We start from the raw sequence: 118270 nt of genomic DNA, 5'->3' as shown, positions 1-118270 counted from the left end.
ACTGAAACAGCACAGCAATGGCCGCCAGAAGCCAATGGCCACCAGCACGCGGCTGTTTGCCTCTTACCGGTGCCCTCTCCAGCACAGGCGTTGCACTCCCAGCTGGTTGTGCTGTCGCTCAGGTGGGAACAGAGGCGGTGTGTGCCTCGTGCAGCACAGGAGCTGCAGAGGAGCAGCTCCCAAGGCCTGTGGAAAGCAACGGGTTGTGGCCGTGAGCACAAAGTGCCCTGAGCCAGGGAGTGCCCGGCACAGCTCTGGTGCTCAGTCTGTGCTCCCCCAGCCTGTGGTGAGGCTGCGATGCCACGCAGAGCCCCAGAGGGCAGCTGAGCTCACTCACCCCTCTCCTGACCGCAGTCTGCCCTGGGGGTAAAGGCACTCGCTGGCCATGCAGCGTCGGTGCCATACTGCCACTCCGGAATAGGCGGTGTTTTCCCACCGTATTTGCATTCTCCTAGAGAAGGGAGGGAATGTGATGAGCACTCACTGGCCCAGGACTCAAACTAACCCTCAAATCCATCCATCCCCAGCCACCTTCTCCCTGGTTCCAGCTTCTGACACATAGGCCCATGTTAGTGGCTGCCCAGGGCCAGGCATCTCAAGAGCTGTCTGAAGGACACCAACCTGAATGGGATTCAGATCCCCATAGTGAGCATGTCTGTAACGAACCAGTCCCTGTCTCTGCAGAGGGGGCACTGGAAGCAGTAAATCCCTGCACGCACCAGCTCTACTGTTGCAAAGCACCACTGTGCAGAGGCTGGGGAGGCCCAGGGATGTGGATCCCACTGGGATCTGTGCCAAAGCTCAGAGACCTAGAAGCAAAGCTTTCCCCCATTCAACCACGAAGCCTTTGATTCTCTCATCTGAAAGGGGAGACGTGATGCCTCTGAAGTATTTTCTTCTGCAGCTTCTGCTTCTCGTGCTATAAAAATAATGAAAATAATAAAAAACATATTAAAAAAGAAACAGCAGAAGAGGATTGCATTAAGTCCTTCCCTGGAAAAGAAACTTCTTGGTGTGTCAGAGACAGTTTGCTGGCAAATCTGATTTGTTACTTCCCTGGAATCAGTGATCAAGTGAGCTGTTGGGAGCCGGTCACTGCTGCACTCTCATGTGTACTTCTCACTTAGTTTTTCTGAGGCCTAAAGAATGAATACGTGCAGCTCACAGGAACTGGATCCGAGCTGTGTTTCTGAAGGTAGAAAGGCTGCACCAAATCAGCTCCCAGTGGATAGCAGAAAAAGCTGAATTTAGCAACATCACAGAAGCTTCTGACTCAGAACCCATCCTGCCCGGCCGTGCACACTTTGCCACATGTCCCAGCCCACACTTTGCCACCAGCAGCCAGCAAGCAACATCACGTGAAGAAATCCTTTTTCCTTCAGGGCTGGAATTAAGCCACGCTTTGTGCCCCTGCTGCTGGCCAAGGCAGGAAGGCTGCAGATCAGGTCAGCTTGGGGTTCTGCTTCAAACCACTCCACGCCGGCTCGAGCTGACCTCAGTGCAATCCATCCCAGGTTTTCCCTCATAACGAAGAGTTAAAGACCCCACAGCCAAAATATTCCCCCTGCAACCACCTTCTCGGGCCCCCTGCTCTCTCTGTCCCTGCAGACTGGTTGCTGGTGTTTTGCACTGTACTGGAACGCAAATCGTGCCCCAAAGTAGCCAAGATGCACTGGGCACTTTCAGGCCAGCATCCACCTATTGCAAATTAAGACTGACACTATCTCTAGGAGGGCTACCAGCAAGCAAGCTGGGCTCTGCTTGCCAAGTCGGGCTGTGGTGAGCTGGCAGCTCCTTCCTTTGTCACACAGCACCTAAAGCAGCCTAGGATCTGAACAGGTATCACTTGGGACAGAGGACATTACACGTTTTCTCTCATTTTTCCACATCTCCAGCACGGTTTCCCAGAGGCACACAGATGCCCAGGAGCCCCCAGCCCGGCACACTGGCAGCAGAGCATGGCCAGCACACCCTTCCCTTTGCAGTGGTGCCAGCACACGCCACCCCCCCCCCCCAGCTCAGCTCCTCCACAGATGTGTCTCTCACAATAAACCCCTTGATGGAACTCTTCCAAGTGTTTGCAGGAAAAGAGATCAGATCATCTTACTCTGCATCACACCAAATGTTCATTTGAATTACCACACCGTACAGCTGAAATCTCCTCTTTCTATTCTACACCTGGATGCTTTGCAAAGCATTACAAATTCCTCTGTAGTAGCAACGTTGCTGGATCCCACGAAACACCTGGGCCTGCTTTTTCTATGCCCTGCTCCAAGTAAAGAGCCAAAGTTCTGGATAAATGCTGCCTTTGTGCATAAACTGAACTCTGACGGTCTCACCTTCTGCCTGTAGATTTTTCTGATTAATAGGGTTTTTCATGCGATTAATTCTCTTCACATATGCCACAAGGTACAACTTGCTCGCTCCCACTGCATTTTCCTGCCCTAGCTGCTCCCATGCACCCAAAGGCAGCAGAACATCACGTGCAAGCTTAAAGCAAAGGCTCTATGGAGGTGTGAAAGGAGCTGCATAATCGTAAATTGACATTCAAAGCAGCTTCCCACTGAGGTGTGAGTGAAAAGGGTTGTGCGGAAAAGCAAATCGCAACAAAATGATAGTGATGTTTATGGAAGGGCTTTCAGAACTGCTCTGTAAATCCTCTGCTGAGCAACGCAGCTCGCCCCCGTCTGGAGGACAGCGGTGCTGCCCCCCGCCGTGCTGTAAGCCCCGTTGCAAGCTGCACAGCTGCAGAGAGGTGCAGGTGGGCTCAGGGCTGCAGTGAGTCCGCAGAAGAATGTGAAAGGATGGGCCCTTGAGGCGGCTGCTTCCTTCACAGCATCAGACGGGCAGCTTGCATCCCTGTATCTGGGACAGGCGCAGGAATGAAGTTTGCTGCACTTGGCCTAAATGCTGCATTACCTGGGAGAGAGGAAGGAGGATGTCCTAGATGGGAGAAATAGATCACCTCTTGCTTTGGACTCTGCTTCTTTCACAGGTTTTAGTGTTGGCTCCATTGGGAGAGTTCCCATTTGCTTAACTAGGCTGTGCGTGAAGACTGGGGGAAGGCGCAACATTCGGAGTGGTTTGTCCTGCTCATTTTCAGAGGAGAGTTGTTGACTTTCACAAGAGCCGGACATCCAGACAAGCTGCTGGAAGTTGTTTGGTCTGGGTTTTGTGTTTCAGAAGTAGAAAAACACACCCAGACCACAACCACACAAATACATTGCTCCTCAGGGACACAGACCCTTCACACTGCTCCAACTATAGCAGTTCTGAAGCCATAGTATGATGATACAAAGGTGTTAGACTGGAAACAATATCACTGGGACAGCTTATCTCAAAATCCCAACCTATAAAAGCAAAATACAATACAACGAGCTAACAGAAAATGTTTGAGCAGTGTATGTTACAGAAAGGCTTTTATTAAACGACATCAAGTTAGAAGTAAGGACTTCATTTCCCAGCACAAAAACTATTTCCACTTGCCAACCAAGTGAGTGTGACTTCGGTGAACCCGGTCCTGGATACACTGACAAACTAAAATCCTGATGAGCTCCTGTTCCCTGCAATTGCCCCTCCATTTTTCTAGATCTTTCTGGTACCCATTTTGGATGAGGAGAGGCAGACAGTAGACATTAATGCTCTCTACAGCTCCCTGAAAGGAGGCTGTAGCCAGGTGGGGGTCGGCCTCTTCTCCCAGCGAACAGCGATGGGACCAGAGGGAACGGCCTCACGTTGCAGCAGGGGAGGTCCCCGTTGGATGTCAGGAAGAACATCTGTGCTGAAAGAGCGGTCGGGCACCGGCACAGCTGCCCGGGGAGCTGGGGGAGTCAGCGCCCATGGAGGTGCTCCAGAACGTGGGGATGTGGCCCTGAGGGACGTGGGCAGCTGGGGGGTGGTCGGTGGGACTCGGTGATCGTAGAGGTCTTTGCCAACCAGAGAGATGCTGTGATTCTGTGAGTGGTTTATTGCAATGAGTGGTACAACTATCAGCGGGCAACAGCCCACAGGCAGAGCCTGGAGAACATCACGGCAAGACGTAAACGCTCGACTGGGACACTGCTGGAGCCACAGGCCCCGTAGCGTTCAGGTGGGGCCAGGAGGGTGGATGTGCCGCCCGGTGCCTTCGGCAGCACCAACACGCCGGGTTCCAGCAGGGCTGCGTCCGGCACCGGGCCCCTCACTGTGCGCTGGCTGCAAGAGCCGCCTCCCCCCTGCAGCCCCTCCATCTCCAGCTGCAGCACCATTCCCTCATGGCCAAGGGCATCTAGACGTGGTGCCTGTCACACCCACACCAGCCCGGAGTGACCTTGGTGCTGCTGCACACCGAGGGGCAGGAAGACCCCAACGAGGTGCGTGCAGCAGAGGGGGGTCCCAGACACCCCATAAAAGCAGAGTCCCCAGTAACCAGATCTGTGTGCAGGACGACGACCACAGCGATGCCTGGAAAGGCAGAGAAGAACCAAAGTGACAGTGGCATAAGGGAATGAAGTTTTATTGAGATGGGTTTGGATGACATTGGATAGGATTAGGGATGGGGTTTAGGGTTAGAGGTTGGAACGGAGCTGGTAGATGGCTGCTCCCACGGCTTCAGCAGGGCCGGCCGGTGATGTGCTGGGCCCGACGTGGTACCCGGGAGTAGCTCCGCCCCTGGGCTGGCCCTCGCCGCCTGGACCGGCTGGTGCGGCGTCTTCGGGGCTGGCTGTCGGTGTCCGCAGCCCGGCGATGGAGAGGCGAGCGGCTTCGGATGTGGGCCCGCCTCGGATGTCCGGATGGGCTTCTATGGGCCGTTGGGGAAGCCCTGGAGGACCCCGGTGCTGCCGGTGTTCTGGAGCTGCGGGTGCAGCTCTGAGCACCTGGGGTTGCTGTCGGCCGGCTCCCTCGGTGTCTCTGGGGCCGGCTCGGAGATGCTGGGGCCCGGCGCCGCAACGGAGAGCGGCTTCTTGTCCGGGCCCGCTGTCCCTGCCTGCACCTCAGGTTGTAAACAAGTGCAGGGCAGCGCCTCGAGGACCGAGATGTCCCCTGGCTCATAGAGTCTGTGCTGCTCTCGGCCATCACAGCAGCACTGTGGGTTCTCCCACGTCGTCCCTGGGACTCACTAATGATGTTTTCATCTCGGAGCTGACGTGCAGGGATTCTCCTGCGGTCCGTGCTGCTCTGGATGGACGTGCTGCTCTGGATGCTGCTCTCAGGCACACAGGAACCGTGATCTGGCCCCGATGGTGCCTGGATGGAGCTGCTGGAGCTGCTGCTCTCTGGTGGCACACAGCTCTCAGATGGCTGCAGTCCCTGCTGGCTGGTGGTGCTGAGGCCAGCAAGACCTGAGCTGGTGCTGGAGGCTGTAAGGGGAGGCAGGAAGGTGAGCAGGATGGAATTCCAGCCATGGGGTGGAACTGGCTCCCGTTTGTCCTGGGCAGGAGGGATTTGAGCAAGGCCGCTCTGAGCAGCCGCTGCCAGGCCTGGCCTGGCCCAGCTCAGCAGCACGCGGCTGTTTGCCTCTTACCGGTGCCCTCTCCAGCACAGGCGTTGCACTCCCAGCTGGTTGTGCTGTCGCTCAGGTGGGAACAGAGGCGGTGTGTGCCTCGTGCAGCACAGGAGCTGCAGAGGAGCAGCTCCCAAGGCCTGTGGAAAGCAACGGGTTGTGGCCGTGAGCACAAAGTGCCCTGAGCCAGGGAGTGCCCGGCACAGCTCTGGTGCTCAGTCTGTGCTCCCCCAGCCTGTGGTGAGGCTGCGATGCCACGCAGAGCCCCAGAGGGCAGCTGAGCTCACTCACCCCTCTCCTGACCGCAGTCTGCCCTGGGGGTAAAGGCACTCGCTGGCCATGCAGCGTCGGTGCCATACTGCCACTCCGGAATAGGCGGTGTTTTCCCACCGTATTTGCATTCTCCTAGAGAAGGGAGGGAATGTGATGAGCACTCACTGGCCCAGGACTCAAACTAACCCTCAAATCCATCCATCCCCATCCACCTTCTCCCTGGTTCCAGCTTCTCACTGACACACAGGCCCACGGTAATGGCTGCCAAGGGCCAGACACCAACCTGTCTGGGATTCGGATCCCCAGAGTCAGCATTTCCTGCAGGAACGTCTGCGTGTCTCTGCAGTTGGGGCAGTGGAAGAGGCGAATCCCAGAGCTCAGGGCCATTCTCTGCAGCAGAAACACAAGCAGTGTGGGTGTGAGCCGGGCCTGGTGCTGCTGAGCGCCTGCGGTGCCGCAGGTCGAGGGGAGGGCTCCTACCTGGACGCAGGCCCGGTGCAACCAGGCGTGCTGGCAGGCTGGGCACACCATGGTGCCGTACGACCTGCTCTCATCTACGGGCTCCAGGCAGATGATGCAGGTGGTGTCCGGCTCCGGTGCCGCCTGCACTGCCTGCTGCGGGCGGTGCTCCCAGCAGAAGGCCCTGGGGGAAGATGGAAGGGATGGGCGAGGTGAGAAGGGCTGCGAGGAGGGCAGAGGAACGGGAAGGAGCCCCAGGCCTTGGCTCTGGCTCTGTCAGGCTGCTGGGAGGTTCACAGCGCGTTCCTCGCTGCTGTGGCTGGTGCTGACAGCAGGGTTGGAGGCCACAGGCCACACCTGGCAGCTCTTACCTGAACTCCCCAAAGTACTGGGTGACACACTGGCCTTCATAGGCACAGGGGAGGTGGAAGGTCCGCTCACAGTCCGGGTCTGCGCAGGTGATGGTGGCCCCCGAACTGCCGCAGACGAAGCAGAGCTGGAAAGAGCAGAGCAGCCCCCATCAGCTGCAGGCTCAGGGCCTACGCAGCGGGCCCCGCACCTCTGGGCAGGGCGCAGGATGCGGGCAGGGCTGGGTGGCACTCTGCAGAGCTGCCTGGTGAACAGGGCTGGTCTGCAAGAGCAGGAATGTCTCCTGGAGCTGGGAGGAGGGGCTGGGATTGCTTTCTTGGGACCAGGCTAAGCTCTCCTGGCACCAAGCTCCCTGTTCCGGTCCAGTGCTCACCTTCTGCTCCGCCTCCCTCACTGTGCGCGTCAGGTCTTCAAAACGAAAACGTGCCTCGTTGTTCTCTTGCACGTTTTGACAAAGACCGCTGGCAAATCGCTGTACAGGAGGAAAGAGCACGGTCTAGTTAGGGCAGAAAGGAGGGAATCACTGGTGGGAGGAAGGTGGCAGGAGCCACCAGGGAACTCACCGCACAAAACTCGTGGTAAGAGAATCTGCGAATGCTCTGTTTGTTCCCAAGGATGCCCGAGTCCTCATCCTCTAGGCCACAGAGCACGCATGCTGGAGAGGAGAGAGTAACAGCCGTGAGCGCCTTGCGGGGCCAGGTGCCCCCTGGGCTGTCCCAGGGGCTGCTCTGTGCCGGCTGTGCCAGCTGAGGGGCAGGGCCGCAGGCCGCGCATGCAGGGATACTTGGCTCTCACCTGGCTCTTCCGAGCCGACAGCCTCCTGTATGGAGCGAAACCAAGAGCAGAGAGTCTGTCCCATCGCTGATGGTCCTCGTCCTCTGCGTGCAAACCTATGGGAGAAGAGGGACGAGGCTGAGTTGGCGGCTCCAGCCCCCGAGCGCTGGGGAACCGGCCTCCCTCCCTGGGCAGCCTCAGGCAGCCCCTTCCTCCCTGCTCACCTCACCAAGTCGCACTGAGCTCGGACTGAGCCCCGCAGCCTCAGCTCTGTTCCGCAGCCTGCGCGTCACAATGGCCGTTCCATTTGATGTCATTCTTGGGTGCCCTCAGCCCTGTGAGGTGTGATGGCGTCACAGAGGGTGGCAGGGAACGGCCATTGTGACACGTGGGCTGCGAAGTAGACCTAAGGCTGCGGGGCTCAGTCCCAGCTCAGTGCGACTTGGTGAGGTGAGCAGGGAGGAAGGGGCTGCCTGAGGCTGCCCAGGGAGGGAGGCCGGTTCCCCAGCGCTCGGGGGCCTGAGCCGCCAACTCAGCCTCGTCCCTCTTCTCCCATAGGTTTGCACGCAGAGGACGAGGACCATCAGCGATGGGACAGACTCTCTGCTCTTGGTTTCGCTCCATACAGGAGGCTGTCGGCTCGGAAGAGCCAGGTGAGAGCCAAGTATCCCTGCATGCGCGGCCTGCGGCCCTGCCCCTCAGCTGGCACAGCCGGCACAGAGCAGCCCCTGGGACAGCCCAGGGGGCACCTGGCCCCACAAGGCGCTCACGGCTGTTACTCTCTCCTCTCCAGCATGCGTGCTCTGTGGCCTAGAGGATGAGGACTCGGGCATCCTTGGGAACAAACAGAGCATTCGCAGATTCTCTTACCACGAGTTTTGTGCGGTGAGTTCCCTGGTGGCTCCTGCCACCTTCCTCCCACCAGTGATTCCCTCCTTTCTGCCCTAACTAGACCGTGCTCTTTCCTCCTGTACAGCGATTTGCCAGCGGTCTTTGTCAAAACGTGCAAGAGAACAACGAGGCACGTTTTCGTTTTGAAGACCTGACGCGCACAGTGAGGGAGGCGGAGCAGAAGGTGAGCACTGGACCGGAACAGGGAGCTTGGTGCCAGGAGAGCTTAGCCTGGTCCCAAGAAAGCAATCCCAGCCCCTCCTCCCAGCTCCAGGAGACATTCCTGCTCTTGCAGACCAGCCCTGTTCACCAGGCAGCTCTGCAGAGTGCCACCCAGCCCTGCCCGCATCCTGCGCCCTGCCCAGAGGTGCGGGGCCCGCTGCGTAGGCCCTGAGCCTGCAGCTGATGGGGGCTGCTCTGCTCTTTCCAGCTCTGCTTCGTCTGCGGCAGTTCGGGGGCCACCATCACCTGCGCAGACCCGGACTGTGAGCGGACCTTCCACCTCCCCTGTGCCTATGAAGGCCAGTGTGTCACCCAGTACTTTGGGGAGTTCAGGTAAGAGCTGCCAGGTGCGGCCTGTGGCCTCCAACCCTGCTGTCAGCACCAGCCACAGCAGCGAGGAACGCGCTGTGAACCTCCCAGCAGCCTGACAGAGCCAGAGCCAAGGCCTGGGGCTCCTTCCCGTTCCTCTGCCCTCCTCGCAGCCCTTCTCACCTCGCCCATCCCTTCCATCTTCCCCCAGGGCCTTCTGCTGGGAGCACCGCCCGCAGCAGGCAGTGCAGGCGGCACCGGAGCCGGACACCACCTGCATCATCTGCCTGGAGCCCGTAGATGAGAGCAGGTCGTACGGCACCATGGTGTGCCCAGCCTGCCAGCACGCCTGGTTGCACCGGGCCTGCGTCCAGGTAGGAGCCCTCCCCTCGACCTGCGGCACCGCAGGCGCTCAGCAGCACCAGGCCCGGCTCACACCCACACTGCTTGTGTTTCTGCTGCAGAGAATGGCCCTGAGCTCTGGGATTCGCCTCTTCCACTGCCCCAACTGCAGAGACACGCAGATGTTCCTGCAGGAAATGCTGACTCTGGGGATCCGAATCCCAGACAGGTTGGTGTCTGGCCCTTGGCAGCCATTACCGTGGGCCTATGTGTCAGTGAGAAGCTGGAACCAGGGAGAAGGTGGCTGGGGATGGATGGATTTGAGGGTTAGTTTGAGTCCTGGGCCAGTGAGTGCTCATCACATTCCCTCCCTTCTCTAGGAGAATGCAAATACGGTGGGAAAACACCGCCTATTCCGGAGTGGCAGTATGGCACCGACGCTGCATGGCCAGCGAGTGCCTTTACCCCCAGGGCAGACTGCGGTCAGGAGAGGGGTGAGTGAGCTCAGCTGCCCTCTGGGGCTCTGCGTGGCATCGCAGCCTCACCACAGGCTGGGGGAGCACAGACTGAGCACCAGAGCTGTGCCGGGCACTCCCTGGCTCAGGGCACTTTGTGCTCACGGCCACAACCCGTTGCTTTCCACAGGCCTTGGGAGCTGCTCCTCTGCAGCTCCTGTGCTGCACGAGGCACACACCGCCTCTGTTCCCACCTGAGCGACAGCACAACCAGCTGGGAGTGCAACGCCTGTGCTGGAGAGGGCACCGGTAAGAGGCAAACAGCCGCGTGCTGCTGGGCTGGGCCAGGCGAGGCCTGGCAGCGGCTGCTCAGAGCGGCCTTGCTCAAATCCCTCCAGCCCGGGACAAACGGGAGCCAGTTCCACCCCATGGCTGGAATTCCATCCTGCTCACCTTCCTGCCTCCCCTTACAGCCTCCAGCACCAGCTCAGGTCTTGCTGGCCTCAGCACCACCAGCCAGCAGGGACTGCAGCCATCCCAGAGCTGTGTGCCACCAGAGAGCAGCAGCTCCAGCAGCTCCATCCAGGCACCATCGGGGCCAGATCACGGTTCCTGTGTGCCTGAGAGCAGCATCCAGAGCAGCACGTCCATCCAGAGCAGCACGGACCGCATGAGAATCCCTGCACGGCAGCGCCGGGATGAAAACATCTTCAATGAGTCCCAGGGACGACGTGGGAGAACCCACAGTGCTGCTGTGATGGCCGAGAGCAGCACAGACTCTATGAGCCAGGGGACATCTCGGTCCTCGAGGCGCTGCCCTGCACTTGTTTACAACCTGAGGTGCAGGCAGGGACAGCGGGCCCGGACAAGAAGCCGCTCTCCGTTGCGGCGCCGGGCCCCAGCATCTCCGAGCCGGCCCCAGAGACACCGAGGGAGCCGGCCGACAGCAACCCCAGGTGCTCAGAGCTGCACCCGCAGCTCCAGAACACCGGCAGCACCGGGGTCCTCCAGGGCTTCCCCAACGGCCCATAGAAGCCCATCCGGACATCCGAGGCGGGCCCGCACCCGAAGCCGCTCGCCTCTCCATCGCCGGGCTGCGGACACCGACAACCAGCCCCGAAGACGCCGCACCAGCCGGTCCAGGCGGCGAGGGCCAGCCCAGGGGCGGAGCTACTCCCGGGTACCACGTCGGGCCCAGCACATCACCGGCCGGCCCTGCTGAAGCCGTGGGAGCAGCCATCTACCAGCTCCGTCCCAACCTCTAACCCTAAACCCCATCCCTAATCCTATCCAATGTCATCCAAACCCATCTCAATAAAACTTCATTCCCTTATGCCACTGTCACTTTGGTTCTTCTCTGCCTTTCCAGGCATCGCTGTGGTCGTCGTCCTGCACACAGATCTGGTTACTGGGGACTCTGCTTTTATGGGGTGTCTGGGACCCCCCTCTGCTGCACGCACCTCGTTGGGGTCTTCCTGCCCCTCGGTGTGCAGCAGCACCAAGGTCACTCCGGGCTGGTGTGGGTGTGACAGGCACCACGTCTAGATGCCCTTGGCCATGAGGGAATGGTGCTGCAGCTGGAGATGGAGGGGCTGCAGGGGGGAGGCGGCTCTTGCAGCCAGCGCACAGTGAGGGGCCCGGTGCACATCACCGGCCGGCCCTGCTGAAGCCGTGGGAGCAGCGTGCGACCGACATGCCGGCACGATCCTCAGAGTCCATCGCAATGAACTGAGAGCTGTCACAGGCAGCGCCCGCGGGGACCATTGGGCCTGACCCCTCATTGGCCTTTTCCAACCTTCATGATTCGGACCATCTCAACCCAGTTGTGACACTGAGTGCCATAAGCAACACCCATGGCAAACAGCACTGTGATAGACATTAGGAATGTTCCAATTGTTTCTTTATAAAACTTAATAAACTTCCCCATCTTATTTCTGTGTCGTCTCTTGCTTTGGTAGCCACCACTCGCCGTGTCAATAGTACCGGGCAGTGTAAAGGCCGGAGGTGCACAGACGGCTCAAGGCCTGGCAGGAAGCACCGGCCCTGCTCATGGGGAAGGCACAAGCAGACAGCAGGCCGCAGCCTGGGAGATGGGCAGCGTGGGTACAGCCCGCAGGCAAAGAGCGTTCCAGCAGCTCTCGGTACCGGCAGCACAGCCGCAGTTTCCGCTCGGTGTCTCCTGGTCGAGCTCCGCCGAGCACCGACCGCCACCATTACGGGCCGCTCCTGCCCCGCACCGCGCATGCGCAGACCCCCACTCCGCGCGGCGTAAATAGCACCCGAACTTTTATAGCGGCCGTTCCCGGCGGCCCCCGCGGCCGAGCGCTGCCATTGGTTGTTTCGAGGCGGGGACGCGCCCGGGGGCGCGCGCCGGGCGGGGCGGGGCCGGCTGAGGAGCGCAGCGCCGCGCCGCGTCGCGCCGGGCCCGGTGAGCGCGCACGCCCCCGCCCCGCCCGTTTCCGTTCGCCGCCGCTCGAGCTCGGGCCTGTGGAGCAGGAAGCGGCGGGAGTCGGAGCCAGCGGAGGCCGCAGGTACCGGGACGGGGTTCTCAGTTGCTCTGGGGGCGGCCGCCCGGCTCTCTCCCCGACCTCGGCGGCGTCGGCGGCTCTCGGGTGGGGCTCGGCCGAACGACGGGAGCCCGCGCGACGGCCGGCGGGGCGGGGGCGGCCGAGCTCTTCGAGCCGGGCCCGGCTCCTCGCCGCCGAGATCGGGCCGCTCCTCCCGCACAAAGGGGAGCTGGCGAGGCGCGGCTCGGCCGCTCGGCGGAGTGCCCCGAAGTTTCCGGGGTCGGTAACGGGGCCTTTCCGGGCGGCGGGGGGGGGAGGGGAGCGGAGGGCGGGGCGTTGTGTGTGGGGTAAGCCGTGCGACGAGGCGCCCCGTGGCGGCCCGCCGGGTTCACCGACGGCGCGGAGCCGGGCCGGGAGAGGCGCGGGGTCGGGCGGCTCCGCCACGGGGCGCGACGCGAGCGGGCGGCGGGGCGGCACCGTGACTGGCAGCCCGCCGTGGTGACGTCACCGCGCGGCGCCGCGAGAGCGCGAGGGGGCGGGGCCAGAGCCGGGCGGGGCGCGCGGGCGGCGAGCGCGGGAGGAGCCGGGGGCGGCCGGGCCGGGCCTGCAGCTGGGCGGGGGGCTCCGGTACGGGGTGTGCGGGGGGAGCCGTAGGGACCGAGATAGGGATCGAGATAGGGACCGAGATAGGGACCGCACGGCCACAGCCCTGCCGTGAGCTGCTGCCCCCCCCCAGCTCAGGCTGCTCAGGGCCCCTCCGTGGTCTGGGGCATCTCCAGGGATGGCACCCACAGCTCTGGGCAGCACTGCCAGCGCCTCACTGCCCTCTGAGCAAAGAATTTCTCCCTGTTTTCCTCCCCTCTCGGAGTTTAAAGTCGCTGTTCTGTCACCTCTTCTTATCTGACAAAGTACTTCGGCTCCTTCTAACTGTTAGCTGTAACTCCACACACTGCAGGCTGCAACGCCAAGGGCTTTAGTCCTGAATTGCTTTTAGTAGGGCAATATGAACTCTACTCCTCCCTGAGAATCCCATCCACCAAAGCACTCTGTGCAAAGCACTCCCAGCCCATCTCCGTGCCCTCATTCCCACCTGGTCCTGCAGCCACACAGCTCTGCTTCTGTTCTAGATAAGCTGAACACTCCCAGCTCTGCTTTGGACCAAAGCTTCGTGTTGAAGAAAGGGGAAAAAAAAAAAAAGAAATTGCCATTAGCCTGATTTCATTTTAATTAGCTCCCTGGAATGCTTCAAAGCGTATCCAGCTCAAATGCTTGACGCGAATTATTTTTTAATGGGCAATTTGTCTCGTTTAACACTCGTATGAAATGCTTAGGGCTGAGGAGCTGAGTGCAGGGCCGTCCCCCGGAGCTCCCTGCCCTGGCTTTGTGCCACAGCAACTGCCGGAGGAGGCGGGGAGTTCCCTGAGCCAGGAACTGACGGTAAAAACATCCTCTGTGGTCTCAGCTGCCACCAGGATGTAGGGCTGGAGATGGCCCTTCAGATAAGCGAATTCCAAATGGAAACAGTTGGGTGGTTTTGGAAGGGTTTAGAAATGCTTTTCCTCGCTCTTTTCACTTTGTTTTCAACACTTTCTTATTTCTTTGCCCCGTTGGTTCTGCTTTACCCTGTTTCTCTGTGCTGTCCTGCCGCGGTTGCTGCTTTACCACCAATCATTCCTCCTGCTCCTTCCTGGCTGCGGTGCTGCATTCCCCAGCCAAGCACTTCCTCACCTTTGCTATTGAAGCCTGGGACAGCTCGTGTGTTACTCCCCAGGGTATGCTGGTGGAGAGCCGTGTTCAGGCCATGGGTGCTGTTACCCTGACTTGCTGTTTGGCAGCAGTGCCAGGTGTCCGGGTCCTTCTGACCTTGGTGAGATCTGTTCTTTGCCTGCTCTGAGCTGCGTGGGGAGGATTCTGAAAGTGCAGGGGAAGCGGGAGAGCAGCTCACATCTGCCTCTCCTCTCTCTCTCTGTCTTCCGTCCTTTTCTTGTCGCAGTGTTTTTACTTAGGATGCAAAGAGGAGGTGAAATAACAGAGATATCCTTAGAACAGCTTCTCCTTAAGGTATTTGAGTCACGTAAAGAACATTGGAGGAGGATTTGCTCTTCTCTGACCAGCCGTGGGCACGGTCTGCAGGAAGGAGCAGACAGTGCCACCGATGTGCCCGGTGTCATGGCATAGAATTGGGCTGTGCTCCCACAACGTGTGCGGGTTTCTCTTTCCTCCAGCTCTAACGTTTAGGTTTTGTTGTTTATTTTTTGCCGTTGTTGATCAGAAACAGGACAGCCTGTGGCCTCCTTGCCCAGTAAGGCAGCAGTGCTTTGCAGCCCTCTGTCTCAGCTGGAGCTGGGTGGGTCCTCCTGTGCTCTATGCAAAGCGATTCCTCCTGCTCACCTTCACTGTTTTTAGGGAAGGCAAAGGATTTTCTGCTCTTTGCTTGTGGCAGGGGTTTGGAATGCTTGAATTTCCTGCTCAAGTTCCATCTGCTGCGTATTTTATACCTGAAGACTCTTTCTTCTTCACCTGTCTGCCCTGCCAAAGCTGTGTGAGATGAGAGAGCTCTGACAGGAGGATCTTGGTGCTGACAGAGTGCCTCGGCTCAGTCCAAAAGTTATTGGGGAAGGCTGCCTTCCATGTCAACCACAGCAGAGCTCGGCTTCTGCACTTTAGATTGAACACGTTGCTGGGAAGATTCTAAATTACATTGTGGGACGCTGACAGAGGAGAATGAGCATGCAGCTTGGGATAAGGTAACTGTTAGGGATACAGTTCAAGTCATGAAGTTGACCAGAAAAGTGAATGAGGACGTGAGCTCTCACCTTCAAGTGAAAAGCACGAGGACCAACCAGAAAGGCGTTCAGCAACATCATTCTGATAGCAAAAGAATATGTTGTTTTCCAGGCCCTTCGGAAGCAAGAAGCTTTCTGGAGTCAGGAAGGTCAGTAGGTGATAGAAATATTTGATATTAAAGCCATCAGAGGGAAATGAACGGACTTAGATGCATCCTCTCTGCTTACTGTGGAGTCCAAAGAGGTTCCTCTGCCAGAACACTCGTTGGAAGATCTCTCTCTGCTTGAAGGACTGTCAGCAAAGAGGTTATTTTAGAGAAAAGTGATAAATATCGTTACAGAGTGCCAAGGCTCCGTGGATGGTACGTGCCCAAGGGTTTCCAAAGGAACTTGGCAATCCTGCAGCTGCATTGGTGGCTCTGCTATGTGACTTCTTGCTTAACGGCATGAGGGCAGAGAAACTGAAGATGGCTGGCATGGTATCAGTCCTTAAAAATAGTTCAGTAGGAGGTCACAGAGTTCAATGCCTATTTTTTTTTATTTTAAAGGAAAAATAAAATGGAAAGAGACCCATAACTTACAGGGGGTGAAGTCAGTGTGGCTTTTGCAAAGGAAATATGTGAGTGTACCCAAGTGTTTGAATGCCCTGCAGGCACCCAGAGGGGAGGTGTGGGGATCTGCTCAATGCAACCAGAGGATCTGGTGAGGGCTGAAGGTGGGGTGTTGAGGGAGGAGGAAGGACCAAAAGTGAGAAGGAAGAAGTGCAGGCCAGGCTTTTGGGTCCTGAATGGAAGGAGGAAAAGCATCAAATGCATTTCACTCCATGTAAATGCAAATCAGAGGGAAGAAATAATCTTAACTGGTGGGGTGAGAGTTAATTATTGCCGCTTACGAGGAAGGGTTTGTCATCGTTCAGTGGAAATGTAAGTTTAATGTTTGGCAGTGATCGATTGAGGAGCTCTGGGAAGAGGAGTTGGTAAGAAAACAGGGTGGCATCGTGGCTCGGTCACAGCCCATTGATGCATTGATTGCTGTACGTGAAAAGGGAGTGGGGGTACAGAATGCCAGGGGAAGCAGATGTGAGGCTAATGAGGGTGACCAGAGATAAGGCAGGGGGTGCCTAGAGCTGAACCTTCCAGCTGAGCCCCACAAAGTGCACTGAGAGGTAGTGATTTTTTTGGAGCTCCAGGACCATGCAGGTAAAATCACAGAAGGAAACACTGTCAGATGTGCTGCTGAGCACAAAGATTGCAAAGCAAGGAATGCCCAAGCTGGAAACTGGGAAAATAAGCTTGTAGCTGAGCTTTTCCTTTCCCTGCCCTTTATTTTAGGTGCCTGTGGAGCCGGTGGGCAGCCGAGGGGGACGCTGAGCAGAAAGCTGGTCCAAATGCTGAGTGTCCCACAGGTCGCACGCATGACTGGAAATCCACAGACCTACTATAATTACCTCAATATTAAGCCCTAATCTCATTTTGTGTGGAGTAATCTTGGGACTCAGTATTGCATAAGGGAAGTGCTCTCGTGTGTGCTGATAACAAAGAGAGGGGTCAGTGGGAGCAAAGCAACAGGCACATGGAGGGGTGATGGAGCTGCGCACCCTCAAGATAAATGCTTCCTGCCCCATAGCCCTGTCCTGGGGCAGGGTGGGAAGGTGTCCTGCTATGGACCAGAGGAGAATTGCTGCAGTTAACTTCTTCCCTGGGTGCTGGAGTGGCATCCATCCCATAACTGCTGGGAATGGAGGAGGGCGGCACAGCGGGGAGCTTGTGGGAGCCCAGGAGGATCTGGTTGGGTTTGGTGTTTAAAGAAACAGCTTTTGGATGGAGGGTTCTGCTTGTGCACGTTGCAGCTTTAGGTTCTGACTGTTAGGGCAAGAAAAAATGCTTTGGGAACCTCCCTTTGTGATGTTTTTCTGTAAGTGAGTAACCTGGCCTGGAAGGGAAATGGAAGCGTGTGTTCTGTGTTCTGCCGTATGGATGGGATGGGAGAAAAGTAGAAACTGAAAGTAGAAAAAACAAGTTGGAAGGCACAGAAAGCGCCTTGCTGGGGGGGAAAAGGAGCTTAAGGAGCTTGAGGAGCCTGGGCCAGGAGGTGTCAGATCTCAGAGATGTCTTCATAACCTCTGTCAATAGGAAGGATGGAACATCACTGTCTGCTTTGGAGCTGCTGCCTTACACCTCTGCTCTGCGTGTGGCTCAGCTTGAAGCTTTATCTGACCTGCAAGTGGGGGGGTCGATATGGGTGTGTTTTTCCAGAAAGCTCTTGAAGTGCTGCAGTGATTTAAGGAGTCTGGAAGTGCGCTAATAATCAGGAGAAGTAGGACAGCCTTAACGATTATAATCCCATCAGAGCGAGGCATCAATCCCAGGTACAATAATGGAACGAGTAACAAAGCGTTCAGGAAAGAATTAAGGCACTGTCACTCATCGAGGACTGGGAAACAATTAGTGCTAATTGTTTCAGTTCTGTTCTGAAGTGCAGGTGTTCTCTTGGCCTTGGGTTTGATTGTGCATCGCTTTCAGTAAGATCTGCTATGAAATCAGTATGGCTTGTACTCAATGCAGGGGGGCTGCTTTTAGATGTGGGTAGAGCACAGAGCCTGTGCTGATGGGGCGCTCAGCTGCTGGGCTGCAGATCCTGCTGCACCAAACAGCAGCATGGAGGAATGAACAGACCTGCAAAGGAGGAAGTAACAAATAAAACCTTACCCCAGTGCAGAAAGTGCAAGTGCTGCCGGAGCAAGAGCCACAGCAGCGGGTGCTCCTTCCTGCTAAAAGCAGAAAGGGTGAGGGAGGTGGCCTGCCTGCTCCTCTGTGCCTGCCTGGGAGTTGGGCGGCAGCGAGAGAAATGAATAGGGATGGTTCTGAGTTGGAAGGAAGTGGCTTTACTCACAGTGTGTCATTAAGCTGCCGGAGCTCCCTCCTCCTGCAGGCTGTGAGCCCAGAGCTGTGAGCGGGTTCAGAGGCTTCTGGCCCGGCTGGGAGGGGGTTGGGTTGGTGTGCAGCTGCCCAGGGAGCCATGCAGGACGCTGTTCCTTCCTCTTCCTCCTCCCTGCCCTTCTGCATGCGGTGTGAGGCGGGAGGCAGGCTGGGGTTGGTGCCCTGGCTTTGTTCCTGTAAATCCCCAGTGGGTGGAGAGCAGTGGCTAGAAATCCAGAAAACATATCCCCATCAAAAGCAGTTTTCTCTAGGGGTCAGATGCACTGCGTGTTGTCACACGGGATTCCTCCTGAAGAGGAAAGCAAGGGCAAAGGCTGCCATCTGATACAAGGAATCCGGCACTGAGGTGTCACACGATACCCCCAGCACTGATCTGGCACTGAGTGCCAACCCGGCGTCCTGGGAAGCTTTGTGCTGTCTTGCACTGCAGCAATGAGGGCAGCACCAGCAGCATGTAACTGATGTGCACGGGACATTCGTGCCTGTAAAGCTCTAGTTTGGCACTCCTGGCTAGCTCTTTCTTGCTCAGTATGACATACATCAGTTGTTAAGGGTTCACCAAGGCTGGCTGCGTGGGGGATGTGATGCACTGAGCTGCCCCTGCTCACAGTTCTGGGGATGTGCTGCAGGGGAGTGAGAAGGTGATGAGTTATCAGTGGCCAGGGCCTGCTGAGCTTTGTTACCTGGGGTTTAGCACAGCTGCGTGGCTCTGGAAATGGGCAGCTCTGTTTGCAAAGCACTTCCCAAACTAGTCAAACTTGCCAGGCTTGAGCATGGCTAACAGTCAGAATAACCTGTGAGCAGAAAGCCCAAGGTCCTGCATCCAGCACTTAGTGCTGCTGGCAGCTGTGCTGACCTCCTGTGGCATATTTAATTGTACTTCAGTCACGTAATAGAAAATGTCCATTATGGATTGCATGTAACGTGCAGCATCAGTAGCGTGCCCTGTGCTTTGCCAGCTCTGGGACTCTTTTGAGGGCTATGTTTCAAACATAAGCCTCCAAAAAAAGCCCATCTTTTCTTACCACCTGCTCCTGTGGTACACAGTAGTTAGAAATAGAACTACTTTGCAGTGCTGTCAAACAAAACTGCCTCATGTTCTCCATGCTCCCTAAAGAATATGGTTCTTTCTCAAAAGCCTTTATAGGAATACACAGAATCCTAGAATGGTCTGGGTTGCAAAGGCCCACAATGCTCATCCAGTTCCAACCCCCTGCTATGTGCAGGGTCACCAGCCAGCAGCCCAGGCCAAGGCATCCTTGCAGCCCTCTGTGCTCCGTGCTGTACATGGTATCGCACAGGTGTGAGCTCTCTGAGCACTGGTCTGTCTTTGCTTTCAGTGCGATGCAGATGAGCTCTGTTCTAGATGTCTTTAGATATAATGGCAATAATTTTGGTCTGTGTCCTTCTTAGGGTTAAACCTAACTCCTGTATGGCTGAATTGTATCTCTTTCCTCCCTTCCTTTCAGTGCAATCCCAAGGCTGATTGCAAACCTGTTTTGCAGCTTCCTTAAGAGGTGAATTGGGGTCAGTTTCCTTTACTTCACTGGCATGGCCTGCTGAGTGCAGGGCCTGTCCTGCGTGAGCTCTGTGTGCTCAGAGGAGCTGATGAAGGCAGTGCGAACTGCAGTTGATCAGCAACCTCTGCAGTGTTTGTTACATTTGCTTACATGTACTTTTATTAATGTAAAGCTGTGGTGGGGGAAAGAAACGTGCGCGATGTGCAGTCAGTGATGTTTTTCCATGGGAGATGGAAGGAGGAGAAGGCTGGGAAGCTTTGTTCTGCTGGCAGATCTGTGGGGCCTGGGCTGGGCTGGAGGAGGGAGTCTGGGCAGCTTCAGCTTTTGCCATCATCCTCTTCCCTCTGATGATGCTGTCGGTGCCATTCTCCACCCGAATGCTCCATACTCAGCCCTAGTCCCTCCCTGCCCTTCTCTCTGGAATCGCTGCAGAAACTCCTCCCCTTCTGTCCTCATAGAAGGGAGTATTTTAGAACAGAACACAGGCCCTGGCAGGGTTCTGCCCCACCCCGGCAGGGTTGGCTGGGTGTAGGGGAGCACAGAGAGCAGAGCGCTGGGCATTGGTCTGCCTGGTGCTCAGCGTGTGGGTGGCAGCAGCAGAACTGTCTGCAAGATGCTGAAACTCTGCAACACTTTGGGCTTGAGGGCTGTAGCAACATCAGGTGGGAAAGAATCTAAAGGGTATTTCCGCTCCCAGCAGCAGAAACGTCCTCTGTGGGATTGCTGGGCTGCTGCTGTGGCTTTTTTTTATCATAAGCAGTGATCTGTTTGGGCAAAACACCTTGAGTCTGCCTGCGTGGCATAGCAGCAACATAAAGTTGGTGGTGGCCAATGGGTCAATGACATAAAGTGTGTGATGAGGATACCTATGTGAGGGGAAGGGCTTTAATTACCCTTTATTACTTTCTCCGGGTGTAGATGTGGAGCTGGAGAGGCACACCTGGGCTGTGGGGTATGGGCATATCTACCTCCCAAACAGCAGCAGTGTGCTCATAGGCCTCCCTTCTGAGTATGACTTTGGGGTCTGCAGGAGGGGGGGCACCTGGGAAAATAATGGGCTTACTGAACTAAAGGGGCAGGTTCTGTTGCATTAAACAACAATGTTTTGGGGGGGTGGAGGGGCTGAATACATTTAAAAGATTTTTCTCCATTTTTTCATTCTCTGGGAGTGTTCAGTAGGTTCTTGTAACAAGCAGGGCTTTATGCTGGGTGAGTGCTGCGCTTGGAAATAGCCTCGTGTAACAAGGGTATTAGTGTGGCAGCTGAGCAAACAGGAGCTCCTTGTGCTGTGAGCTCTGTGCCGAGGGAGGAACTGCAGCTCCTGTGGTACCTGGGGAAGGCACTGGCTGGGAGGGTGGCATCATCTTGAGCTGAGGTTCAATTCGAATCTCTTCTCACCCCTGACTGGAGCTGCACACTGGCTACACTGCAGCAGATGCTGTGTGTGCATAGCCTGGGTGCTGCCCATCGTACAGCTTTGTTGGCTAGCAAAGCACTTCTTGCTTTCTGCACCGAATGGGTGGCTATTCAGAGTACCTGGTTAATGAAAGCAGAGCGTGCCAAAACGCAGAAGGCCTCAAATGCTGCCAGCGCTGTTAGCGTTGTCCCGGTGATGGAGATTGCTAAGATGTGGTCCTGCTGCAAGCAGTCAGATTCCTTCTCAGCTGTGCCATCCAGGTGTTGCTCTGAGTGTTTGCCAGCTCTGACGCTGGCAGAATCATTGGATGAGCTGCGGTGGGTTTGCTTACAGAGGAGGCTGAATGAGGGTACGCACTGGAGAAAGGGAATAAGCTGTTCTCCTACGCCCGTGTCAAGTAGGATAAGAGGTAATGGGCTTACATTGCATAAGGAAGGCTGAGGGCAGGCAGCAGGGGAAGTGTGCTCAGAGGGAGCCGAGTGCAGGAGCAGGTTGCTCCAGGGGTCCATAGGGCTCAGCATTGCGGTTCTGAAGGGTCGTAGGGAGAGCTGGCAGGGTTGGCTTTGACTTGGTGCAGAGGACAGATGATCCCCAGTTCCGTAAAATCAAATATTACCATTGCTAGAAATACTCAAAACCATCTAAACCCACTGAAAGAGAACCCTTTGAAAGCCTGTATCATTTTAAACCTTCCACAGTTGTAAAAATAACCCTAAAGCCCGAAGGTAAATAACACAAATGTGTGCGTGTGTATTCATAAGGTGAATGTAGCCCATTCTAGGGAGAGATCTGGATTACAGCAGTTGTCTGATGAAGCCGTGCTCCAGGAGTCCCCAGGCTGACTGATGGCTGAAGGGTCCTTCCCTACTGGCACCCCCAGCAGAAGCTCAGAACCTCTGCCCTGTATGCAGAAGGAAGTCAATGTGGTTCTGTCCTGCTCCATGCAGCTCAGACCCTCCTTATAGCTGTATTGTTCCTGCAGTGGGAGCAAATAAATGCCTGAGGAGAAAAGAGGACAAGCCTATATATATATATATAAACACATATATATAGCACTTCCAAGGACTCTCAGCCTCTCAGAGTACTTTCTGCTGCAGGGATGTTCTAACTCAGGTGTGATTTCTGCATTCTTGAACCTGTGCTGGAAGTTTGCTCCACATACCTGCCCATTCTCCTTTAGGGCTGCATGCATTTCTTGCACCCACAGCATCCCCTTGCAGGAGTTGCCCAGGTCCCTGTTGCCCTCTGGTGGGCTTGGACTCCGTTCTGCTGCCTTTGTATATCACTCTTTCAGAGTCATCTGCAGGAAGTGATGACCTGCAGTCAGTGCCTATCCACACTGTTTGGGCCACTCCTGACTGTTGACGTTTGCCAGCTCTAACACGGTCATCTCATTCAGCCCCGCCCTGACTCCAGCTTTTGTTCAACCTCTTCCAGCTTTCCTCCCATTCCTCACACCAGGTTGTCCTTCTGTTGCCTTTCTAGCAGCTCCTGCCATTTCCTTTTGTTCTTTCAACTGCTGCCGAGGGGACATTCCCAGGAGGAAGCAGCAGAGATCCCAGCAGCCCCCACGAAGCCAGTGCCATCCAGGAGCCAGCTGTGTGCTTCCCAGCCCTCTGCAGTGCTGAGTGTAACTGGAGGAGCGGGCTGAGACCTGGAGATCCTTCTGTGAGCACTCTGACGTGGCAGCAGGGCGCTCCCCAGCCCAAGTGACTCACCAAGCTTTCTGGCACTGGGTTGCTGGGACAGCTCAGCCTGGGGAGAGTGTCAGTGCCCTCAAACCGAAGTGCTGCTCACTGGATTGTCTGAAACACGCTTCTCAGATTGTGCTTACTTGGTTTCTGTGCAGTTTCAGGTCTCAAACTCCAGAACAGGCAAGGCAGTGCTAAAACACACTCATTTCCACTCCCCTCTGCTGCTTCCATGCCCAGTGCCTCATCAGCATGATGGTTTTCTTTTAAAGATGGAGATCTGAACTCGCATCGTTCCAGATGTGTCTCTGTGTAGAGCAGAGAGACTCGATTTAGAAGTTCTTATGGACTAGAAACGTAACCATTGCTACTTCTTAGCATCTCAATTAAGAGCTTCCAATGGAAGGATTACTAAGTTGTCCTCTTGTGTTTCAGCCATGGCAGCCATTCGAAAAAAGCTGGTTATAGTGGGCGACGGTGCCTGTGGAAAGACCTGTCTGCTGATTGTGTTTAGCAAAGACCAGTTCCCTGAAGTCTACGTTCCCACCGTCTTTGAAAACTATGTAGCAGATATTGAAGTGGATGGAAAGCAGGTATGTACACACGCTCACAGTAATCAAAATGAAGGGGCATTTCTTCAGAACACCATAGATCAGCACAAGAAGTGGTCAGTATGGGTGCTTTAAGTACTTGCTTTGTCAGTTTATTTTTAAATGCGTCACGTTTGCATGCAGTAAAAATACTGACCTGCTCACATCCAATGTCTTTTTACAGCCTATTTCGTGTTATAACATATTTCTAACCCCATACAATTTGAGATTCTGAAAAACAAGCAGTTCTGGCAGGTAAATGTGTTCTGCTGGAGCAAAGATGTGCTGAGGGCGCTGGGCCGCTGCCCGTTGGGGCTGCAAAGGGGCAGCCCTGCCTTGATGGGGTCCTGCAGTTGTGAGGACAAAGACAAGTTCCTGGAGCAGTCCTTTTTTTCCTCCCTGTTCATGGCAACGTGCAGAATCCTCTTTGGAGCAGATGACTGTCAGGCTTCGGAGGGATTTCGTTTTTGTAGTGTTCATCAGCATCTGTCCTACTTGTCTGCAGGAATGCAGATCTTAGCAGCCAGACGTGTTCACTGAGCTTCGTTTTCAGTTCTTCTTTTGTATCGCTCGTGCATTTCATTTTCAGTACTTGGAAAAGTAGTTTTGAATCTGTATGACCTCTGAGGCCCTTTGTTTTCCAAACAAACTCCCCCAGACTCCTGCTCCAGGAACCAGCTATTGGACCTCTGCCATCCAACAGAGTCCTGCATTTGTGTCACACGAGTGGCACCTGCTGTGTAAAATGGGCACTTTGCAGGGTACTCTGGAAGCATCTGATGCAGGAACCTCATACCTTGAAAGACCAGCTACTTTCTAAGCCTGTTTGTTAGCACACAGCTGACCTCCCTGGTCTTCTGTGGCAGGTTGTGGTGCTGAGCTCCCCTGTGCCTCTCCTGCTGTCCCTTTGCTGTAGGCTCAGGCGCAGTCAGAACACCTTCCTGTCACTTGTAGTTCGGTTGCAGTAATGTCCACCAGAGCTGCTCAGTTTCAGTTGTGGTTTGAGCCAAGATTGGAGCCAGTTATGGGTGTTCTGTTACATTCGATTTGCTGCTGTCAGATTATGGATTAATTGTGGTTTTGTTCATTACTCTTCATGCTGTCTATGTCTGAAAAGAGCTCTTTTTTCACACAGTGTAGATAGAATAGAAAAACAAATCCTTTTAGGCCAGTGTAAAAACACATTTTCCTCCACGGTTACAATTTCTAAAGTTGCTGTATCATATCTGAGATACAAGATCTTAAATTGTCGTTTAAAATGCATCTGATATCCCTTTCTCTCTCCTATCACCCAATCAAATGGCCTCACTCCCTTCTGTCTGAGCCCCTGCATCTCTCAATGGGTAGGCCAGGAAGCCGTGCCCTGCCAGCTGTGTGCAGCCATGTGCCACCAGCACTAGATAAAAATGGCTCAAGCAGCACCTTTTCTGCTGCGGAAATGTCAGCTGCCTCTTTGATAAGCAGATGACATTTGGTTCCAAGCACTTTGCCTTCTAAAAACATGGTTACGAAAGCCTGCAGTGGAGCAGAGCTTCAGGCTTCTCTGCCTGAGGGCTTACATTTGAGTTCTGTCTGTCTCTATCTGAGTTGCTGTGGGCTGCTTTCTGCGGTTTTTGCAGCCATAGGAGTCTAAGAGAAGAAGAGTCAAGTAGAAGTGTAAATATTGAGACCCTGAGCAGTTTCATTCAGTTCTGAGTAACAAGAAGCATTGTGCACAAACCGGCTGTGTTCCGAACCAAATGGCAAGCTTACATTTCTGCTCAGATGGAGCTATAAGAACTTGTGCACAAAGAATTGTTAGCCTGACGTTTCTTTGTCACGACGGGTTCCAGCTGTAAACCAATAGGAAATATGCATAATCCTAAAGAGTTTATACTTGGAGAGTCCTCTTTTGCTGACAGCCGCTATGCCTGGAATGCCTGTTGAATGACTGCTCAGCCCTGTGCAGCTGGGTCCCTTTAATCCCCATCTTGCTTTTCTGCTGGTAGCTTTCAAGTCCTTTCAGAGAACTGACGTGAGGCGTGGATGGAAGGAGAGGTTCTCATAAGCTGCAAGAAATCAGTTTTTGGGGTTACAGGATGGGCAGTTTCTGATAGTTCTGATGTCAAAGCTGTTCAGTCTGTTTTCTTCCTCCTGAGAGGCGCTGACTGGAATACCTCACTCAGCACACTTGGCTTACTTACTTCTGATTCACATCATCCCTATCCCGTGTCTGACTGCCCCGGTCTTTCTGCTGCAGGTGGAGTTGGCTTTGTGGGATACAGCAGGACAAGAAGACTACGATCGACTTAGACCGCTTTCTTATCCAGATACTGATGTTATACTTATGTGTTTTTCAATCGATAGTCCTGATAGTTTAGGTAAGTAGGTCGGGAATTACATGAAAAACTGCTTCTGTGTGTTGCTGTATTTCCCTTGGAAATCATTCCATCGACTGTATTCTCATGTGCTGCAATGAGAGCATTTCTAGCTTCAACATTAGTGTGAATTGCCACGTCTGGTTTTCAGAAATCAAGGTCTTTAAGGAACCTTGCAATGCAGAGTGGCACTTTGATTATTGTCACTATTATTAATATTTCTCCTTGAAAATGGCATTCTTACATGCTCAAGATCACACTGTATCCAGGAAAATTAACCAACTCCCTTCCTTTGGGAATGGGAAAAGTTAGCTGTGTGTCATTCCTCCCTCCCCCACCCCCCGACTTTATATTCAGGAGAGAGATTGGCTTGAAGCACTCCCAATGACTAGGTTCCAAATACAGAGTTCTCTTTCTCCGCATGGTGGGGAAGAAACCTAACCTGGAGAGGGTCACCAGTGGCATTTGTTCACTGGTGGCTGTATGGGAGCTGTCTCACCAGATCTCCCTGCTCCTTTGATCTATCTTATGGGTAAACCCTTCCTGCCTGGGTCATCTCAGGAAGCAGGAGAAACCCAAATGTTGGGTGTCCATCAGCTTGTCCTTTTGGTACCACCACAACAGGTCTATCAGCACCTGATGTGCAGCATAGAACAAGGGCATCACTGTGTTTCAGCTCATTACTACAAGTCAGCAGGAAGAAGCCTTAAATAAAACCAGCCCCAGAACTGGGTTTTGTTGTGCTCACACTTGTGGTTTCTTTAAACAGAAAACATCCCAGAGAAATGGACCCCAGAGGTGAAGCATTTCTGTCCCAACGTGCCTATCATCTTGGTAGGAAACAAGAAGGACCTGAGGAATGACGAGCACACAAGACGAGAGCTGGCCAAAATGAAGCAGGCAGGTTCCTTTCTGAGAGTTTAACAAGACATGAAGAAAGTGGGCAGTGATGGGACAAGAGGGAATGGTTTTAAACCGGGACAGGGGAGGTTGAGGTTGGATATTAGGAGGCAGTTTTTCACCCAGAGGGCGGTGACACACTGGAACAGGTTGCTCAGGGAGGCTGTGGATGCCCCATCCCTGCAGGCATTCAAGGTCAAGCTGGATGTGGCTCTGGGCAGCCTGGTCTGATGGTTGGCAGCCCTGCACACAGCAGGGGGTTGAATCGAGATGATCGTTGTGGTCCTTTTCAACCCAGGCCGTTCTGTGTTCCTATGAAAGTGCCCATCAGTTGTGCCCAGAGCATCAAGTGGGCACTGGTGGCTTGCTGTGTGCTGCACAGTGAGCGCTTTATGATCAGGGAAAAATGGCTTCAGAGCTGTGACTGCAGATGCTGCAGCTCCTTCCTGAGCACGTCGCTTGGTTTTGACTTTCCTTTGTGTTGCTGCAGGAGCCTGTCAAACCCGAGGAAGGAAGAGATATGGCAAACCGCATCGGTGCATTCGGATATATGGAGTGTTCGGCAAAGACCAAAGACGGTGTGAGGGAGGTTTTTGAAATGGCCACTAGAGCTGCTTTGCAAGCCCGGCGTGGCAAGAAAAAGTCCGGGTGCCTTCTGTTATAAAGTGTGGCCAGAGGAAGATGGCCAAAGCAGCACCCTGCACTTGAGTAATTTTGAAGTGCTGTTTATTAATCTTAGTGTATGATTACTGGCCTTTTTCATTATCTATAATTTACTTAAGAGATTAAAAATCGAGTCATCTTGCTACCAGTATTTAGAAGCCAACCATGATTTTTATAACAATCTGCATCAAATTCATCTGTGCACCCAAGGTTAACCTCAACATTCCTCTAACCAACCTTTTCTGCACTCACAGGATATGCCAGGCGCTAATTGAAGACAATTCTCTTATCTTCTTTCTTCTCTCTAGAAAGAGAAAAAGCTGTCAGCACAGAGGATTGGTCTGTAACTACTTAATAACTAACGTCCTATTCTAATTGAGTCCAACAGTGAATGGCTGTGTGTGGAACCAGGCGTAGCTTCAGCGCTGTCACATTGAGGGAAGGTGGGATTGTTCAGGGCCGGGCGGCGTAGAACGTTAGTTTGAAGATGTGATCAACTCTGAACTGACCGAGTCCCATTAACAGCTAAGGAAAAGTGAGGGTTCTGTGGTTTCATGTTAGTTACCTTTTAGTTACTGTGTAATTAGTGCCAGTTTAAATGTATGTTACCAAAAATAAATCTATTTACCCCAGCTTAGATGTAGTATTTTTTGTATAATTGGATTTCCTAATACTGTTACTTGTAACCTCTGCGTTTAAAGGTGTTCTGGGTTTTTTAAGAAACTGTATTGGAAAAAAAGAAAAAATAAAGTCCAATGGAAAGCAGCTGATCCTCTCCCCATGTTCATTTGTAAGAGTCTGACCCACCCCAACCATCCGAGTGGTCTGCGCAGCCGCAGGGAGGAGGTTTTATTCCCATGACGTGTGCCGTAGGGATGAGTACAAAGACAGCAGCCTGCTCGCGCTCCGAGCTTCTGAACTGTTCAGTTGCCTTAAGCTCATTGCTGGAACCCAGTTGCAAAAGGAAAAGGATAAAAAGAAAAGGAAACTTTTGGTGTCGGTTTGGTTACCGCGTAGTGATCAGACTCCTGACCTGTGAACTTCTTGCTGTTCTGCAGCCAACTAAACTTTCTGTATTTTCATTTTTTTTTTTTTCCAACAACTAATAGAATAAAGGCAGTTTTCTAAGCTCCCTGTATCCTGGTGTCTGTATCGCTCACTCCGGGCCTTTTGCTCCAGCGTCTGATGAACTGAACCAGAAGAGCCCATCTCGGTGCGGCCATGGAATGGCTGCAGATGCTTGGGGCTGTTTGTCCTGGTAAGAGCTGCCCCTGTGCTGCCTGCGGAGGAGGAATCCCATGCCCTGCCTGGTGAGATCACAGCGTGGACCAGCTTGGAAGGGACCTCAAAGATGATGAAGCTCCAACCCCCCACTGCAGGCAGGGCCACCAACCTCCAAACTGAACACCAGCCCAGGCTGCCCAGGGCCCTATCCAACCTGGCCTTGAACACCTGCAGGGATGGACAGGGCATCCACAGCCTCTCTGGGCAGCTGTTCAGCATCTCACCACTCTCACAGTAAAGATCTTCCCTCTGACATCCAACCTCAATCTTCCCTCCTTCGACATCAAACCATTTCCCCTTGTCTTGCTGTTATCCACCCTTACAAAGAGTTGGCTCTCCTCCTGTTTATAGGTTCCCTTCGGGTACTGGAAGGCTGCAATGAGGGCACCCCACAGCCTTCTCCAATGCATGGCAGCATGCATCTCTATGCTGCTGTTGGTATTTCCAGCTGCTGCTGCGGAGCTGAGAGCCTCTGCCAGCAGAGCCGGGTTTGGAGCAGCGCCCTGCGGAAGGGAGCACCGAGCTGCACCCAGACCGAGCCCTACAAAACGCCCGTGTCTCTTTTTGAAGGTGGGGGGGGGGGGGGGGGGAAGGGGACAGGCACTATTTTGGACATGGGAAGGCAGCCCTTTGCCCCCTCCCCTTTGCCCGGGATGACACAGCGGCAGAGCAGGAAGTTCCCAGCTGCTGGGCTGCCCGTGGGGATTTCATCCTCCGCTGTTTCTGAGCTCGCTCGTTCCCGTGCTGTTCCCTTTTTGGGGTGGAAGTCTTTATTTTTTCCTTCCTCCTCTTTTTACGTAAGTCGAGCAAACCCGCTTTGCGTTGCGCTGCAGCCGCTCATCAACCGCGGGGTTCTGAGTCAGGGCTGCGTGCTCCTCCAGCCCAGCTCACCAGCTGCGCTTCCCCCGCGAGCGAACCCTTCGTTACCCCACGTCTGACCCCATCCCCGCCCGCACAGCCGCCCCTCGGCCGCGGGGAGGTGCCCCAGGTCACGGAGGGGCCTCGGGCGGCCCGAGCTGGGGGTGGGCGGGCAGCGCACGGCAGGGCTGTGGCTGGGGGGTCCCTTCCAACCCAGCCGCTGCGCCCCGCCCCAGCACCGCCTGCTCTGCCAGCCCCGGCCCGGCTCAAAAGCCGCCCCAAACAGCGCAGGGAGCTGCGGGAAGGGGCGGGCGGTGCGGGGAGGGCTGAGGCGGGACAAAGAGGTGCGGGGAGGGGCCGGGCGTTTGTGCGTCTGTCCGTGTGTAGGAAGAGGAGCGGAGCGGAGCGGAGCGGCCATGGCAGCAACGGGGCTGGCGGGGATCGTGGCGCGGCCGCTGGGCGCAGCGGAGCCGCTGGCGCTGGGTTCGCTGCGGGGCAAAGTGCTGCTGGTGGTCAACGTGGCGTCGCTCTGAGGCACCACCACGCGCGACTTCCTGCAGCTCAACGAGCTGCAGCAGCGCTACGGGCCCCGAGGGCTGCGCGTGCTCGGCTTCCCCTGCAACCAATTCGGGCACCAGGTATGGAGCGGGGAGCGGGGAGCGGGGAGCGGGGCGGCAGCGCGGCCGGGAGCTCACGGGGCCGCTCCTCCTCCCCGCAGGAGAACGCCACCAACGAGGAGATCCTGCGCTCGTTGGAGTTCGTGCGGCCCGGCAACGGCTTCAAACCCAACTTCACCATGTTCGAGAAGTGCGAAGTGAACGGGAAGGGCGCGCACCCGCTGTTCGCCTTCTTGAGAGAGGCGCTGCCCTTCCCCCACGACGACCCCTCGGCGCTGATGACCAACCCGCAGTACATCATCTGGTCTCCCGTGTGTCGGAACGACGTCTCCTGGAACTTCGAGAAGTTCCTGGTGGATCCCGACGGCGTCCCCTTCCGCCGCTACAGCCGCCACTTCGAGACCATCAAACTGCAGGATGACATCGAGCTGCTGCTCCGGAAGGTGCCCAAAGAGGCTCTGCAATAAAGGAAAGCCTTGCAGCTCTGTTATATGAAGGGCTGCTGCTCCGGCTGATCTCCCACCATCCGCGCAGGCTTTGCTTGTGACGGCGCATCTTCCAAATCCTCGAAGTGTGCCCGATGTTTTCAAAGCTGCGTGTGAAATGTTTGGGGGATCTCAGCCTGGGGCAGCAGCCCGTGGGGCTGGGTGATGGTGTGGGATTCTCTGAATAAAGACCAAATCTGTCTAATTCATGGCTACGGCTGAATCTGAATGAGTTGGGACTAACAATGGGGCAAGGGATGGCCAAGGGCTGGGTGCACGCTCTGGCTGGGTGCAGGCTGGGGCAGGCTGAGCCGTGCCCAGGCAGCTGGCAGCCACTGCTGTACCAAGGGGCTGCGGAGGAGCAGCCTTTGCCTGAGGTTGCCCATTCTTTGTCTTGGTGGATGCCCAAAGGAGACCCAGAGGTGGAGCAGTGAGTGTGTGTGGTGCTGCTCTCCCATCTGCCCAGCAGTCCCCTGTGTTGGAGGCAGCCTGATGTGCATCTCTATTGGTGCCCCTGACCCTGGAAGTGTTAGGAAATGTGGGGAGGTGGCACTGAGGGACGTGGCTTAGTAGGCAGTTGGGGTTGGGTTGGACTGGGGGGTCTAAGATATCATTGCCCACCATAAAGACTCTGTGATCCTGCATTCAGCCCAGGTCACCTTGCAGCCCCAGCACAGGCACACGGGGCTCTACCTGGAGAACCAGTTCTTTTGTTCCCAGCCTGTTTGACTGCTTCTCATGCAGAAGCTGTGCCTCGCCTCTGATTATCACTCTTGGCCCTTGGGCACAAGAATTGTAGGCAACACAGCAAAGTGAGGGCGAGCAGGAGTTCAGGCTGCAGCACTGTGTTGTTTCAATTCCTTTGCTGCCACGTTTCTGACTCCCACCAGGTGTTTGGTGGAGCTGCGACAACCTTGACATGTTGTTCCTGAGCAGCAGCAGAGGGTTTGCAGCTGGATGCTGAAACTAGGGTTGTTTTTCTCTTGAAGCCATGAGCCTGTGCCAAACTTCATCTGCTATCTCACTGCACGCGTCCTCCTGCAATCAGTTTGCACTCCAGATATCTCATAGTACAATCTACCCTTCACGAGGCCTCGAAGCACTGAGTGTAAACGTGGTGCTGCACTGCAGAGCTCAGGCATACACCAGCAACTTGAAGGCACGACGCTTCTAAGCTTTATTGACCTGTGTGTTGTTTTCACAACTAAAACCACTCAACTTTGGGATTTACGTTGTTTTATTCCTGTTCTCTCCTTCTTGGCTACTTCATGAATGCAAGCACATCCGAGGCCCCTCCTGGCCCTATTGTTATGGCAAAACCTGCAGGCAGTTCCACCCTGCTTACCGCTAGCCCTGAGTAATCCGGCTTTCAGCTCAGATTGCACAACTCTCACTGGGTTATTTCTTAACTTCCTTCACTTTTTAACTTGGTTAAAGACACAAGAACAACCAACAGGATGTTTTCGGTGCCTTATTTCTCCTCTGGAGCAGAAGCTGCTTGATTCGGTGCGTTCGTTTTGCAGTGAGATCCACTTCCCTAATGAGCGCAGGGTGTTGAAATACACTGCAAGCTCAGGGGCTGACGGGCAGCAGGAACTCATTGCGTTGTGTTTTAAACCTTCCTCCATGTGAGCCGTGCTATTTCCTTAATCCTGGCTCACCGCATTCAAAATGTGTGAGCAAGGAACCCCTGCAGGGCACCTCCACGCTCTGCCACTTCCCACTGCCTGCAGCCTTTGTAGAGCCCTACAGCTGCAATGAGCGGGGCACCAGGGCAGCCCCACAAAGGAATCCCTCCCCAGGTGGGAGAGCTGCCTGCTGGAGCTGTACACAGTATTCATTCATTCATTCACTGCTAATGGCTGAGAGATTCAGTTATCTCTTGGCTGCTGGGGCTGTACTGGCTGGAAAGCAAAGCAGCAGCTCCAGGGCAGATGCACACCAGCAGAATGACAGCACTGATGCGACTCTAGGATGAAAATCAGCCAGCAGAAATACAAACAGTCCCGCTATAACCGTGCTGCAGTCCCAGCTGTAAATGTGCAGAGCAGGTGAAAGCCTCTCAGCCTCATTCTCTGCCTGCGGGTGGTGGTGGAAGGGGCAGCCTGCAGCCTGGAAACATTCCTTAGTGACACACACAAATGAGAGCAGTCCCCGTGCAGGCTCCTGCACTACAACACTACTGAGTGTTGGAACCACGTGGGAAAGAGACATTTCACTGCACTTAGATGATTCCGTAGCCTGGGGACATTGCCCCTTCCGTATCTGTCTCTTATCTACACTCCTACACCTTCCTACTGTAACATGTGTCTGCTAACAGCTGCGCCCTTGGCAGCGCACACCTTGCCCTTCCATTCCTCCACCCATCAGCCCCAGCTCTCCCCCCTTCCTGGAGTGTTTGGCCCTCCTTCCTCACACCTCATGATCAGGGGTGACCTTCTAAGCTGCCACCAACTCCTTGAACCTTTAAAGTTCAGATAGAAACGGTCAGGAGCGTGAATGAGCTGCAGATAGAAACTATCCTGCCTTTATCTCCTGGCTTCCCCAGCGTTCTGCCCACCAGACTCAAGGACACCACCTTAAACCACGGACCAGCCACGTTCAGAAGTGTTTGCACAACAGAAATGCCATCAAAGGGAGAACAAAACAAGCCCTTTATTTCTCAGCCTGTCAAAGGCTCTTTTGGGCTGTTTATAACTCCTTTTTCCTTCCTGGTGAGCCGCATTGCACACACAATATGTTTGCACACACAATATGTTTGCACACACAATATCTTTGCACACACCATCTTTGCACGCACAATCTTTGCACACACACCATCTTTGCACACACAATATCTTTGCACAAACCATCTTTGCACACACAATATCTTTGCACACACCATCTTTGCACACACACCATCTTTGCACACACAATATCTTTGCACACACAATATCTTCACATACACAATATCTTTGCACACACACCATCTTTGCACACACAATATCTTCACATACACAATATCTTTGCACACACCATCTTTGCACACACACCATCTTTGCACACACAATATCTTTGCACACACCATCTTTGCACACATAATATCTTTGCACACACAATATCTTTGCACACACCATCTTTGCACACACACCATCTTTGCACACACAATATCTTTGCACACACCATCTTTGCACACATAATATCTTTGCACACACACCATCTTTGCACACACACCATCTTTGCACACACAATATCTTCACATACACACCATCTTTGCACACACAATATCTTCGCATACACAATATCTTTGCATACACCATCTTTGCACACACAATATCTATCTTTGCACACACAATATCTTCACACACACACAATATCTTTGCACACACCATCTTTGTACACACACAAGCTTCCAGAGGTCTCATTATCACTGTTTTCCATCACAGCCACGGGTAGACAGCAGGAAACACCTGCCTACAGCCGGGTGCTGCCTGCGAGCTCCCTTAGCAAGCAATGAACGAGGCGATTCTGTTTCCTATGGGGAGGTCACCATTGCAGCTGACTCACTGTACCAGCACAGCCATGACTCCACTTGTGGCCGCACTCCCTGATGGACGGCCCTGCCCTGCGCTGTGTTTAGATCCCAGAGCTGCCTCTGACCCGAGCAGATAAGGAGGCTCTGCTGGGTGTTTGTACCAAGGAAACAGGAGGTGCTGTGATACTTAATGTGTGTGCTGTGATACTTAATATGATACTTAATAAGTCACGTAACCTCCACAATGTAACACACCAGCACCACAAGGGCGGTTCCCAGAGGCTCTTTCATAACTCCTACGAGCCCCTCTCGTTGCTCAGCTCTGCCCTGTCTTTAATTCCCCTCCCAATCTGACTCCCCCCCCCCCCCATTAAACCCCCCGAGCGCCGCGGAACGCAAAGAGCCGGGCGCAGATCCCACCCGGCCCAACCACGCCCCCCCCAACTTCCGGTCACCCTGGGTGTGGCCACAAAACGGCGCCCCCCGCGCAAAGCGCATGCGCACGCGGCCGATTTCCGGTAGCGGTGAGGTGAGCGCACCAAGATGGCGGCGGCCCAGGGCGGCGGTGGGACGGTGCGGCCCGAGCTCGGCCCGGAGGCGGCGGACTCGGCGACTGTGGAGCCGGCGGCGGTGGACGGGTCGGCGCCGAGCCCAGCGGTGCAGCGGGCCGAGCTGAGGCCGCTGATGGCCGCGTCCATGAGGCTGGGGGAGTCCTGGTGAGCCCGGCCGGCCCTCAGCCGCTGTCTGTCCCTGGGCTGGAGGCGGGCTGGCAGCGCTGAGGGCCGCGCCGTGTGTTGCAGGTACCTGCTGGCCAGCCGCTGGTTCAGCCTCTGGAAGCGCTACGTGGGTTACGACAGGTGGGACGTGTCCGGCGTGGGAGACCCCAACCTCTTTCCTGGGCCCATCGACAACGCGTGTCTGCTCGGCGGTGAGTGCCGGCCTGTGGCTGAGGGGCTGCGCGGGGCTCCCCGGGTAACGGTGTAAGGGAGGGAAGGACTGTAAGGGAGGGAAGGACTGTAAGGGAGCTGGACCTTACGTGCATCTCCCTTCCAGATGGGGAGACTCAGAGCTTAAAGGAACACCTCATCGCCCAGCTGGACTACGTGCTGGTGCCCAGCAGCGCCTGGCAGAAGCTGGTTTCGTGGTATGGCTGCATCGAGGGACAGCAGCCCATCGTGAGGAAAGTACGTTTGGGTGGAGCAGGGTTTCCTTGGCGTACCTTTGTTATCTTATCTTTGGGGCTGAGGCTGATTGGATGGAATCCAACAGGACTAAGCACCAAGTCCTGCACTTCAGTCACAACCCCAGGCAATGCTATAGGCATTGTTGCATTACAGTGCAACTGGGAAGCTGTGTTGAGGAAAAGGATCTGAGGGAGTTAGTTGACAGCTGGCTAAACGTGAGCCAGCCGTGTGCCCGGGTTCTCAAGAAGGCCAAGAGCATCCTGGCTTGTGTCAGAATCAGTGCAACCAGCAGGAGCATGGAGGTGATTTGTTGCCCAGTTCTCCACGCTGGTGAGGCTGCATTTCAAGTACTGTGTTCACTTTTGGGTCCTTCTCTAAAAGAAAGACATTGAGGTCCTGCAGTTTGTCCAGGGAAGGGCAGTGGAGCTGTGAAGGATCTGGAGCACAGTCCTATGGGGAGTGGCTGAGGGAACTGGGTTTGTTTCATCTGGAGAGGAGGAGGCTCAGAGGAGGCCTTATCTTATAAAGGAAGTTATGGCAAGGTGGGGATTGGCCTTTTCTGCCAGGTGATAGAATGAGAGGGAATGGCCTGGGGAGATTAAGTAAGGAAAATTTCTATGCTGAAAGAGTGGTCAGAGACTGACAGAGGCTGCCTGGGGAAGTGATTGAGTCACTGTTTCTGAAGGTAAATATGGGACGTGGCGTAGTGGGCATAGTGATGGTGGGTTGATGGTTGGGCTTGGAAATCCTTCTAACCTTATTCTGTGGTGTTTGTTTCACTAGTTGTGTGTTGAAAGAATAACGTCAGGTTGCGCTTAGCTCATTGTCTCCAATAATGTGACTTGTTGGTGTTAAAGTGCCTGAATCCTCATTGACACTCTGTGAGCGGGTTACATGGGGTGAGAGCCATGAACCTTGTTCCAGTTACCTTCATGGGTTTATGATTGGAGTAATGCGGCGCTTTCATGTTGCATGCAATAGTTCAGGCTGTACTCAAGCATGTGATCTTATTGGTCTAATGGGACAGAACAGGGCACTGGGCTAAATTACCTATTAATGCAGGTGGTTTGGGGACTTCCTATGCAGTTGAACCTGGTTCTTGTTTTCTCTCCCAGAATTCTGGCACTCTCAAATCCAAAAAGAAGAGACATGTTTGTGGTTCTCTTTTATAAGCTCATAAGGCGTTTTTCTCCTGCATATGTAGTTATGAATGCATTCTGAGTAGGTAAGCCATTCTGAAAGGTAGAATCACGAGTTGCTCTTCTGAAATCAACTGAAAGCTGTCAGTTGTTTACAGGTAAAAGGGGTTTTGTGGTTTTTAGTCTTGATCAAGTGTTCAGCACCGTAATTGTTGAGTGATAGACCTTGGAGCAAGTGCTGTATTGCAGACAAACAGTCTGGGTTGTCATGGCTCAATTAAAAGTAACTTCTTGTTTTAGAGTCTAGGATTGCTGCAAGAACTTCAGTGTCTGTTGTTAACCTGCCCGTTGCAGTGGATTTTGCTGTTAAAAAACACACCTAGAAATATAGCAGAATAGTGTGGGATGTGGCATTCTGTGAGAGAAAATAAGAAGTGAAAGGTCAGTGGGGTGCACAAGCACAGTGCTGCGGGTGAGCGTAACCTGGGTGGTATCTGGTGACAGGATGTTCTAGATGGCACTGGAAGGAATGTACTTAAAGCTGTGATCCTTGAGTGCTCTTTGCCTAAACGGAGATCAATTCACGCATCAGGGTGTCTATAAGAATAAGACTGGGGCAGGATCTCTGTAAAAGTCCTGCTACAGAGTACATCAATGTATGAACTGTAGGACAGTGGGGTTTGAGTGTTGGTAGCAGTGTAGGTATGTGTTGTGCTTCGAGTGCACTGCCCAATGGGATGCTTTGGCCAGCTTAGTACAGAGAGTGAGCTATTTGGCCAGAGCTCTTCAGAGAAGTGCTGGAAGACTCATCTCTTATGGCCTGAGGTGTGGGCCCAATGTTGTAGGATTTCAGGTGGTGCTGTATGCATTTCTCCTCAACAGTAAGACAAGGAAGTGAGCACAGTATTTAAATGAATAAAATAGCAAGTGAAAGCAACACGCTTGTTGGCAGCCACGTGTAGTTAAGTAATAATACTGGTGGACTCACCATAGCACAAAGCTGGGAAGTTAAGTGTGAATTAATTATGAACTGAGCAGTTCAGTACTGTGCACCAGTGAGCTGAAAGCTGATCTAATGGTAAAGAGAAATACTCTGTGTCAGGGCATGGGGGAGGGCAGTTGTCCCACAGTCAAGCTGTGAAGCTGTAGCATCAGATGGTATGGATCTGCTCAGCTATTTTTTTTCTCTTCCTGCTGCACTGGCATTGTCAGATAACTGGCCTTTAAGATGTGCTTCTTTTATACTTTCTGATTTTGTTTTTCATACCATATTATTATTTGTGTTATTTTGCACCTTCTTTCTGTGTGCAGGTGATGGAATTTGGTCTGTATGCGAAGCACTGTGAAGTTGAAGTTTATCCTCTGGAGCTGAAGCTGTGTGAGAGCAGCAGTCCTTCCAACGTGATCAGCTGCTGCTTCAGCAGAAGAGATAGTGTTGGTAAGTAGCTCTCTCATGCGTTAAGCTGTTCTGATGCTTTGTCAAGAGGTGCTTTGTATCTTGCTCTGGAAGGAAGATGTGACTAGAACAAGTCTAGCAGTAAGGTGAACCAACTGGTGCGCGTGATCTTCGAGTAGAGCCTGAGGAAGCTATGGTTAACCTGCAAAAGATAGGACTTTAGGGGCACCTCTTAACAGCCTGACAGGACCCATGAGGAGGGTTACTGAGAACACAGGAAATGAGTTCTTTGCTGCAGCACAAAGCAAGATAACAATAGATGGTAGTCATAATTTGAAACATGAGCGTTTGCAACTGAACATAATGGAAAAAATGTTCCCTGTCAGAACAGCTGGACATTTGAACAGAGCCCAAATGAGGGTTTTCCTTCCTTGCCAGCTTTGAACACCCGTCTGGCTGTGTCCCAGGCAGCCTGGGCTGAATGCAGTGTTGACTCAGCTTTGAACGCTCTGGTTAGGAACACCCTGAAGTTTCTTCCAGTCATAGTGAGTCTTTGTGCAGTGCAGGGAGTTGTCATTAAAGGCTTTGCAGAACGTGTTGTTTACTAACCAGTGTCCTGGAGAAACATCTGTGTTGCTCATGTAAAGCAATTTGGTCTTTTGTTCTTCATGTATAATTCCCTCTTCCTTGAGTGTAATGTTTTAGATGTCTTCTCAATGGCTCTTTCTATGCTCCTGCTTCCTGAAACGTGCCCTCTGTGTAATTCCTATATTTTCACATGTGAAAATGATGGATTTGGGCTGTAATTTGTCTATGAAGAGGCTTCTTTCAGCTTGCTGGTGATAACTGAAAACACTTCCTTCTTGAACCTGAGTTTCCAGATCATGGCTCTTCTACCAAAGTTGTCCTTTGGGCAGGAGCATCACAGTGGTTCTGAATGCTATTGAATGAAGGGCTTGGCATACAAATGTATGACTGAAATAACTGCATTTCTTTCTTTCACACTAAGTACTAGAGAAGCTATAGGAGCAATTGTAACTCCCACAGTGTACTTCCTATTCAAAAGCCACTGACAGATAGCGATGCTAGAAGACTGCCTTTCCAGTCTTTTTACTTGCAAAGTTCTTGTGTTTTAGGAGTTCTGGTGTTACTTTGTTTTCTTCCACAACAGCCACTCTCGTGAAAGAGGTACGGAAAGTCTTTAAAATCCCAGCTGAGAAGGATGTGAGGTTATGGAGCAGCCATTTTGATGGCTCTTACGAGCAGCTCAGCGAGCTGGGTGTCACTCTGGAAGATGCAAACATCTACCATGGGGAGGTAAGGGATGTGTTTATTTCTCAGTATTTGTGGTAAATGGTAGCACTGTATTCTGACAATGCTCAGCAATTTGCAGGGCAGGCTTCCTTGAGCAATGCTTTATCTCTAAAGTTTTTAGATGGCCGTGTGCTGTTTTCTTTCTGTGTCAAATACTTCAATCACAGTTATCAATATTTGCTCTACCGATAACTATGTGAAATGTACAGTGGATCTTTTTAGTTACTTTTCTTTTTTTACCTGGACTCTCTTTCAGCTTGTCCTAATAGAAGTGAGAAATGGAGATGGCACGTGGCCTCAGCATCCCTTCCTTGCAAAGTAAGAGTAAAGTAATGGCTTCATTATTTAGTTCAACTTCTTTGCTGAGTTTAGTGAGCGTGCATTCCCAGATATTGGTGGTTATTGGGAATTTATTTGTTTTGTGTGATTTGGAGAATGTTGAGTCTTCAACGTAAATATCCTTCTGTTGTCCTACAGCTGGTTTCTTGTTTTAGCAACAGTCTCTGTCCTAAAGCCCGTTTCAAATAGGCTGTGTAAGGATTAAATAGCTTAGGTTTCTGCAGTGCTTAGGAGGCAGAAGTGCTATTTCTGTCGAGCTAGCTTACTTAAGAAACTACCTCTGTAGACTGCACAGGAAAAATCTGTAGTATTCTACTGCTGTAGGAGAAAAATGATTGCAGGCTGTATTTCTGAAGCTGCCAGTAGTAAATACTCCACGTTCTAGTAGTTGCTCCTTATAAGCAGCATACAGACAGCTTGACAAATGTGCGCCTTCCACCCCCTGCAAAAAGAACCAACAGCTTAACCAAAACAAAAAAATCCAGCAACCCAAACAATTAGAAAACTGGAAGTATTGCCACAAATCTTTAATCTCTAGAGAAGACAGGAGTAAGATGAGGGTGTGATGAAATATTATGGGTATGTGGTAGAGTGTAAGTTACATGCAGTGATGAGAAATGTCTCTTATTCATTGTTATACTGTGGAAGGCAAAATCCAGTGAAGCTGAGGCCATAGGATTGAATACTGATAAAGGAATTGTTTTCTGTTCAATGCAGTTCAAATGGCAGCAGGTTTCATAAGTTGCTCCATTTGAAATCAAGATCCTACTGGAGCCATGTTTGAAGAATGGGGCAACATGGGATAATTAGTGAAACCTATTTTGAAATGACTCTGTACTTCAGAGATGTCCTGCTGGGAAAATGGGTTAAGACAATGTCCATAGGATCACAGTGAACTACGTTTGCATGTTCTTTCTTGAATCATTGATGTTGCTCTCTATTAGTCCATTTGTAATTGCCCTGTGCTTGCTTTTCACATCATCATTTCTGAATTTTATTTCATTTCCTTCCCTTTTTATGGCATATCTTCATATAAACATCATTTGTAGTTCATTTGGTATTTGAATATTCTCCAACTATTCCTCATATTTTATTGAGAATCTTTATCTTTTTCAGTACTTTCTGTCTCGCTTTAGGCATCTGTTTTCAACCTTATACACCATTCAGTGATAATGCCAGAAATTATGTGGTTTAAGGTAATTGATATATTTTCTATGTAGGTCATGCCATAGTTAAATGCCCTTAAAAGTTTGAAACTCTTCTTGCCTTGTTGCCTCATGTGCTGGTGACCTCAGAGGACCTCAGCAATGGATCCAAAGACTTCATGGGCAGGCCTTCATTTCTTGACTTAAAGCACGTGTGTTCTTGCAGCAGGTGCTCTGCCTTGGGTAGCGCTGACTGTGTCAGCTCTGCAGGAGAGACTCTTGCACGTGTGAGCTTCCTGAGTGGCATTTCATGATGGCCACAGCTTTTCCACTTAAATACAGATTTCAGCTTTTCTTGCTCTTACTTTTTTTTTCTGTTGAAACATTTATAGGGTTTTTGGATCCTTACTAGATAGAAGGACTAATTTTACCATGTGCTCTCAAGGTACCCTCAGCTGAATTGGAGCTCTTTTCTTTCTTATGCCTTCCAACCACTTGAAAATCTCACTTTTCTTAATGTTCCTTCTTTTTTTCCCCCTGAGCAATTCATCTTGGCAGGTTTTTGAGGCTTTTTTTTGCTTATCAACCATATGGCCTCACAGTTTTTGTACTAGATTAATCTTTGTCTTTATGCTGCTGCTCTCCGGATTTCTCTTCCCTCGCCATTTGTGTGGGTTTTCAAAAGGTTGCGTGGTAGAACTTGAAATGCCTGACTTTAATTGGCAGAATGGGGGCAACGTTGCAGCAGTGCTGTGAAATGCAAAGTTGCACATTTGGGGTTTCAGACCTTGAGCCCTGAGTTTTGGACTCTGTGGGGCTGTGAATCCAATCCTGGCAACCAATGCAACGTGAGCCCATATAGCAGCCTTGAGGGACGTATCTTCATAAGAAATAACCTCAGTGGTTCACCAGGGAAATCCTGAGTGTGAATCAGAAGTTTCTTTTCCTAACTGACATGCTGGTAAATGGCACATGAAATGAAAGCGTCCTTTTAGGTTGTCAAGAAATGTGATAAGTAGGTTAATGAGTTTTCAGAAGGAATCTAATGGATTGCTGAACAGTTGGCAGATGATTTTGGTACTGGAGGAGCTAAAAGTGTTATATTGATGAGAAACTTAAAAGGTGATTTGAGCACTTAAAGTTCTGTGGCGTATGAGAAATGGATGTTAAATAAGGAAGTCCACAGGCAGCAGATTGAGATAGAACACAAGGCAGTGCCCACAAGAAGCTGAATCCAAATGCTCAAGGCTGCAAAATTAAATGGGAGTTTTTGAATGCAGCGATTGTCGATGTTTCACATTGTTTGTGGTCTGTTGGATTGGATGGAATTGAACCACATTGGCTGTCATCGGTCACCTCTGTTTCAGTGTGCCATGGCATAGCTTCCAGGAGAATCTGTCTGCTCCATGATCTTGCCAGGCACTGAGATGAGCCAGGCTGGCCTGTAGTTCCCTGGATCTTCTTTTTTTCCCTTTCTGAAGGTGGGGGTAATGTTTCCCCTTCTCCATTTTGTGAGAACTTCACTGGACTGTCACAGCTGCTTAGATACAGTGGACAACTTCATCCACCAGTTCTCTCAGGATCTGCAGATGTATCTCATAAAATCCCGTGGACTTCAGTACATTCAGGTTCCTTAGGTGGTTTTAAACCTGGTCTTCTGATGTAGGTGGTTCTTTATTCTCTCCCAGTCTTTGTGCATCCCTTTCAGTACCCCCAGCCTCAGTGTGCTGAGGGTTGCTGTGTGCGTGGTATGCATGCCACTACAGTGGTGTGCTTTGTCCCCACTTAATGAAGTTGTATCTCCCAACTCAGTGACAAACTGCTATGTGCCCACCCTGATTGGTTCTTGCTGATTACCGTTCTGTTTGGGTGGCTGCTTTGGGTTTTAAGTAGAGAAGAACTGATGTTGTTGCTTTTAACATGAGGTGAGCCTTTTGTGATGATTAAGAGTGTAACTTTTGTTTGTTTCAAGCTGATTTGTTAGTAAAGTTAAATCTCGATGTCCTGTTACTTGTGCCATCTGAAATGCCTTCTTATTTTGGTCCAGCCAACAGATTTTTGCTTTAAAGATGAATTTCAACTCCTGCTTTTGTACTCCTGTCTGATGTTTCTGTTCAGACATGCTTTTGGAAACATGATTACACAGGTGATAGCAGTGAAATCTGTGGGGGGGGGCTAACTGTGAAGTGCTGTGTCCTTGGGGTTTTGTGGCAGGGGGTGTTGGAGCTGATAAAAGTAGTAGCACCATTTCTACTTTTTGCCTTTCTTTCAGGTCAAGCACTGCAAGTAGCAGAAACTTTACTACCTCTTCAAAACCTTCAGCAAGTTCTTACTCCACAGCATCTGCCACATCTGTCATTACTAACGGTGATAGCAGCAACTCCTATGGACTGAGCAGCTCCAGCCTGGGCAGGGGGTAAGAGCTGCAATCATCTTTTGTGTTTGTCCCTCATGTGAATACTGCTGCTCTTCCTTGCCTGTATAGAAAAGGAGTGTAATGCTGCCTGGTACCCCTGAGTACCTTTAACCAAACCTTACTTTTGAGACAGTTTAGGTTCTGCTGTTCCCTTCTCACTTACAAAAGTAGTACATGTTCTGGTGCTGCTAACTGCTGGAGCTTGGCCTAATTGTTAGAGGACTGGGGATATGAGAGAAAGGATTATATCTGCCTATATGTGATAGCAGCCTTTCCAGGCAGAAACGTAATTTCCTTACTAGCTCTAACAGCTCATCACATGAGAACTAGGTTGCTACGTTAGGATGGAGTGCTGTGTACTTGTAAACAGAGGAAACTGAAGTGTTCTGAGACATATGTTAATAATAGGCCTGTAGCAATTACTGTTTCCAAAGTTAGTGTGTGTATCTCATGATCCTGGTATCTAGTGCTAGCCACTGTGAGGCAGCAGGAACATGAAGGCTGGTGCCTTTCGTTAGTCAATTCTTTTACTCATGTTTGATGCAAGTCTTCAAAATGGCCGAGACTGGGTAGACTCATTGTGGAGCACTTTGTGTTGGCTTTCTTTCAGAGGTTCTGGGTTTGCCTGCAACTCTTACAGCAGCAGCAGGGACTCTGCTTCCCTGTCCCAACCTGGCCTTTGTGGACTCAGTAACCTTGGGAATACCTGCTTCATGAATTCTGCATTACAGGTAAAGATTGAAAAGTGCATTCTTCAGAATTAAGCACGAGAGTGATCTCACGGAGATTGTGAATCAGAATCTGTGGAAAGTGTTTATGCAGAAATGATCTGCTGTGGAAGACATTTTAACCTGCGTGTGCACCATTGGTGAGATGGGCACATAGAACTGTGATCTCTTGCAGACTTTATGTGGTCAGGTTTCAGCGTTACATTGAGAAGCTTTTCTTAGGCTGATGAACTGTCAGTTGGAGTTACAGAACAAATTAACCAAAAATACCTGAAGGAAAACCAAAGAGCTGCAGGCCGAGGAGCCTTGTATGTCTTATTCTTGATCAACTGGTAGAAACTGCTCCAAAGAGAAGGATTGCACTTGGGGGCAGATCTGCTGCATGAGAGTAGCCAGTGTAGCATCTGCAAGGAGAAATGAGTCTCTTGAATACTGTAACCTTTGGTGTTTCCTTTTCTAATTTGTTTTCCAGCCACGTTCCAGTTACAGCAGTTACAGTAACCCACCTTCCTGAGAGATGTTTTGTTATCATTATTAAATACTCTGTCTCACCAGATTTGTTAAAACATTTAGTTCTGTTTGTTCTGGTGTGAGAGTTGGATTTGTTACTTAATTGTCATACAGATTCATTGTCCAGTGCAGTAAATTCATCTCCTTAATGATTTTTCTAGTGTCTGAGCAATACCCCTCCTCTGACCGACTATTTCCTGGAAGATAAATATGAAGCTGAAATAAATCACAGCAACCCCTTGGGGATGAGAGGAGAAATTGCAGAAGCCTATGCAGAACTCATTAAACAGATTTGGTCTGGGAGACAATCTCATGTGGCCCCACGCATGTTTAAAGTAAGTACTCTGTGTTCTTGTAGTGTTGCTCTTTGGCAGAAGAAGCTAACATGCCTTCCACAAATTCTGATGTCTTGAAAGCACCAACAACAGAACTGCTTCAGTGTTAATTCAGTTCTTAGGGAGCTACTTTTCAGAGTATGGGGAAGGAAGAACAAGTGAGAAAGTAACGTTGTAACCTGAAGTTGGCTGTTGCTTTTTACCTTAGTGCCTTAATGACCTTCTAACCTGAGAGCTGTTTTTATATGCATCACTGTGGCTGTTATAAAACTAGGCAAGGTCACAAGCATTGCCAGCTGTTAATTTTTAGCAGCGTGCAAGTTGCAAGTGCAAAAATGGAATGATGAAGTAGAGAGCAAAAAGCATTTCCTTTTCTGCTATGTTATCTGTTGGTTCGGTGTTTGCTGTGCTTCAGCACAAAGAGCTGCTTCCAGCTCAAACCCTGCAATGTAGCAGTTCTGTGCAGCCACCCTAGGAAAATTCAAACTATGTTGTTTGTTCTATGTATAACACAAAGATGCTCCAGGACAATGTAATGAAAGCATCAAAGGAGCATTAAGAGTTTGCTTCTGTAAGTGCAATCTCAGTAATGCAAAGAAGAACAACCTTGCAAATGGATGAAATAAGCAGTGAGCTGAAACTGTGAATTCACATCCTTTTGCTGGTTGGGTTTTGTGTGGTGTGGACTTTAAGCTGAGTTGTATGTTTTTGAGACCTGGAGCAAAAGTCCTGCCTACCACAGAAGTTGTCCTCTGTAGGGTCACAGGTAGTTTCGAAACAGCACGATGTTTGTGTTTGGCTGTGGTGTTTCTGGCTCTTGCTACTCCTGTTATATAAGCCTGTTATATCTTCTGGGTTTGTACTTCTGCTTTTAAAATAGCTGCAGACTGTTGGTGACTCCTGGTTTCAAATGTAGCTTTGAGCCAATCAGTGTTAGCTCTTCTGCAAGTGTTTTCTGTCTTGCAGTACACCTTCAGGATGCTGTCGTGCAGTAATTAATTCTGCATTGTGGCTGTAGGCTTCTGAAATAAAGTAAAAAATGCAACGTGCAGGTTTGTGAATTAACATTCCTAATTCAGATTGCCATGTTAAAGCACTGAATACATTCTTCTCACTTAATAGTTCAGGGATAAAGTGAAAAATGGTTGGTAAAATTAATCTTGGCACTTGCTATCTGTTAGCATTCAGTTCTCTGGGGTCTGCTGCTAATATAAAGTAGTGTAGGGTTGGTCTCTGCAGAAACTAGGATGTTTTTATTCCACTGTCTTTTGCATACAGCTTATACTTGCCCCCTCTAACTCTTGTGTTCTGTTGCAGACACAGGTTGGCCGGTTTGCTCCTCAGTTTTCAGGATACCAGCAGCAAGATTCCCAGGAGCTCTTGGCTTTTCTTCTAGATGGCTTGCATGAGGATTTGAATAGAGTGAAGAAGAAACCTTACTTGGAGTTGAAGGATGCCAATGGCAGGCCCGATTCGGTAAGATGCCCTTTATTTAAGAACGGGCTGACCAGTGCTTCTGAAGGAGTGCAAATTGGTTTTGTGGTGCTTCCTGCCCACTAAACACACTAATGCCTTCCCTGCAAGACCACTATACCTGGGAAGGGAGAATCTTGTTATGCTTTGTGGCCTTTTGTTCTTCATGACACCTTGAAGCACAAAGCTGTTGCTCTGTATTACAGCAGAGCTCTTTTCTTCCTGCCATGCAAGACAGTACCTTTCCATATCATTCTGACATAGGTTTTCAGTGGAAAAGAAGGAAGTTTGATCTTGTCATATAAAAGCTAAGTACAAGTAGATTGCAGTCACCTCTATAACCTTTTCTCTTGACTACCTCGTGCCCATTGTCAGCTTCCACGTAGTCTGGGCAGCAGCTGTCAGCATCAATTTGAGGCAGATGCTTACTGTCTGTGGGCTTTGTTGGGAGTGGGGGCACATGTGGAAGTGGCACTCAAAAAATTGTCTGGATGGATGCATAGGGGTTGTAAGCAGTGTTCTGGTAAGCAATACTCAGAAGGCTTGGGTACTCAGGTGTGCTCCCTTGTGGCCTCTTGATGAGTGTAATCCATGAGCTGTTACACTGAGCAGGTTGTGTGAAAGCTCTGGACAAAGCAAAGCAAGAGCTAAGTTTCATGCAGAGCTGAAATCACTGTAACGTGGTACTGCTGTGGACCTTGATGAATTCCTAACATTTGGTGAAACAACTGCATCTCCTGCATGGGCTTGTCTTGTTTTTATCTCCCTTCTGGTGCTGTGTTATGGATATAAAAGCAGTTTTACACACTGGGCTCCAGTTACCCACACTAAAGGGGTACAGAAAAATAATATGCAGGAAAAACAATTCTTTTATGCCATTTTCTTGACAGAGGCCTGAAAAATCTCATGTTCATTTTTCACCCCCTACCTTAATCTTCTGTCAGTACTGATAAGAGAGCACCTTACAGGCACTTTTGTTTCTCTGAAGTTGGCAAACTGTGCTCATGTTGAAATGAGACACTTAACAGTGGACTGTCTTTCTTCCTGTAAGTGAAATCACGTTCCTCCTTGTCAGCCTTCTGACTTTTGTCTTGGTACAAACAACTGCAGAATGCTGACAAGTGCAGAATCCACAGCAAATACACAGTCAGGGTGGCAGTAAGACTCATAAAAGCCAGGTAAAACAGTTCTTTGTTCTAGGAAGTATATGTGACTGTTTATCCACCTAGCTAAAAAACAGCCTAAACATTTTTTGCTTATTCATGCATGTGGCAACAATGCATGAAGTACATTTATTCCCTTTTTTCTCCAAGCAGTGGTGGTGGTTGTGGGGTGAAGAGGATGCCCAGCTCTGCTTCATTTTCTTTAGGTGCTTCCACTTCTCCTGGTGTAGGAACTAAAGCAATTTCTACCTTGTTTTCAAGCCGCTGTACTTCTGGCTTGACACAGTCTTAGTTTCACTGAGAAAAATCCAGGTGTGTTAGGCTGGAAATGGAGTACACCCACCTTTCTGTGAAGATTCTCTCTGTATTAACTTCCTGAGTTTGCTTCCATCCCTGTGCTTGCTGTGCCTTGTGTTTGTGGGAGTTAATACTTAATTTCTTTTCTTTCTATAGGTTGTAGCAAAAGAAGCCTGGGAGAACCACAGACTGAGAAATGATTCTATCATTGTGGATATTTTTCATGGTCTTTTCAAATCAACCCTTGTTTGTCCCAAATGCTCTAAGGTTTCTGTGACCTTTGATCCCTTCTGTTACTTAACTCTCCCACTGCCTTTGAAGAGAGATCGTCTGCTGGAGGTTACCCTGGTATATGCAGACCCACAGCGCAGACCTGTCCAGGTGAGGCATCACTGAAGCATGGATTTCTTTATCTGAGTCTCTTTCTCTTAGGTTTTGAAGGGGATGGCTTAACTTTTCCTGTGGTGTGGTTACCTGTGTGATACACAGCTCTGTGAAGGCAGTAATGTGTTTGCATGGTCAAGTTTATGTCTTTGATTTCTATAGAGAGTATGATCTTGGGGACAAGGGGTTGGTAGATGCGGCAGAGATGTATGCTAAGTTGGCAGTGAATTTTCATCCTGCTTTTTGTACAACTATGAAATCAAGGACAGCTCTACACATCACCAAGGTTTTGTGAAGGGAAAGAACAGAGGAGGGATTCATTGAAGAGATGAGTAACATAAACAAGTAGCATAGAGACTGAAAGGGTAAATGGTGCTTTGAAGAACTGAGATAAACCAAAGTTGCAGCAGCTGGAGCTCTGCTGGTGGAATTGGCTGTGTTCAGTCTCACATCCCACCTGCTGTCCCCCTGACAGCAATTCTGGGTATTTTGTGATCTCCCAGTTGGGATGCTGGAGGTATACATTGCTATCTTTCACTTCTGGTGGGTGACAAAGGAGAAACAGAGCCCCACTATGTGGGCTGTGCTAAGAGAACGTGAACTGTGAGCCTGTGATGGCCACAGGTGGGGGTACAGGTGGATGGCATAACCAAGAAGATCCTGGTGAATCACAATGAAACATAACTCCTTTTAGTCAAGGCAAGTGTGCTCCATGGGGCTCCCTCCAAATGTGTGCCTGTCTGTCCTTTTGAATGTGTGCCTTTGAGTCCTTTAAAACATACAGTTCTGATTCCCAGAGGAAGAAAGGATGGCAGTGACCTTCAGCAGAACTAGACATTCCAAGTTGTGTTCTCGTATACATGCTTTGTGTACATACGTTTGTTTTGCCTTTGCTAAGCATTGTTCTCTCCCTTTTTAGTACCGGGTTGTGGTGCCAATGATGGGGGCCATCTCAGATCTCTGCGATTCACTCTCCAAACTTTCTGGGGTTCCTGCAGAAAATGTAAGGATAAAATGCAGTGTAGTAATATTGATACATCTTTGGTCTTCTAGAGGCATTTTGATGTCTCAGTTTTTAAATATTGAATGAGCTGAAGGATATATTTTTGTTACTACTCTCCATTAAAAGAACAAGAAAACATCTGTTTATCCACCTACCTCCCCCCCCAGCATTTCTGACAGTGTAATTTCTTAGTAACCTGAGATGCTCAGTCTGTTTTGAGGCCACCTCCCCTTGGATGCCCTTCTAATAACAAAGGAATTGGGTGAGCTTTTTATAAAGTGAATGATTTTGTAGGTGGTGGGGGGGAGGATTTTCAGGATACCATTGTAGTGCTTCAGTCTTTCTCAGCGAGTTGTAGATGTGAGCGATCTTTGCCTAAAACATGTTAGATTTGAGCTGTTGTTTCCAGCAGACTGATTTGCAGCTGTAGAATCACATCTCCTCAGCACCTCTGTAAAATCAGTCTGTTACATGCTTTGTTTTTCTGACCCATCTTAATGAAAGCAGCCAATGAGCTCCTGGTGTTGTTATGGGAAACGGAGCACTGATAATACAGGTGCTGAAAATTCTCATGGGAAAAACTAAAGTGTTGCTTGAATTTAGCTTGCATTTATTTATGTAAATATTTATTATACTCTCTTTGCAACTCTCACTTGCTGTTCTAGATGGTGGTGACAGATGTGTACAACCATCGGTTCCACAAAATCTTCCAGGCGGATGAAGGTCTAAATCATATCATGCCAAAAGATGACATCTTTGTGTGAGTAAAGTGGGAAGATGCCACGATGCAAAAGAGTGCTATGAAACATTTGCTTTGGTTTCAGGATATAAAACCTTAATCCTTTTTTTTCCCCCTCAAAATCTAAGCCTTCCCATAGACCCTTTCCATGTGGCTCCTGCTCTTGGGCCTCAGTCCTTGAACTAGGGCCTGGTTTATGCTCCAGATCAGTCCAGCACCTTGGGTGTGTTGTTAGGGCAGAGTGAAGTCTGAGTTGTTGCCTTCTGCTTTTTGTAACAGCAACAAGTTTGTTACAGCACCCAGCTAACCATGGCAGGGGTTTTGCCAGACCAGTGCTTGCTCTGTGTCCAGCTGCAAAGGACCATGGGCAGACTTGCCTTGGGGGGGATGTAGGGTTGGAGCTACGGTGGAGCTGAGGGTTTGGCTGTGCTTTTTGTTTCCAATGCATGTGGTGGATGCAGCTGGGTCATCCGGGTGGAGAGCAAAGGTCATGTTGTTCTGTAGCAGCTGGTAAGATATGGAAAATACTGCACATGAAATACAAAGCAGACTTGGGGGTTAGCTGCTGAGCAGGAGCTTGTGAGATCCAATGAGACCCTCATTAAAAGCCCCCTCTTTCTCCTGTGAGGATATTTCAGTGCAAGCTTGCTGTTTGTACAAAAGTGTTGTGCGGTGATGTCCTCGGGTGCAGCGAATGGGATGCTGTGACACACTGTTCGGTGCTGTTCTGTCCTGCCATCCATTGTGAACTCACTGCTGAAAAGTCACACCACACTGTTTCTGAAAGTTCTTGTCACATCAGATGTTTTCTTCAATTGCAGCTGAAGATCAGGCTGGCTAAGTTGCCTAGGAAGAGCAGGAAGCACAGCGTTCCATAGATCTTTCCCTAAGTCCAGTGTGGAGATGCTCCCTGCTGTCCCTCTCCCAGCAGGGCAGTCTTCCCATGGCTTTGAGGAGCATTGCATTGCAACAGAAATGTTCTCCTGTGTGTGTAACCTGTTGCACATTCCTTCTCAGATCACTGTTGTGTCTGATTTTCTCTCTGCTCCTGCACGGAAAAGGAAGTGTTAGCTGAACTGCAGCTCCGTGTGTTGTTATTTGCAGTCGCCCTGTCCTTGCATGCAGACCTAACTGTAAATGAGGTCATGTTGTGAGTCATAGCAGTTGGCTGACCTGGGTTAAAAATAGCCCTGCAAAAAAGAGGAGAGGCAGCAGGAGGAAACTTGGCTAATCCTGTTTTTCCATGGAACCCCTCTCAAGATGTTTTCAGCAAGCTCCTATGGAGACAGGCTGGGGGAGCTGGGGGTGCAGCATGGAGAAAAGAAAGCTCCGGGGAGACCTCGCTATGACCTTCCAGTGCTTGAAGGAGCTTATAAGCAGGAGGGGGACTAACTTTACATCATCTGATAGCACTAGGATGTGGGGGAATGTCTTATCCTTCCATATAGCTGAGAAATATTTAAGTCATTGAGGAAAACTTGAGTGCCTTCTAGAAAGTATTTTGTTCTTTGGGTTTAAATTATCTCTAGCTCTTCAGAAAAGGGGTGGAAGAAGAGTTGATTCGTATGACCTGAAGCACAGCTCTGTGTGCCTGTGGAGTCCACAAAATGTTTGTCATGTGAAAGATTCTCTTGTGCTGAGCGGTGATGGAGTTGGGCATATATGCTGTTGGCACTGTATGATGCGTCTCTTTTCTGTTCATGAGAGAAAACTCTCTTTGTACTGATGAATGAAGGGGAGCAGCTGCCTTCTATTAGAAAGTATGCGTAATGTTTTTACAGCTACAGTTTCACCCAAAATTCACAACTTAAAAAGCCAAGGAAGGGGAGGTTGGCACTGTTACCATCCAGTGTTTCTTTTGTATTACATTGGGTGGGTGTTGCCGCAGAATGAATCCCAAGAAGACATTCTGTAGCGTTGAATGAGGCTGAGAAGGTAATGATTTATATACAAAGAACTCCGTAGGCTGATTGTTTACTGTGGTAGGAAAGTACTGTTTTTTCCTAAGATTTGTTCAGATCACTCAAGTGCCTCATGCAATAACATGAGTCACAGGAAAGGTGAGGTTTTTAATATTGCTACTTCTGTTAGAATCAGATGAGAAATCTGCCCCATTTCAGGGCACTGTGCCTGCTGTGCTGCAAACCTGATGGAGAGTTACAGCAGCCCTCAGCTGGAGAAAGATGTGCTGGGAAGGGAGATCTGCTAATGATGGTACTGTTTGTGTGTTGTGTTCTCAGGTACAAACCCCCCAGAAGGGTTTGAAGTTGATATATGTAACCCATAGGATGACTTGAGGACCTCAAGCTCATTTAAATTAAGGATCTTTTCTAGAACCATAAGGCATTTTGTATTTAAATGAGCATAATAGTCACCATCTCACATACTCAAACTATTTCCTCTTATATACTGACCATCTGTACTTCCTTTCCCCTCAATGGTTTGACCTCCCTGCTGGCATCCTGCAATGAGTACATCTGGTCACCGTGTTTTAGGTAACTTCTAAGTTAGATGGGAAGTTTCTTTCACTGGAGAAAGAGCTACAAGTAACCAAGCGATTCAAGACTGACTTGAATCAGTGCAGCACATTCAGAAAGATTCTTCAGATGCACATTCTCAAAATGTGTATTTAAAAATTGCAAAATTCTCAGTGGGGTCCCGTGGTGTTTTTTTGTTCCTATGGATTTTGCTGGCTGTTGTCATTCATTTGTTTGTACTTGATTTCCACAGCAAGGAAACAGAGAAGCTGTGATGAACAGAAGGTTCATCCCTGCGTCTTACCAGTGTTTAAATCCTCCTTTTAAGTGGGCAATAGTGTCCTCATCTGAAATGTACTCCGCCCTCCCACTTGAAGAAGCAAAACAAGGTTGTGTTAATAGCTGTCTGTGGCTGTTTGTTAGAGCTTGAGACTGCAAAGAACCAGCGTGCAGTGCCTGGGGGAACCGGGAAGCCCCAGGGCTCCTGTTTCACCAGCAGCTGCCATCCCAATGGGTGTCGTTGTGCCCTGAGGCTGGTGCTCAGTGCCCAGCTGATCGCTGTCTGGGTGGGCAGCAGAGCAGAAGGGTCAGGCTGCCCCTTCTTCCTGGACTGTGGCATTGTAATATTACACTGTATTACCGGTACTTTTCTTGGTATGGGAACTGAAGCTGTTAGCTGATGCCTTGGTGACTGTTTTATTAACATTTTTGGTAAGAGAAATAAGGTGTGATGGTTTCTGAAGCTTAAGAGGGCCTTGTGGTAACATAACCTGGCAGTTCTTGCCTTCTTTCCCATTCTCAGCACTGCCTTAAGTTGCCTGAGGACTGAGATGTTTCAGTATCAGTGGTCAATCTCCTGCAGTATTTTCTCCAGGTTGGATTCACTGAAAGCAGAAGCCAAATCTGGGGCTGCATATGAGAGCGATATCCCATTGCTTTGACAGGCTTCAGATTTTAAAGGACTGTGTGCGAGCCAGTGAGCAGCATGTATCTCCATTTGGAAAGCAGGGAGACATCTCATACCGTAAATCTGTGCCCCAGTGTACTAGTATTGGGATTGCTGCTGCCCTGCTTTTGGCAGCAGTATGTGTGATTCCTTGCCTTCTGATTTAGGTCTCTGAATGGGTCCTGAATCCCTGTGTGGGTCTGAGCAGAGTGTCACTGCCCATCCAGCACTTTGCTTAAAGTGGCACTGAGTGGAACTCACGGAGCAGCCTGGATGTACTTTGTTCTTTTACTGCCAATTGCTTGCAGGGGGGCAGGGCCTGCTGGCACAGGTGTTTAAGTCTGCTGTTTTAAGGTGTTTAAGACCATGCTGTTGAAGTAATATTTGTGAAAGGTCCTGTCCAAATATTGAACTTGCACCTTCTGAAAGAGATGATAGTGGTAAGAAGAGCTGTGTTTCTTCCTGTTTTCACACTAGAGATTGGGGAAAACAGATCAGCTTTGTGACCTTGCAGTGCACCTGGATGTTCTGAGACGTGCACAGTGAATGGTCACCTCCTGCCAAAGCAGTGGGAGATGTGGGATTTTGATGGAGGCAGCAGGAGACTCCTTGGGCTCCGTTTGGGATTGAAGCTTGGAAGTCATTAAAATACCTGTTCTGGATGCTGTGATGTGCTCTTCCTTCCAGCTGGTCTGTTCCTGGTTTGCTCATTTTTGTAGTATATCACCTGTTATAATAGTAAAAGAGAAAGAAAGGTGAATGTTACCAGACTCCTTGTTTTTAAGTAACTCTCATATGCGTCCCGAAATGGATCCATGTGTAAGAGGACAACAGCACGCATGTTTTTTTCCAGAGAAGGAGGGTTTGGAATTAGAATTCTCCAAGACGTGTGTTCTTCTCTTTCTCATCATGTCAGGCTTGGAAATGAAGTATTGCCCTGCTGCAAGGTTTGGCAATATTTGGCAGCAGAGCAGAGGTGGGGGTATGTGCTCAAATGGTGTTTTGCTCTAGGATATCAAGTAGGGCCTCTGGCCTGACACATGGGACAGTGCAGCCAAAGCACAGTGGGATGAACCCACTTCTCACAGCACTGTAAGCGATTCTCTGGAGGTGTGATATTTCTGTGGAAGGTCAGGGAGATCTGTGGCAAATGACCAGAAAGTCACTGTGTAAAGGTGGTCTGCAAATCAATTTGACAAAACGAGCCCAGTGTTTGTGCTGAATGCTCTCATTCTCCAGGCTAAGCAGGGCGCAGCATTCAGCACATCACTGCAATGCTCACTATTTCTTTCCCTTAGGTTCCGTGAAGTCCAGCCCCACTATAGGACCTCCGGCTCCCGCTCCAATCTAACACCCCCACATGTCCCATGTTGGTGATGTCACATCACCCAGAGATCCAGCTGGAGCTTGGAGCCGGCTTACAAGGGGTCAGGTAAGTGCCATCCAAAGGCAGCCTCTACAGCCCTCCTCTACATGGGCAGGGCTCAGTATTTCTTCTTAGTTCCTAAGGCCTAAGAAGAAAAATGCCTAGATTCATAGGTGTCTCTGATCTCTTAGCCTGGCTAATGGGGCATATAACATAACATGTATTGTTCACACTGACGAAGCTCTCACAAATTGATTTGCAGGTCACCTTTAATCCATAAAAGTCACGTAAAATGTATGTTTAGTTTGCCATGCGTCCTATTCTTTTTGCCTTCTCTTATAACATGCTGCATTCTACATTTAGATAAGGTTGTGGTCTTGAAAACCATAGCTGGCTGCAGGCAGGGCAGGTTTGTCACTGTGATGAGCTACAGCAGCTATTGCACTGAGTTCCAGCTGCAAACTGGCCTAGTGTGACATATTTGAGATAGGTGAGACTGCAGCAGTCTGATCTAGGAAAGTGCTTGGAAGTTCTTTGTTTGAAATATCCTTCCTAAAAGGTGTTTCTTTAACTCGGAACTGAACTTTAACTTGGAACAATGACGCTGGTTGAATTCCCTCATCCTTTTGCTTGTTTTCTTGGTTGCTGTTGTGATACCCTGACCTTTGATCCATGCGGTGTTTTCCAGTTGTGTTTAATGTTCTTCACATCACAGCATTTTGGAGAGAGTTTTTGAATGGCATACTATAGGGTTATAGTTAATATATACATATTTTAGGTTGGCATTTAGCTGAGAGCCTTTCCTGCTATTAGCGGCCTTTCCTATAGTCCTTCTGTAGTTTTCCATGCTCCCGTGCATTTGCTTGACATTAATTTACTGGGGGGCAAAAGTTAGCTGCTTCATTCATTGCTCGGTGCCTCCTTTCCGAGTGGCAGCCATAGCCTGAAGCTTCCTGCTGTTTTGCAGGATGAAGGCTGATCAAAGCCATCCTGATTTGCTGTCACTTAGCTGTTTTCAGGCACTTTGCAGACTTGTCGTGAATTATAAAGGCAGCTGGCCAGTCCCCATCAGATGTATAGTCTGATGTAGCCCTATAGGTTTATAATGTCAGCTCTGCAGGCTCTGAGACATTTCTAATGCTAGGGTAAAAGCTGTTCTGTGAGGGAGCAGGCAGAGGGCTGCTCTCCTAGTCAGGAATTTGTGAGGTGCTCTTTTGGGGAGTGTTGCAGGGGTACAGATATATGAGATATGTGAGTAATCCTTGGCTTTTTCAATCCCCTCTGTGCCATCACAGAGGCAGGGCTTCATTCAGGACCTGTGTGAGGATGGAGGTATTGCTGGGGGCTCCTCTGATCAGCATTGTAGGAGGTGTGAAAGGCAGTCATTGGAATAATGAGGAATGTAGGCACCTTGGGCATGTTGTATATGGGTCTGCTTTGTGGGAGACCAGCCCAGAGGGTCTCCTGGAACCTGGAGTTAACTGTAAGTGATACTCAATGACTGAGTGTTACATTACTAAGTGAAATAGTTCTCTTTATAGTTCTGTTGTCTAACTGAACAGCGCTGATGGCATAGAAAACATCAACAGCCATTCTTAGTGAGCTGTTAGATCCACTTCTTGTCTCTTCTGTTCTTGGAGGGATATTTTTCTTTGTGGCCTTGAGCTGGGAGCTGGGCTTTTGTTTAAGTAGGACAGAGCAGAACTGCAACTCTGAAATCTGTTCTACTCCATGCTCTGCAAGAGAGTGCTGGACACAGGGACAAAAACCTGTTTCTTGGCTCTTGCAAGAAAGGAATTGGCATCTCTAATGTGCAAGAGCTGTGGGTATGTCCAGACGTGTGACTGTCATCTCAGTTACGTGTAGTGACAGCTTTCATGAAACCTTTCTTTCTTTAGTTTTAAGGTGAGTCTGGGACAGGCGGCTCACCAGGCTAAAGAGCAGCGTGACGTGGAAATCCTGGGGATAGGTCCTTTGCGATGAATAGTCTTGAAAGACACATAGGGAGTGAGAAATGCAGTAGAATCGCACCACGTGGTTCCTTGTGACTCTCCTATTTGCGAATATGTGGTTTTTCTATTGCATGCAGTAGCACAAATCCCGTCTCAGTCTTCTCACTGCTCTCTGGAGCTGCTTCTCTTCCAGAACGTTTTCTCCTGGACTTTTCTGTAAAGCAGATGTTTCCATACTCTTGGTTTTCTGAAGCCCTGTCTGGTTGGTGATTGAAGCTCAGACCTGTAATGGAGCAGGAGGCTGGGGGAGAATGTAAGACCTAAGGGACTGAGAAGGTTTCTTTCTCCAGACAGAACAAACCTTGTCTTGGTGATCTAAAAGTTCATTTAGTGCAGTCAAGTGATTGGCAGGTATATACCTTGTGCCATTGTGAGCCATAGGAAGTGGGCAGGGAGCAGCTGTGTCTGAAGGCACAGAGTACAACCCTTATTGTTCTCAGGTGATCCTGGCAGAGAGAGTTGTTGGACTGACTTATATTGGTTCTTCCTGCTGTGCTTCTTGGCAGTAGAAATAACCTGTGGACATGCCTGTCTTTTGAACAGATATGAAGTCTGCAAGCCAAGTGAAGATGGTTCAGAGTACATTACTTTGTCTGTGTACTTTCGGGAGAAGGCAGCGAGGCAATCCAGCAGCACTTCAGGGACCGTGCTCTTTGGTCAGCCACTGCTGGTATCTGTGCCAAAACACAAGCTCACTGTGGATCACTTGTACGGTGTTGTTTTGGAGCGGATCAGGTAAGTCACATCTATACCTTAGTGCAAGACTCTAGTGCTAGCTTACTGAATTAGACTATGCCAGGATCACTGAATCCTTATTGATAGGAAGATTTTTCCTGGATTTGTTTGTGGGGTACAAACCAGTGTTTGCGTTGTGCTACTGTCTGCAGGCCACAGGGATGTCCTGAGGTCCTGGTTGTCTGGGCTCTGTCAAAGCTTCCCATCAGATAATACAGGTGGTGGTCCCATGGGAAGTTACCTGCTTGGTGCTGCAAAACAGATCAGGGGCACTGCTTGGGAAATGTGAGGGCTCTCAACCATAACTTGCTTCTATGTTTTCCATCCAACACCTGTTAAACTAGGTACAAGCAGTGAGAACATATACTTAACTGAGTTGGTTTTGTTTGAGAGCTTTTGATGCTGTGCATAATGAATTGTGGCTCACCAAGGGGATTGACAGAGGAGGGGCAGTTGTTGTGTTGTACCGTTTTGTTACAACTGTGGGATTAAAATGTTCCCTCTGTTAAGTCGCTATGTGAAACTCCCCGTGGCAGAAGAATACTCCGCACCTTGTCCAGACAGAGGAGCATGCAATGGCTCTGGCAGTGTGGCTGAAGGTAAAATCTTTTCAGAATTACTTGGAAGCATTTTGGTCTTGAAGATCTTGTTCTCATGTCGTTTGTGCTGTTTGTAATTGGCTTGAGCTCCTGCAGGTAGTTTTTAGCACTACGTAATGATGATATAGCACTGTGGCAGAGGGCTGCCTTACTATGAAAACAACCAAGTGCAGCCTTTTGGGATGTTTCTTAGAGTGTGCTGTCAGATGGTGCGATGTGTCAACCTGTGTTGATTGAGTGTATTTTGTCATGCCTGACAGTAGGATGTGAACCCTGATGTTTTGCCTGGCCTTGCTAAAGGATAAAATACAGCTTCAGTCTGAACTTTTCACTGACGGGCTTCAATATTGGACTTGTTTTAAATTTTGCCAGGTGACTTTGAAGAGATGGAGCATCAGGATGATGGACAGGAAGGCAGGGAGAAGCTGGCAGAAGTTGATCCCTGCCCCCCTGAGGGCTGCATGCAGGTTGAGCCAACAAGAGACCTGCAGCCTTGTAAGAAGCAGTATTTCACTTTCAGCCTTGTGAATTTATACGGGACCTCTGAGATAAACTCCATCGTAGAAGGAAAACTCTTGAAATTGAATGGTAACTATTGTCCTGTTATCCTTCCTCTTCTTCATTGCTCCAACAAATTGGCAGCAAAAGTTTTTTCTTGTTTCTTCTAGCTTTTTCTACGCTTGCTATTGACTGGGATTCTGAAACACGGAGGCTGCTCTTTGATGAACAGGAGGCACAGGTTGTAGTATGCTCTTTTCATAAGTGTTCTATGTGTAAACCTAGTGCATGGCATAGTACACAGAATAGATCACAGTAACAAACAGTTGAAGTTGCGTGGCCCTCTGCATAGAGGCTGCAGTCATCAACATGGGGTGAGTTGGTCAAGATAAGGCCTGCAGATCTGTTACTGTTTGTTGAGGAGTGTGCAGGAGAGTGATAACTGAGGGTGGAGAAAGTGAAAAGGACCATTCACAAAGCAAGAAAGGGATGGCTGGAGGCTCAGGATGATTGGGTGGGTGAAGGGGGCTGGAAATCTCCAGCAGTGTGAACTTGGGCACGTTCATTTTCACAGTGGCAGGAATTCAGGTCTATGTGAATTGAATAAAACATGCATCTCTTTCACTAGGCTTTTGAGAAGCATACAAGTGTGTTACAACCACAGAAGATGAAGGCAGTGGTAGCCCTTAAAGACTGCATAGAGCTCTTTACTACAATGGAAACTCTGGGTGAACATGACCCTTGGTAAGAGCTTCTTTCTCCCTTTTTCTTTATTCTAAAAAGCTGTAACTGCTTGAGATCAGATGATTTGTCCCAGGCTTCTGATAATTTCCCATGTTTGTCTTCTAGTCTGTGGGATGTGTCTGTTTTATGGTCAGTCACTGAGTAGGCTGCAGACATGGGCTAATAAGTGGTGGTTTTTTTCCTTGTTTCCTGTGTGCACTTAAAAAAGGCACTGTGTATGTAGAGACTGATCTATTTGTGATTCCCCACCATACGTCTGACTTTCAGACAGCATCAGAGGAAGCATTTGTGATAGCAGTGAAAGCAGCTGGCTACTTTATCTTATTTCCAGCTTGTACCAGTCCTGAAGCACTCTTAGTTTTACTCAGATCCCTGGTCCAGTAGGATGTTTTACCAGCAGACTGAAAGCAAGTGGTAGTTTGGAAACCTCCAAGGAATTGGATGTTCCACAAGCCAGGCCTTCTGTGAGGCAGGGATTGAACCACACTATTGATGTATCCTCTGACATCTTTCAGTTTTCTTATTTGTACTTTATTTCCTCAGGTATTGCCCTAACTGTAAGAAGCATCAGCAGGCCACAAAGAAGTTTGACTTGTGGTCTCTGCCCAAGATTTTGGTGGTGCATCTAAAACGCTTCTCATACAGCAGATACTGGAGGGATAAACTTGACACCGTTGTTGAATTCCCTATCAGGTAGGATCCTTCCTTTGAGCTAGTTTTCATATGGAGACTTGATGCTCAGAGCTGTTATTCATTTGGTCCCTCCCTCAATCATTTTGCAGCACCCCATGAGTTTACCAGGACCTGCCTTGTGTGGCAGGGCTAATGTTTGGGTCTCTGCACTGAAAACATCAAGCTGTTGAACATCAGAGCATAACACTTAGCTTCACTAGTGCTGCCTGCTGACGGAGCTTCTCTGATGTGGAAGCATAGATTGCTGGCATGCTGATATTTCTGGATTTTCTTCCAGGGGTTTAAACATGTCTGAGTTTGTCTGTGACCCGAGAGGAAGCTCCTATGTCTACGACCTCATTGCAGTTTCCAATCACTATGGAGCCATGGGAGTAGGCCACTGTGAGTGATTGTTTTCCTGTTCTTTCATGCAAGGGCTCTGTGCACTGTGATTTACAGCAGTCCTCACCAAGGCTTTCTAGTACAGTGTCAAACATGAAACTGTAGCTAGCTAGCTCTTGGACAACCTTGCACGACTGGTTTGAGTTTTAGATGTCACTGGTGCAGTGCTTCCCTGAACCTGAAGTTTCTTCTCCCAACAGACACTGCCTATGCAAAGAACAAGGTGAATGGCAAGTGGTACTACTTTGATGACAGCAGCGTATCGTTGGCTTCAGAAGACCAAATAGTGGTGAGTACTTGGCCTGAAGCTAATCCAAGTTCATGCTGCAAGTGCGGTCCCTTTCTTTGGGCACCGTGTTTCTAGCCAAGCTACGTGGATTGTTTCAGTCTTCCCAATTCTTTTGCTTTTTGTTTGGTAGACAAAAGCTGCCTATGTGCTGTTTTATCAGCGCCGAAACAACGAGGAACATGTTGCCCCATCTCCTCCCCAAGAAGAGTGTGACGGCATGGATACCAACTAAAGCACCGCCTCCAGCACTCGGCCACCGTGTTAGAGGTCCCTCCTAAAGCCATCTCTGAGGCATCTGAAGTTTTTTCTTTCTTCTGTAGGAGCTGAGCAGAAAATCTAGCACTGAAAGATTCAGTGCTTGGGGTTACAGAACAGCACTGGAGAGCCAGGAATAGGTGCTGACTCTCGGATATTTAGAGGCCAAAAATAATATATATTGGAGCTTTGATAAAGTTCTTTTTAAAGTCTGTCTGAGCTGTGTGGCTTGAGGCAGGGCTCAGGGCTGAGCTGGGGCTGTGGGATGTGGGCTGAGGTCTGTAGCTGGGGTTGGGGTAGTACAGCCTGAATTGGAGGTCACAGCTGAGTTTGGTGGGGCCCACGGAGGAGCGCGGTGGGTAGGATTCTGTGCATTGGTACAAGGGCAGTACAATGGGTCAGTGTGGCTTGTGCACCCGTTCTGGAGTCTCTCAGTTCAAATCTTTGTACATCTGTTGTGCCACCTGCCATTTTACTTTGGTTTTCATTGCTAAGCACCGAAGTTTCTCTTACCTGCACTGTTTCATCTGGTGGTGCACTTGAGATTCTTATGGAAGTTTATACTTGGCCTCTATTAGCATTAGGACAAAGGGGAATGGCTTTGAACTAAAAGAGGGGAGACTTAGGTTAGATATGAGAAATTCTTTGCTCAGAGGGCAGTGAGGAGCTGGCATTGCTGCCCAGGGCTGTGGGTGCCCATCCCTGGAGAGGCCCTGGGCAGCCCGATCCTACAGAAGGAGTTGGAACTAGATGATCATTAAGGTTACCTCCAACCCAAGCTATTAGTCTCTCTGCTCTCTGTCTGTCCTTCTCCAAGCCTCCAAGGCCCCCCATGACTTGCTGGCAGGGTGTGAGAAGCTTTGAGTAGGAGGAAGGGCTGTCCCTAGCTGATGCATAAGTATTATGATCCCCTTCTGCAGAGTTTTGCTTTTAAAGCATTTGAATTTAGAGATCAGAATTGTTAGTTGCTTCCGCTGTTCCGGTTTGTGAGTTGTTTCTGTTTTTTACAACTCTTAATGTTTTATTTCTGTTCCGAGGGGAGCATCCCAAAAGCAGTTTTTAACTGCAGCACTGCACTGAATTACTCTGATCAGCGTTTCTCTTAGATTAACCTGAAAGAAAATCACGTGGGCATTCCAAAATGGGGTGGTGGGAGAGGCAAGAGGGAAGTAAAACAGCTTTGTAAAGGCAGCTTCCCTCTGAAGTAGCCTTTGTTCTCCTCTCTACCTCCTTTGCTGCACTGACACTGAGGAGTGCATCAGTGGGGCTCAATCTCTGATGCTCAGATGCTGAGCAGACACTGTTGTACTGCAGGAAAGTGGCACAGCTCTTATTTTCTCTGTCTTTGAGCTGACGGCTGAGCAGCTGATGGAGTTGGTGTGTGTCTGCTGTAACACCAGGGCTGTTTTTTGGACTAGCGCTTTGTAAGTGGCTGGATCTGTTGTATGAAGAGGAAAATTAAAGGGTGGTTTGCACTGAAACTGGGTTTTATTGTGATTTCACTTGTTGTTAAGTGGCCTGAAGTGCAGGCTGAGCAGCTGCTGGTTGTGGGGATGCCTGCTGCAGCAGGAGCTCTTTCAGCTGGAGCATGATGAGTGAAAGCTGTGCAGGGGAGCAGTGCAGTGCAGTGTAAATCTGGGAGTCTGTACCCAATGATTGCTTTTTTTTTCCCACTGCAGTGTAGGTCTGTGGTGGTCCTTGCCTTTCTGTGACATGGGGCAGCCTCAACTGTGCCTTTCTCATCATCCCTCTGCAGGTCTGGGGGAGGCTGTGTTCCTTCGGGCTGTTATTGCCCCGTAGCTTCCCTGCTTGTGGCCGTACCACTGAAATGGTTGTCCTGCAGCTACTGCAGTTTTCTGAAGCATGCTAAATAAGTATCATAAACTGCAGATCAAGGGCAGTTGTGAAGGTGAAAGCCTCATGAGGGGGGTTTAAAGCTCGTGCTGTGATGCAGTGTAACAGCTGAAGGGCTTGGTCTTAGCTAGAGCCCGAGAGAAAGTTAGAAGAGCCTCAGTGTAGAACAGCAGTTACTGAGCTATGCTGTGAAATGCTGAGCATCAAAGCGTGGCGTGAAACTCATAATGGATACTTGTAGCTCCAGGGAAATACGTGGCACGTTTCTCTTTTCATTGCAGCAGGGTGGAGTGCAGTGCTCTGGGAAACGAGGCAGAGAGAGAAATAGGGAAGGAATAAACTAACTGGTGAGGATGAAAGAATGTCTTAGGTTGGAGTCAGTCTTGAAGATCATCTAGTTCCAAACAGCCATGCCATGGGCAGAGTTGCCACCCACCAACTCAGGCTGCCCAGGGGTCCCTCCAGAGATGGGGCATCCACAGCCTCTCTGGGCAACTTGTTGCAATGCATTGCCAACCTCAAAAAAAATATGTATATAAGAAAACAGGAAGTTGGAGGACAGGTTAAGTTTTATGGAATAAGTTAGTACATAACCCTGTGCTGATCTCTGCCTTTTGATAGTAAAGCAAGAACTTGAAAAGAAGGGAAAGCAAAATGGAAGTTTGCTAAGGTGGGGGCGATCAGGTACTGAGCCAGTGCATGGGCTTGTGGGAACATCTCATGCAAGAATGTTGTGGACATGAAATGGAAAATGACTTGAAATGCCAGTTGTGCTGTCAGTGAAGTAGTGGTATTCAGGAATGAAACCTCTGAGCAAAGAATGTCTCAGAACTGAGATGAGATTCCTGACAAGGGGGCAAATAATCTGGAAAAGATGGAAGCTCTCAGGCTGCAAGAGTGTGCTCTGAGTTCAATGGAGGGTCCTTATGTGTGCTCAGAGGCAGTGGGAGGCAGGTATCATGTCAATTGTGCCTCTGCAGCACACAGATCATTGCTCCCATCCCACCCCTGATCCTAGGAGGGTGCACTGATCCTTGGGGACGCACTGCCAGGTGGCAGTGAAAGAGCTGGAACAGCTCTTGGGAGCAGCTGGCATAGCCCCTTCCCCATATCAGGATGAATGCTGGTTGTGGTGCTCAGCCTTGCACTATTGTTTCCCTCCTCATGGCCACTGGCCTGCAAATGCTGCAAGGCAGAAACAACCTAGGAAGGAAACGTTCTGGGTGAGCCTGGTGGGGCTCAGCTGTGGGGTCACGGCCACCTTGGGGTGCTCTTGGAAAAGCCTGGGGTCCTTGAGGGCACGCTGCTTATCATATGCACATCACCTGCTTGGGCCTCAAATGACAGAGTTGAGTAACTGCAGTACTGAACATGGTGTGTTTCTTTTATTCTTAGCTCTGCTAAATACATTAGACGGTTTTATGTAACTTCCTTTTCACATCCTTTTACAAGAAGAGACAACAATATATTCTCAGATTCAGAAGATGGAGGTCTGTAGTTCTTCCTTAAACATGCCTTCAAAATGGAGGTCTTTTGCCATAAGCTCTTCTTCTACATCCTCTAAGGCCCACTGATGATCAGTCAATTCTAAAGCTTCCCATTCCGTCTGCATTGAAAGGAAACAGGTAGATTTAAATCAGATACGACTGTCTTATCAGGTTTGCTTCAAAGTAGTGTAGAGCTGCCAGACCTGGGGCAGCTTTTATATACCTCATCAGTTATCACCTTTAAATTTACCAACAGGAAGCCAGAGCAATTCCCTTGGTTGACACGGGGAAAGCAAAAAGGGAATGCAAGTGGAAATACCATACCTTGAATGCTTTGTTAGTGTCTGCTGGCATGGCCATTGCTGCTCCTGTCATTTGTTCTTGCATTACTCTGGACTGATCTGCAGCTACAAAAAGAGAAAGGAGAGCTTTGTTTTTATTTGCTTCACTAAACAGCACTTGGAGCACAGAGCCTGCAGGCTGCGCTGGAAAGTTGGAGAACGAGTTCTCACAAGACATCTTGTCCCCGTTCCTTACATCTCAGCTAAATTTGCTTAAAATATGCAGGCAGATGGAGGAAAATATGGTCCTGTACATTCCCCATCGCCATCTTGTAATATTAAGTCACTACTGCAGCTTTTGTTAAACTGATCCTTGCCAGCAATAAAAGCAAGATCAGAAGCTTCTACTTGCCAATCTGACGAGAAGGAAAGCATGGGTTAATTACCACAGGGGTTTAGCAGCAGTTAGCTAACAGCTGGTGCAAGAGAGATGAGTAATTGCTGCAGGTGATGTCAAACCTGGCTAGCAGAGGGTAACTTCACAGCTGTGAGGGGCTTTTGGGTTGGAAATGCAGATGCGTTTTCACAGCAAGTCATTTAATGAAAGGAGAAGCCAGCTCCTTCCCAGAAGTGACAGTGACTTACCATTATCTTGACCCAGAATGAGAGTATAAATGCTTCTGAGTCCAAACACGTTCAGGAAGTACCAGGAAGCAGAGCTCACCCTGAGAAATAAGAATAATCCTGTCTGACTTCAGTTTAAAGATGCCCGTGTTGTGACAAACGTTGCTTGAGACTTGATTTCACAAGCATGCACAGGTGATTCAGGGGCATTTAAAACATTCAGAATATTCCAGATATTCAGCTCTGATTGTGGAGAACACACGTACCAGGATGCATCCAAAGTGAGCAGTTCAATTCCCTGCTGCAGCATTGGTTTGAAACGCAGTGTCAGAGGAAACGGGACCTTTGCTGAAGGACAAAACGAAACCCAGTTTCACAAGGTAACACAACGTACTTTCAGAGCAGATCCAAGGCCAGTAGCCAGTTCTTTCATTAGATCAGTGTAGTCTGAAGGTAACGCATAAAATAACCTTTTAAAACCATCACAGCCAAACTATCATAGCTGTTATTTCAGAGGCTGTGAAGGGAAACATCTTTTGGTAAGGAAACAGTTACTGCATAAACAACAAGGAACAGAACCCCCAAAGTTGTGAACTTAAGGGAGCTGTTTGATTTGCAATCCCGGCATTACCCAGTAAACGGCTGCCTGGACGAGAGGAAAATCCCCTGCATCAACTCCAAGCAGTTTTAATAAATGCTCTTTTCCCCACTATAACTGTTTAGTTACAATCTGTTTGGTTTGTCATCACATCCAGTACTCTGACAATAACTTCCTTTGCTACGGGACAAGCCACTCAATGCATTTCATGCAGTGCCACAAGCTGGATTCACCCTGCTCCCAAGCCTGCTGCTGTCAGGTATGGGATCAAACTGCTGAAGGAGTCCAGGCTCTGGAGGTTCTCACCCAACGTGGCCAGACCCACAAGCTGTGTTATTCCCCACACTTACTTGTGACAAAGCCTGAGAACGTCATGTTGATCCAACCACCGATGAGGATCATAGGCAGCACGTTAGTTACGTTCCCTTTCATCATGTCTGTCAACATGGTAGGATCTGTAGACCAAACATTGAACATCATGTATCAGTGTAGCATGTTAAAGGTAGATGGGAGATAATAGCTCACCAAGGTGAGGTGTCTCGAATACAAAACCAAATGAGAGCTAACAATTCTGCCCCGCTCTCTGTTAGTTTCTACTGTCAATCAGCAAATATTTTGCAAAACAAAATAAGCAGTCAGTGCGGCAGCAGCTGCTGCTGAAAACATCTTTTGTTTTCTGCTGTGTACAACCTCATCCCTTGTTCCACACCTCCAAAATGGCCGGACCTCCCTGCGAGACTGTTTACCTAGGAATGTGACAGTGAACAACCCAGCCCATTTGCTGCTGATGTCTTTGGAGCCAATAACGGGTTATACCTTGAGAGATGGTCCTGCTAGAGATGGTGCGGAAAAACCACAGCGGGGTGTCCATCTGTCCGCAAGTCACTTGTCTCACAAGACCACAATGCTGAAGTGACCCAACACATTGCAGCTTCCCCTTCCCTCTGCCCTCCAGCCTCAGCTCATTTCCCACCTCCACCCTCACATTCAACTCTTTGCCAAGATGGTTCTCCCTTGACATCTTTTTCTCCCTGCCTACATTCAGCACATTGTAACGTACCTGTCATTGGTGAAGGAGGCACTACCTTTCTTTTTGTTTTCTTAAAAAATCCATCTTCTGGGTTATTAAAATAGTATTTCCGGGTCAGGAAAGACTGAAAACAAAAAGAGCCAACGCCAGCATTGTAAGCAACGAAGGACAGCATTATTTCTTGCTCATTTCAGCACCTTAGGAGCTATCTGATGATGTTTTTCTCAGCTGTTTCACTACCTGGATGCCCTGAAGCTCATCATTTTGATGTTTCCTTGAGCACCAACTTCATCTTGCCAATATTCCTTCAATAATCCTAAGCGTTCTCTTAAGAAGGCTCCCCCTTCCATGCTCTGTGCAAGGCTCCTGTTGGCTCAGCGCTGACGCATCAGACAATTCTGCTCCCCCAGCCCGACTTACAGCTTTTACAACACACAGGCAGCAAATACGAGCAGCCGAGCACTCAGTCCTTGTGTTTAGTCCTTCATATCAGCGTGCCAAGCCAGGGAGGGGGCAGCAGGGGACCCCAACCCGCCCCGGGGCTGCCCCGCCGTGAGCCCAGAGCTGCCCACCAGCTCCGTACCTGCTTGGGGATGTACTTGCCGTTCTCCCGCAGGACTCTGCTCCGAATCAGGACTTGGCTGCAAAAGAGAAGAGCGGCGTGAGCGGCGGAAGGAAAAGGAAGGAGACGGGACAGGCCTGAGGGGGGCGGCCGGGCCGGGCCCTGACCTGTCCGACACCTGCTCCTGCGTGAGGCGCTTGTCGCTCTGCAGCAGGATGGAGACGTAGTGGCGGATCATGCCCACGAAGAAGGTGATGAAGACGATGGGCAGCACGACCCACAGGCGGATGTTGGAGTCCAGCAGCAGCTCCGGTTCGCTCATCGTGATTCCGTTCCCGATCTAAACCCAACCTCGGACCCGGCCCGGCTCCCGCTCGGCCTCCGGGCCGCTTCCGGGCCGCCCTAGGCCACGATTCCGCTTCCGATGGGAGTCGGAAATACGTCACCGCGAGTCAGCGGCGGGAAGCTCGAGTTCCGGTAAGAGCGGTGCCGCCTGAGGGGCTGTCAGCGGGCGGCTGCTTTAGCCGCGGCCTGTACCGGTGGCTCCGGGGCTGCGGCCTGTACCGGTGGGTCGGGAGCGGTTTGCTCGTCCCGAGCGCTGCCGGCTGCGCGGAGAGGACGAGCCGGAAGGTTCGTGCTGTGACTGCTCAGCCGGTCGAGCCGTCCGCCTCTGAGGAACGTATTCACGGCTCGTTTCCCTGCACTATTCGCCGCTTCGTTCTACGGCTGCTTCAAATAACCCAACAAACAACAAAAAAACCCCAGACCGGTTTTAATCCACGTCTCCTCAGCTCACTCGGCCTTTTCTTGCCTTCTTCCAGGCGGCGACAAAGGATTTGTTACCATGGTTTCCAAAAGGAAGTTGTCTGAAATCGGTGCTTCTGAAGAGAGCTCCAAGGCTGAGCTATTAAGTAGGTGCTGGGGTAGCCCGTGGTGAAAGGAAACCTCTGGGACCCTCAAAAGCTCCGGGCTTTGAGTTACAGCACTGCTGTTGATCTGGTGCTATAAGTGTATTCCTGTGTTACTAGGAGGTTAATCTTGAATTAATTGTTTTTAGGAAGGATTCAGGCTTCTCTTTGTCACGCAGTGATTTGATGTGGGTTGTCTTGTTTCCTCAGAAACAAAGAAGTCGCGGATTTCTGATAAGAGGGGCCCTACCCAAAGCGCATTGGAGAATGAGGGAGTGTTTGAGGAGCTCCTGAGAGCATCAGGGATCATACTGAAAGCTGGGGAAGGACAGAACGAAATAGGTATCTGCCCACTTGTGTGCGAAAGCCTGCAAAGTTGGCTCTTACAAAGCAAAGTTGAATTGCCACACGGGGCTCTCAGTGTTCCAGCTCTATGATACAAGGAAGCTGTTATTGGTGCTGTTGCTGCAGTGGGGTTTGGGCAGGGAAAGGCTTCTTTGGGATGGCAGGGATGTCACGCCGTGTCACGTGAATGAGCTCTGCTTGTGGTTACGGTGCTGATTCTGCTGGTAATTGGCTACTCCAGCACAGTATACAAAGGGACCTTTGGGTTGCAATTTGGTAAGGATTGTGTTGTACTCTCAAGGACAAAAAAAGCCTAACAACTGGGGGGGATTCTTCCTCTGCTTCCTGATCCCTTGTTCTGTCTTGAATAGGTTTGTCTTCATCTGCCAAAAAATGGCAGGAATTTGTCCATCAAGGCCTTTTGGCTGCCTTCAGCTTGGGGTGGAGTGAGCACAAGTGGTGACACTGTGCAGGCTTTTGCTAATTGGAGCTCTTGGTGTAGAGCAAATGCCAAAATGATGGTGAATGATCCTGAGAGCTTGTGCCTCATGTGTTATTTTGACTTTATATGCCTCTAACATGTCAGTTTCTTTATTCTCTTTTGAAACTCCTCCTTAGCTGTGGATCAAACTGCTTTCCAAAAGAAGCTCCGCGTGGCGCTGGAGAAGCACCCATCGTACCCAGGTGTAAGTAACTGCCTGAGCTTTGGCAGGAGCCAGATTGAAAATGCAGCCCAGATTCCCCAATCCTTTCAGTGTTATCGTCCCAGCATTTTGGTTTCATTGTTCTTCTGAGCACTCAGAAGTGAAGTGACGACCAGCTGTTGTCTTCTTACCTCTCTTACCTCCTGTGGTGTGCTTGCCCTGAGGTTGGTTTGGCACAGTTCCACAAACAACAGCTGCATTTCCACTGCCATGCCCTATCCAAGTAACTCACTGGCCATATTATTCAATAGAAACAGACTCTTTAAGTGAACAATATCTCTACCCTACCTTTGTAATAAAAGCTTGACTTGGTTTTCTATTAGCCAGGAGCTGGCAACATGTAGGCTGCCGCAATGTGATGCTTCTCTCCAGCTAATTCTTTTCAGGAAGTAGACAATTTCTCTCTGCTTTCCAGGTTGTGAAGCAGTTTATCAGTGGATTGGAATTGCACATTAAGGACAGAAGTCAGTTCAAGAACTGCCTCTTGCCATGCACTCCCACGCGGACTGAGGGGTCAAGGTTAGGAGAATGTATTTTTACCCTCCCCTTTGGTCAAAGCTGGACTATACTTAATGTCACATAACACTAAGCTGAGTGGAGGGAAAGGCCATAGTTCTGGCTGATGCATAACAAGACCTGTGTCTCATGCAATGCTGGCTGGTGTAATCCAGTTCCCTATTTGATAGCAGTAACTGTGAAGTGGTAAATCACAGAACTTGCTGATACCTGCGGCATGAGCTGAGTTCCCCAGTATTTAACAGCAAAATCCAATTATTCCAAAGCTTTCCATTGCTTTTGTTCTTGGCCAGAATACACTGAACTAATGGTGCTTTCAGCACTGTACCTGAGTCTTCAGTTTCATTCTGAAGGAGCAGACCCCCGTCATCTTTTGGTTTGAGTGCTTTCCCCTTTCTAATAGCCATGGGAAAACTTTCTCACACCCAATTGCTGACTTTAGGGCAGCTGAAGCCTCCAGCTTGTTTTAATGCTGGGTTAGGAACATCCAATCAGCACATAACTTCTATTTCTTTTTAATTTAATACCTTTTAATTTCTAAACTTTCTTATGTTCTAAAATACTGGACATTCTCACACAGAAAAGACTATTATGAGATCGTTAGGATCAGAACTTGTTAAAACCTGGCAACTGATTTTCATTTGTCTCTACAAGAATTCTGTGCTTAGAAATCCTGAAAATGTATTTCCCTGGCAGTTATTGGGTAAGAAGTACATACCCCTAACATAGCATCTCTTTGGTTTGGGGGTGCTTTTGATATCTATATAAGTCATCGTAAGTGGATTTAGGAAAACAAAAAGCAATAGGAGGAGTTATTCTGCTCTTCTCACCTGCTTTTATAACCACAGTGGAATCTTTCACCTTGCAGGACTCTGGTGCACTCATACTGTGAGAGCCTCATAAAGCTGCTGCTTGGAATTAAGATCTTACAGGTACGTACATCTTAGTTTGCTCTTTGTGGTGGTATTGATTTATTTAAGGACCCATTTGCTTGCGTAAGTAAGTGGAGTGAAAAGCAACTCAGCTGGGGCTGAGACAGAGAGCCCAGGTTGGCCCATAGTAATTAGAAATCCTGGCCATCTGCTCTGCTTCAGTTACGTTATGCAGACAGCTTGCAAGTTGTGTTTTGCAGCTTGCAGGCTGGCATTAGGGAAGGGTTGTCTTACATATGAAGTATTTTTGCTTGTCCCTTGGAATCTTATTCTCTGTTCATATTTCACCTTTGGTGAAAGGTTAGCATTCGTAGCAATGCCATGGTTCAAGAAGTGAATCATCAGCCTAACAGTGTTCTTTTGCCTTTCTTATAGCCTGCTGTCATAACGCTGCTGTTGGAAAAGATCCCTGAGTTCTTTTTTGATGTGTGAGTACAGGCTGTTTTCCCTCTATTTTGCAATGTGCTTCCTTCTTTTGAACAATCACCAGCTGTTTAATTGTTGTTTCAAATTTACCTTCGTGGATGCCTGCACTGCTGGGTTTGAAAAATATCATCATTCATCCATGTGTAAAATCATCTGCAGGCACAACATCTTTAAAGCGGTGGGTGCATATAGGAGAAGACAAATTCATAGGAGTTGAAACACATCCCCCCGTGATTCACTGTGCTGGAGGTATTTCAGCAGAGGGGCTATGAGGTATCCTGCTATTTAAAGAAGAGGAAAGTGGCTGGCAGAGTTTTATGTGGCTGTTAGATGTAAGCAGGCCTCCTTTTAAGAATGCAGTTTGTAGTCAAACAAGAGAAACAGAAGAAGCATCTGTTGTTTCTTCTTGCATGGAGAACATGATGCTCCGTTTTGCAGTAGAAGATCCTGCGGAGATCTGGGTTGCTCAGCACGTCTGTAAGTATATAAAGGGAATGAGAATTGAGGTAACAGCTGATGGCAGCAAATTTTCATGAGAATCAAATCTAAAATAGACTGCGAAGAGCAATAGAAGTTTCCTGTTTAACTGCGGGACAATAAACAGCATTCATTGCTACTAATTTGTAACTGCAAATTGATTGGACAATTTCAGCCCAAACTGACATAAAAGCATCTCTGAAACCTGTCCGACGTACATTGTTTTCATGTCACTCGATGCCTGGACAGAGGACATCCAGCTTATTAACCTACCGCAGGAATAGTGTGTAGCCTTACAGGGTTCTGTGTTGCAGAGTGTAGAGGTCTGAAATAATTGTGGTTGTTCTTGTTTATTTTTTTAAAGGCAGACAAGGGGAAACTACTGGCAGATAGATGTACTGCTGGATAGCAGGAACGAGGGACTGGGAACCAGCCTTGGGAAATTAATTAATTGTTGTTGAAAGCTGAGTGGAAACTCAGGGATAAGATGGCTCTGTGCATGCTCTCTTTCTTACAGCTTAGCCAAATGCATCAGACAGCAGCTGGGGACAAGGACACTGGGCTCAAGGGGGATTTAGGCCAAGCCAGCATAGCCACACTTATGGTAGCACAGGAGATCTGAAGTGAGGTCACGTTGCTTGTGTTGTAATTAGGATGCTGCTGGTGGTGTTCTAAGACAGGTTGGTGGTATCCCTTATTTGTGTATGAGAGGTAGGGTTCCTTCACAGTGCTAAAAGCTCCACAATTATATTTTCACAATGGAATTTGAATAGTTAAAGTGACTTTCATTCCATGCTTTTGCTGACCAGCACCAAAGGCTTAGAGTCTGTCTGTGGATCTGACTCAGCTGTGTTTCACTTCTGTCATTTTAGTGTGGGTACCTTTGGAACAAACTTCCCTCGGCTCATTGTCAATCAGTTTAAATGGCTGGACAGTCTTCTCGACAGCCAGGTGGGTACTGATGGCACAGCCACTGCATGCTTTTCCATTTATCATCTGGAACACCTCTCAGGTGGGCTGAGCTCAATTTTGATGCTAATGCAAACATTGTTGTCATTCTAAGGAACCGCTTGTTAGTGGTGAGACTCACCCATTTTACAAGTGATCTTCTCTGCAGGATCTTGTCAAGAAGTTAATGCAGATGCTTAGCGTGTCTCCTGTACCAATCCAGCATGATATTATCACCAGTTTACCTGAAATCCTGGAGGATTCCCAGCAAAATGAGGTTGCCAGAGAGTTGAGGTACAACTCATCCTATTTTTTTTTCCCCTCTTCTTTCTTGAATAGAAAAAAAATACATATTTGTATGAATGCAGGTTGCACTAAAGCTGCATGGCGACAGGATGCTTTCTACACGCTGTTATACTTTTTTAAAGAGGTCTAACTGCTCCAAAATGGTCTAAAATATTATATTCTTCAGTGAGTGTAGCACAGACTGATGATAGAATCATAGGATGGTTTGGGTTGGAAGGGATCTTGAAGATTACCTCATTCCAACCCCCTGCTGTAGGCAGGGACACCTCCCTCTAGCCCAGGTTGCTCACAGCCCCATCCAGCCTGGCCTTGATTTGTGTGGCTTTAAGGTGGAAACTGCAGAAGAACTGACTGGAGTCTGACCCAAGAGGTACTGCATGGAAAGCCAAAGGGCCCTTTCAAGGAACCATTGATGGCAGAGGCACCTATTACAGCTCTGACTTGATGGATTGTTGGCTGTTCCATTCCTCACCTTCTCCTCTCCTGGTGCAGCAGAGGATGGATTTCCTTCCCAGCTTTGCCAAAATGCCCCTCTTAAGGTTTTCTATTACTCAGTCTCCTCTGTTCCTCGTATACCTGCTAACATCTGGGGCTTAGACTCCTCCAGTGGCTTGTAACAATCCTTTGTTAAGGGCAAGGCATGTTCTCCCTTAGGTCAGGCTAAGTAATATAGTAACAATCCCCTTTTTTTCCTGTTAATAATGGAACCAGGACCTGCCAAATTTCAGGTTCTTACTTGAGGCTATTGCCAGGCTTTTCTCCATGTTCCCAGTTAGTCCAGTGTTGGAAAAAAGGTGGAGTCTTCATATCAGCTTCACGCAAACAACTGCAGAATAATAATTCATTGTATTTAGAGAGTGATAGTTTAGGGAGTGAGGTTTGTGTGAAGTGAGTGGTGCATGTTTTCTGTTTCAAAGATATTTGTGGTGAACACAAAAATGATTAGAATCTCACAGTTTACTGAAGATGCATTCATAGTTATATGAAGAGGCTGATTTGTCTTCTTTTCCTTGCACATCAGCTGCTTACTAAAACAGGGCAGACGGCTCACAGTTCCAATTCTGGATGCTCTTTCTCGTTTGGATCTTGATGCAGAGCTTCTGGCTGAGGTAAGAGCTTCTACTGGGTGGTCGAGCAAAGTCTTCCAGGCTCTCCCCTTTTGTAAGCCAATTAATAATGATGGTGCCAAGCTCTTGGAAGTGCCAGGTGATATGATAAGGAGCAGTGACTACAAATTGCAGTCTAGAGGATCTGGATTGGACACTTGGAAAATGGGTTAGGGTCTACAGCACTAACATGGATTATCAGAGCAGCACGGAGGGGAGTGGTTGTGTCTGCTCCTGAAGATCCTCAAGATTTAGCAAAGCCAAGGATAGTCTGATCTAGTAACAGTGATATTCCTGCTGTGAGCAGAAGGCTGCATTCGCATCCTCTAAAGATCCCTCCCAGCAACCTACTCTGTATTTCTATGGACCATATTATTGCAGCTAACCCTCGATGCTCTCCCCTCAGGTGCGGCAATCTGCCATGACCATCGTGCCTTCTGTAAAACTGGAGGATTTGCCTGTGCTCGTAAAATTCATCCTCCATAATGTCAAGGCTGCGGATGCTGTAGAGGTACGGTGCTTTGCCTGTACTAAAGACCAGTAAGTTTTATAATCCAGTGCATGTTTTAATAGAGGCTGTTCATTCAACACATAAAGGTGCATGCTTTAGTAGTTCTGTGTAAAATCTTAGTATAGTCAAGGGTCAAAGCACATGTGGAAAGCAGCTGCCCTTTGACATGGATTTGGTTGTGATTTGAGGCGTGAAATTGAAATCTGCTCCTCTCTGCCAGCAGTATTTTCTCATTTGTTTTTAGAACTTGTAATTCTTTTTTCAGTGTCAACGTTATGATACTATGTTAAGCTCATAGACCAGAAAACTCTTTGAGGCTAATTTAAGCCTTTCAGTTTTATCTAAGGATTTTCACTCGTTAGAACTTTTAAGGGTTCTAAACTTCTAAGCTGTCCAATAGAGCTGGGTTTGTAGCTTGGTAGTTCTAGTTTTCTCCACCAAATTTGGTTCTAAATTCTACTCAGGAAATATTCCAGAAAGGATGGTTTGGAGGATTGCTCTCATTCTCCCTTGTAAGACTCCTTGCTTGAGCCAACCTTGCTGAATGATTGGATGTGGGGTTTTTATCATTCTTTGAGGAAACCTCAGCAGAAGTCAGATATGGATTGTGATCTGCCCAGATCTCCAAGGGAGAGATCGCTATGAAAAGTGTATGCCTATATCATGCAGCCCATGATACCATGCAGCATGCCCCAGAATTCCTGTGGCTGTCTCATATCCCGTTCTGCTGCTAAACAAAAGATAATCAGCTAACAGCAGCGTGTCGTGTGTGCAGGTGGGAACTTTGTGGGGTAACTTTTTAGAAACCCTTTTCTGCTTTCTGTATGCATGTGCTCATGCCATCTTAATATGATGATGAAGTAATTAGAAAATAAAGAAAACAAACCCAAAAGTTGAGCACAGCTGAATGTTTGGACATCTTCACAAATATGGGAGTGTTTGTTTTGGAATTCCAGGGTTATTCTGAGGGATTTTTATTTAAAATTTCCTTACCCTTTTTCATTCCCCCCTCGTATGTCAGAACGGTTTGTGCAGGGATTTGTCTTACAGGTGATTTCTGATCTTCGTAAGAGCTTGGATCTGTCATCATGTGTTCTGCCACTGCAGATGCTGGGTTCCCAGAGAAAGCTTAAAAGCCAAGTCCAGGCCAGGTAACTTTCCATGATTCTGTAGTGGTTAGATGGTACTGGAGGCCTTCATCTCTTCCTTATCTGGTCTCAGAGATGCACCTACATACATTCATTCTAGTTTGTTCTAAGTGAAACTGCTGACACTTCTATTCCTTCCGACTTGGTGCTAGCATAATACCTTTATCAGTCCTTGTCCAGCCAGCTTCCCCTGCAATGCGTGTTGGTTGAGAAGGTTGATGAACGGTCCTGGTTTGAGTGAAAAACTCAGCTGTCAGAATAAATCTACTGGGAAAGAAAATCTGTCTTTCATTCTTGGTGTCAGCTTCAGAGGCTGAATTGGCAGCTGAGATTTATTTTCTTGATCTGAGCAACTCGGCGCCTTTCTGTGAACCCCCTTCTAGTGCTCAGACTCCATGGACAATATACTGACATGTTTAATTCTAAAGCAAAAAATGTTCACTTTAATTCAGCAGCTTTCCCAGCTTATCCCTACCCCTCATTGTTTTCTTTTGCCTTTCTGTACTTATCTGGTGCATTGACAGTGCCCTGTGCATAGCTTATATCCTTTCACCAAAGTCAGAGATGACAAGAAGCCATCTGCATCCACACCTGCATGAGGGTACATGGCCCCGTTTGTAATGGAGGTGTTTGCTGCAAGTTCATCTTTAGGTTCCCCCTAGTATGTCTTTGGTCCTGCAGTGTCTGCTTCCACACTGTTCTGAATCTCCCTGCCCTTACCAAAGCATTCCCTTTACAGAGTAGCTGCTTCCCGTAACTGCTGTGATTGCTAGGCTGCCTTGTTCCTTTCACTCCAGTATTTACAATGGCTGAGTCATCGTTTCTGGTCATTAACAGTTCTTCCATGAGCCAAATGACCACCAGCCAGAATTGTGTGAAGGTGCTTTTTGATGTGATCAAGCTAGCTGTAAGATTCCAGAAAGATGTCTCTGAAGCTTGGATTAAGGTAAGATGCACATGCCAGCCCTTGTTTCCTTAAATGATTCAATCAAATATCAAAAGGTGAATGTTAGCCCTGATAGTTATCAATAGAAGTTTCATTCATTTCCAGAACTTTAGTTTTTTGCAAGACAAGTGCTGTTTGGAAATATCCATGCTGAATTCTCACACCTTTCTTTCAATTGCCTTCTGAATTCTGAGTTGCTGGCAATATCCAGTTTGCTGGTTTGGATAGCTGTCCTGTTGCAGAGAAGTGTTTTGGTGTATGCCTTGTTTTTTCATCTATCTTTATGTAACACTCATGGTTTGGAAATACAGTATTGTACTTTAACATAACGGCTTTCTTGTTTCTTGGTTCTTTTTTTGCTCTTAGGCTATTGAGAACAGCACATCTGTATCTGACCACAAGGTAATACTTCTGACTCTGTGCTTTTCTTTGTGGGTGTCCTTTTCTGGTGGTTCTCATAGCTGTCTCCATGGGCATAAGTGAAGAGATTTTCGTGTTTGGAGCAGAAACCACCAGTGATATTGCCTGGGTGGTTCTTCTGGTGTCTGACTTGTTGCTACTGTAACAGCCATTCATTCTGTTATAACTCTTTAGTTCATCCCTTCCATGCATCAAGAGACAGAGTAAGGATCTCCCCTGTCAGACTGATGAGAGTGCTGTAATTGTGGATGTCAGGGGCTTTTTGAGCTCTTCATTTTCTTCTTAGTTTTGATTTCAAAGTGTGTAGTTGTCCAGCATGTTTCATGTCTTCTCAGCGTAATGATTAATGGCTGTTTCTTCCTAAAGGTTCTGGATCTGATCGTTTTGCTGCTAATCCATTCTACAAACAGCAAGAACAGGAAGCAAACTGAGAAGGTATTGAGGAGCAAGATTCGCCTGGGCTGCATGCCAGAGCAACTGATGCAGAACGCTTTCCAAAATCATTCCATGGTCAGTGCTGATTCTGTGTCGGGACTCCCTCTTCTCCTTCATCCCTCACATATCCTGTCAGATGACGATTGAACCCTGCACTGTGTTATGTATACTTCAGAGTTTGTTGGTTGCTAATTGTCTCCCAGGACATGTGTCCACTGCTGTAACTGTCAGCTGTTCTTTTTTTAAGCGATCAGCTTTCCTTTATTTTGGTGCAAAACCTCTCAGCCTTTGTGATAAACCTGAGGTTTCAGGTTTGTTCCTGACTTGCTGTCATCTCCCACCATGCAGTTAGGAGTTAATACATTTACATATTGTTTTCTGTGTGCTGGTTTTTATGTCAGTATATTTCTCTGTGTGTGTGTGTATGGCATGTGTTTGCCTCATACTGTGAGAAAACAGGAAATATCTGGAAAACTAAACAGAGTTTCACAACTGAAAAGCACAGTGCAGGAATAAGGGGAGCAGATGAAAAACGCTGTTAGCCATTTAAAATAACCTGTGTTAGTAACACACTTATTCTAAATGTAATTGCTTTTAATTCAGTTTTAGTTGAACAACCCTTCCAGAAGCAGTTAGAGTAAATTAGGCCACTTTACATGAGTGAGAGCTTGTTTAAAGCTGCTTTACAAGATTAAGCAACTTTAAAACATCATTTTTGATTTCTCTGAGTGTGTTGATGTGAAGAGTCCTTCGGTCAAAGTAGTGCCAAAAGCACGTCTGCCCTGTGCCTTGTGATTTGTGGAGCATTGCTGTGAAGTGACTTCTCTGGTGTCACTGATGAGGGATTCCCTGCTGTGAGCTCTGCGGCTTAGCAGGTTGGCTTAACCGATCTGAAAGTTCTTAGCATGGATAGAGAAAGCCGTTCTAGTCTGCTTTATCTGCTCTTGTTGCCCATTTCTGCTAGACAGGACAGCCTGAAAAGGCAACGCTTACTGATCTGGACAAAGTTTTTGAGATGAGCTGCAGCACATTGTATTGTATTTCTTTTTTTCAGGTCATCAAGGATTTCTTCCCTTCAATTCTATCACTTGCCCAGATGTTTCTGCACTCTGCACACCCAGCTGTGGTCTCCTTTGGCAGCTGCATGTACAAACAGGCTTTTGCAGTCTTTGACTCTTACTGCCAGCAGGTACAGTGTGATGGATGGCATTTGTTTTATTTTCACATGCTTGTACTTTGTTGGAGAGTGTTTGCCCTCATCCTTCAGAGAAGGGGATTTAGTGCAATTGAAAGCCTTTGAGAGAGATCTGTGCTGTTGAATAAGCCAGGAAGAAGATCACAGCTCTGGTAGCAACTGACTGAGGCACAGAGACTGCTGAGAGGAACAGGGAGCAAGTAGGCAGGTCTCGTAAGCGACAAAATAATAAGAAAACTGCTGTGTTAGCAGTTGGTGATGTAGGGAAGTCCCAGAATCCCAGACAGTGGATGAGATTGCAGAGACACACATGTCTGGAAGCCAGCTGAAGTAAGGCCAACAAAAAGGTTTTTGTAGTGAAAACATCCTTTTGAACAGCTGTTGATAAAGAGAGTTGAGACACAGGAGGTGGTGTAGTGAGAGGCAAAGTTTTCCTGGGTAAGGTGCAGCATTCTGTGTGTATGTGATGATAATGTGGGTTTTTATTGTCTTGTGTAGTAGTAGCGAAGAGCACAAGGTGCAGGACTTTTAGCAAGCAGGCAGGGGGAAAAAATGGTAAAGAAAAGCTTCCAAAAGCTCTTCATAAACTGAATAAAATTCAGGCTGAAGGAGAAAGCCAGCGTTGTGACTATCTGGAATTAGAAAGTGAACTGAGAAGGAAGGTAGAATTATATGGCTGAGCTTCAAGATGGTTGTCTGTACTTGATCTATATGCTTATGTAAGTAGAACATAGCAGCGGGGAGAGCAAGGCAGGCACTTCTCCACTGATATTTCATTGGATATTGATATCCAAAAGATATTTCATTGGTCTTTCCTTAGGAGGTTGTATGTGCTTTGGTCACTCACGTGTGCAGTGGAAATGAAACAGAGTTGGATATTTCTCTGGACGTGCTCACAGATTTGGTGATCCAACACACATCCCTGCTGATGCGCTATGCCACCTTCGTGAAGGTACGTGTAGCTCTGTGGGCACATTACATCTCAGGATCCTTTCACCACTTTGCCCCGGATCCAGAACAGATTGGAATGGTTCAGAAATATCCTTAATAAAACAAGCTGTATCTGTAAAGCTGTTCTGAGAAATGCAGTGGTCAGAATGAAAAGGAACCTTTTGTGAAGGTCTGAGCTGGACTGTGAATTTTTAGGAGTGGAAATTGGACTAGAAAAATAAGTTACTCTTCCCTGTAAATAAAGAACGTGTGTTGCAGGTATGGAATGACATCTGTGGACAGAAGGAAAACGATTTTTATGTGTATCTTTATTCATATCAGCTATTCCAAATATTTGGCAAAAACCTGCTGCCTTTGTGGATCTCCTCTTCTACTGTGCTGAAAGATTGTCAGTACTCAGCCAGTATTTTGAATCATGAAACAAAGCTCCTGGCAAGAATAGGAAAAGACTTTCCTAAAACTTAAAAGAAGAAAGTAAACAGGGAGAAAAGAAATAGTGAATTCTTGACTCATGACAATGATGAGCGGAATCAGACCTGCACAACTGCCAAATTCCAGAAGCAGTGAAAGTGGAGAGTAGGTGGGGAGCTAAATAGCGAGGTAAACATGTAGCATTATTCTGCTTGAACATCCTCCCACGGTGATTTATCTTTAAGGACCCTGTTTCCCCTTGAGGAGTTGTGGCGGTTGCATTTTCCCACCCCTCTGACGTGTTTTTGTATTTGTCCACTTGGTGGCAGTGTGCTTTGTGGTTTAAGTACCCACTGTAGGAAAGCAGAGGACTTTTCACCGGTTGATTGATTGTTAACTATAAGTCAGCTTTTTAGAATGTGCCCCGAGGGAGGATGTTAAGGTCTGCCATAAGAACTTGTATGCGGTCTGTCATGTTTAATCCATAAAATGGAGAAATGGGGCTCACCTCTTTCTGGCAGAGCTGGGGTGTGTTGGGGACTCGAGGTTGAAAGTGATCCTTGGAATAGACAGCATAGAACTCCTCCTCCTCATTGATTGCATTGTCAGAAGTGTGGTGGGAGCACTTGCTCACAGCATTCAGCTGAGACCTGCTGACTTTCTCCTAACCATTCTTATCCTGGCAGCTTATTTACAGATTATAGTTTCTGGGGGCTAATCTTTGATGCATTACCAAAGCTTCTATATGACAAGCATTACTAAATGTTCTGGCCAGACCTCAGGGACCCGCACTGTACCATGTTTGACTTGCATCTCAGAGGTGGTAGCCAGTTATCTGTGAAAAGATCTGCAAGGCTGCAGATGGCCAGCAGGTTTCACACAGAGCTGGAGCCTTTCTAGCATAGAGACAGATCTGCAGATCTCCTCAGACTACTTTTATAGTGTTTAAACTGGATGAATTCTCTTGGGGATGGCAGAAAGTGGGTATCCGATCCTACAGTTGCCCTTGTCGTACTCAGTGCCTTGTTCTAAATCTTGCTCAAGGTTGGCCAGTTGTAGGAGAAAAATAATACTAGCAAAATGCTTTGTCAGTAGTAGAAAAGCCAGCAGTGCTGTGGGAAACAGTTGGGTTGCTTTCACTGGAGTACTCAGAACAAGAAATATCCTGAGGGTGCCATTCAGCACAGATGTCACCCCTAAATTCTTAAAGGCTTGGCTGTTATTACAGGTTTTGTGTTGGGATGTCAGCAGATTCACTCGTTCATCTCAAATACTTTGAGCACTGAGGAAACCCACGATAGAAGCTAAATAGCTGCCATTGGTGGGATTGAAGCACTCCCAAAATGCTTGTAGTAGCCAGATTGTTCCCCCCATTCAGCTTTCAGTACAATGGACTGTAAGAATTAAGGGCAGGCCAATAGCTCTGCATTTATTTTCATTTCACAGTAGATTTTTCCTACTCATACAAAAAAGGTGCAGGTAATTGGCTGCTCTTTGGCTGACAATTGTTGGAATTTGAAAAGGATTTCTTAACGTCTCTGAGTTAGTTTGTGGCTTCTCTCTTACAGAGCATTTTAGACTCTATGCAGAAACTGAATCCATGCCAGATCCGGAAGCTTTTCTACATTCTCAGCATGTTAGCATTCAGCCAGAGACAAGAAGGAAGTTATATTCAGGTAAGCAGGGACGCAGCAGAAGGGAGTTCAGCTGTGCCGTGGTTCTTTTAGCTGGGCTAAGTTCTAGTGTTCTGTAGCTCCAGTGTGTATGAAGGACTGCAAGAATACCTACCGTGTTTTAATAGATATTCTTCTCTTAATTATAGAAGAAATGTAGGGTGTTTAGTAATTGGAGCAAAGCCAAAGCACTTACAGTGCTATTTGCAACCTTACCTACAGTTTTAACAATCATGTTAATTACAAATGAAGTCATAGGACATATATTCAGCATACAAAGCTGTAATCTCAATCAACCATCTCTGTGCAGCCTTTGGAGACAATGTCAAGTGAAGATGCTGATAGAACAGAGCGGTCCCTCTGTCATGATATAGGCTGTGTCTTTCTTTTTAGGATGATATGCACATGGTGATCAGGAAGTGGCTCTCCAGCTCTGTTCCCAGTCACAAACAGATGGGGATTATTGGTGCCGTTACCATGATGGGCAGCATGGCATTAAAAAGGTGAGAGAAAATGTACAGAGGTGAATTCAGTATGCTTGAAGACAACCTGCAGTAGGGAAAGGTGGCAGGAAGGCATTGCCTTCTAGCTCATGTTCATCTGGGTCAGATCCAATAATTTAATTCTTACCTGCAACATTTGGTGTTGCTAACTGTTTAGTACTGTTGTGTGCTGCAAATCCTGAAGGCATCCCCTGAATTTCTTGTTACTGCTTATACATGAAGGCCTTGACTAGTGCTAGCAGGGCTCAACGCTTGGGGAAAATGGATTAAATACTGTGGTGGACTGAATGCAGATTAGCCTATGAAACTAAGGCTTAATAGTCTAATGTGTCCTGTTGGAATGCAGAGAAATCTAAAGGAGAAGAAGGAAAAATGTAACTTCTATGCTAGGTATTGACATGACAGCTCCCAGTGTACTGCATAAATAATGTATAAGCAGTGTTGAAGAGCCAGGCAAACTCCTGATAAGAACTGCAGCAAAGATTGTAGAGCTTAGACTAGAAACGTTTGAGCTGTGTTTGGAAACATGGTGTAGCTTGTTGATTTTGCACTTCTTAATGAAATGCTTTTGCTGTTTATCCCATGAAGAGAAAAGCCCATCTGTAGGCCCTGAGTTAGTGGGCTTCCTTATGGTTGCTCCCATAGCACTGACATCCGACTTGCACTGGCCTAAGTCTCTAAACAGGACAAGATAAAATAGTTATTCCAAGAAGAGGTTTTGAAAATCCTGAAATGCAGACTACAAACAAAAAAGAACAGATGAATGGGGTCATCAGTACATCAAGCGCCCCTCAGTAGCAAGGAACTTGCCAAGTAAAATGCACACAGAGAACCCCAGCAGGTGGGAGTGTGCTCTGTGTCTCAGAATAAAGGTTTGAATCCCTAGGGAACTTGATTGTACTTGATTGCTTTCAGGAATGAAGCAGATGGTGGTTCGCTGGAGAGGCCTGAGCTGAGCATCGAATGTGATGGGCAGGTGGGTGCCAAGAATTGGTGTATATTGGGGCAGTGTGGGACAGAGGAACGATGTGGTCAGCAGGAAGATTTGACTGAAGACAAAGCTTTAGGTAAAGCACTGTGTGTGTCTGACAGTCAGTTTTACTCAGACTGTGATGCTTATATATTAACTACAGAGCCAGGAATCTACTAAAAACTGGGAGAAACAAAGTGTTAAAATAGCACTGGCACAGTACTGCAGGCATCTAGTAAAAGTCTTCTGTCCAGGTATTATTTCAGACACGAAGAAACAATCTCTTTTGTGTTGTCCCATGGTGGAGCAGTGCTAGGTCCTTGAAAGACCTTCTATAAACTGCATCTCTGTGAAAGCAGCTGCCACAGGCTGTTATCCCAGAGCTGAAACTGTGGTCATGCCTCAGAATCAATGAATATAAAAAGGAGGAGTTTAGATAAAAGCTTTAGTTGTGTCTGTTTACTGTGCCTGTTCTACGGACTGTTCTCTCCCTTCAGCTTTCTACACTGCTGGACCTTGTTGGCTTCTGCTGTGAGCAAACACCAGAGGTCTTGGCTCTGTACTATGATGAACTTGCCAATTTGATTGAGAAGCAGAAGGGAAATTTGGACCTGCAGCTCCTGGTATGTTGTGGAATATTTTGAACTTAATCACTGAAATGTATTCTTCAGAAACATGATGTTTTTTTAACATGGACAAGGCAGTAGATTTCATTCCAGTCTGAGAGCTGTTTCTTTGTTGGAGGCATGCTAAGGGTCCTGTAAGAGACTGAAGAGATACAAACTACTTCATCTTTCTGGGGTTTTTTTGGAGCTTTTTTTGTTCTTATTTGACAGATTCCTTGTTATGCTTTAGCAGCTTCCTATATGTGAACTTTCACACAACAGCAGGAAGGAGAGAAGACTTAAAGGAAATAGACATTTGAGAACAGGCTTTTAATATCCATAAACAAGGTAGAACCTGAAAGAGCTTTAGACTCAATATCAGGGTTGGCTTCTGGTCTGACAATGAAGGCCGTCTGATACCAAAGGACCTGGAGAAGCCACAGTGAAGATCTATGATAATTGGGATAACAGGGGCTCTTTTCTCTTCCTTGCTGGAATCATTGTGCCCTTTACAACAGCTGGTTGTGTAGAAGAGGTGCTGTGTTTTAGAACAGGACTGGCTAGGCTAGAAAAACCAGTCTCCTGGCATCCAATTTAGTGCTCTGTGGAGGAAAAGTATTCATCCTGGGTTTTTTTTCTTTCTCTTAGCAAGGCTGATACAAGTTAAAGTTCTTCTTGGGACTGGCTATGTATGCTTGGTGACGTGTCCTAACTGTCTCTCTAAAGTCAGTCCTTGCAAGCAGTGGCTTTCACTGCTGTGGCTGTTCCAGGATCCTTTTGTTTGGTCTTGTCTTCTGCTTTTTCCAATGCAATTATCACAGCTCGCTTCACTGAACCAATTTGTTGAGCAGTTTTTTTCTCTTCTTATAGGATAAGTTTGGGAAGAGTTTGGTGGAGGACTTTCCCAGTGACTTTGTGGTGGATCTCAGCCCTACGGTGGATGGGTATGCTGAACATTGGCTAAGTCTTTGTAATATTTCTGCTACTGAGAACTGAATGTGTTAACATTGTGATCCTTTCAACTGAGCTTGTCTGTCTTTTCTTGCAGTTCCTTTTTGTTCCCAGTGAAGTCCTTGTATAATCTGGATGAAGATGAAACTCAGGGAGCAATTGCCATTAACCTCCTACCACTGGTATCACAGAGTGAGCTTGGCAGGGTCGCTGATGAAATGAGTAGCCAAAGGAAAAGGTACTTTGACACTTATCTTGCATTCATACTACAGTTAAAATAACTGTATCTTCCCTTGATGTGGTACACTGTGCCCAGCCCTGGCTGCCTAAGTGCTTGGTGAGGAGCTGGGCAGAGAATTTGACAGTTTTCAGTGTTCTTTTCCCAACCTTGCTGGTAGAAATATTCAGATAAGTCTAGAGGCACATGATAGGGACCTGGCAGCCTGTTCTGACTCAGGCTGTTTAGGCAGTCTTAGTAAGTCATGTTGCATCCACTTTGTGTTCCATCTGTCATGTGAGAGTAGTAGCTCTTTAGTCCAGTGTTTGTGTTACTAATTGCCTTATTGAGATGGATAGGCAACTCTGAGGTGGCAAAATTTGTATTCTGAGCAATGATTCTCAAATAGAATCAGCAAGGAATTAGTGTGTGTAAAGAGTACACAATTTATTCTCACCTTCTCACAAACATGCAGCCAGAAGTGAAATTTGACTGAGGAATGAGGGCTTTAACCTTGGGGGATGAAACAAGAAGTGTGTAATAAGTAACTTAAACAGTGGGCCATCAATGTTAAAAATAATTAGCCTTTTATTTTACCTATCAGCGTCACATTCTGCATAATTTATTGTTGGAAGGCTTTGTTGAGGTTGTAGTTGTGCTTAATAAAAAGACAGAATCAATTTATAGCAAATATAAAATAAACCCGTCTAGTTACCCTACATACATCAATGTAAAAATAGTAACTTTCCTCACTTCAGAATGGGAGCAGTAAGTAGCATGATAGCAGATATTCATGGAGGTTTCCCCATTGCTGACAAATATATTTTACATGAATTCTTGTCATTCCTCCTGGAATATTGAGCTTCGCTTTCTGCTAGAAATTAATCTGACTCCATATTTGATTCATTACAGCTGTTTCTCTGCCCCTGTGTTTTCCCAGAAAACTGATGATAAATGATATATTTCTTTTAACCATAAGGTGCATTTCTGCTTTGTGCTGCTGTGGCTTGTAAAGAACAAAATCAAAGGCGTAGGCTAGGTGGCGTGGGGAGGACACAGTATGCAAGGGAAAAGTATAGAATCATATGACTGTAGTAATAAGTAATAAGCTTACTGGAGAGATAGAAAGCATAGAAGGACCAATTCCATTTCTCTATGTTTTTGTTATTAATTTTTCTTTTTCCTTCCCCCAGGGTAGTATCACCAATGTGCCTATCACCCTGCTTCCGACTGCTCAGACTCTACACTGGAGAACAAAACAATGGGAGCCTAGAGGAGATTGATGCCTTACTAGGTATGGGAAATGAACCTTGCGCAGAGTCCATCTAGCTGACTTGCTCCTATTGTGGATTTGCAGAGACCTCCCGCATCTGTGGGGAGAGATCTGTAGTTTATGATGGAGGCTGAGATGCTCTGTTGCCCATAAAGTAAAGGGAGGCAGGGGAGACAATTGCTTTTTCTGGCAAGTGGAATTATTACAGGCTTTGAGAAGAGTCATCATCCGCACAGAAGTGAGAGGATGGGTAGCAAATGCAGCCCAGTGTGTTCTCTGTTTCTGTCCCAGGTTGCCCTCTGTATCTGACTGACCTGGAGGTGGAAGGGAAGCTGGACTCTCTCTCCAAGCAGGAACGGGAATTTCTATGCTCACTCCTGTTCTATGCACTCAACTGGTTTCGTGAGGTGGGTAGAGCCTCGCTTGCCTATTTTGGAGTGGCACTGAGGAGTGACACTTGAACACACTAACCTCAGGCTTCAGGGGTGCAATTGTCAAGGAAAAGCCTTACCTTTTGGAAATATTCTCCAGCAAGATGTTGGAGATCTCTCCATGTTCTTCTCTTCATTATTATTAAAGTTTTATCCTTCTGCTCTCAGCAAACTCTGTTGTTAACTGTTAGAGACTCAGAGACTCTAAAGGACTCCCTTTCCATGTGAGTCTTCCATCTGCTACTCAGTTGCAGCCTGGTTGCTGTGGCTTAGTTTTGTGTCTGAAAATCAGTTTTGTTGCTGCAGGGAGGCTGCTGTATACCTCAAATATATTTCTAAGCTATGAGGTGTGTTAGTAGCCTCAGCAGGAAAGGCGAGTGCAAGAAAACAAGGTCAGTCTGTCCATGCTCTACTAGCATGAGAGTAGCCAGCAGGTTGAGGAAATAAGGCTCTTTTCAGATTACATCAGTTACGGTACTGGAATTATGCATGGTCGTTCTATGATATGTCTGTTTTCACAGGGGCTTCTGAAGAGTTCTGTTCCCTCAGTCTGTATCTGGTCAGATAGGCCACTTGTGCTGATAGGCCACTTGTGCTGAGTGTCAGGTGCTTATTCAGGACATAGGGATGTTATCTAGGAAAAGAAAAAATAGTAGAAGTGAGTACACATCTTAATTCACAGTCAGTTTGTTTTGTGCCTCTAGGTTGTAAATGCCTTCTGCCAGCAACAGGATCCTGAGATGAAGGGGAAAGTTTTGACTCGACTGCAGAACATCACAGAGCTGCAGAATGTGCTAGGAAAATGTTTGGCAGGTGAATGTGAAACATTTGTATGTAATGGGCCTCAGCTGTGTCATGTAATGTATTGTTTCCCCTTCCGTGGGTCGATGAAGGATGGGTACTTCCTCTGGATGTGTGCTTGCCTGTATTTTCTCATTCAGGAATTGAATTAAACAAATGTCTGTGTTTTGGCTCTTTCAGCAACGCCCGGCTACGTCCCACCACCTGCTACTTTTGATTCTGAAGCCCCAGAGGGAGTACCATCCATTAATGCTGGTGGTCCAGTGAGAAAAAGAAATGGTAAGGAAAGCTTGTAACGTCTAAGGAACCAGATGTTATGTTAGATTTGACCAGCATATTGCACTCGACCTGTCATGTAGGAGTAATTAAGGCAGAAGAAAGTGGTGACTATATTCTGCAGATTGATAAGCCCATATCAGACCAGGAGATTCCTGAGCTCAGGTCATATTGCCTACCAGAAATCCATCATATGGGTCATAATCACTTGGGGTCATACAGTTTTCTCACCAATTTTACCATACTTGTTTGGTTTTGCTGAACCGAAGTAAATAGTTTGCTGCCAATAAGTAGGGGAAGGCTTTCCAGTTCTCCCCTCACTTGCACTCTGAGCTGCTTTGTTTCATATCCTTTATGATTACATAGTAAGCTATTTTGGCTGCTTACTTTTGGCAAGGTGAGTTCTTCATTGTTTTAACCTTTTTGCTGTCTGTACCCAGTGGTCAGGTTTCCTGGATGTATTTGTTGGAGGTTTCCCCAAGCATTCCCTTTTATGGCGGATTCCACGCACATTAAGCTGCTTCTCTTCTAACAAGCTTTCTGTCCAAGAATGCACCATTTCATCCAGTTCTTTAAGGGCTTTTGGTGTAAAACTTTATCAGGGTCTTTTTAGATATCTAAATCTCTCATGGATGCTGGGTTCCTTTTATCAATGTGATACCAACAGCCCGGCAGCCCTGCTTTTATCCAACAGACTGTATGTCCATGTGCTCAGTGATCATTTCCAGTGGTGCTGGACAATCCCACCCATCTGAATTTTCCTGAATCCTCTTTCGATCCCTTTAAATTCATGGGGATTCCATTGGCAAGCCGTCAGTCCCCAAGGCAGAGCAGCTGGAGTGTCAGTAATGTTACACTGGAATAAGTTTGGATCCTTGTGTGAATGTTTCCTTGCCCTAGTGACTTACTGGATGCCTATTTAGTCAAATACATTGTGTACAGTCCAAGAAACTACATTGGTTTCAAGTAATCTTTGCGCTACAGTGTATCAATATAACTCTTCCCACCTTGGTCAGCAGTGAGGTCCTTTGCTGGGAATTGAGTTATTCTGCTGGTGGTGTAGCATCCCCATTAGCCCCTTCTGTACCTGTTTTCCCTGCTGTCCTTTTCCAGGTCCTCTGCCTTTGTCACTGCTGTGAGACAGCAATGTCAGTTTTGGTTCAAGCATTTTGTTAAGGTGGCCACCCACCGTTTTGGCAATCACTGCATTACACGTTTAAAGTACTGCAAGAAAAGTGAGACTTGCTGCAATTTCTTACTGTGATTTTATTCCATTAAAAAAGGAGCTGGGTGAGGAGAGAGTCCCAAATGCATTTGGCTTTCTTTTGGACTCTGACCCTGGCTACAGGTGACTCTCAACCTGTGTGTGATCCGTACTTTCTGAGGGCTGATTGAAGTGCAGCCTCTGCTGTTTCCCTGCCTTGCAGCTCTATTTGAATGCAGTGCAATCTCTTTCTCCCTTTTTCTTTTCCTTCCCCTGAATTTGCTTTTTTCTTCAAGGAAAGAAAAAAAAGTCTGACAGCAGCAAAGCCTGCAGTGCAGAACAACGTACTCAGGCAGATGAAAGTTCTGATGGAAACCAGCCTGATACCGAGCTCTCCGAGCTGGAGAAGGTAGGTATAAACCCTTGAGGGCTTGCAGGAAAGGCAAAGGGAAATGAAATTGAAACAGAAACAAAAGCTTTGAATTACTGCAGGCAAGTGCAGTTCCTGGATTCGAGTCAAAAACTGACATAAACCTGGAAAATACAGACCCCTGTAGGGATTGTTCTTCTCTCTGAGTCTAGTCTGTCTTTTTTTTCCCTCATTTTTCAGTTTTTCCTTGAGGTATTTGATCAATATATTCATCATAAAGTATATTTAAAATTACCCATTTTCTTCACACACTATGAGCTGCTCCCCAATCTATCAACTAATGAGTTGTTGGGTCTTCTTTCTTGTTCTTTGTCCCTTATGTCCAGAATGCACAGTGTGTGCTGGCTGAAGGGGAGAGGTCAGGGCAGTGTGCCTGGCTTTGGACTCAGCATCCCACAGGGCACAACTACCACTATACTGTTACTAATGAGTGATATTCAGAGCCTGTTTTATCATATTTTTTGGTGCAGCGATTTGCTTCTCCTGTCTCTGTGCTGCTACAGATATGAAAACTGAGTCAAGCACAATAACAAAGTCACTTAAGTTACAATGAATAAAGTCTTGGATACTTCTGGAAATGAATGGATGTAAAACCTTTTTTTAGTTAATGAGAGTATTGGTCCCAGACAAATGCATGGATGACAAAATCCATCAATCCTGTATGATCCACGTGTAACATCCATTAGTAATGTGACAGGGTTATAGGGAGCAAATCTCTTATGAATGCATGGATTTTGGACCAACAAGCAGTAAAGCATGCTATGGTTTACCATCCTGGTATTTATCAGAGATAAAAACATTGGTCTCTTATGGTGCTGATGGGGCGCTGTCTTTCACCAGTTCAGAATGAGTTTCATGGCAGCCATTGTTTCATAGAAAGGAGATAGGAAACCAGAATAATCTTTACTATATGTTATATAATCCAGAAAATGTTTAGTGACCTGTACAATCCAAAATGAAAATGCTTCTGATTGAATGTATTCATCTCTGCCAATTCTTCTTAGTCTTGTTTCATCTTGGCAAGGAATACAGAGGTCTGTGGGAAAGAAATGGGTTTGTTTGAGCTAGAAAGTGTTGCAGGTTGCAAGCTGAATTCTGCCACTCATTTTTCAGAGTGCTGCTGAGAGAGAGACAGGAAACCCGCTGGCACAGCTGCAGAGTTATCGACCCTACTTCCGAGAGCTGGACCTGGAAGTGTTCTCTGTGCTCCACTGTGGGCTGCTGACAAAGTCTATCCTGGACACAGAGATGCACACAGAGGTGCGTGCAACTGGTTTTGTATTATTTATTGCCTCTCTGTGGCCTTGGCCTCTCCTGCTCCGTTAAACTGAAAGGAAGATTGATTTTAAGATCTTTTGAGCCAGGGCTGTAAGTTTGGTGACAGGAGAGAATTTGCCTCCAAAGAAACAAAAGTAATTCAAAGTACTGAGATAAAGAGGACTCAGTTCATAGTAGATCTGCAGTATGGCAACAATGTTAAAACCAAAGTAATGTTAATACTGTGTATCACAGAATCTAAAGGTTGGGATGGACATCTGGAGATCACGTAGTCCAACCCTCTGTGTTTGCCGCTTGGTTTAAGGGAAAAAGATGTAGTATAACATGCATTCACTTTATGGCACGAAAGGAGCTTTAGCGTTGAACACTGTTGAGGTATAGGATGTTAAAAATGCTGTGAGGTGCCTATTCCAAAGAGCCTATGACATTAAAGTCCATGTTGCAGAAAGGCAGGTGTCTCAAGTCGTTGTTAGAGGAGAAACTGGGTGCAAATATGAGACTGGTGTCATGGCAGTGCACTTACTGGGCAGTGCCCTGTTTGCCATCTGGAAGCTTATATAAAACTATGCATTACTATGGATATGGAGAACAGAAGTGCTTAATTTTGTTAGACTCTTCGTAGGCAGGTTCAGTCCATCTGGAGTCTAATTTTGTTATGCAACCATAGGATTAGTAAAATGCAGAAAGGCTGCAGTAGTGTGGTGTGCAGCCTGGCCTGCTCCAAGGACAGCTATCACCACGTGTGCAGAATGCAGGGCACTTGTAAGACTGTTTGACGAATCTCCTGGCACATGTGGCATTATTTCAAATGATTCCTTGACTGGGAGTCTTATTAGTGTTCATAAATATCTAATGGGTGGGAGTTGAGTGGATGGGGCCAGGCGCTTGTTGGTGGTGACCAGTGACAGGAAAATGGGTGACAGTCACAAACTGAAATGCAGAAAGTTCCATCTGAACACAGGAAAAAATTCTTTACAGTGAGAGTGACAGAGCACTGGAACAGGCTGCCCAGAGAGGTGGTGGAGTCTCCTCTGTTGAGATTTAGAACACACCTGGACACTTTCCTGTGTATTCTACAGAACTTGCTTCAGTAGGAGGTTGGACCCAGAGGTTGCTTCCAGCCCTTACGATGCTGTGATTTTGAATTTCGTTGTTCTCTCTCATAGCTGGGTGTTACTGGAGTTATGTCCGGAGCACCAGATCCACCTTGTGCTTTGAGTAACAAGAACTGATGTCCCATACCTGCATACCTGTCCTGGGAGGACAAAAGCTTAGCACCTACCACATTGCACCCTGGCTGAGGTTAACTAAGGCAGGAGTCATAACTGGAAACGAAGGGAGTGAATGTGAGCTTCAAGGCACTAGAATTAAGTGCTGAGTCCTGGAAATGACTTTTCTTCCTTGTCATTGCAGGCTAGTGAAGTTGTGCAGCTGGGGCCTGCTGAGCTCTGCTTCCTTCTGGATGACTTGTGCTGGAAGCTGGAACATGTGCTGACTCCAGGCTCCACTAGGAGAGTGCCCTTCTTAAAGGTGTGTAGAGCAGCAGCTGATGGGGCATGACCCAGGCTAGCAGAGCACATCAGTGGCTTCCATCTCTGCTGTTCAAGAAGTAGCTCATCTTAAGTGGACAGAAGGTGTTGGAATCAGTTTTCTGGTGGTTGTTTTTTTTTCCCCCTGTATGTTTTCATGTTCTTTAGAATAAAACCTTGAGTGCAAGGAGTCCTTGGTTTTCTGGGTGATGACTTCTCAAGTTATTCTCAGGTAAGACTGCAACGACTTTAAAATTGTGGTTTGCTACAGGAAAGAAGCAACAAGGATATTGGTTTTGCCCACCTTTGTCAGAGATCCCCGAAGGAAGTTGCTGTGTGTTTAGTCCAGCTACTAAAGCCACTGTGCAATCACATGGAGAACATGCACAATTACTTCCAGGTCAGTGGGCAGCAATTTTGACTCAGAAAAATCATCATGTTTTGTTGCCTTTAAAAGTATTTTAGGTTTTATTTGTGGGGAAAAGAGTGGCTCTGGTGTGTCGCAGGGTTTTTTAAGCACTGAGTTTATAGAAGTGTATCCTTCTGCCATTGTCTTTCCCTGGACTAGTACTTAATGAATCATTTGTTCTGTATTAAAGGCAGTTCTACCAAACCAAGGTGTGGTAGATGAATCAGAAGTGAACATCCAGGAGTACCAGCTGATGTCCTCTTGTTACCACCAGCTGCTGCTAACTTTTCGCTTGCTGTTTGCATGGTGAGTTTAAACAAAAGGGTATATATTCACATAAATGAACAAAGTCTGTGTGCTGCCCCCCTTTTGAGTTCCTGAGTAGCATTTGTACCCAGCTAATGGCCTGTCAGTCATGCAAAACTGCACACTGCTGTAGCTGAAAACGTTTAAATGCTTTGTAGTTGCCTCTCCTGAACAAAACCAGTAGTTGGTTATGAGTGAATGCAGAGCAGCTTTCAGTTTTTGTGCACCCTATAACTTCTGTGTTGTTGAGCTTTTCTGGTGTATTGGCCTCTTTGCATCAAACATCCTTGTGGCAAACATCTGCCCAGACATGCTTTTCTATCTGCTATCTCTCCTCCTAGTCTGTTGCTGAACTGGACTTTAATCTAGTGCTGAACTGGACTTTTTTCTACCCTCAGGAATGGTTTTTCTCAGCATGAGAATTCCAGCTTGCTGAGGTCAGCTCTCCAGGTACTTGCAGACAGGCTGAAGCCAGGAGAGACAGAGTTTCTTCCTCTTGAAGAGCTGATAAGGTACAGTCAATATTTCTCCAGCTCTGAAAGTGATAGATGTCAAACATTACATGTCAGTGTGTGTTTGGGAGCTCTCTTAGGGATGGCATCTCTAAACCAAAAGGTTTGCATTTAATTGAATGGCAGCACAGTCAAAGCTGATAAAATGGAACTACTGGATTATATAATAGGTGTTAGTCTGTGGGCCTCATGTGTAAGCGTGCTATTTGAAACTAGCAGGTCAATAGGATTCACAGAATGAATGAGTGGGTTCTGAGTAGTTAAAATGTCTATAGGGAGACCTTGGATCTGAGCTGGTCTGTTGCTCCTTTTTTACTTATGTGCTTGTGGGAGATTACCCTGTTTACGCTGTTCACCTTTTTGCTTTCCTGTCATTCTGCAGTGAGAGTTTCCAGTACCTCCTGAATTTCCAGCAGAGCATTCCCAGCTTCCAGTGTGCGTTCATCCTCACTCAGCTCCTGATGGCCATCTCTGAAAAACCAATGACTGGCTGGAAGAGAGAGAAAATGGGTAACGTGTGAAGAACCTTTTCTGCTAGATTAGTTTTTGTGCTGTCCTTTGCTTATAAACCTTGGGTTACATCTCTGAACAAGCAGTTCATTTGGAGTTCATTTGAAGTTCGTTCTGTCCAATCTAACCCTCTTTCAGCTTGTGACCTTACTGCTTTCTAGGGAAAAATGCGTTCCATCTTCTCAAAGTTGAGGCATACTGAAGGGTAATGATGCTGTGATCTCTTGGCAACCCATTTGGACACGTGGCCTTTTTATGGAAGAAGGAAATTGTTTTCCAATTCCTTCTGTAAGTTATTCCTTACCTTTTCCAGCTTCACTAGCAAAGCAGTTCCTCTGCCAGTCATGGATGAAGCCTGGTGGGGACCGAGAGAAGGGCAGCCACTTCAACAGCGCTCTGCATACTTTGCTCTGGTAAGACTCAAGCCTTATTAAGAGCACATTAAGACACCATGGAACTTTCTCTCTTCGTTACTGGTGTTGCACAGGAACAACTCCTCCTGGTCATAATCCTCACACTTAAGGCAGTTTGGTCTAACACACTGTTTCTACATCGTTGGAAGACAGCGAATGATGGGAAGAATTCTGCTAGGCGCTGCCCATAGGAGCACACTTGGGCCTTGTGTTTGCTGCACTGTAGCTTGTCAGCATACAGCAACACATTCAGAGATGTGTGTGAAGACACGTGTGAATGTGTGTCTGGATCCAAGTTTCTAGTATTGTTTTCATAAAACTGAACACATATCTGCTCTCCCTAAAGCCAAGGAGCACAGGGCTGAGTCTTAGGTGAGATAGGATCGTGGGATGGTGAGAATTGGAAGGGATCTCTGGAAGTCACCTTGTTCCAGCTGGCCTTCTTCAGCAGGACCTCTCCTTGAGCAGGCTGCCCTGGACCAAAAGATTTGATGACCTTTGGAAGAAGGGGCAGGCAGGTCACGGAGACTACAAATGTGCATTTATGCTGGGAGGAAATCAGAAGGGCCAAAGCCAAGCTGGAGCTTATCTTGGCCACTAAAGTAATAGACAATAAAAAAATGCTTCTGTAAGTACATAAACAACAAAAGGAAGATAAGGAGAGTCTTCATTCACTATTGGATGTGCAGGGAAGCGTGATGATGAGATGAGGAGATTGCGGAGGTGCTTAATGCTGCCTTTGGCCTCATTCTTTATTAGTAGGTAATAGTTCTCAAGATAGCCATCCCATGAGCTAGAAAACAGAGACAGAATGAAGCCCTTCATATCCAAAAGGAAATAGTTAGCAACCTGCTGCACCACTTGAATGCACACAGACCTATGGGGCTGGACAGGATTCCAAGGGTACTGAAGGAGCCTGAAGGTACTCACCATGAGAATGAACCAGACAATTTCAGGCTATATGTTACAGGTTACAAGAGCTCACTGTGTTATTCTGTGTAATATTTACTAACCAACTAATCTGTTTGGGATTCAGTGTCTACCTGGAGCACACAGACAACATCTTGAAAGCTATAGAAGAAATCTCCAGCGTTGGTGTTTCTGAATTGATCAACTCTGCCAAAGATGGATGTTCTTCTACATATCCCACACTGAGCAGGTAATTACCTCAATGGACGGCTGAACGTCACAAGGTGCACAATGACATTTCCTACCTTTTTATATTTATTTTCATATTCTGTCATGTAATAATTTCACATTAGCACCACTGCAGGCAACTCTGAGCACTCTCAAATAATTTTGGCAGTCCTTTGTAGGTTAGTAAATAAATATTAGCTTAAAGTTGAGATGATATTTCTTTGTGCGTTGGGCTTTTATTTGTGAGCCATTTCACATGGAGAATGAGCTATTGTCTGTTGTCATGTGTGCTGCTCCTTTATGTGCCACTGCAGTGACAGAAAGCACGCTAACAGTCACCTTTGTTGACCTGGGGTGGCTGTAAGTGATCCTCAGATGGTACATAGTTTGCAAAAGCTCTGTACTTGGATTTGGGGTATTCTTGCTGGCTGCACAGCAATTTAAAAGTGTGGGCAATTTAAAAGTTTGGCTTACATAGGGATAGACGAAATTTGTGTGCTTTTGTGGTACCAAAGTCATCTTATGCTGTGAACTTCAAACTTGTGTGCTCCAAAGAAGAGGAAAGTGTCTGCATAATTTACACTGGGGAAGTGGTAGTGACTGTCCAGCATTCTCCATCTGCACGGTTGCTTGGGCTACACATGCTTACGAGCCCTAGGTTGAATCTCTTGGGATTTCCTACTCAGATGGATGCCTAGTTGGGCAATCTCTGAGTTTCCAGGTTGTTTTAGGGACAGGTTTATCCGGATGCTTGTGGATGGCTTTCAGATTTGCTCTCTCTTTCTCCACAGACAGACATTCCCAGTTTTCTTCAGAGTAATGATGGCTCAGCTCGAGGGTTCTGTGAAAAGCATCCCAGCTGGGAAACCATCAGACTCGAGCGAGGTAGGAAAACAAATGCACTGGAATCATAGAGGGGAGAAGGACCCAAGCTAAACTGGATAGTACAATAAAGATGTACACCTTGTGAAGGAATCTACTGCTGAATATGGATTGGGAAATGCAGAGAGGTTCATTTATCAGCCCCAACTGATACACAGGTTAATATGTGACTAGCATCCTTTTGTTCCTGCTTTGCACCATCTGAAAATCCAGTAAATCTGTCAGAAGCTACAAAGAGAAAACTGGTAGCAATCCACAACTAAGAGCTTCTAAAAGCAAGGAAGTGTGTTAACTCTTAGCATTATAAGACGTGTGGGTCCTGATGAGGCTGGCATTGCCACACAGTGGTTTTGCTGTGACAGATCTTCTTGTGGTAAAGCTTTGTCCCTCTGTCTTCAAAATAACTGCATTTTGAGTACAGCAAATGCAGTGAGAGCATTCAGCAAAGTGAGCAGAACTGCACCATCCTGAGTTACTGTTTCCTTGCATCCCCTCAGGTGCAACTGGAGAAGCTGCTGAAGTGGAACATCGCTGTGCGCAATTTCCATATCCTCATTAACTTGGTCAAGGTGAGGATCTGCAGTGATGGTGATGATGATGATCTGTTAAGAACTTCCAAATCACTGAGATGATTTTGTGTCATTTGCAAAAGGTTTTCCTCCCTGCTCCCTTTAGATGACCAAGTGGCCATCCTGCAAAGCACTTCTCTCTGACAACCATTACATTCCATGTACTTGCATGGTGCTCCCTGTCAAAACTTGAGAATGGATGTTGCCTTAGAACAGGTGCCACACACCAACAAATGGCATGTGACAGAGGGCTACCTTTAATGTTTTGCTGTGCTTGCATTATTTCCTTCAGACCTACAGACTTATCTGGCTCTTTTTCAACTCTTGTCCACATAGGTGTTTGACAGCAGGCCTGTACTCAGCATCTGCCTTAAGGTAAGCAAGAACACCATTGAAGAGAGCTGCTGAAGCATCAGCTTTTCTAAGTTGTTTCCAGTGCTGCAGGGTAGTTACTGAATTCTCTGGAAGGAGCACACATACCTTTATGTTTTTATACCCTTCCACTCGCTGTCCTTTAATGGCTCAACCACAGAGGATTTGCTGCAATTGACACTACTGGCTTAAGCCCTTTCCCCTCCCTCCTTTCCCCACAGTACTTCAAGTCAGAGAAAACATCACAACAAGCAGGTCTCCCTTGGAGCCCAGGGAGACCACGCATCTCCCTGCAACTCTCCCTTTTCTGACTAGGGACTCTTTAATTTTGTTTAGTTAAATTCTATTGCCAGTTTGCTGGTAAGACCAGGGTTGTGTACAGCTATGAGACCATGTATGTTTAGTCTGTCTTTTCGGTGATTCAAGTGAGATCCCTTACTGAGCCTGTGTGTTTCAGAATAGTCTTCTGCTGAGCAAGAGGAGTCTGCAGGGCAGCTTGAAAGAATGTCTGGCTATCTTACCTGATGGTTCTTTGAGAAGGAATTTAAGCTTGCCTTTTAAAGTATTTCTCTTTTTTGGCAGTATGGCCGTCTCTTTGTAGAAGCGTTCCTGAAGTTTGCCATGCCTCTCTTGGACCACAGCTTTAAAAAACATCGGGTAAGTGCTTTGGAAGAAGAACTGTCTGGACCCAGCTGGGAAGCATGACTAATAACACATTGGCATAACGCTTGTGACACTTAATGACCAATGTGTCTGATGTCTCCAGCTGTGCTGCGCCCTGTTTCACCAGCCTGTCCACTACTCCCTCAGCAAACAGTATTTCCCAGCTTGCCAAGAACCTTTGGCAAAGCTGGATGGCTCTGCTGATGGTGGAGGAAACCCATTCAACCTCTTCCTTCTCCTTCAAATACCATCAGCAAAGAGGGGTCTCTCACAGAGTGGGAAGGTCATGTTCAGCACCCAGCTTGGTGAGGATTTGCAGTCTGGATGGACGGTGTTCTTGCACAAAATTCTTGCAACTTTGAGTAATTCAACATCTGTGGGCGCAGAGCAACCTTGGTGCACCCACGTGATAGACAAGAACAGTCCGAGTCCTCTTGCTTTGTTGCAAGGCAATGCCCCTTTGTCAGTGAGACTTTTGGGTTTATTGCTTAGCCCTCACATCTCATCCAGCTCTCTAAGAAATAACCTTTTCTATAGCAAACTGGAGATCCGTTCTCCAAATATTTGGGGGAATGAGGTTATTGGGAAAGATACCTGCTACACGATAGGAAGTGCCTCATAATTCACTCAGTGAAAAGGACTGTTGCCCAGAGTTCATGCTGGCATTGTTTCCAATACCACAATCTAACAGCATTGCATACTCTCCTCCCAGTTCCCCTACTTTAGAAGGTGGTACTCAGGCAAGATGTGACAAGATTGTCTTGATCCTAATTGCCCCTAATTGCTTTCATTGATAGGCAGTGATGTGTGGTCCCACTTTAGTTGCCATGTGCACATTGCAGTTCTCCTGTGGTTCATCCCGTTCGTCTGATGATTTCTGAATTTTACCTCTAAGAGGTTTATTTAGACTAAAACTCCTGCATTAATTCTTTTTTTGCCCTTGTGGAAAAATGCTTTCCCTGTTATTTACTGGTCTATGTTTTTATTGCAGGACGATGTGCAGAGCTTGCTGAAAACATTGCAGCTGAGTACCAGACAGCTCCACCACATGTGTGGCCACTCCAAGGTAAGTTCCAGTTGCTCCTCAAACTCCTCTTGTAAGCACATCTTCTTTCCCCTGTTCTATACTGGCAGGCAGTGCAGTGGGTTTCAGTCCCCAGGGAGAGCGGTGCTGTTGGCACCGTCATTACTGAGGTCACTCCTGAGTAGGTTCTGGTTGGTGCCAATGATTGCCAGCTCCTGCCTGTATGCAGACCAGAGAACAGATTGCTCTTGGTGCTCAGTTACTTCTTCCCTGCTGGTAGCAGCTGAAGGAAGGCAGTGCCTCCCTCCCCACGTGTTGAACTCATCCAAGAAATGAATTTAATCTGACTTCAGACTACAGCTAATGGGAGGATCTGATGCTAGAAGGCTGCAAAGTACTCTCATGAAAGAAGAACATTCTTATGCACAAAGTAGTTGTTTGTGGCTCTTGGCACATTCGTGCTGTGTTGCACATCCAAGCCTTGCAGGAAGAGACTGCTCAGACAGGCTTGCTCACCCAGTACTGAATCACACCCAGTACCTGGCACAGCTGCCCTTCCTCAGCTGCTTTGTGCTGACAGCAATTCCATCTCCTCCCTCCTGTCCCAGTCCTCCAAAAGCCTGCACTGCTTTGTTCTGCATAAGGTGGCTTTTCAGTTCACGCTGCATCCCACACAGCTAATAGCAAGGAGCTGCGTCAGGCACCGAGCAAGAAAAGACTGCCATTGCAGTGCTTTATTCTACATCTTCCTTATTTCTTCTCTGTGCTTGGCAATCCTGGCAGCTTCCTGACATGGTGGGCTTGCAGCTGTCAGGAAGTAGCTGTGTCCCTTCCTAGGTAGGTGGTTTGGTGCTCTGAAGACTGTAGCTCTTTTTTTTGCTGTGGATTGGGGCTGTGTGGCTGTTGATTGCTGCTATTTCACCAGCAATAGCTCGCTCCATCCCACCTGTGTAGCCATGGCTGGGTTAGCACTGATCCCCAGAGCTGCTACGGCAGAACATAACTTGCCAATGACGTCCTCCTCCCAGCCTGGGCCTGTGGAGCCTCAATTTACAGACACTTAGCCTAGGCAGGAGCCAAGCAAACCCACACTGTGCTGTTCTCAGATTCACCAGGATCTCAGCCTGACCAACCACGTGCCTTTGCTGAAGAAGTCCCTGGAGCAATTTGTGTACCGTGTGAAGGCAATGCTGGCCTTCAACCACTGCCAGGAGGCCTTTTGGATGGGCGTCCTGAAGAACCGGGACCTGCAGGTGAGCACTGCTGTGCTGGGTGGGCACTGAGGGCTGCGGGAGGGGGCTCAGCTTGTGCAGACTGCGGCTAAGAGACCACGTGAATTATAGAATGAATCCTAGGATGGCCTGGGTTGCAAAGGCCCACAGTGCTCATCCATCCCAACCCCCTGCTGTGTGCAGGGTCACCAACCAGCAGCCCAGGCTGCCCAGAGCCACATCCTTGAATGCCTGCAGGGATGGGGCATCCACAGCCTCCTTGGGCAACCTGCTCCAGTGCGTCACCACCCCCTGGGTGAAGGTGCCTGTTGGAGCTGTAGCAGAGCAGGAGGTGTTTGAAGCGGGCAGTTCCGTGCTCCAGCTGTAGCAGTGGGAAGTGCCCGGGGTTGGCAGGTTCTGCAGCTCACATCGCTGAGCTCTTCCTCCTTCCGCTCAGGGAGAAGAGATTCTGTCCCAGGCTTCCGCAGCGCCGGAGGACTCGCCGCAGGGCTCGGAGGACTCGTCGGACAGCACGGCTGAGGTAGGTAGGGCCGCTCACGGCTCCACGCCGCCCGGCCGGGCCGCCCGCCGCCTCCTGACCGCGATGTGCCGCAGGAGCCGGGCGGAGCCGACAGCGACAGCGGCGGGGCGGGGCGCTGAGCCCCAGCGGGAGGAGGAGGAGGAGGAGGAGGAGCAGCAGCTTGGCGGCGCGCATGCTCGGGCGGCGGCGGCCATGTCGGTGCAGGAGGACCCGGTACAGCGGGAGATCCACCAGGACTGGGCCAACCGCGAGTACATCGAGGTGATCACCAGCTCCATCAAGAAGATCGCCGACTTCCTCAACTCCTTCGGTGAGCGCCGGCGGGCTTTGGGGGAGGGGGAGAGGGAGAAGGGGAAGGGTCCGTGCGGGCTCTGACCGCCGCTCCCGCAGACATGTCGTGCCGATCCCGCCTGGCCACGCTGAACGAGAAGCTGACGGCGCTGGAGCGCAGGATCGAGTACATCGAGGCGCGGGTGAGCGGGCGGCGGGGCGGGGAGGGGCGCGGGGCGGGCGGGGACTGAGCGCTCGGTGTCCCCGCAGGTCACCAAGGGCGAGACGCTGACATAGAAGCCGCCGTTGCTCCGCCGCCGCCGCCCGCCGGAGTGCGGCTGGGGGTCCCCGCCCGTACAGCGCCCGGCAACGCACGTCTCCTCCTCCTCCTCCTCCTCCTCCTCCTGCTGCTGCTGCTGTCCGGGAGCCGAGTGGCAAGAAGCAAGAAGCCGCCCCCCGCACCGCCCCCTGGTTATCGCAGTTCTTCAGTGGGCATCCGGAGCCGCAAACTCACCGCCCGCGTTCAGCGTGTTGTTGGGAGGCCATGGGGTTGGCGGCAGTAAAGGTCTCGTTGCTTCCCAGCAGGTTCGGTGCGTTATTCTGCAGCTCCTCGTGGTGCCGATGTGACGCCCAGATACCTTTATGTTCCCCTTGCTGTTCCCCCACTGCCAGCCCCAACCTCAGCTGGTTGCTCCCCGCTGTGCCTTCTGCCCTAAGCTCACAGCTTCCCTGTCTGTAGGAAGCTTTGCTTTCTGCTGTCAAAGCAAGAAGACTCCCCCGTGCCATCTCTCAGCTGTGGGTGCCCCTGGAGGCAGCAAAGGTCATCTTGGGTGGGATCCTGCCCTGGTGCCCAGCCCAAGGCAGAGGGTTGGACCTACAGGATCCTTCATATCCCCCCACCCTGTTGTGGCATAGCGTGCTGTCAGCTCAGGCTGCACATCCAGGCAGCTGGGGAGGAGGTGCTGCACGGCTGGCGAGCTCAGTCCTGCCCCAGCTCAGAGGGAGCCCCCTGTGCTCCACACTGTGCCCACCGCCTCCTGTGCACAGGAGGTCCATCTCTTGGCTCTGTGGGCACAGAAAGAGCTCAGGATGGCTCAAGGAAGGGCTTGATCTGACACTTGTTGTGCTTTAAAAGGCTGCATGATTACACCCAAAGTGATGCACAGGTTGGTTACCCTTACTGAAGTGCAGCAGTGGCAGCACACAGTGGGCTCCCAATAGAAGCACAGTGTGCACTGTCAGACTCTGTGTTGCTGCCGGGGCTGGGCACTGCTGGCTGTGGAGCAGGGGTGTGTGGAGTGACAGCAGCTCAGAGCCCTTAGCTTGGATTTGTAACACCAAACCATGGACTTCAGCTGGGTGTTTTGTTCCCACAACGCTGCACTGCCCTGGCTGGACGCGTTCTTGGTGGGAGCATCAGCTAAACTAAGGCTGACTTTGCATTGACTTCCATGTAAGTAGTAGTGAAGGTGGGTAAACACGTATCCCAAACCCATCGGATACTCGTGTCAAGGAATGAAGACTGGCAAAGACCTCCAAAGTCATCAAGTCCATCCCCCCCACCAGCCCACTGCCTGTGTCCCTCAGTGCCGCATCCGCATGGTGCTGGAGCACCTGCATGGATTCTGACTCCCCTAAAGTTGCCCACCTCGGGAAACGCAAAGAAGAACCAAAGTGACAGTGGCATAAGGGAATGAAGTTTTATTGAGATGGGTTTGGATGGCATTGGATAGGATTAGGGATGGGGTTTAGGGTTAGAGGTTGGGACGGAGCTGGTAGATGGCTGCTCCCACGGCTTCAGCAGGGCCGGCCGGTGATGTGCTGGGCCCGACGTGGTACCCGGGAGTAGCTCCGCCCCTGGGCTGGCCCTCGCCGCCTGGACCGGCTGGTGCGGCGTCTTCGGGGCTGGCTGTCGGTGTCCGCAGCCCGGCGATGGAGAGGCGAGCGGCTTCGGATGCGGGCCCGCCTCGGATGTCCGGATGGGCTTCTGTGGGCCGTTGGGGAAGCCCTGGAGGACCCCGGTGCTGCCGGTGTTCTGGAGCTGCGGGTGCAGCTCTGAGCACCTGGGGTTGCTGTCGGCCGGCTCCCTCGGTGTCTCTGGGGCCGGCTCGGAGATGCTGGGGCCCGGCGCCGCAACGGAGAGCGGCTTCTTGTCCGGGCCCGCTGTCCCTGCCTGCACCTCAGGTTGTAAACAAGTGCAGGGCAGCGCCTCGAGGACCGAGATGTCCCCTGGCTCATAGAGTCTGTGCTGCTCTCGGCCATCACAGCAGCACTGTGGGTTCTCCCACGTCGTCCCTGGGACTCATTCAAGATGTTTTCATCTCGGAGATGACGTGCAGGGATTCTCCTGCGGTCCGTGCTGCTCTGGATGGACGAGCTGCTCTGGATGCTGCTCTCAGGCACACAGGAACCGTGATCTGGCCCCGATGGTGCCTGGATGGAGCTGCTGGAGCTGCTGCTCTCTGGTGGCACACAGCTCTGGGATGGCTGCAGTCCCTGCTGGCTGGTGGTGCTGAGGCCAGCAAGACCTGAGCTGGTGCTGGAGGCTGTAAGGGGAGGCAGGAAGGTGAGCAGGATGGAATTCCAGCCATGGGGTGGAACTGGCTCCCGTTTGTCCCGGGCTGGAGGGATTTGAGCAAGGCCGCTCTGAGCAGCCGCTGCCAGGCCTCGCCTGGCCCAGCCCAGCAGCACGCGGCTGTTTGCCTCTTACCGGTGCCCTCTCCAGCACAGGCGTTGCACTCCCAGCTGGTTGTGCTGTCGCTCAGGTGGGAACAGAGGCGGTGTGTGCCTCGTGCAGCACAGGAGCTGCAGAGGAGCAGCTCCCAAGGCCTGTGGAAAGCAACGGGTTGTGGCCGTGAGCACAAAGTGCCCTGAGCCAGGGAGTGCCCGGCACAGCTCTGGTGCTCAGTCTGTGCTCCCCCAGCCTGTGGTGAGGCTGCGATGCCACGCAGAGCCCCAGAGGGCAGCTGAGCTCACTCACCCCTCTCCTGACCGCAGTCTGCCCTGGGGGTAAAGGCACTCGCTGGCCATGCAGCGTCGGTGCCATACTGCCACTCCGGAATAGGCGGTGTTTTCCCACCGTATTTGCATTCTCCTAGAGAAGGGAGGGAATGTGATGAGCACTCACTGGCCCAGGACTCAAACTAACCCTCACATCCATCCATCCCCAGCCACCTTCTCCCTGGTTCCAGCTTCTCACTGACACACAGGCCCACGGTAATGGCTGCCAAGGGCCAGACACCAACCTGTCTGGGATTCGGATCCCCAGAGTCAGCATTTCCTGCAGGAACGTCTGCGTGTCTCTGCAGTTGGGGCAGTGGAAGAGGCGAATCCCAGAGCTCAGGGCCATTCTCTGCAGCAGAAACACAAGCAGTGTGGGTGTGAGCCGGGCCTGGTGCTGCTGAGCGCCTGCGGTGCCGCAGGTCGAGGGGAGGGCTCCTACCTGGACGCAGGCCCGGTGCAACCAGGCGTGCTGGCAGGCTGGGCACACCATGGTGCCGTACGACCTGCTCTCATCTACGGGCTCCAGGCAGATGATGCAGGTGGTGTCCGGCTCCGGTGCCGCCTGCACTGCCTGCTGCGGGCGGTGCTCCCAGCAGAAGGCCCTGGGGGAAGATGGAAGGGATGGGCGAGGTGAGAAGGGCTGCGAGGAGGGCAGAGGAACGGGAAGGAGCCCCAGGCCTTGGCTCTGGCTCTGTCAGGCTGCTGGGAGGTTCACAGCGCGTTCCTCGCTGCTGTGGCTGGTGCTGACAGCAGGGTTGGAGGCCACAGGCCACACCTGGCAGCTCTTACCTGAACTCCCCAAAGTACTGGGTGACACACTGGCCTTCATAGGCACAGGGGAGGTGGAAGGTCCGCTCACAGTCCGGGTCTGCGCAGGTGATGGTGGCCCCCGAACTGCCGCAGACGAAGCAGAGCTGGAAAGAGCAGAGCAGCCCCCATCAGCTGCAGGCTCAGGGCCTACGCAGCGGGCCCCGCACCTCTGGGCAGGGCGCAGGATGCGGGCAGGGCTGGGTGGCACTCTGCAGAGCTGCCTGGTGAACAGGGCTGGTCTGCAAGAGCAGGAATGTCTCCTGGAGCTGGGAGGAGGGGCTGGGATTGCTTTCTTGGGACCAGGCTAAGCTCTCCTGGCACCAAGCTCCCTGTTCCGCTCCAGTGCTCACCTTCTGCTCCGCCTCCCTCACTGTGCGCGTCAGGTCTTCAAAACGAAAACGTGCCTCGTTGTTCTCTTGCACGTTTTGACAAAGACCGCTGGCAAATCGCTGTACAGGAGGAAAGAGCACGGTCTAGTTAGGGCAGAAAGGAGGGAATCACTGGTGGGAGGAAGGTGGCAGGAGCCACCAGGGAACTCACCGCACAAAACTCGTGGTAAGAGAATCTGCGAAAGCTCTGTTTGTTCCCAAGGATGCCCGAGTCCTCATCCTCTAGGCCACAGAGCACGCATGCTGGAGAGGAGAGAGTAACAGCCGTGAGCGCCTTGCGGGGCCAGGTGCCCCCTGGGCTGTCCCAGGGGCTGCTCTGTGCCGGCTGTGCCAGCTGAGGGGCAGGGCCGCAGGCCGCGCATGCAGGGATACTTGGCTCTCACCTGGCTCTTCCGAGCCGACAGCCTCCTGTATGGAGCGAAACCAAGAGCAGAGAGTCTGTCCCATCGCTGATGGTCCTCGTCCTCTGCGTGCAAACCTATGGGAGAAGAGGGACGAGGCTGAGTTGGCGGCTCAGGCCCCCGAGCGCTGGGGAACCGGCCTCCCTCCCTGGGCAGCCTCAGGCAGCCCCTTCCTCCCTGCTCACCTCACCAAGTCGCACTGAGCTGGGATTGAGCCCCGCAGCCTCAGCTCTGTTCCTCAGCCCGCGCGTCACAATGGCCGTTCCATTTGATGTCATTCTTGGGTGCCCTCAGCCCTGTGAGGTGTGATGGCGTCACAGAGGGTGGCAGGGAACGGCCATTGTGACACGCGGGCTGTGCAGTAGAACTGAGGCTGCGGGGCTCAGTCCCAGCTCAGTGCGACTTGGTGAGGTGAGCAGGGAGGAAGGGGCTGCCTGAGGCTGCCCAGGGAGGGAGGCCGGTTCCCCAGCGCTCGGGGGCCTGAGCCGCCAACTCAGCCTCGTCCCTCTTCTCCCATAGGTTTGCACGCAGAGGACGAGGACCATCAGCGATGGGACAGACTCTCTGCTCTTGGTTTCGCTCCATACAGGAGGCTGTCGGCTCGGAAGAGCCAGGTGAGAGCCAAGTATCCCTGCATGCGCGGCCTGCGGCCCTGCCCCTCAGCTGGCACAGCCGGCACAGAGCAGCCCCTGGGACAGCCCAGGGGGCACCTGGCCCCGCAAGGCGCTCACGGCTGTTACTCTCTCCTCTCCAGCATGCGTGCTCTGTGGCCTAGAGGATGAGGACTCGGGCATCCTTGGGAACAAACAGAGCTTTCGCAGATTCTCTTACCACGAGTTTTGTGCGGTGAGTTCCCTGGTGGCTCCTGCCACCTTCCTCCCACCAGTGATTCCCTCCTTTCTGCCCTAACTAGACCGTGCTCTTTCCTCCTGTACAGCGATTTGCCAGCGGTCTTTGTCAAAACGTGCAAGAGAACAACGAGGCACGTTTTCGTTTTGAAGACCTGACGCGCACAGTGAGGGAGGCGGAGCAGAAGGTGAGCACTGGAGCGGAACAGGGAGCTTGGTGCCAGGAGAGCTTAGCCTGGTCCCAAGAAAGCAATCCCAGCCCCTCCTCCCAGCTCCAGGAGACATTCCTGCTCTTGCAGACCAGCCCTGTTCACCAGGCAGCTCTGCAGAGTGCCACCCAGCCCTGCCCGCATCCTGCGCCCTGCCCAGAGGTGCGGGGCCCGCTGCGTAGGCCCTGAGCCTGCAGCTGATGGGGGCTGCTCTGCTCTTTCCAGCTCTGCTTCGTCTGCGGCAGTTCGGGGGCCACCATCACCTGCGCAGACCCGGACTGTGAGCGGACCTTCCACCTCCCCTGTGCCTATGAAGGCCAGTGTGTCACCCAGTACTTTGGGGAGTTCAGGTAAGAGCTGCCAGGTGTGGCCTGTGGCCTCCAACCCTGCTGTCAGCACCAGCCACAGCAGCGAGGAACGCGCTGTGAACCTCCCAGCAGCCTGACAGAGCCAGAGCCAAGGCCTGGGGCTCCTTCCCGTTCCTCTGCCCTCCTCGCAGCCCTTCTCACCTCGCCCATCCCTTCCATCTTCCCCCAGGGCCTTCTGCTGGGAGCACCGCCCGCAGCAGGCAGTGCAGGCGGCACCGGAGCCGGACACCACCTGCATCATCTGCCTGGAGCCCGTAGATGAGAGCAGGTCGTACGGCACCATGGTGTGCCCAGCCTGCCAGCACGCCTGGTTGCACCGGGCCTGCGTCCAGGTAGGAGCCCTCCCCTCGACCTGCGGCACCGCAGGCGCTCAGCAGCACCAGGCCCGGCTCACACCCACACTGCTTGTGTTTCTGCTGCAGAGAATGGCCCTGAGCTCTGGGATTCGCCTCTTCCACTGCCCCAACTGCAGAGACACGCAGACGTTCCTGCAGGAAATGCTGACTCTGGGGATCCGAATCCCAGACAGGTTGGTGTCTGGCCCTTGGCAGCCATTACCGTGGGCCTGTGTGTCAGTGAGAAGCTGGAACCAGGGAGAAGGTGGCTGGGGATGGATGGATGTGAGGGTTAGTTTGAGTCCTGGGCCAGTGAGTGCTCATCACATTCCCTCCCTTCTCTAGGAGAATGCAAATACGGTGGGAAAACACCGCCTATTCCGGAGTGGCAGTATGGCACCGACGCTGCATGGCCAGCGAGTGCCTTTACCCCCAGGGCAGACTGCGGTCAGGAGAGGGGTGAGTGAGCTCAGCTGCCCTCTGGGGCTCTGCGTGGCATCGCAGCCTCACCACAGGCTGGGGGAGCACAGACTGAGCACCAGAGCTGTGCCGGGCACTCCCTGGCTCAGGGCACTTTGTGCTCACGGCCACAACCCGTTGCTTTCCACAGGCCTTGGGAGCTGCTCCTCTGCAGCTCCTGTGCTGCACGAGGCACACACCGCCTCTGTTCCCACCTGAGCGACAGCACAACCAGCTGGGAGTGCAACGCCTGTGCTGGAGAGGGCACCGGTAAGAGGCAAACAGCCGCGTGCTGCTGGGCTGGGCCAGGCGAGGCCTGGCAGCGGCTGCTCAGAGCGGCCTTGCTCAAATCCCTCCAGCCCGGGACAAACGGGAGCCAGTTCCACCCCATGGCTGGAATTCCATCCTGCTCACCTTCCTGCCTCCCCTTACAGCCTCCAGCACCAGCTCAGGTCTTGCTGGCCTCAGCACCACCAGCCAGCAGGGACTGCAGCCATCCCAGAGCTGTGTGCCACCAGAGAGCAGCAGCTCCAGCAGCTCCATCCAGGCACCATCGGGGCCAGATCACGGTTCCTGTGTGCCTGAGAGCAGCATCCAGAGCAGCTCGTCCATCCAGAGCAGCACGGACCGCAGGAGAATCCCTGCACGTCATCTCCGAGATGAAAACATCTTGAATGAGTCCCAGGGACGACGTGGGAGAACCCACAGTGCTGCTGTGATGGCCGAGAGCAGCACAGACTCTATGAGCCAGGGGACATCTCGGTCCTCGAGGCGCTGCCCTGCACTTGTTTACAACCTGAGGTGCAGGCAGGGACAGCGGGCCCGGACAAGAAGCCGCTCTCCGTTGCGGCGCCGGGCCCCAGCATCTCCGAGCCGGCCCCAGAGACACCGAGGGAGCCGGCCGACAGCAACCCCAGGTGCTCAGAGCTGCACCCGCAGCTCCAGAACACCGGCAGCACCGGGGTCCTCCAGGGCTTCCCCAACGGCCCACAGAAGCCCATCCGGACATCCGAGGCGGGCCCGCATCCGAAGCCGCTCGCCTCTCCATCGCCGGGCTGCGGACACCGACAGCCAGCCCCGAAGACGCCGCACCAGCCGGTCCAGGCGGCGAGGGCCAGCCCAGGGGCGGAGCTACTCCCGGGTACCACGTCGGGCCCAGCACATCACCGGCCGGCCCTGCTGAAGCCGGGGGAGCAGCCATCTACCAGCTCCGTCCCAACCTCTAACCCTAAACCCCATCCCTAATCCTATCCAATGTCATCCAAACCCATCTCAATAAAACTTCATTCCCTTATGCCACTGTCAGTTTGGTTCTTCTCTGCCTTTCCAGGCATCGCTGTGGTCGTCGTCCTGCACACAGATCTGGTTACTGGGGACTCTGCTTTTATGGGGTGTCTGGGACCCCCCTCTGCTGCACGCACCTCGTTGGGGTCTTCCTGCCCCTCGGTGTGCAGCAGCACCAAGGTCACTCCGGGCTGGTGTGGGTGTGACAGGCACCACGTCTAGATGCCCTTGGCCATGAGGGAATGGTGCTGCAGCTGGAGATGGAGGGGCTGCAGGGGGGAGGCGGCTCTTGCAGCCAGCGCACAGTGAGGGGCCCGGTGCCGGACGCAGCCCTGCTGGAACCCGGCGTGTTGGTGCTGCCGAAGGCACCGGGCGGCACATCCACCCTCCTGGCCCCACCTGAACGCTACGGGGCCTGTGGCTCCAGCAGTGTCCCAGTCGAGCGTTTACGTCTTGCCGTGATGTTCTCCAGGCTCTGCCTGTGGGCTGTTGCCCGCTGATAGTTGTACCACTCATTGCAATAAACCACTCACAGAATCACAGCATCTCTCTGGTTGGCAAAGACCTCTACGATCACCGAGTCCCACCGACCACCCCCCAGCTGCCCACGTCCCTCAGGGCCACATCCCCACGTTCTGGAGCACCTCCATGGGCGCTGACTCCCCCAGCTCCCCGGGCAGCTGTGCCGGTGCCCGACCGCTCTTTCAGCACAGATGTTCTTCCTGACATCCAACGGGGACCTCCCCTGCTGCAACGTGAGGCCGTTCCCTCTGGTCCCATCGCTGTTCGCTGGGAGAAGAGGCCGACCCCCACCTGGCTACATCCTCCTTTCAGGGAGTTACATGAAGTGCGGCCTCCCCTGACCCTGATTTCCTCAGTGGTGTTAGTACTGCAATGCAAACAATTGCTTGCACCCTTTGGTACCAAGGCATTCTCCTTAAAGATGTTTCAAGTGACAGTAAATCAGCATAAGGGTGTGTTATTTTCATATGAGTGTTCCTAACCTGTAGCCCGTATTTCTCTGACAAGGGAAAAAGGGAACTTGTTGGTTAAACCTTGTGTTTCTATAGAACTGGAGCAGCTGTGGTGGGGTGCGTGTGTGCTGTAACACCAACGAGTGCTGTTCCTGTGAGGTTTCTTCTCTGAGTGCAGCAGCGAGCAGCCTTCCATTGGCAAACACTCTAGTTGCCCACCACAATAGTGAGGCTGAGGCAGAGCTGTGCAGGGCTGAGCCGTGACCTCCCGCAAACAGAGGTGCAATCAAACACGTCCTTAGTGGCCTCAAGCTCTCTTTTTGAGGGCCCAAAGTTGCATGTTGGGGGCCACAGCCTGATTTTTAGGGCTCAGAGTCTCTTTTTGCGGATCAAACTGCCATTTTGAGAGCTCAAAGCATCACTTCAGGGCATCCAAAGCCATTGTTTTATTGCCCAAACCTCTGTTCTTAATGGTCGAAGCCTGATTTGCACAACCCTAAGGTTCAGGTTCACATACTGAACCAGCGCAGGAGGAGATGCACGAGGAGCAGAGCTGAGCAGAGGGCAGGAGGAGATGCCAAGGGGTTTCCAGGGTGCTCATCTGTCTGCCTGCGAGGAGTGCCACCAATGCCACAAACTGCGGAGCCTGGAGAAGAGCTGCCAAAAGCTGAAGCCTGACAGCGGTGGTGGCCCCGTTTCTCTCAGGCTCCGCGCTGTCTGAAGGGACTGCAAAGAGATGGATCCACTGGGGTCTGGCAGCACACTGTGAAGGCCTGAGATAACAGAGGAACAGAGGCTCGATGGCAGCTGTGTACCTGCAGGGCACCCAGCTCTTCCCACCGGCAGGAGGGAGCAGGAGACAGGCACGTCACCTGCCAGCTACCCTGACATCCCACTCCCTGGCTCACCCTGGTAGATATTCTCTCCCTCAGCCTGATGCTGATCCTTCTTGTGCTGCCTTAAGAGTCCTGGTGACATACAGCCCCATCAGCCACCCCAGCTTCTGGCTGTGTGCAGCATGGAGTGCTGGGGACAGGGGAACCTCAGCCTCGTGGCTCACCGATGAACTTTCCGGCCTCCCGCCGCAGTGGCTCCTGCGGGCTCTGTAGGTAGGGCAGGCTCTGGCCCAGGTAGTCCTGTGCTGCACTCTTCCTCCTCTCCACCAGCTGCAGAGAAACGGGCATGGGGTGAGCGCAGGGTGGTCCCGACCCGGTCCTGGGCTGTGGGAACGTGCGTACCATGCACTCGCCGATCTGCCAGAACTGCGCCGCCTCTGCCAGCTGCTCCAGCCGCCTCCAGCGCAGGAACCGGGCGGCACCGAGGAAGGCTTTCTGGGAGGCCTGCAAAGAGCCGAGGTGGCGGCGCAGCCCGAGCAGCAGCAGAGCCCGCGTTCCTCGGAGCCCCTCCGCAGGGAGGATGCAGCTGCAGGGGCTGCCGCTGCCGTGGGCTGCAGTCCCGTGTTTGGAGGGCACCGCGGGGGCGGCATCGCCCTCCCCCAAGCGAACGCGATTCCCACCTCGGCCACGCTCTGTTCCTCATCGTGCAGGTGCAGGTACAGCGGGACCAGGCTCCTGTACGCCTCCTTCCTCATCTTCCTCTTTTCTCTGCCCTCCACGAAGCTCAGCGTGTCGAGGAAGAGCTGGATGGAGAGCTGACGCACCGTGCCGGACTCCTGCGGAGGAGGAAGGAAGGATGGAAATGTCAGCTCCGAGGCTACGGCGAGCAGGGCCGGCACCACCAGCTGGGGTGGCCGCCACATCCCGAGCGGGCTGGGCTCCCTGCTCCCCTTACGTCCTCGAAGAGCGCCGGGAGGTGGCTGGCCAGCTCCAGAGCCGCGAGGCTGAGCTTCCCCCTCTCCAGGAGCCGCAGCAGGGTGCTGAGCACCGGCAGGGCCGTGGCGCGGGCGCCGCTGTCTGCGTCCTGCAGCCGCTCCGCGATGCACGGCAGAAGGCCGAGCATCTTCCTCGCCTGCGGGAAAAACGCCCCTTCCTTGTGGCACGACGGAGACCGTCGCAGAGGCAGAACCGCTCCAGCAGCGGCCTCCCTGCCGGCTCCTCACCGTGGCGCGGCGCGGTGCTGGCAGGCAGGGCGGCCCCGCACAGCCCGAGGGCGGCGGGCAGCGAGGGGATGGGCGGAGAGCTGCTCCTGCTCACCGTGTGCTGCCTCGTGCTGAGCTGCAGGATGCCCCCGAGCACCAGCTGCTGCGTGCCCACGCTCTGGCCCTGCAGACCGGTGCCGAAGAGGCTCACGACGCGGTGCAGCTCTTCGCTGAGGTCCACGCGCTCCAGCATCTGCAACACGCGGTGCAGCTCTTAGTGCCGGATCCGACCTCCAGCCTGGAGCAAGGACTGCAGGGCACGGCCAAGCCTGCCTCGAGGGAGGCAGCAGGGCTGGTGTGGAGGTCCCGCAGCCCCACATTCTGCAGCTGTTGCTCACCTCAACGAGGAAGACCATGGCCACCATCTCCCAGGAGCAGAACTTGGTGCTGAGCAGCTCAACCAGCTGGTGGAAGATGGGGTCACGCAGAGCAGCAGGCAGTTCCCTCATCACCCTGCAGGGATAAGGAGGCACCTTCAGCCCCGAGCCGGGCTGGCACAGCTCTCCTGGCCGTGCTCTGCCTCCACAATGCCCCGGGGGCCACAGGCTCTGGTGCTGTGGCGGCACTTTGGCTGAGAACCGGGGACCCCCCATGACACCACAAGGAAGGGCTCCCACCTGGCCACCACCTGCACACCCTGGAGGTGGGTCACAGTGCTGAGAAGCGCGTCCCAGCCGCCCTGCTCCTGGATGGCCTCCATCTGCTTCTGGAGGCCCACGCTGCAGAGCAGCACCTTCAAGGACTGCACCGCAGACCTGCAGGTGGAGAAGGGTGCGAGTCACATCGGGAGCCCCAGCACCGGGTCCCTGGGTGCAGCAGGGGATGGGGATGTGGCACCTGATGGGAGTGAGCTGGTGCTGCTGGTGCTCCCAGAAGATTTCCACCTCCTGCAGTGTCAGCTCCGTGGTGAAGGACACTTGCAGGAGGAGGGCCAGGAAGAGCTGGGGGAAAACGGCCTTGGCTTCCTTCAGGACAAGAGGCAGCTGGAGTATCTCAGGTAGGATCCTTGCTGCCTGCAGAAGGCACCCAGACACCATCCTTGCACTGTCCCCCAGGTTTCCAGCCCACCTCGAGAGGTGTGGGGATGGGAGGACAAATGAGGAAGGAGACCCCCAGAGCACCTGGCAGGTCTAGGGGTGCGTCCCAGTGCCCCACAGCAGGAACCGGGCTTGGGGGTGGATAGTAAAGAGAAGTGGGGACTCGGGCTGAGCTGGGTGAGTGAGAAACTCACGGCCAGGGCGAGGACACGTGGCCAGTCCTCGATGGATGGGGATGTGTGCTGCAGAGAATGGTTTGTGAGCACTTGGAGCAGCTCCCGCAGCACCTTCTCCACAGCTGGGGGCTTGGAGAGCATTTCCCTCCACATGGTGATGGTGACACTGTGGGTCCCCAGGGCTGTCAGCATGGCTGCCCCTGCCTGGCTGACAGAGGAGCCCTGAGGGCTGTGAGCCCCGTACCTGGTGCAGGTGGGGGAGCAGCCCAGCAGGCTGCTGACCATCTCCCTCGGGTGTTTGCTGGCCAGCACAAGCAGGGCCCTGCCCAGGCTTTGGAGAGCTGGCTGGGCTCTGATGGAAGGCAGGCTGCTGTAGATCACCCTCACAATCTTCCGCACCTGGAGGGCGATGGAGGGATGGGCCCTGCTGCCATCCCTGCTGCTGCCTGCCGGCCAAGCGCAGTGCCAGGGATGGAGCAGAGCCCCGAGGGCTGGAGCTGTGGCAGCAGCAGGTTCCCACCTGCCCTGGAGGGAAGTGAGTCTCTGCTGCCAGCACATCCACCATGTGGGCAGCCAGCTGGGTGCTGTGGAGGCTCAGCGCTGTCATGCTCTCTATGGCCGTGAGGAAGATGTTCACCCTTTCAGGGTACAGCAGGTATTTCAGAAGAACCTGTGGGAGGAAGGAGAGGAGAGACAGCTCATTCCCTCCATGGCTGCTCAGCCATGCTAGGCCATGGGGTTGGAACTACATGATCCTTGAGGTCCCTTCCAACCCGGGTCATTCTGTGATTCATTCTGTGATGTTGGTGCCTCGGGAGAGCTGGGAGCAGGGGCTGGGCTGGGTGATGCCTGGGGTACAGAGTGTGAGGGCCCCAAAGGCACCAGGGCTGCTCAGGGACAGCGCCTGCACTCTTCCTGATGCTGCAGACATGGGCTCTCCTGTGGGCTCAGGGTTTGCTCTTTGTACCTCAATGATATTTCTGGCTCTGTTCTCATGGGAAACCTCTTGGTGGAGCAAACTTTGCTGGCACTCCCAAAGTTGTGGCTTCTTGGGATCCTTCTGCCACAGCCACATTCCTGGAGAGGAGCGCACACAATGTCAGTGAGGCACCTGGGGGTCTGGAGGGACCCGGCCCGACACAACTCCTCTCACTTTGGGAGGCGATGAAAATGAAAAGCTGATGGACAGCCTTCGTTGCCTCATTTCTGGTCCTCTCATCTGTGGAGGTGCAGCACAGGATGAGGTGTCCAACCAGCTTCCCCAGCACAGGGAAGCGCTGGTTCTCTGTGCACTGATGCCGGAGCACCACAGCTCCCGTGAAGCAGGAGCACACCTGGGGACAGAGGCAGCAGAAGCACACGGCTGAGCAGAGCAGCAGGGCCCAGCCCAGGCTCTGTGCAAGCCTCGAGACAGGTGGGCTCTGGCTGGGGAGACAGGATGGGGTGCTGGAGCTGAGTGCACCAGGGCTCCCTACCTTGGGTAAGGAGCAGGTGTTGCTGAAGGTGAGCAGCCTGGCAATGCACGCCATGGCCCTCTCCTCCACAGCCGCCAGCTGGCACGTGGTGAAGGGCAGCAGGAGCTGTGGAGAGAAAAGCTGCTGCTGTGCCCACAGCACGGGGCACTCGTCCTTCCCCTCGCTCCCCAGCTGCAGTGGGGTGGGTGGTTGAGTCCCTGTCCTGCTGCTGCCTCGTCACCTTCCCGCTGCTCCCCACCCATCCCTCTAACCCCACAAGGGCTAGTTTTGAGCCAGCACCCCCTGCCCGCAGCTGGCCCTGGGGGGACCTTGTGTGGATCCCTCCTTCGTGGCCTCGAACCATCCCCACAAACCCCAGCGTTTCCACAGCCAGACCTCCAAGATGTTCTGCAGCTCCATGAGGACAGAGGGGCCAGCGCTGCCCACCAGCACCTGCAGCAGGCGGTGCAGGGCTTCCATGGTCTGCAATTAGAACAGGGGTCAGGGCGGCCTTCCCTGCTGCGTCCTGCTGGCAGCAGAGGGGCATCCCGGGTGCTGGTGCCCAGGAAGCGTCCCCAGGGCTCAGCTGATGCGCACCTCCACGTAGAGTGCAGCATCCAGGTCCGTGTCGTCCTCATAGCGAGGGAGGTGGAGGACACTGACGAGGCAGGCACGCAGGAGACCGTTCTTCTGCTCCTCTGGAAGCAGCCATGCTCTGCTGCGAGGGGAGAGAGGGCAGAGCTGTGATGCTCCGCTCAGCACCCTGTGCCTCGCAGCCTGTCCCACTCAGGGCCCGTGCTGGGGCGGTACCTCATGGCGACGATGGCATTCATGGCCTGCTGCCGCAGCTCCGTGTCCAGGCGCTCGTCGGGCTCCTCCTGCAGCAGCGCCTGTGGGCACAACGGGATGGGATGGGATGGATGGGATGGGATGGGATGGGATGGGATGGGATGGGATGGGATGGGATGGGATGGGATGGGATGGGATGGATGGGTTGGGATGGGATGGAATGGTGCAGTGTGCCCCACTTGGTGTGCAGTGCCCACACACCCCATCCCAGCACCCCCCAGTTCCTGGGGCTCCCCGGTGACCCCGCAGTGGGAAGGGCTGTGCCCACCGCCCGGCCCTGCCGTGCTCCCCTTACCTCAATGCACTGCGCCACCTCCAGCGGGCAGACACACAGCCGGTAATGCGCACCGCGGTCCTCCAGGGAGGCTTTGCAGACAGCACAGATGGAGGCCAGGAAGCTCAGCTTCTGTACCTGAGCCTGAGACAGGAGGGGAGTCACAGGGGCTGGCATCAGGGGACCCCGGCACCTTCTGGGCACGGCCGGGCAGGGGCAGCCAGGGAAGCACAGAGTGCCGCTACCTGGGGTCTGTGTGCACAGCAGGCACGGATGCAGCTCAGGGGATCCTCCTGCTGTGGTGACAAGTCTGAGGCAGAGGGACCCTCAGCTGAGCCTGAGGGCACCTGCAGGGGCTGCACCTCACACACCTCGCCGGGCCCCTCCTGGGCTGTGGGGGTGTGAGGTGCCCTTGGCCTCTCCAACCCAGTTTCTTGGGGTTGGCTTGGGGGTCTGTGTTCCATCCTGCAGGAAGGGAACAGCAGCAGGTGTGTCTCCTGCTTCAGCTCTTCCTTAATGTGGCAAGGCCCACGGTGACAGGGCAGGGATATCCCATCACTGTGCCCAGCTCCAGCCCCACTCAGGACCTGTCCTCTTGCCCCAGACCCCCGCAGTCCTGCTGTGGGTCCCCCACACCACCCAGGGATCTTGACATGGGACTGCAGACGTCCCTGCCCCCCTGTCCTCCTGGAGGATTCCCCCTGCCCCAGCTGCCCCCAACCCCATATGTCTCCTGCCCACCCCAGTCTCTTGGTGCCAGCCCCACTTTGGATCCCCAGCTCTCAGTTCTGGTGCCAGGGAGGGCCCAGGCTGCAGGGAGCTGCTTGGTGGCAGGGCAGGCAGGCTTGGCTTCTCCTGCAGAGGAGAGCAACCCAGCAGCCTGCAGTAGCCCCACAGAGCCCAGCAGTGTGAGGGCACTGCCATGCTGCATGCCCTGCTGCGGTGCAGTGTTTCCTTCTCCCCGCTGTGGCCTTTGACCATCCTCATCCCTGGGCATTTTCATCTGGAAGGAGCCCTCAACTTCACCCTGTGCCACAGCTGCAGTGTCTGGGTCTGTGAGTCCTGCGCAGGGCCCTCAGCCCATCCGTGGCTGCTGGGCGGTGGGGCACCGCTGGAAGCACTGCTGTCCCAAGCCCTTCTCAGGAATGCAGCCATCTCCTCCTCATGCCAGCACCAACGACAGGCAGTCCACCTTTGCTGAGCTCTGTGCCTGCGCTGCACGCGAGCTGTTTTCAAGCTGGGCTGTGGACTAGTTAAACGCGACTAATAAAAGGGAAAATGACTGAGAAAGAGAACTTGGTGTGAGCTGCAGAACAGATCTCCAGCCTGAAACGGCTGAAGAGCTTTGCAGTTCTCCTGCAGTGACCTGTGAGGTACACAGATCTCCCGATAACATCGAAGCACCCTGGAAAACAGCCTGGCAGCGTTTCCCTGCCTCTCACTCACCTCCCAGCAGAGCTGAGAGCACAGCGCTCAGAGTCGCCGCTCTGTCCGGCCGTCTTCTGGGAATCCATGGACGTGGGAGAGCTTTCCCTGCCACTGCTCTTCACCCCTGTGGAGCAAGTGATAACGCAAAGGAGCGGCGAGGGCTGCCAAGTCCTGCTGCTGCCCACAGCCCCAGGTCCCGTGCAGGTCTGACCCCTGTCCAAGCACACTGGGATCACCACGTCCACGGAAGCTTTGGGCAGGTATGTGCAAGCTTGTCTGGATGATCTTCTCTCCTGTTATTTGGTTGCTGAGTTCCAACGCTCTGCAGCCGCCGTTCTGAGCGTTCCCTGGCTTCTTCTGTCTCTTTTGTGGTTCTTCTTTAGTGCCCTCCTTGTACCTCACCCTGCTTATGGGTTCAGCCACCCGTAACAATCCAGCACCACGGCTGTGGGCAGTTTGACTGCTGAATGGGAGCGTTCTGAGTCCCGCTCTCGCACACTGGACACATGTTGCAGTCCCTGGACTATTAAATAAAAAGAAACTCTCCGATGGTTCATAATCCTTTGGTAGCGTCCGAAAGGGAAACGCTGTGCTGTTCCTAAAGAGCTTCCAACCCGTGTCTTATCACATTCACTGCTTTCCTGATCTGTAAACAGCAGCTCTCAAAAACTAATTGCCCTGCCCATGGAATCCATTGTCCTTCCCCCCTCCCTGCCACAGCCCAGCTGCCCAGGCTGTGCTGTATTTGAGCAGGAAAGTCTCTCTTGGCCCAGACTCCAGCCATGCAGGGGAATGAGTTAACACGTTCATTTTGCTTCCCACCTTATGCAGACGGGCAGCTTAGCGATCATCTCCTTCACGTATGCATTTGCAATGCTCCTAATGGGTGACTGAGGAAGCAGGGCTAGCTGTGCTATGAAGATCCTTTCCCAAACACAGGGTATGCCAGGATGGTAGAGCAAAATACATTGTGGATCTTAAGTACATCAATCTCTGCCATTAGTACGGTTACTTTCATCTCTAATTCTGCTGCTGATTGAAGTGCAGTTGTGAAGCAAGCGTAGCAGGGAGGCTTCACTGTACCCAATGAGGGTTCATGGTTTGTGGCTGTTTTGTAGCCATCCTGCATGCATGTCCTATGCTAAAGACAAGGGATCGTCCCTAGCAGACACACTGAGGGTGGGGGCCATCAACCTCAACCCCAAAGAGGAGCAAACATGGGACAGAGCAGCAGCAGCTGACAGGAGGCCTGAGTGCATGGGGTGGGCAGTCAAAACAATGCCAAACAAGTAGAGCTAGCTGCAGACAAAAGCAAAGCAGACATTGCTCTTGCCCAGCTATGTGTCCCAGCTGCTCCTGTGGTACAGCAAGGTCACCCTGTCTCTTTGGAGTGGCAAAAATTGGGTCGTGTCTCCCTTAAGGACAAGCCAAGAATCACATGCAATAAAGGCTGACCCTGTGCTGCTTTCTCCTTGCAGCTTCCAAAGCACCGCAGGGAGCGGGGCAGTCCTGGCCAGCCACAGGACTTA

The 118270-nt window shown here is 50.3% G+C and overlaps 8 protein-coding genes across 9 annotated transcripts; 6 read left to right on the top strand and 2 right to left on the bottom strand.

The window, feature by feature from the left end:
• The first annotated feature begins 11955 nt into the window (after nucleotides 1-11955).
• Nucleotides 11956-28084, top strand: RHOA (ras homolog family member A). The gene is made up of 5 exons (XM_072347109.1): nucleotides 11956-12107; nucleotides 22872-23029; nucleotides 25266-25386; nucleotides 26153-26283; nucleotides 26774-28084. The coding sequence occupies exons 2-5, from the start codon at nucleotides 22874-22876 to the stop codon at nucleotides 26945-26947; spliced, it is 582 nt and encodes a 193-aa protein (XP_072203210.1). The 5' UTR covers nucleotides 11956-12107; nucleotides 22872-22873; the 3' UTR covers nucleotides 26948-28084.
• Nucleotides 28085-29421: 1337 nt separating this feature from the next.
• Nucleotides 29422-30393, top strand: GPX1 (glutathione peroxidase 1). The gene is made up of 2 exons (XM_072347294.1): nucleotides 29422-29726; nucleotides 29807-30393. The coding sequence occupies exons 1-2, from the start codon at nucleotides 29505-29507 to the stop codon at nucleotides 30170-30172; spliced, it is 588 nt and encodes a 195-aa protein (XP_072203395.1). The 5' UTR covers nucleotides 29422-29504; the 3' UTR covers nucleotides 30173-30393.
• A 3825-nt stretch (nucleotides 30394-34218) lies between these two features.
• Nucleotides 34219-60476, top strand: USP4 (ubiquitin specific peptidase 4). 2 transcript variants are annotated; one of them, XM_072347107.1, is made up of 22 exons: nucleotides 34219-34420; nucleotides 34505-34632; nucleotides 34758-34888; nucleotides 37339-37465; nucleotides 38595-38740; nucleotides 38994-39055; nucleotides 42494-42637; nucleotides 43248-43368; nucleotides 44037-44210; nucleotides 45528-45686; nucleotides 47300-47524; nucleotides 48447-48530; nucleotides 49196-49290; nucleotides 56614-56805; nucleotides 57316-57404; nucleotides 57777-57992; nucleotides 58073-58143; nucleotides 58531-58646; nucleotides 59190-59339; nucleotides 59617-59720; nucleotides 59921-60009; nucleotides 60140-60476. In XM_072347107.1, the coding sequence occupies exons 1-22, from the start codon at nucleotides 34248-34250 to the stop codon at nucleotides 60239-60241; spliced, it is 2898 nt and encodes a 965-aa protein (XP_072203208.1). In that variant the 5' UTR covers nucleotides 34219-34247; the 3' UTR covers nucleotides 60242-60476. The 2 variants fall into 2 exon arrangements, 1 of the variants encoding a protein (XP_072203208.1); XR_011905095.1 differs by lacking the exons at nucleotides 57316-57404; nucleotides 57777-57992; nucleotides 58073-58143; ... (3 more) ...; nucleotides 59921-60009; nucleotides 60140-60476 and adding an exon at nucleotides 53991-54124 and having other exon boundaries at nucleotides 56614-56709.
• A 3008-nt stretch (nucleotides 60477-63484) lies between these two features.
• EMC3 (ER membrane protein complex subunit 3) lies at nucleotides 63485-67117 on the bottom strand. Its single transcript, XM_072347108.1, has 8 exons — nucleotides 66868-67117; nucleotides 66722-66779; nucleotides 66169-66262; nucleotides 65459-65563; nucleotides 64777-64858; nucleotides 64532-64611; nucleotides 63930-64012; nucleotides 63485-63724 (listed from the first exon to the last, which is right to left on the bottom strand). Exons 1-8 carry the CDS (start codon nucleotides 67020-67022, stop codon nucleotides 63596-63598), a joined length of 786 nt encoding a protein of 261 aa, XP_072203209.1. The 5' UTR covers nucleotides 67023-67117; the 3' UTR covers nucleotides 63485-63595.
• Nucleotides 67118-67163: 46 nt separating this feature from the next.
• On the top strand, nucleotides 67164-100165 carry FANCD2 (FA complementation group D2; the record flags this gene model as incomplete). Its single annotated transcript, XM_072347635.1, has 43 exons — nucleotides 67164-67177; nucleotides 67522-67611; nucleotides 67819-67950; nucleotides 68572-68639; nucleotides 69073-69176; nucleotides 70042-70105; nucleotides 70481-70533; nucleotides 71881-71959; nucleotides 72126-72250; nucleotides 73284-73371; nucleotides 73775-73879; nucleotides 74930-75030; nucleotides 75865-75973; nucleotides 76340-76375; nucleotides 76760-76903; nucleotides 77883-78017; nucleotides 78844-78975; nucleotides 80954-81061; nucleotides 81452-81561; nucleotides 82477-82537; nucleotides 83029-83154; nucleotides 84007-84080; nucleotides 84185-84325; nucleotides 85498-85598; nucleotides 85869-85984; nucleotides 86713-86821; nucleotides 86990-87088; nucleotides 88586-88698; nucleotides 89833-89979; nucleotides 91411-91527; nucleotides 91798-91926; nucleotides 92126-92241; nucleotides 92640-92753; nucleotides 93136-93263; nucleotides 93577-93676; nucleotides 94713-94835; nucleotides 95605-95698; nucleotides 96193-96264; nucleotides 96601-96639; nucleotides 97219-97293; nucleotides 98291-98365; nucleotides 99430-99576; nucleotides 99992-100165. Coding segments are annotated over exons 2-43 (4350 nt in total), but the record flags the coding sequence as incomplete, so codon positions are not given.
• A 38-nt stretch (nucleotides 100166-100203) lies between these two features.
• BRK1 (BRICK1 subunit of SCAR/WAVE actin nucleating complex) lies at nucleotides 100204-100929 on the top strand. The gene is made up of 3 exons (XM_072347106.1): nucleotides 100204-100385; nucleotides 100466-100548; nucleotides 100616-100929. The coding sequence occupies exons 1-3, from the start codon at nucleotides 100268-100270 to the stop codon at nucleotides 100640-100642; spliced, it is 228 nt and encodes a 75-aa protein (XP_072203207.1). The 5' UTR covers nucleotides 100204-100267; the 3' UTR covers nucleotides 100643-100929.
• A 1213-nt stretch (nucleotides 100930-102142) lies between these two features.
• On the bottom strand, nucleotides 102143-104994 carry LOC140257913 (PHD finger protein 7-like). The gene is made up of 9 exons (XM_072347634.1): nucleotides 104931-104994; nucleotides 104699-104790; nucleotides 104509-104607; nucleotides 104138-104262; nucleotides 103788-103950; nucleotides 103591-103697; nucleotides 103326-103436; nucleotides 103056-103174; nucleotides 102143-102891 (listed from the first exon to the last, which is right to left on the bottom strand). The coding sequence occupies exons 1-9, from the start codon at nucleotides 104992-104994 to the stop codon at nucleotides 102143-102145; spliced, it is 1629 nt and encodes a 542-aa protein (XP_072203735.1).
• Nucleotides 104995-105498: 504 nt separating this feature from the next.
• Nucleotides 105499-108350, top strand: LOC140257911 (PHD finger protein 7-like). The gene is made up of 9 exons (XM_072347632.1): nucleotides 105499-105562; nucleotides 105703-105794; nucleotides 105886-105984; nucleotides 106231-106355; nucleotides 106543-106705; nucleotides 106796-106902; nucleotides 107057-107167; nucleotides 107319-107437; nucleotides 107602-108350. The coding sequence occupies exons 1-9, from the start codon at nucleotides 105499-105501 to the stop codon at nucleotides 108348-108350; spliced, it is 1629 nt and encodes a 542-aa protein (XP_072203733.1).
• The last annotated feature ends 9920 nt before the right edge of the window (nucleotides 108351-118270 follow it).

Source organism: Excalfactoria chinensis, chromosome 12, assembly GCF_039878825.1.
Source record: "Excalfactoria chinensis isolate bCotChi1 chromosome 12, bCotChi1.hap2, whole genome shotgun sequence".
Taxonomy (NCBI): domain Eukaryota; kingdom Metazoa; phylum Chordata; class Aves; order Galliformes; family Phasianidae; genus Excalfactoria; species Excalfactoria chinensis.
This window is presented reverse-complemented; position numbering and strand designations above follow the sequence as displayed.

What these genes read in the sequence shown, in the direction of transcription:
- EMC3 (XM_072347108.1), bottom strand. Translation starts at nt 67,022, where the DNA reads ATGAGCGAACCGGAGCTGCTGCTGGACTCCAACATCCGCCTGTGGGTC. An exon ending in CAGGAGCAGGTGTCGGACAG is followed by an intron (nt 66,780 to 66,867) that starts GTCAGGGCCCGG and finishes TCTCTTTTGCAG; the next exon opens with CCAAGTCCTGATTCGGAGCA. An exon ending in ACACTAACAAAGCATTCAAG is followed by an intron (nt 63,725 to 63,929) that starts GTATGGTATTTC and finishes CTTTCAATGCAG; the next exon opens with ACGGAATGGGAAGCTTTAGA.
- LOC140257913 (XM_072347634.1), bottom strand. Translation starts at nt 104,994, where the DNA reads ATGGGACAGACTCTCTGCTCTTGGTTTCGCTCCATACAGGAGGCTGTC. An exon ending in TGCACCGGGCCTGCGTCCAG is followed by an intron (nt 103,698 to 103,787) that starts GTAGGAGCCCTC and finishes TTTCTGCTGCAG; the next exon opens with AGAATGGCCCTGAGCTCTGG. An exon ending in AGACTGCGGTCAGGAGAGGG is followed by an intron (nt 103,175 to 103,325) that starts GTGAGTGAGCTC and finishes TGCTTTCCACAG; the next exon opens with GCCTTGGGAGCTGCTCCTCT.
- LOC140257911 (XM_072347632.1), top strand. Translation starts at nt 105,499, where the DNA reads ATGGGACAGACTCTCTGCTCTTGGTTTCGCTCCATACAGGAGGCTGTC. An exon ending in TGAGGGAGGCGGAGCAGAAG is followed by an intron (nt 105,985 to 106,230) that starts GTGAGCACTGGA and finishes TGCTCTTTCCAG; the next exon opens with CTCTGCTTCGTCTGCGGCAG. An exon ending in CTGTGCTGGAGAGGGCACCG is followed by an intron (nt 107,438 to 107,601) that starts GTAAGAGGCAAA and finishes CTCCCCTTACAG; the next exon opens with CCTCCAGCACCAGCTCAGGT.
- BRK1 (XM_072347106.1), top strand. Translation starts at nt 100,268, where the DNA reads ATGTCGGTGCAGGAGGACCCGGTACAGCGGGAGATCCACCAGGACTGG. An exon ending in CGACTTCCTCAACTCCTTCG is followed by an intron (nt 100,386 to 100,465) that starts GTGAGCGCCGGC and finishes CCGCTCCCGCAG; the next exon opens with ACATGTCGTGCCGATCCCGC. An exon ending in TCGAGTACATCGAGGCGCGG is followed by an intron (nt 100,549 to 100,615) that starts GTGAGCGGGCGG and finishes GTGTCCCCGCAG; the next exon opens with GTCACCAAGGGCGAGACGCT.
- RHOA (XM_072347109.1), top strand. Translation starts at nt 22,874, where the DNA reads ATGGCAGCCATTCGAAAAAAGCTGGTTATAGTGGGCGACGGTGCCTGT. An exon ending in CGATAGTCCTGATAGTTTAG is followed by an intron (nt 25,387 to 26,152) that starts GTAAGTAGGTCG and finishes TTCTTTAAACAG; the next exon opens with AAAACATCCCAGAGAAATGG. An exon ending in AGCTGGCCAAAATGAAGCAG is followed by an intron (nt 26,284 to 26,773) that starts GCAGGTTCCTTT and finishes GTGTTGCTGCAG; the next exon opens with GAGCCTGTCAAACCCGAGGA.
- USP4 (XM_072347107.1), top strand. Translation starts at nt 34,248, where the DNA reads ATGGCGGCGGCCCAGGGCGGCGGTGGGACGGTGCGGCCCGAGCTCGGC. An exon ending in TGGCCCCACGCATGTTTAAA is followed by an intron (nt 44,211 to 45,527) that starts GTAAGTACTCTG and finishes GTTCTGTTGCAG; the next exon opens with ACACAGGTTGGCCGGTTTGC. An exon ending in CACAGCGCAGACCTGTCCAG is followed by an intron (nt 47,525 to 48,446) that starts GTGAGGCATCAC and finishes CTCCCTTTTTAG; the next exon opens with TACCGGGTTGTGGTGCCAAT.